We start from the raw sequence: 144,179 nt of genomic DNA, 5'->3' as shown, positions 1-144,179 counted from the left end.
GTGACATTTGAAGAAAACTTATCATCATTAGTCCAATCTCCCTGGCTATAGCACGCTTGACGTTGACTGTAATCTCTGCGCTCTGGTCCTTTGCCTGATATGACATATAAACAGGAAATAAAAAGGAAGTCAGATCATACAAACAGGCCACTGTTTTTATTATGCCAGCCTGTGCCTTACTGAAATCTGCTAGGCAGGATTGGCAAACACCAAATGTTTCTTGAGGAATGTAAGGAAAGAGGACCCTGCCCCTCGTATCTCCCCACCCGATAAGATGTCTTGGTCTGAAATTGGGAGTGCTTAAAAGCAGAGCTTTGAGGGAATTCCCTGGCAGTCCAGTGGTTAGGACTCAGAGCTTTCACTGCCCGGGGCCCAGGTTCAATCCCTGGCCGCACAGCACATGGCACGGCCAAACTGAAAAAAAATGGAAAAGCAGAGATTTGACAACAGACCTTGGTCTGCTCCCTTTCTTCCCTACTTAGAGCACTGGGACTTGGGCAACTTAGTCGCAGGCTTTCTCATCTCTCCTTGGGGAGCTGGGGTGCACACCCAAAGCCATGATGTCACCCAGCACACGCCCAGGAACCACCGGGAGGGCTTCCTCACTTCTTATGGGCTCTGATCCAATGGCAACTTATTGAAAGGCTTTCCCTGATCAGCCCGTGTAAACAGGGGCTCTGGTCCATCTCCGACACGGACACACACTGGCTCTCCACAGCCCACAACTCTGCTTCACTTTCTCCAGTCTTCTTATCCCCAACTGACATCTCACAAGTATTCTTCTGTCTGTCTCCTCTCAGAATTCAGGTGCCATGAGGACAGGGTGGTTGCATGTTTTGTTCACTGCTTTACAAGTACCTGGCATGTAGTAGGCACTCCATAGTATTTGTTAAATGAGTATCAATGAGGAAGTTCGTAGGTGACTGGATTAATTAACTTAAGGACAGCAAAGTCCTTGGGAAAGAAGAACACATGAACACCTCAGCTTGATGTGGGAAGAAGTCCTAAGATGGGTCTCAGTCAACTACTTATTTGCTGAAGTGACCCTGGGCCTGTCAATTTCTCCCTGAGCCTCAGTTTCCCCATCTCTAAAATGGAGACAATACCTTACTTACTTCAAACAGCTAGTGGGAGGATAAATCTCAACCATGGATATAAATCTGCTTTGAACACTGTCAATCACCTTATCAAAATGTGATGTTAGTATCATTTTTTTAAGTAGCGCAGCAGTTTATTTCCAGGGTGACACCCCAAAAGAAAAACAGTTCCAGTCAGAATGGGATAAAGTCAAGGCTTCATTTGGGACCCATGTCTGACTTTAAGCCTTGGTGCCCCTACTTGACTCCCTGCACGCCCTCAGTGCCATGGCCCAAGGTCCCAGCTCCACGGGCACCGCAGAGGGTACGGCTGGAACTGTCCAGGCTGCCCTCCCAGGCAACACGCCTTTGGCATGTCCACAGCCCTGGAGCCAGCCCAGGCTTAGTAACGGGATACAGAGTTTGTCGCCGGTCAGAGGAGGGCTTGCGTCAGGAGCTGTCGCTTTCTGGTGGTTGCCTGGTGACCTTAATGGAAAATGAGCTGTGGGGACCTAACCCCAGGAGCCACTCCCGGAGCTGGCGGGCCCATCGGAAAGCCAGAGTGCTACAGCAGGGGGAGGGGCCGCCTCCAGAGGAGCTGTCCCCGGCGCCTGTGTGTAGGTGGTGGCGGGGATGGGCAGAGGAGTGGGAACCGAAGGAGGGCTTGGACCAGGGCCTGGATCTCCTTGCAGCCTGAGTTGCTGTTGCTCATAAAGCACAGTCATTAGTGCTGGCCCCAGGCCTGATTTTAGGTAAAAAGCACAGCAGAAAATTCCCGTCTGTGCTCCACACCCCGCAGCTCCCCAAACACATGAGGATGGGTTCTGAGTTTCTATGAGGTGCTCACTCAGACCCATTGCATTGCTGATTCCAGGAACCATAGAGGGGAGGCTGGGGACACTCGGGGGTGGTAACCCACCCAGGAGAAGCATCACACACAGGACAAGAGAGGCTTCCTGGCCCTGGGTCTATAAGAAAGAACACCGAGAGGAGAGTGGACCCTGGCTGGTTGGAAGATATACACTGAGCTCCATTGGTAGGAAAACAAATTGTCTCGTACATTTAAAAAAGATGGAGGCACAGATTCAGCCAAGCGCACTAAAATGCCAGCTTGTAAAGTGTGTGCAGAGACCCTGGGCTGGACACCATTAGGCTCTCTCCCAGCCCTGCTTCATTTCATCCCAAAGTTACTATCATCATATTTGTAGGTACTAAACATCTTGTTATAGAGATGAAATTGAGGCCCAGAGAGACTGAACAATTTGTCTGAGGTCACACAGCTACCGAGTGACAGAGTCAGGATTGAATCCTTGCTCTTCTGATTTTATTTTTATTTTATTATTTTTATTTTTATTTTTTTATTAGTTTCTGCTTTATAACAAAGTGAATCAGTCATACATATACATCTGTTCCCACATCCCTTTCCTCATGCATCTCCCTCCCTCCCACCCTCCCCATCCCACCCCTCCAGGCGGTCACAAAGCACCGAGCTGATCTCCCTGTGCTCTGCGGCTGCTTCCCACTATCTATCTACCTTACGTTTGGTAGTGTACGTTGCCTCTGCTAACATCCTGCCAGCGCCCCGGAGGGGAGAGCTCTTCTCCACCGGCACACCGACTCTCTTTCCCGATTCTATTCCCCTTCACCCAATCTCTGGTTTAGTATGACCTCAATGAATCAAGAACTAATGTCACTGATTTGGTCATTCATGTATTCACCAACAACTATGCACTGAGTAGTTACTGAATTTTAGGCCTCAAGCTAGGTGCTGGGGATGCCACAGAGAACTTAAAGATGTGCTCTTAATCCTCAAGGAGCAGAGGTATCGACTTATCCCTTGAAAAGAGAGTTTACAGAGTTATAAAGCAGCTTAGCAAATAAGACACAGCAAATAGCCTTCTCTACCCGGTGTTCCCCATTCCTACTGCTGTATTTAGAAGTAAACAATCTCCATTTCGTTTCATCCTTCTCTATTCAAAGAATGGCCTCAGTCAGCAGTCTTCCCAGTCATGCTAGTGATGAAGGTCTATCCAATGAAGACGTTATGAGGTTAAGAAAAATAACACATAACGTCTCTCTTTTTTTTTTTTTAACAAATCTACCTAAGGTAGCTCAAATATCTTACTGAAAATCAGAATAATTAAGAGTAGTTACCACAAAGGCAATTTCCCAGTTCTTGGTGCCTTAACTCAGAAGTTTACCTTTTTTACTTATGTGATGGTGTGCTTTGGGTGGCCTCTGTTTTACTTTTGTTTTCATAGCTTTGGAACAGACTTATTTTTAAAAATTTTTTATTGAAGTATAGTTGATTCACAATGTCATGTTAGTTTCAGGTATACAACACAGTCATTCAGTTATACATATGTATAAATATATATATATGTATATATATACATGTATATATATTCTTTTTCAGATGTTTTTCCCTCATAGGTTATTACAACATATCAAGTATAGTTCCCTGTGCTATACAGTAGGTCCTTGTTGGTTATCTATTTTACATACAGCAGTGTGTATATGTTACTCCCAAACTCCTAATTTGTGCCCCCCCTTTCCCCTTTAGTAACCGTAAATTTGTTTTCCATGTCTGTGCGTCTCTTTCTGTTTTGTAAATAAGTTCATTTGTATCTTTTTTTTTAGATTCTACATATAAGTGATACCCTATGATATTTGTCTTTCTCTGTCTGGCTTACTTAGTGTGATAATCTCTGGGTCCATCCGATATTGTCTTTATTCACGCATTTCTTTCTAGGAGTGAAAAAGATTTTGCTAAAACTATTTCAATGAATGTGTTCCCAGCACTTATGGATAGAATGGGCTGAGTGCAAGGAAGAGTGGCTGAGACAGCTGAGATCCACCCCATTCATGAGAGAACGAGGCAGAGACCCAGCCAGGAGTTCAACCCTCCCTGTCTACCTCCAAGCCCCTGTGTTTGGAGCAATCCTCAGGTTTCTGGGTGTTTCAGCTCATCTGTACTTGGCAGAGGACGGTTTCCTGTTTCTAAGAAAGGACTGCTCGGATATCTTACCAGGTCCCTTGGACAGTGAGTCCTCCTGTTCCAGGCATGACTGGGGGTAGAACCAGAGGGCAGGGATAGTCCCCGGGTGGGAGGTTGGTCCTCATTAACGCCCTCCAGCCCTAAGGTGTCCTGAGACTCACAGAATGAGGCTCTTACAAATATTTGTCAGATTGGCTGAAAAATGAAGAGAAGTTTACAACAGGGCTGAATATGCCCGAGCTCTCCGAAGAACATCTGGATTTGCTAAAGCCTGAACCAGGAGACAGGACATGACAGGGACGATGGGGAGGGTCGTGTGTGTAACATCTTTGAGCCCTGGCGTGGACGCTACCCTCTCCGCCTCCTGCTTCAGCTCCCACCCCGTCTCTCTCCTTCCAGCTCGGTAGTCCTGCAAATCACTTTTCCAGTGATATCACAGGCGGTTACCATGGAGGCAGCTGTTATGGCAAAACAGAAGTGGCTGATCTTCACCCCCCAGCTCGAATCCTGAGGCAGAGTGAGGAGGGCAGCCATCCTGCGACCACAGGCCTCAGTGGAGCGCTGGGTACAAACACAAACAGAAGCCCGGGACCCGCCGTGGTGGGGAAAGAAGACCTGTGACGAGACGGGAAGCTCCCCCGGGAGGGTGGAGGGAGCCTCCTGCTGCGGCCTGGCCAGCCATCCAGACTGAGATGCAAGGAACAGCTGCCTTCCCCACCACCAGCCCAGCCCCGCCCCAGCTGGACCGTTCTCCCATCTCCGCTGCTCCCTGCATCCGCTGGTCAGCCACAATGAACAGCATCACTTGCAGCGGCTCTCAAAGCCCTTTGTGGGGAGGAGGAGCAGTCTACAGAAAGTTGATGAAGCTGCCTGGGCTCCGTTCCTGGTCCCACACTCTCCAGCGTACGACCCGGCAAAAGCCACTCAAGGTCCCAAAAACTTCAGTTTCCCAATTAAGATGATATGGCATCATCCCTCACCCAGTTGTTATGATAATCAGTTGAGATATTGTAGGTAGTTTCCTCCTAACAGATCTCCCGATTTCCCCTCTTGCCTCTTTTAATGCTTATCGACCAGCAGCCAGCACTCTTTCGAAAAGATGCCTCAGACTGCAAAACTTCCCTTCTGAAGCCTTCTAATGGTTTCCATAGGGAGTGGGATTCTCACCGTGGCCCAGAAGGCCACGCCTGCTGGAGGCCCCCATGAAGCTCCTCTCCTGCCCCAGCCCCAGGCCCAGGCCACCTCCAAATGCCAGGCCCTCTTTCTGGTCCTCAGGTTTGCTTCTGCCTCAGGACCTTTACACATGTTCTTCTCTCCCAGGAACACACCCCACCCCCAACAAGAACCCCCCTGCCATGGGTGGCTTCATCCAAGTCCAGCACATCCATCACCTCTTCAGAAGGCAACCATCTATATAAAACTGTTGTATCTACCCTCAGAGACTCTCTTTCCCATTTTCTATATTATTCACTTCACAGTACTCATCAGTGTCTGAAATTACCTTCATTAGCTTTGTATAATTGTTTACCATCTGTCTCTCCCAGGAGAAAGTAAGGCCCAGGAGAGCAAGGATCTTGTTTTCAACTGAATCGCCAGTTCCTAGGACAGTGCCTGGCACCTAGTAGGCCCCAAATCCATATTTATTTTATTAAAATAAATAAAAATATTTAAGGCAGTGTCTGTTAAATAAATACTAACTGCTTATATTATGAACTGATAACAAAATGAATACATATTAACAGCATACTACCTTGTTTGGGTAATAATAACAGTCACCTCTCACTCGGGAAGAGTCCATTACGGATTGACTGGACATGTTGGTACTCTCACCGCACCTGAGTCTCAGCTAGCCTACAAAACAGCCAGCACTGCTCTTGCTTGTATTGGGATGGCCAAAAAGTCCATTCAGATTTTTCCGTAAGATGTTACAGAAAAACCCGAACAAACTTTTTGGCCAATCTGATAGATGGGGCTTGAGGAGATTTGGCCGCTTGCTAGCCTCAAAACCTAGGCCTCCAAACTCCAAGACAGAGGTTCTTTCAACCACTGAATGACCAGCCTTCAGATAACATCGCGTCTCAAACCAGGAAAATGTACGCCATCCTCTCAGGAGGCCTGGAGGGTGAGGGGAGGAGGGATTCCAGGCCCTAGGGCAGGCAGCGGGCGGACCCTCAGGCCACCTTCAAGGCTCAGGGTCCCTGAGAAGGGCCAATTCTAGCTGCTGTCATCTTGGTTGACCCACCTCCCTGTGTCCATTGTCTGAGATACGGACTCCCTCCAGGCCACAGCTCCTGCTTCCCCACCCTGTTCTGGTTCAGGCAGTTAGAAGATAGGAAAACCACAGACCAACAGAGCCTATTGTGGGCTCCAGGCCCCAAGAGTGCAGAGCTCGTGTAAAGGGCACAGCAGCAGGAAGAGGGTTTGGAACCCACCCACCTAATCAATTCTTTCTCTTCCCCCAAAATGTCAACAGGGTTTTCCCCATCCAAGTATGGGGCGTTGAGGCCAAAGGAAAAGGGGAGGACCTGGGACTACAGCTTCTGGGCAGACTAAGGAATTGGGGTATTTCCTTCTCCAAAGTATGGGATTTGGTCGTAAGAATCGTCAAAATAAGAATAATAGCTAAGTCTGCACAGGGTGGCCACCAGAGAGGTGCCCCACTGGGCTCTAAGAACTGTGGGAGAATCCTGGTCCTTCTGGATTAGCTGGTTGATCCCAGCAAGTTCTCCTCATTCGGCCCAGACCTGGCACGTCCATCACTGTTCTGCGTCATGCGCAGCCTTCTCCTTCTCTCCATCACTTCCAAGTGGGAGGGGAAAGTTGGAGGAATGGAATCACCTGTCCTCTTCTCACCTTTCCTTTGGATTTGCTCAAAGAACGTCATATCCTGACATTTCCCGTAATTTGGACACTGCTTCACACATTTTCAGTGGGTACCAGTAATCATGTGCACCCTTTCCCATTCCCACCTACCTCCTTACATGGAAATGGAATTAACATGAGTACCAAGACCACAAACATTGCCAGGAGTGATTCCCGGGAAGATGGAAGAAGAAAGGTACTAAGCATCCAAGTCCTGCTCCAAGTATCAATTGTGTGTACTAGTTAGGTCATCAAGGGTATGATAAGTGATGTCCTCGGAGGTGCTGGGCTAGATGCTGACTTACATCTCAGGCTCCACTGGCTCCACTGCTTCAGAGAAGCAGCAAACATGGTAGGGGCACGTATAGACTCTGCAGTCAATCAACCGGGTAAAAAATACCTCAGCAAGTATTAGTTGCATGAATCTGGGCAGGTTATTTAACCTCTTTCCCCAAGCCTCTGTTTTCTCACATGCACAATGGCGGAAATAAGAGTAATTTCCTCTTAGCACTGTTGTGACTTAGGCCAAGTGATTGGTACAGTGCCGGGCACACAGTAAGAACTCAACAAATGTTAAATGTTGTTGTTTTCACTATTATTATTCAGTCTAGGCTGCATGCACGGCTGAATTCAAACATGTTTGTGCATTTCTGTCAAATTCATAACTGAGGCCATCTGAAAAATTTTAGTTTTACTAGCCCTGTGGGGTCTCTAGGAGAGAAGTCATTCCAAAAAAAAGCTGGAGCTGGGTACAAGTATGGTGAATTATCCCAGGAGCAGAGCTTTAGCCAAACACACTGTGGGGAAAGTCCCAGGTGTTCCTATAAATAGAATCAGGTAGGTCCCTCTTATGGGACTTTGCACTTTTGTTTGTAGTAGGGGGTGGGGTTTTCTGTTCAGTTCAGTTCAGACACTCAAACTCTCTCTCCATTGCCCTCAGGCTCTGATGTTAGTCATGTACCTCTTAGCATGAATCCCACCAGACTATCGCCTCTCCCTCACAGTAGAAGCATTGAAAAAATTATTCTGAGGGTTAAATGGAAGTCTGTAGCAAACATTGTAGAAAGCCGGAGGTTCTTTCTTGGAATCCTAAAAAATAAATTGGAAAGGCACTTGTGCAATGGGAACTTTTAGACCTAGGTTGTCAGGAATGGTCTCAATTTTAAATCATCTTATCTGTTATTCTCATAAAGCATCCACATTTTTCTGGAAACTACATTTCCCAGGCTTTTTCTCACACTTGGATATGGGGCAGAAATCCTTTTTTATGCTTGTGAGGCTCAAATTTAGTCTGTTAAAGTGGGCCGAGTCATTCATGGGAAGAACCCTAGACAGAGAATCAGTTCTGTTGTCACTCTAGGAATCTGATGGGCTGGCAAGTGGAGGAGACCACAGATAATACCAAGCAAAGCACTGTACCACAAAGGCCCATTCCGGGTCGTTTCAAGGTCTTCAGAAGGCTTGAAGTTCCAGTAAAAACCTCCCCCCATGAATGATGACATTCATAATAGAGAACTATTATTAACACCATCCCTTGAGAATCTCAAAGCAAAATCTACTTATTCCTAATACAGCATCACCTGATTTCTCCATGCTGATGAAACAAAGACCTGGAGGCTAAATGATCTATACAAAGTTTCCGTGTCTATGGGAGAGCTCAGACCGGAACCTGAGAGTCCTATCAGGTTCATCTGATTTTCTTAGCCTGTGGAACCTTGTGCCCTAACCTGGCTCTCACCAAACGTGGATGTGAAACAGCTTAATTGTAGAAAGCAGCTTACATGTCAAAGGCAACACTGTGATAGAGAAACTAAGTTTTACCACCAGCCCTAAAGAGATTCCAGAAGAGGGCATTTCCTACTACTTATTTTGTACGGGCTCACAGTCTCCCCTGCCTCAGTCTGTTCCCATTTCGCTACTATTCCCTCGTCATCTGGGTGTGGTCTCCCTGCCCCCGTTTACTTTCCTGTGAAGTCTGTGGGCGGCAAGTGAAGAGCAGGAGCTTTGGCTCAGACCCAGGCTCTGCAGAGACTTTCTCATGGAAGGATACCCTTGTCCTTATGTGGATGGGGCCGGGATGTGTAGACACGGCTGCCAAGGTTCAACCACCTAGACGCTTTGCCTACCGAGAACGGCAAGGAAGGGTCTGAACCATCCATGGACCAGCACACGGTGCGTGCGCACGCGCGCGCACACACACACACACACACACACACACACACCACAGTCTGCCCACTCACTCCCTACTCCCTACTTGTGCAGAGAAGCAACAGGACCTGGAGATATCCCAGCCACCTTTCTTTACCAGCCTTTGCCACCTTCCCCTGGATTTGGCTTTTTCTAGTGAAAAATGAGCCCCAAAGCCCTGGAGGCTTCTCGGTGATTTACCGAGAACTTTACCTCCACAAGGGCTTTCCGGCTGCAGCCAACTCCAAGAGCCAGAGGGAGGAAGAGGGAGAAAATCATAAATGGATAGTAAGATGAGAAACAGATGTTCGGAGCCTTCACTGGCCGGGAATTCCCCACCTCGACCCCCTCTCTTCATGGGATTAGAGGGGCTTAGTCCCTGAGAACAGACTCTTACTCTTACCTGCATTTCACCTCCCACCCTCTGCCCCCCAGCAACTCCTACTCCAGCTCTCAAGGTTCATCCTGACGCCCGGCCACATGGATACCGACCTTGTTGGATCATTTCTTCCTGATTTTACCCAAAATAAACGAATGCTAGGTGATCAGACCACAGACAGGTATAAACATAATCCTTTGCCATCAAGGAGCTCAAAAGGTAGAAAAGGAAACAGAGAAATGAATAGGCAGTGCCAAGTGGGTAGGGTCTGTCCTGGGAGAGAGGTCAGCGCTGGACACTGTGGAAGCAAACAGGAGGTGATCTGAGCCCAACCTTGGGCTCAGGTGAGTGGAGGAATGTCAGAGGATATGTGCGCTGAGTTTGGAAGATATTATTCCATTAAAGGTGGATGGAAGTTGCTTTGGAGGTATTAACTGACCCTATGTCAATAGTATTTGTTCAGTGTAATGCAGTGGTGAAGAACAGCATCTCTGAAGCCTGAGCTTGAAACCCAGATGGGCAATTTATTATCCCATTGGGCAAGTTAGTAAATCTCTCTGTGCCTCAGTTTCTTAATTTGTACAGTAAGGATAATAATACTTAGCCTGGAGGGATTGTTACAAGGAGTATGTGAAATAATATTTGTAAAGCATTTAGAGTAGTACCTGGCACATAGGAAGCACTATATTTTTTTAAATGAAAAATTCAGAAGTATTTTGAGCCTACTATAGAGCAGGCAATGTGCAAGGCTTTCTGGATACTTAAATAAAAGTCGTAGTCCCTCTTTTTCAGGAGATCACAAACTAGTGTGGCTGAATTATCAATGAATTATGAGGCAGTATTTTAGGTGGTCAGATAGAGGTATTGATCGGAGGCATCTCATACGATCAAACCTGAAATCTAGGAGCCAGCATAGACCCTTATCTGTCACGTTCAACCACCATGTCCTACAGAGTCCACTTCTTTATGATCTGTTGAATCCCTCATCTTTGCTCCTTTCCCACTGTCATTGCTTACTCTGGTCCCTCATCACCTGTCACATGGACTCGTGCAAAACCAGTGTCCATACCTCCAACCATCTTCTTACATCCACCAAGTCAGCTTCTTTTTTGTTTATTACGGGTGTATTGAAGTATGACTGATACACAAAAAACTGCACAGATTTAAGGCATACAATCTGATGAATGTGGAGACATGCATACACTCGTTACACCATCACCACAATCAAGGTCATAAGCATATGCATCACCTCCAAAAGTTGGTCTTTTTGCTTTTTTTTTTCTTTTTGTAGTAAGGATGCAACACGAGATCTTCCCTGAGCTCACAACAGCACATCGTTAACTACGGCACTGTGTTGTGAGCAGATCTCTGGAGCTTATCCCTCTTGTATAAATATAACCTCATACTCACCAACCATAACGTCCCACTTCCCCCTCCCCCACCCCCTGGCAACCACCATTCTATTTGTGCCTTCTGTAAGTTCAGCTATTTCAGATGCATCATATAAGTGGAAGCATGCAGTATGTGTTCTCCTGGAACTGACTTCTTTTACCTAGTATAATGTCTTCCAGATCCATCCACGTTGCCACACATGGTAGGATTTCCTTATTTCTTAAGACTAACATTCCATCATACGTATATACCATATTTTTTTAAATCTATTTGCCCGTCAAGGGACATTTGGGTTGTTTTCACATCTTGGTTGTTGTAAACAATGCTACAATGAACATGAAACTGCAGATATCTCTTGGAGATACTGATTTCAATTCTTTTTTTTTTTTTTTTCCCAGTACGCGGGCCTCTCACTGCTGTGGTCTCTCCCGTTGCGGAGCACAGGCTCCGGACGCGCAGGCTCAGCGGCCATGGCTCACGGGCCCAGCCGCTCCGCGGCACGTGGGATCTTCCCGGACCGGGGCACGAACCCGTGTCCCCTGCCTCGGCAGGCGGACTCTCAACCACGGCGCCACCAGGGAAGCCCCTGATTTCAATCCTTTTGAATACATACCTAGGAGTGGGATTGCTGGATCATATGATAGTTCTATTTTTAAGTTCTGAGGAACTTCCATACTGTTTTGCATAGTGCTTGCACCATTATAGAGTCCCACCAACAGTGCAGCAGGGTTCCAACTTCTTCACATCCTCACCAACACTTGTTATCTTTTGGTTTATGGATAACAGCCATACGAACAGGCATGACGTGATATGTCATTGTGGTTTTGATTTGCATTTCCCTGATGATTAGTGATACTGAGTACCTTTCCAAATTCCTGTTGGTCATTTGTATATCTTCTTTGGAGAAATGTCTATCCAAGTCCTTTGCCCATTTTTTAAATCATGTTATTTGGATTATTTGCTATGGAGTTTTGGGAGTTCTGTCCATGTTTTGGAAATTAACCCCTGATCAGATATATGGTTTGCAAATATATCTCCCATTATGTGGGCTGAATTTTCACTCTGTTGTTTGCCTTGCTATGCAGAAGCTTTGTAGTTTGATGTTGTCCCCCTTGTCTGTTTTTGCTTTTGTTACCTCTGCTCTTGTTGTCATATCCATGAAATCGTTGCCAAATCCAATGTCATGATGCTTTTCCCCTGTGTTTTCTTCTAGGGGTTTTACAGTTTCAGGTCTTGCTTTAAAATCTTTGATCCATTTTCCATTCATTTTTGTCCATGGGGTGAGATAGGGGGCCACTTTCATCCTTTTGCATGTGGATATCCCATTTTCCCAATGCTATTTTTGAAGAGACTATCTTTTTCCCATTGCACATTCTTGGCACTGTAGTTGAAGATCCATTGACCGTAAATGCATGCGTTAATTTCTGGGCTCTCTATTTCATTCAACTGGTCTACATTGTCTGTCTTAAGCCAATACCATACTGGTTTAATAACCAACCCTGTTTCTTACCGCAGCTATAGTCATATTTTTGGCACCCAAATTCTCTCATACCATTCCTCAATTCAAAAGTTCTTAATGGATCCTTCACTGTTATAGGAAAATAACCAAATTTCTTAACGTAACAGAGCCCTTTGTGATATGATTCTTATTTTCCTATCGAGTCACATCTCTAGAAACTCTCAGCCCTTCAACTCAGATGACACATTCTTCTATGAAATCACTGTGCTAATTTTGTGGACATGTTGCCCTCCATATTAGGAATAGTTTCTCTGTCCTGTCCATCCAGCACACTCCTACTACTTTACTAGAGAGTTCAAGCATCACCTGCTCCGTAACAACTTGTCTGATTCCTCTTTGAGGGATCAGAGCATAGCACCCCTTTTTCCTATCTGAGCTCTGAAATAAATTTTTTAAAAGATCAAAAAAAAAAAAAGAAAGCAGATGGAACAGGATACCAGATTATTACCTTTATTACTGATAAAGCTGACTTAATAGTGTGGAACTTATACCTATGGGCAAGTGGACAAAGGAGCTTCCTAAAGACCCAGAATTTAGCTAACTTACCCTCTGAGGCACAGGCTCAGATGGACGGAGTCAGAATTCCCCACTGGAAGATTTATGGGATGGTCTAACAGAAGAGAATATGAATCCACTCTGAGCAGGACTAATCTCTTCTTTCAAAATTCACCAATCAAACACATCACTCCTTGGAACAGAGCAAGTAAGGGTCAGAGAAAGGCTCAGAGCGTTAGGCTAATGGACCTCCTTCCTCATTTAAGGCAGCACCAAGTGCAGCACTAGGAGCAGAGAAGATGATTGTCTATCCCTTCCCCTATACACACATCATAACTCTCAATCATGTTATATGGTGTTTTTCTTTTTTGTCTCTCCATGAGATTAAATGATACTTGTAGTCAAGAAACATGCCTTTTCATCCTATCTTTTCAGTCTACACAAGTCAAAGACTCATACTTAGCACCAAATAGGTGTTCAACCTATTTGTTAAATGTTGCTGAAGAGAGAGGAGCCAATGTATAGCAGGTTCACTTAAGAAGGAACAGCTGGGACTTCCCTGGTTAAGAATCCGCCTGCCAATGCAGGGGACACGGGTTCGAGCCCTGGTCCAGGAAGATCCCACATGCCGCGGAGCAACTAAGCCCGTGAGCCACAGCTACTGAGCTGGTGCTCTGGAGCCCGTGAGCCACAACTACTGAAGCCCGTGTGCCTAAAGCCCGTGCTCCGCAACAAGAGAAGCCCCCGCAGTGAGAAGTCCGCGCACCGCAAAGAAGAGTAGCCCCCACTCGCCGCAACTAGAGAAAGCCTGCACACAGCAACGAAGACCCAACGCAGCCAAAAATAACTAAATGAATAAATAAATTAAAGAGAGAGAGAAAAAAAAAGAAGGAACAGCTGTATCAGCAGAAGTGGAGGAGAAGGAAAAATGGGGGGGCGGGGGAAGATTTCAAAGAACAGGAGATAATTGAGCTGGACTTTGGCAAACAAGTAAACTTTACCCACACAGAAAAGCCAAAGGTGACCGTTGCATAAACCCAGAGGCCTGAGATGTTAGCAAATCCCTGGATGAAAAAAAAAAAAAAAATCGTTCATGAATGTAGTACAGAACGTGGGAGGTGAGGCCGTTCTCCACCCGGGAATACTTAATAGATATGCCTAAATACTGAACAGCCAAAAGGGTGACTCTCTCCTTGAGTTTATTCTTTTTTTCTTTGAGTTGAACGTTGGTCATTAGGGCAGTAGGGACAATATTATAAGCTATAGGGAAGTCTCCTCTTCCTGTCTGCTTACACTTTCTTATCTGAAAACAAGACGTATTGAGGGTACTAAGAGTCTCTGGGCTCACATCTGGGAAAACCCAGAATGCTGATGTCACCCCTGTGGCGTGGAGCAGCAGGGATTTGGAAGCCACAAACCTTGACATCAGGGGAATTACATACTGCATGTCTAGATGATGAAAAATGAGGGTCTGAAAAGGCTGCTGATGGCTGGTGCTGTGATTTTTCTACTTAAATGAAAGCCAGGAAGATGCCTTTCTTTGCACTTTTCAGGATTCTTTTTTTCATGAAATAGTTATATGAAAAGTTCCAGCCTAATATTAAGCTTTATTTACTTAGGGAACCCATATTTGAACCTGAAATTCATCAACAGTATGTAGAATATACCCCAAATTCTGACTTCAGACGATGCTTAAAGTCCTTCCCATGATGTTTCAATGATTCGTGTAAAGGCCAACTATAGAGTTTTCCTCCCAGACCCTCTTTTTTGGGAACAACACTCCCCATCCATAGGGCTGATAACCTCTCACATTTCTGCTTCATGACCCTGACCCCCAGCTGTATGTAATTTGTTCAGAAATAGGAACATGACCCACTCAGAGACTTTGGAATTGGGACTGAAAGATATAGTCTGTCTTCGTATGCGCCTTAAATCGTAAAATCTAAACTTGGGGGCTGAGGACCTGCCATTCATTGCCTTCATGTGGATTGAATAACAGAGATAGATGGTGGACAGATCGGAAAAAAAGATGCTTATGCGTAGGGCCAAAACCTTGGCAAAAGATTGGATACAGCAAAGGAGGGAAATGCAGAAGTCCAGGTTGATGTCTCAGTTTCTGGCCATAAATATTATAAGACTTCTGGTTCTAAGGATAGAATAGAAGAGCAGTTAGGATGGGACTGTAGATATTGAAGATCATTATTACAGAAGTACTAAATGACATCATGAAATTTGGTGAGCTCCCTGAGAGGAGGCACGCCCTGAACGCTGAGCCCAGATCCTTGAGACCCCCCAAAATCAGGGGCAGAAGAAAAGGAGGCTCCAGTAAAGTAGTGTAGAAATGAGTTGAAGACACAGGAGACACGCTCCACGGTAGGTAAAAAGCATAACATGAGATTCTGTCTCTCCAATATTTCATTTACCTAAGCTGAACAGTACATTTGCAAAGCTTGGATGTAGTAGAACAGACAAGAGAGTTGTTCATTTATTTATTAACTTATTTTTATGGCCCACATTTAAAAATTTTATTTCATCGGAGTAGAGTTGTTTTACAATGTTGTGTTAGTTTCGGGCATACAGCAAAGTGATTCAGTTATACGTATGCGTACATCCATTCTTCTTCAGACTCTTCACCCACACAGGTTATTACAGGATATCGAGTAGAGTTCCCTGTGCTATACACTAGGTCCTTGTTGGTTATCTATCTTATATATAATAGTGTGTGTATGTTCATCCCTAAGCTACTAATGTATCCCTCCCCCACCCCATGTTTCCCCTTTGGTAACCATAAGTTTGTTTTTGAAATTTGTGAGTCTGTTTCTGTTTTATAAATAAGCTCATTTGTATCATTTTTTAAATTAGATTCCACATATGAGTGATATCATGTGATATTTGTCTTTCTCTGACTGACTTACTTCACTTAGCATGACAATCTCCAGGTCCATCCATGTTGCTGCAAATGGCATTATTTCGTTCTGTTAATTTGATTTAGAAAGTGTTGCGCTTATATACCATTTGTGGAAATGTAGGCCCTTTGAAGGAGTTAAAATTGTCACGTACATAAACTTTGACCCAGGAGAGTGGAAACACTGAGTTGCCTGCCCAGACACTGCTCTCTGGACCCCTGCTCGCCCTACCACTAGTGGAGCTCCCAGCAAGAGGGTGTCTTTCCCCACAGCCTGAGCTAATGGTCAGGGGTAAGCACGTGACCCATGAATCAGAGCCCTTTTCCTGGGATTTTTAAATTGTGACAGAGGAAAAGAGATTTGGTCTCTTGTTGTGTGGCAGGGTCTATGCCATCTAAGCTCTGGAACTTTCCCAAAGTCGTGTTTCCTGTCAAGAGGAGAGAGAATGTTACAGAAGAAATACAGAGGGGAAAAGAAGAGATGGATAGGAGGTCCTGATGACTTTTCAGTCCCTGGTTCTGGAAACTTCACAGTTCCAGCTGCCTTCCTGATGGTCACAGAGGCCCATCACTGAGTCCATGAAATAGGTGTTTTCCTTCAGAGAGCTCAAGATGCCTCCTGTTACTTGCAAATTAAATGAGTCTCAAAAGTAGTTCCACTTCCAAGAGTTTGGCCTTAAGGAATTAGGAAATAGTTGCAAAGTTATATATGTAAAGATAAATATCAGTGTTGCATGTAACTGTGATAAAATGGTCAATAGTTCCAATAACTATCAAGTGGATCGGGTAAAATAACACCTAGGAGTAGCAGTAGTAGATCAATATTGTTAATTAATACTTAGTCACTTACTTAACATTCATTTTGTACCAGGAGTTGAATTTTGTTATTTATGTGTTCATTTGTTTGTTTTTTAAAGAACTGGTCACAGCGTTTTTTGTTTTGTTTTGTTTTGTTGGCCTCGCCGCGTGGCTTGTGGGATCATAGTTCCCGGACCAGGGGAACAGTGAAAGCGCCGAGTCCTAACCACTGGACCTTCAGGGAATTCCCTGTTTTTTACATATAGCATCTATTTTAATCTTCATAGCAGCCCTAGAAGATGGGTACTATTATTTTAAAATAAGCATGCAAAGTATTTAGCACATTGCTTTGCCTACAGCCAGAGTTTCTTCAAAATACTAACTACGACTATTCTGATTTTATGGGGAAATAAGAGCTAAGTTTTATGACCCAAAATTCCAAAGATGTTATTCAAATTAATGTAGTGTGGAAAATGGTATAATGGTTGGGAATGTGAGAAGGGTGGAACACTCAACAGGTACGGCTCCCTAACTATTGATCTTGACAGTGAGCATCCGATAGGACCAACTTTGTACTTTTTTTTTTTTTTTTTTTTTTTGCGGTACTCGGGCCTCTCACTGTTGTGGCCTCTCCCATTGAGGAGCACAGGCTCCGGACGCGCAGGCTCAGCGGCCATGGCTCACGGGCCCAGCCGCTCCGTGGCATATGGGATCCTCCCGGACCGGGGCACGAACCCGTGTCCCCTGCATCAGCAGGTGGACTCTCAACCACTGCACCACCAGGGAAGCCCAAGAGCTAGTGCTTTTGTTCGTGATGTGTAAAAGCTAACAAAAAGAAATAGTTACCAAAAAAGTTACACTCAAATTATGGAATTAACTACACAGAGACACACAAACACCTTTCCAAATGACAACAGAGCCACAGATTGTTTTGGCAATTGTTACCCAACTTTGCTTCCTGGCAAAGGGAAACCTCAGTTCCCTAACTCTGTTTCCCTTTTTTTACTGCCGCCGAGCTGCTTCTGTGTCCCATGATAATCATTACTAGTGAATGTCAGGATGGTCATTTCTTTGAATAAGTCCTTACTAACTGCAAAAGGTCTTTGGTAAGTGTCCCAAGGTACGGTTGACTATTTCTATATTTACAAGGTACATCACAAATATGAGAAAACGCTGGAAATGTAACTCTTCTCTAGTAACTACAAGTATGCCTGCTGTGACTGCTTGTTTATGATATTTGCACTGCAACTCAGAGCTGGAAGTTTACAGTTTTGGGTGAATTTTCCAGACTGAGTTGGATCTTAACATCTTCCTCATTACACAAGATATTATCACTCAGTGGTTATTTCCCATTGCATGTTATAGAAACCTACACTGCCATCAGAAGCTGGATTTTTAAAACACCAAACTTGTGACTTCCCTGGGATTTTTTTGTTTACTGTGTTTTGTTCACTTATGTGTAAGATACAAAAGTACATTCAAATTCATAAAATAGCATGGAAATTATATCACATACTATACACTCCATTACTATATTCTTAGCATACAGATGATATTTGTCCATCATGACATTAAATCTATTTCTAGGTATGAGAGCTTAATTTTTATCACTGGTTTGACTTATTTGATGGTATATTGAACAAAAGTCAGGGGATGAAGGGATTTCAAAATGTTAGTGAGAGCCCATCTCGCTCTTGGTTATGCAAACTACATCCCAGAATCATCAGTGAGCCTAAATATTGCAATAAGGCAAAAAAAAAAAAAAAGGAAATAAAAGACATACTCATTGGAAAAGAAGTAAAACTGTCCCTGTTTGCAAATGATATGATTTTTTTAATGAAAATAAAATCTGAGGGGATCTACAGAACAACTATTAGAACTAATAAATGGATTTAGCATGGTTATAAGATACAAAATTAACATAAAAATTAATGTTATTCTTACACACTAGCAACATAAAATGGAAAATAAAAATGTATAAGTTCCGTTTGTAGTTTTGCCTCCAAATATAAAATACTTAATACTAAATCTAATAAAAGAGGCCCAGGACTTTACACTGAAAGAATAAAATATTCCTGAGAGAGATTAAAGAAGACCAAATAAATGGTAAGGTATACCATGCGTACAAGTAGGAAGACTAAATATTGTAAAGATAGTAGTTCTTCCCAAATTGATCTATATATTCAATGCAATATCAACCAAAATTCTATCAGGCTCTGTTGTAGAAATTGACAAGGGGATTCTAAGGTTAATATGGAAATACAAAGGATCAAAGTAACTTTTATTTAAAAAAATAAACCCAAAAGTTGGAGGTCTTAGCTGTTTATTGACACTTTCAAAGTTTATGATAAAACTACAAAAATCAAGATAGTTTGGTTTTGGTAGATAAAACAGACATATAGATCAATGGAATAGAATGGAGGGTGCAGAAATAGGCTCATATGTATTTATTCAATTCATTTTTGACAAATATACTGGAATTGTTTGGATAAATCTTTTCAACAAATGTTAGTGGTAGTACAACAATTGCTTATGTGCCTGCTTGTTTGAACCATGTACGACCACACACAGAAATTAACCCAGAGGCATCATAGACCTGAACAGAAAAGCTAACATAATAAATTTTGTAACAGCCAAAACTTGTAAACAACCTAATTATACATCAACAAATGAGTGGATAAGTAAGTTGTGGTACATCTATACAATTGAATACCACTCAGCAATGGAAAGGAATGAATTGCAACAGTGTAAGTGAATCTCAAAATTATTATACTGCTAGAAAGGAGCCAGACTCCCCCCCCTCCCCAAATTACATAGTATATGATTCCATCTATACAAAATTCTAGAAAATGTAATCTACAGTGATGGAAGACAGATCAGTGGTTGCCTGAGGACAGGAGATGGGGTGAAGGATTGTGTAGGAGGAAGGTATTACATAGGACTTGAGGAAACTTTGTGGTGATGGACATATTCATTAGCTTTAATGTGGTGATGGTTTCACAAATTGTCAAACCCTGTAAAATTGTACATTTTAATTTGTACAGTTTATTACATGCCAATTATACCTCCATGAGTCTACTTACATTTTATTTTAAAAAAAAAGAAAGAGGAGAACAGATATTTAGACGCAAAGAAATGACATGAAAATATAAGTTTAAACGTGTAAGTGACAACTATTTAGATCTTTAGTCATAATGTTTAGATCTAGTGTTAAGGGATAAAGTAAAATTCAGAACTAAGTAGGATTAGTTAGAAATCATTTTTAGGAAAAAGAAAATGTAGTGCTCTTCGTTATAAACCCAAAGGTTTGCTAAGATCCATTGCCTATATGTAAACAATTTACTTGGATAAATTATTTTTTCCCTTGTAGTGGTTGTGGGTTTCCCTGAGCCATCCACACTCAGATTCAGTGACCTTAAAATTTAGGAAGAAGAGGTACATTTTGCTGCTATCGGAAATAGAAGCTAACTGACCTACGACTGGACTCAAGCTTATATGGTCTTGGCCTCATTGACACTGAACATCAACCAAATGAACTAACCAGCCTCTGACAGCATTACAAAGAAACTCTATTGAGGTAAAATTACAGTGCACTAAACTGCACACATATAAAGTGTACAATTTGAAATATATATATATACACACACATGAAACCATCACTAAAATCAAATCAAAATAACAAATATTTAATCAACCCCAAAATTTCCCTTGTGGCCCCTTTGTAATCCATTCCTCCCTCCACCCTCATCCCAAGTAACTACTGAGCTGCTTTCTTTCGGTACTGAATAATTTTCCTTTTTCTGTAGTTTCATATAAATGGAATCATACCATGTGTACTATTTCATCCCTTATTATATTTAATATCTTTAGAAACTAGTTATGCCACCTCTCTCATTCCCGATATTAGTAAATTGTGTCATCCCTCTTTATTTTTTTCTCATCGGTCTAGCTAGAGAGTTATTGATTTTAATGATCCCCTTTTGAGTTCACTGATTTTCTCTATTGCTTTTCTGTTTTCTAATACATTGGTTGTGGTTCTGTTCTTTCTGTGTCTTTTACTTTCTTTAGTTTTTATTTGCTTTTCTTTTTCTAGTTTATTAAGTGGGAAATTGAATTCATTGATTTAGACCTTTTTTCTTTTCTAATATAAGGCATTTGGAGCTATAGATGTCCCCCTAAGTATTACTTGAATACACTTATTTCAGTGTTGTGCTTCCATTTTCTTTCAGTTTAACATACTTTACAATTTCTCTCTAGATTTATGTATGACCCATGAGTTATTTATGAAGATTAGCTTGAACTACTTAGAGGCTTTCCAGCTATCTTCCTGATACTAATTTATAATTTAATTCCATGTGGTTATAGAACTGATTTTCTATAACTTGACTCCTTTTAAATTTATTAGGATTTGTTTTATTATAACACATGGTCTCTCTTGGTAAATGTTTCATTGATTCTTGAGAATGTATTCTGCTGTTGTTGGGTGTAGTGTTCTAAAACTGTCAATTAAGTCAATTTGATTAACAGTGTTGTTCAAATCTTCTAGATACTTACCTTGCGTCTACTTTTTCTATCAATTATTAACATCTCCGACTTTAAGTGTGGATTTGTTTGCTTCTGCTCTCAGCTCCTCACTTTTTGTCTCATGTATAATGAAACTCAGTTATTTGTTACATAAACACTTAGGATTGTTATATCTTCTTGGTGAATTGACCACTATATCATTATTAAATGACCCTCGTTATCCCTGGTAGTATTTTTTGTTCTAAAATCTACTTTTTCTGATATTAATATAGCCATCTGACTTAATTTTGACTAGTATTAACATTGTATATCACGTTTCATTTTAATTTTAACCTATTTGTACCTTTATGTCTGATGTATATTCCTATAGGGAACATACAGATGGGGCTTTCTCTTTATCAGTCTGATGGCTCTGCCTTTTATCAGGGGTAATTAAACTATTTCTACTTAGTGTGATTATATATTTGGTGAATATGGTGATTTAAAATTTACCAGCTGGCTTTTTTTTTATTATTATTCGTTCTGTTTTTTTTTCCCTTTCCCCTCTCTTTATGCTCTCTTTTGGATTAATTGCATATTTTTTATTATTCCATTTTATCTCTTTTTTTATATTATTTTAATGGTTGATTTAGGGTTCATAAACTATGATTTAACTTATTGCAATCAGCCTTCAGGTAATATTATACCACTTTACATATATTAAAAGAATTTTACAACAATGTACTTCCATTCTCTGACTCCTGAATTTTGACTACTGTTGTCACACATTTTATTTCTACACATGTAATAAGCCCCACATTACACTGCTCTTATGCTGCTTCAAACGATCAATTTTCTTAAGTAAATAAATCAAAGAGATTTAAATAATAAGAAAAAAAAGTATTTTCCATTTCTCCACATAATTATCATTTCTAGGCTCTTAATTCCATTGTGTAGACCCAGATTTCCACTTAGTATTATTTTCCTTCGGCTTGAAGAATATTCTTTATGATTTCTTATAGTGCAGTTCTGCTGGTGATTAAAAATCCTTCAATATTTTATTTCTGAAAAAGTCATTGTTTTGCTTTTGTTTTCAAAAGATATTTTCACTAAGTATAGAGTTCTAGGTTGACTGACTTTTTCCTTTCAGTACATTAAAGATGTTGTACACTGTGTTTTTGCTTACAGTGCTTTTGATGAGAAATCTGCTGCTATTCTTGCTTTTTGTCTTCTGTATACAGTGTGTCTTTCTTCACTAGTTACTTTTAAGGTTTCTTTTGTTTCTGGTTTTAAACAATTTGATTCTGATGTTTTGCTGTATTTTTTTTTTCAATTTTCATGTGGACTTCTGTGTCTTACATCTGTGTGTTGATAGTTTTAATCAAATTTGGAACAACTTCAGCCATTAATCCTTCTTCATGTATTTTTTTTCTATCACACTTCCTGCCCCTCTGGGGACTCTGATTACATGTTTATTCAGGCATTTAAATTTGTCCCACAGCTCACTGACATTCTGCTCATTTTCTTTTCGGTCTTTCTTTTCTATGTACTTAATTTCACATATTTTTTATTGCTATGACTTCAAGTTCACTATTTTTTTCTTCTGCATTGTTAAACCTGTCATCAGTCCCATGCAGATCTTTCATCTCATACATTATAGCCTTCATCTCTATAAGCTTGACTTGGGTCATTTTTTAATATGTTCCATATCTCTATGTATCATGTTCTCATAACTCTTTGAACATGTGAAATTGTTACTCTCTTTTGATATCTTTGTGTACTAATTCTAATACCTGTGTCATTTCTGGGAAATATTCAACCATCTGATTTTTTTCCCTCATTTTGGGTCATATTTTCTTGTGCCTTTGTATGCCTGGTAATTTTTATTGAATGCCAGACATTGTGGATTTGCTGGATATTTTTGTATTCCTAAAAATATTCTTGAGCTAAGTTACTTGGAAATAGTTTGACCCTTTTGAGTCGTGCTTTTCAGCTTTATTAGGCAGGAGAACAACAGTATTTAGTCTAGGGCTAAATTTGTTCCAGGACTGATGCAAAACCTCTCTCAGTACTCCATCCAATGCCCCATGAATTATGAAGTTCAAAAACTGGCAAAACTAACTTATGGTAAGAGAAATTAGAATAGCAAATGCCTACAGGGTGGGAGCTTTCTGGATATGCTGCTTACACAGATTTGTCAAATGGAACAATTAAGATCTGTGCACGTCGCTGTATGTAAATTTTACCTGAGTAAAAAAGCATAGTTAGTATCAAATATACATGCATATCTATAAATTCTGAGAGAATTTACACCAAAATTTCCATAGGGAAGACTAAAGGTGTTTTTTTAAATTACCTCCTGAATATTTTTCAGTGTTATCTAAATTTTCAATAAATATACAACCTTTTAGAAAATATGTAAAATTAATATTTAAAAAGAATGAAAGTATTTTCAGGGGATTCTCTACCTTATAGAATGATGACTGAGAGGAAACTAACACTTATTGGGCATTTGCTATATATCAGGTCCTTTAAAAGCCACTTTATTACATTATTCCATTTGATCATATTAACCTATTTGCAAAAGAAGAAATGGTGCTTCACACAGGTTGTTATGTGTCAAAGGTCCCCCAAGCTGATCTTAGGGCTGCATACTTCTGAAGTCCATGTTTTGATTTTAAGAGAATTAAGCCCCTAGGTGGATTTTTGAAATTCAGAAAGTAAAGAGTACTGGGCAGGATGGAAAAGTCCCAGAAATTTATCACTGTCTACAGGCTTAGGAATTGCCACACTGGACTCTGGGAGTTCACTCTTAAAAAGGCAAAGCAAGTTATTTGTGAAGGCAGAGTCACAAATCAAGCATAGTTCATCTGAAACTCAAGGAAGTCTGGCCTGATAAAAAAAAAAGGAGAAGTGGGTGGCTCGGAGAATATCCATGAGCTCTACACCCTACGTGGCAGGTGGAAGGAGAGGGAAGGAAGCTCTGTTCCCTCCTTACAACCTGTGGGCACCTTACAAGGACAAAGGCTGCTTTGTCCCCAGAGGGAGTAACCCCTCAGAGGCCAAGGGGTCAAGGCTGTCAGGTTACAGGAATAGGTGTATCCTCTGTACCAGCTGCCTCCTGCCCAGGCAAGCCTGACTCACAGGTTGGTCACCTGTCTGGAATGGACTGCAGGAGAGCTCACCGGTGAGGTCACCCAGAGAGCAACGGGCCAGAGCAGTTTCCGTGTCAACCCCTCAGGTCACACCAGCTCCCTCCACTTTTTGCTGGAGTCTGTTTCTTTGCGAAGTGAATCTCTTCCAATATCTATTGATACAGCATACTCTGAATGCTAGGCTTTAACAACCTCATTTGCTTTTTCTTGCATCTCCCAGCTTAGAATTGTGAACGAAACATTCACGGATCGTTTTGGTAGACTCCTCACAAAGCTTTGCCAGGTCCAATTACAACAGGGTGGAGGACCTGAGATTCAGACTTGAGCCTGAAGCTCTGTTTAGAATGGGGGTCTGAGGGGTAAAGGGTGTCCACGTGTATGTGATGGTCAATGTTCTCTCCAAGCTGGCACGTGGTTTTTACGAGATCATTCAAATCCTAGTTTGAGCAACAGTCATGGGTGACAGTTGGTAGAGAGGAAGATTATGGCTCTCACACTTTGATGGCTTCACCAATCCTTTATCTTGAATCCTCATGTGCAAAATGGGAGCTGGGGAGACGGACCAGAAGGACCGAGCCCCACTGCCCATCACAGCCCCTCACCCTGCTTCTTCCATAACACAGCTGGGCGGTGCCAGACCCTCTGCCAAAGGCCGGGCCCCAGGCTCGGTGTGGGCTTCCTCGTTTCCCCCCATGAATGAGTGAAGGCTCATTCACGTCTGAGATCTTCGGCTGATCTGCATCATGGTGGGGCTAATCACTGCCAATTGTAGCACTGCTGGGTTCTACCTTCTGACGTGGAAAAATGGTCTGCTGGGAAGCCAAGTAAAACCAACACAGGGCCATTTATTGTACACTTGTTAGAAAGCCACCAGGAAGACCTACCAGGCTGGTTTTTAAACACATACACACTCAAACCTTCTTTCGTCTTACAGCCAAGAACAGCCAGCCATGTGTTGAAAAGCACAGGCTCACCTTCTCTGTCATGAGGGAATGCTCCCTGAGGGTCAGAGTGGGATTTTGGAGAGAGTGAGCTCCATTCCATTTTGAACTGTCTGACCTTCCCCGGTCCCAGCAGAAGCAAGAAGAGAATGAGAAAGGGGAAAGGAGCGCTTCCTGTATGTTAAGTACTGTTCTATGCACTTAACGTGAATTATTATATTGATCCTCAAAATGGACCCATGAGGTAACTGTTATTATTGTGATTTTGTGGAAACTGAGATGCAAAGATATTGAGTAGTTTATTGAGTGATGGAGTCAGGATTTAAACTCTGATTTTAACTGATTGCAAATGAGGTTTTTTCATCATAAGCAGAAAAATTGCTGGCTCACAGCAAATATTCTTTTAGGGCAGTCATCTCAAAATGTTTCTGGCCCTATACCCCCATCAGTAGACACCTTCCAGCACCACCTCCGATAGATGCATATTTATTTGTAGATTAGATGCACTAGCTAATATCTATTAGCATCGATTGATAATAATATTAGTGCCCGGGGCACTGATGCTTCTTGACGACAATGAATGTAAGTCTATATTTAATATAGTGTTGGTAATTTGGAAACTTTTTTGGGCCAAATGTAATTAAATCATTGGTGTCTTAACCTCCCTATATGGATGACAAGTAATTTGTTCCACGGGTTGAAGAAGTAATCCGGCTTTTTTTTTTCTTGTCTTCGTGTGCCTGAATCGTTCCTATTGTCTACAATCCAGTTTCATTGCAGGAAACATTTTAAGCCCCTTGTCCATTTTGTGAAGATCGTTTGGTTAAAATTAGATATTCTGGGTTGTAAATCTACTCGTTGCGTACATGTAAGCCTTAAAACACCATAATTTGCTGAAACAGGGGCAGCAGTGTATACCGCCTTCTATGTTGCATGATCCCACCTTGGCCTGCAGAGCTTTGAGTGCATGCAGAGAAGCCAGAGAAGGCTGACCAAAGGCACCGAGGTGGATAAGCATATTCCTTAGTAGTAAGTAAAAGTGTGTCTCCTATTTTCAGAGTGAAAAGAAATAGGAATCAAAGTCCTCCCACAGTCCATGTCTTATTCTGTGCGATCCCTGGAGTGTGCACTCCCCCACGAGACCCCCTGCTCCAGAAGAAGTGGACACAGTAGTCCTGAGTTGCCCCTCACTGAAGCCTGAGGGCCTGGGTGAGAGAAGCAGCCTGTGAAGAGCTGGGCGGGTCGGTGGGGTGCGGGCACAAGAAGAAGCAACGTCAGTGCTCAGGCATCGGCAGGAGCAAAGCTCGAGGGCTTGGAGGCCACACCAGCCACAGGTTTTGGGCCAAGCCCAGCAGACCCCCATCCTGGGAGGGTCACGTGGGCCCCGACGGCCTGGTGTTCTCGACTTCATCCTTTCTGAGCCCCGCTCTTTCAAAAGCCTCCCTGGCAAATGCTTGAATCCCAGGGCAAATGGAGATGCTCTCTGCAGCCCAGTGATCCCTTAAGGTTTGTTTTCCAAGATGGGAAATAAAGGCATTTCAGCCCTTCCGTGGATAAAAATAACTTGCCGTTGATTTTGAAATTTCAAAATCATTTGTCTCCCGCAGACCAACCCGTACAATGGCACTTTGTGAGCGAGAGAGCCCTGTGCAGGGGCCACCAGGCCCGGGGTCCTCCGCCTGCCGACAGGAGGAGACGGGGAGGCCTTGGAGCCGGCCCAGCGTTGCTGTTGGACGTCATTCAGAAGCCCCCGCTGGGCGGGGGGAGCCCAAAAAGGAACACAAACAGAGAGAAGAGGAGTGGAAAACGCTGAGTCCTGGAGCTGGCCAGAGCAGCATCCGCCTTTCCAAGCCTGGAGCCACTGCTCTGCCCACCTGCAGCTGCGACAGCAAGCTGGCCGTGCCAGGCAAGGGAGCCTTGGCACTAGAACCTTCCATCCTGAGGCCTGGGAGGGCAGAGCAGACACACCTGACTCTGCAGACAGCCCCTTCAGAGCCCTTACCCTAAACGCCGAAGTCTTCTCCTTGTCCCAGGAATCCAGGGGAGAAAAGCGTTCTCCCAAAAGGGAGAAAAAGACTTTCTCAAGCTGTAGTTTCTCATTTACTACTGGGTCCCCTTACATAACACTTACTATGTGTCAAGCGTCAGCATATATTAAATGGCAATCACCGTACCAATCCTGTGCCATTGGTACCATCATCCTTATTTCATGGATGAAGAAATCGAGACACAGAGAGGTTCATTAACTTGCCCAAAGTCACACAGCCCCAAAGCAGCAGGGCTAGGACTTAAAGCCATGCAGTTTAGCATCAGAGTCCCTACTCCTAAAAGTCACTGCCTTTTCTCTCCAGCCTATGACATTTCCTCTCTAGATATATAAGATAAGAGAGACAAAGAGAGGAAACTCAGGTGGAGAATAAAGGGAACGGGTGAGAAAGAGGAGGAGTCACCAAGAACTGGCATAATAGAGAGATTTAAATTAAAAAAAAAAAAAAAAAAAAAAAAAAGCAGGAGCCTGTCAGTCTCAGAGAAGCGGTGTGAGACCAAGATATAGAGATGGTAAGATGGCCTGATAGTGAAAGCAAGCTATCCCAGAGCTGGTCAGACCCCTGGTCTTTCTCCCGCGCCAAATGGGATTCTGGGAATAATGCTCAGCGATTGCGAAGCAAGGGGGGCTGAGGCAGCTCCCAGCGGGCGGAGGAGTGACCACTGGAGCAGAGAAACCAACACCTCCTCTTTCTCTTCAATTTCAGCCTGGGGTGGAGGCGGGTGCCCAGGGCTCCATGGAGATCAGCAAACTGATGAGAGGAGACAGCCTATGTCATCACATGGGGAGGCCCGTCGCACCCATTTGTAAGCTAAATAGCTCTTATTCTCAGAAGGGAGGGAGGGAGGGAGGAAAGGAAGAGGTGGACTCTTTCTTGCCTGTGTTGGAGAGGCAAGCCCTCAACCTTCACTGGATACATAGGATTGGCCTTGGAGTCAGCAGAGCTAAGACCTAATTGTGCCTCTGTCACCAGTCAGCTATGGGACCTCAGACAAGTAACCTAAACCCCCTTCATCTACACGATGAGGGGACTGGGTTTATCTCTAAAGTTCTTTCCAGATCTAACATCCGTCCACTGGGGATATGGTGACCGAGCACAGGGACTGGAATAGTCATCTCTGGGTACCACCCAAATCCCCGTGCTCGCACAGCAGCCCACCACCCACCCAGTCCCAGGGATTCCATCACCTGAGCACCTTGCTCGTCCGCTCACGGCTGACACTCTGGCAGGCTTCAAGTGAAATCGTTCTCCAGCTGGTCTCTCTCCCTCCATCCTTGTCCCCTCTGATCTGTTCTTGCTCTACAGGCAGAATAGTCCTTCTAAGCACAGATCGGGTCACGTGACTTAGCCTGTGGGAAGATCCTCAGGGTCCCACCTTACTCTCACCTGGCTCACAAGGCCTTGAATGATCTCCTCTCCCCATTCTCCCCTCCTCACCTGTCACCACGACTCCGTGGCACCCTGTGCTGTTTCCACAGAACCACATCCAGACTGAGAAATGGAATATTTCCTGCCAGGTCAGTAAACAAAGGATGTTGCAGTCATCAGCAATGGCGGCCACAGCCTAGGTGAGCTGGTGAGCCCTGAGGGAACTCAGGAAGGAACGAATACCTGCCATCTAGCAGCCGTCAGGCTGCAGCCACTCCCCACGGTGCGCCCTGAGGAGACTCAGGATGAGAAAGCACAGGACGCTGGCCCCAGAGAGCTGAGGTGCACATCACAGGACTGATGTCAGTGATATAAGCCTTTCACCACCCCAGGGTCCAACCTGAACACTGGCATTTAGCAGACTGTTGGAATCCATCCGAACTAATAGAAATGATTGTCATGATCAATGCTGAATCCATCAATTTTATGCCAGGATGTTGTTTTGCCTGGAAAGTGGATGAGATTTAATGAGTAGAGGAAGCAGTTTGGGGCTGGGAGGAAAGGGCATTAGGAGTCAAGACGGAAATTTCAGGATTTGCCTGTACAAAGGTTAAAACTAGCCTGTTCCTGCCCAGGGCCGGTGTCTTGAGCCGACAGTGTGGAATGGGCAGGGAGAAGGCGGTGGCATTCTCTTGACCCCCGGTAGCTCTCACAAGGGGCTACTGAAAACCTCCTTGCCCTTCCACATGCTGTCATATGGAGAGACCAGAGCCAACCTGACATCAAAGTTCTGAAAGATGCCATGGCCGAGAGCCCACGAGAGCCTGGATGGCAGGATAAGAGATTAGGCACAGGACTAGCAACGCACAAAGGCTTTGGGGATTTGCCCAGCAGGTGGTGAGAGCCGGCCACTGCTGAGTCCCCGGTGCTGATCCGGGCAGATGGCCATCACCGTCATTACCTTGGGCGTCAGCACATTGAGGTACCCCAGGCAAGCGAATGAAACTGGCTTTCCCAGGATAGAAATATTTTCCAGGAAAATGGAAAAAAACGAAAGGGACTGGGACATTCAGTAAAACAGGAAATGGCAATGACCGAGGGGCAGAGAGGCCAGAGCCACCTTTCCCAGCTAATCTGAAGTTCTCAATTCCCAATAAATGGGACTTTTTTCCCCCTCAATTTCAAGCCTTTTAAAATTTTCACTGGTCAATCAACACCTGCTTTTTTAAATCAGACTTTCTTAAATCCCTGCCTCATTGCAAGAGAAGCCAACCAAGAAAGCACTTTTCTCTTCTGATATTTGTGGTTCTTTGGAGAGGATTCCTGTAACTGGGAGAAATCCCAAAGAGCAGTGGACAGCCAGCAGTAGGCTGAGTGGTGAGCCCATCAAAGGGCATAGGCCAGTCCTTGGAGGGTCAAGTAGTCCTACATCTGAGCTAGAGAAAGGTCTCTGTACAACTGAAATTGCACCACAAACCACCACCCAGAGCAGCGCTGGGGAGAAGCAGAGGTTGGAAAGAGCTGTGGGAGTGGAAAAGCTTCCTTACTGAAAGAAGACTGTCCTTGTTCCACACTCGGTGTATGAAGCATCCCTCTTAGTAACCAGGGCTGTGGCTTCCATGGAGGGTGAGCCATCAGCCAGCATCATCAAAGGAGACCTTTCAGAGTTCCTGGGTGGCAACATGGCGTCATGGAGACAACAAGGGTTTAGAAGTCAGATGGCTCTGATGAACCTGATGACCTCTTGTGCTCTCTTCCACTGCTGGTTTCCAGAATAAAATAAGTTTCATGCCAAGTAAACATGGGAGGTGTAGAGATACCTTCACGGGGTTGACAAACTCACATTCTACAGCAATGAGGCAGGGATGTAAATGTGTTGGGCTGAGCCATGGAGACAAAACAGGAGATTCATGTGCATCTCGAAGGGGGCAGCCTCCACTCAGCGTCCATGGGTGTTTGCTTTACAGGAATGACAGGATTCCAAGACCACCCCACGGCCTTTCTGCCGGACACTGTTCACTTGAGTTGCAGAAGCGAGTCCCAACACTGTGAAGGCCACACTGAACATCTCTGTGGCATAGACTCAGTCCTCAGTCAACCTGTGTGTACCCTGTAGTCTCCACTGCCTGGCTTGTTTCACTCAAAGTACAAGTCACAGTCCTCTTCCGTTTTCAGGTGAAAATAGTTATACTTCATTATACAGGTAAGCTCTTTTTGGTCGATTTTTGGTCAGGATTTATTAATTTATTTTTAGCACGGGAGCTATAGGTTGCTCCAAAGCCGTAGCAGTCTGGAGCCAGACTAGGCTTGGGCAATTACTTGATCCTATAACCGCCCAAAAGCCTGTCAAAATCGGTAGATTTTTGACCACCAGCTTCTTTTGAATGATTCCTCTTTTCCCTGCATCTCCTTCTCACCTTACCCCGTTTCCCCAAATCTGGAGGGAGTTTTAGACGATACTGTCTCTCCACCACCCCAACTTCAATACGGTGGTCCCAGCAGTGTCCTTAACAGAGCACCAAAGCCCAGGTGTCTGAGTTCCCCAGCTCAACTCTAGCTCGTAGTTTGAGAAACAGAGACCTAAGCTGTTTTCGTTCCAGTGTACCTTGTATCTTTTATCCTGGTCAGCATGAAATCACATACTTTGGGGGAATAAACAGCAACTTGCCACTGAAGGAAAGTTCTCTGACCAAATCCTAGACTGAGGCAGAAACCTATTCTCTGTGCTCTGTGGATTCAGGGGGAGAAGAGCTTAGATGTGGCCTCGGGTTGGCTCTGGAGTTGTGGCTTTGCCCAGGTTGGCAGCTGAAGACTGAAAAATGTAAGGACCTCCAGCCGTCTCCCCACAGTGCCCCAGTGAGTGGCGGTGGCTTGACTAGGCTGTAGACCGGAGCCCTTCTCGCGGCCAGGCCAGCTCCCTGACCACTGGACCACACAGTCAGTGTTTAACGTGCATTCAGTAAACCTCAAGCTCCAGGCCTGAAGAAACCGATTTTCCAAAAACAGAGCTCTCTTTGTGAACAATTCAGCAAAAATTCTCTTTCCAGCTGTGAGTTGGGATTTGTGTTGCACATGCTGGTGTTAAAGACGTACACCTTCCACAGTTCCAACAACAAGAGAAAAGCACCACGCAGGATGTATTCCTAAACCCTCCTCCCCAAAGCACCTATAACTACGATCGGATTGATGACACTGGCTGCTGGGGGCTCGGACGGATCTTATCATTCCCAGTTTTCAGCCCCGGTGAAAGAGTTGGGGCCGAGGAGACGGATAGGATGGGTCCGCATTGGCACAGGACAAAATGAATGTCAGAAGGAGGGAGAAGAATGCCGCTCTTGAGTATGGACCAAAGGTGTTCAACTTCCTGTGTTCATATCAGAAACTTTACCTAGTTGATATCAAATGTGTATCTGTTGAGTCATCACACATTTTCTTCATGCGCCTCTTAGTCCTCCAGACACAATCAAAATGCGGTATGAGGAGGAGGCCGGGGACATTCCCCCAAGGATGATACCATCTCTTTCTAATTGGGATGTCACATTACACGTCCCCCTATTCCTATTACAGGTCTCACTTTATTAGGACATTTTTATCTGACACGGTGTAGAGCAAGTGAGATCAGCAAGACAGAGGTGCGTTCCTTCCTGTGCTTGTCTCGGGTTGGTTAATCTGTCCTGCTTTCACGCATGAACCGGACGGGAAAGACTGAAGCCAGACCCACATCGTTATGAATGAATTCCTTTGCTTTTAATCTCACACGGTTTAAAATACAATATGAAACCAGGCTACAGTATATAAAAACTTCTCCAGCAAAATGATGTGCCAGCATCAGCTACTACACGAAACAGACAAAAAACTCCCCCGGAAGAAACTGTGTTGCAATTTAAAACAAACACATAGAAACCGACATCGCTACATCTCTGCGCTACCTCGGTTCTGATGTTCAAAAAAGCACCTGCTTTTCCTTTTGTTTCATCTTGCTTTTACATTTGCAGCTTGTAAAAAATATAAATTATATGAAAATACAAGTTGGAAAATAGTCAAACACAATATAACATCTTTTTCACCCCTCTACGTCCGAGCTTAAAAAAAAAAAACGTATTCTACGAAAAGTTCAATAACTGAGGCAGTATTCCTGATAGAGATAATTTCCTTTGAATATATATATATTTTATATATGTATACGTATACATATATTTAGGGTTCCTCGAAACTTCTTTGGAATGTAGATAAGACTTCAACACATTTATATAGACCCCAACAGAGAAAGCAGCATGCACAGCATGACTAGGATAGAGAAGGTGTCCTTTTCACCATGAAGATTAGGCAGGTGAATGCTCTCAAACCCAGAGTGTTCGTCTCCAAAGTGAGGAAAAGCATATCTGATCTTTGAATGCTACCTCCAATCCCCAAAGCCACAAAACCAGGGCTCTCTGTGTAGGGAAGTCCCCCCCCTGAATGCAGAAGGGAACAAAAGTGACCCTGAACCCTACAGCCAAAACCAACACAGGCTAAGGCATCTCCAGGAAAATAAGAGTTTCACCCAGCTCAACCAGATTTGCCCATCCTTCCTCTGAAGTTAACATGTTTTTTGGTTTTTTTTAAAGCAGAACTCCAACAATTCTGCTACATTTCCAGTGTATAAACCACCCACCACTCTTCCTGGGACGGTCTCTGGCCTTTGGACAGAAGGAGAAAAAGCATCTGGCCAGATCGACGAAACTGTCTGAACTCATACACTATCTACAAATACTGAAAACGGTGCACTGAGAGAGAAAGGGCATCTGAGCAGACAAGCAGCTGAAGAGCATGAGGAAGCACTTGCTTACATCTTATCTGCTAGGGAATTATATGACAGGACTCACACAGGGGAGTTCTCAGCATCAATTTACAAGGAAAGGTTGTTGATGAGTTGAGAAAGTGATTTTATGCCTGGTGGCAAACAAGCAGTGACCGATGCCCAGCCTTGGTCCTACTCTCACCCACCACTGAAATGTGGAAAGACTTCACAAGAAAGCCCCGGGATTATCTCAGCTGCAGTTTTGCATGTCTGCAAACACACCCACACCCACACACACGCACACGCACGCACACACACACAGGCGCACACACATCTTTGCCAGTGCCCAACAAAGATCACATAATCTAAGAGAAAACAATGTAGTCCAAACAGTTCTGTCTAACACTCCCTGAGCAGCTCCTAAAATATTTTGAGAGCTTCATTAAGGCACCTGCATCCGGAAGAAGATCAAAATACACAGCTGGGCTAAATTCAGCCTTTGCTTTCCAAGCAGACGCTCCGATTTCTCAGTAGGAGGAAACGCGTGAATCACAGAGCTAAGTTCCTGATAATTCGGGGTCTGCAAGAGGACCTGGGAGAAAACAATCCACTTCCTTGAAGGTACGCTAGAAGGTAGTCAGGACTTCCAGTTTCTCAGCTGGAGCCCGTCCTCACTGAAGCCCGAAAAGCCATCCCTCTGTCACCTTCCTTTGAATCAGGCACCTGTATAGCCGGGGAAGGGGGGAATCCTAGTTGTATGAGGCACTTTTCCTTAGTGGTCAGATGCTGGTCCTCTCTCCCCAAACTCCATTTTCAGATGACCCTTTACAACGCCACAGTTGATTACGTTTGTAGTTCAACGTTGGGAGAACTAAAAATAGATCTGAATCCCATGGACCCCCTTATTCCTACACCCCAGCTCCTTTCCTAATAGTTCCTATCCCTTCAAGTCTTCCTTCCTCTGCAATTACTAACCTTCACTTACCCTGTGCCAGAATAACGGATCCAAAGCACGGGGCCCTCATAGCATCTGCACTATGCACCTTGCTTGCCCACCCAGTCTCACCTGACACCCGACTCAGCTGCCTTAAACTCTTCAAAGGAAAACCTTGCACTTCTCCCAAAGACAGCCAAGCCCCATTTTATTCATAGGCTCCCTTCATTTCCATGGCTCCTAAAACTCAAGACATCTAAATGGCTTTATCAGACGCTCTCCAACTCATGTCATGTCTGTAGTTACCCTTTCACTCACCCATCAGAAAGCTGTACATCTCTCTCTCTACTGAACAACAGAGTGGGGGAAAGCAATAAATGTGGGATGCTGGGAAAATAATACACAAAGGAGAAAGTACAGAGTGTTAGTGGGGAATGACATGCATTCAGGACTTATTTCTTAAGGCCTGAGGGGTAATGCCCATGCATACAGATTTTATTCCAAGTCATGTACGTTACAGGTCTAAAACCAGTAAAGAACCAGGTCAATCTTCCCCCTTCGATCCCCTTTCCATGACGTCTACAGTGCTCCTACATTTCCTGTGGTCCAAAACCAGGGCTGCAAAATACATTCAGTTCGAAGACTTAATGCTTAGCTCAACGTTAAGTCCAAACTCTGAGAATCCACTGATGACAAGTAAGTAGAGGGGTGTCATCACAATTTTAAAAAATTATAGGTGAAATTCACATGCACAGTTCCTTTGTACCCAAATCAGCCTTATTTTTTCCTCCACACATCAGTCACATGAATTTGGGATCCCCGATCTCAGTGACAGCGCTTTGTCTTTCCAGTGGGGTCTATATAAACAGTTTCCTTTCACTGTGACAGAATCCTCAGCCAGCAAATAAAAACAAAATTGCATGGTACAGCAATACTGAGACCACTTTAGAGCTTAAGACGATTTTTAAGAAAAAAAAAAATACTGGCACAAAATTTAATAGAATAAATTTTAGCACAAAAACAGTTTTGGTCCCTCCCCACTGAAGTCCACCTTTGTTTGGAAAGTAGAATAAAAGGTAAATAGTCCTTGGTTTTTAGTGCATCCCCCCAAAAAAGGCTTTACCCCACCTCCCTCTTTTTCACCCTCCCAGACCTAACAACAAAAGGAAATTAATTGCCTTTCATTAGTTTCATGACTCCTGATGCATCAATTTCTTTTGCTAATAGGTCCGTACTCAAGACACATTTTTTTTTTATGGATGATTGTTTTTTAAATGATTGGACACGTTAGTCTCTTCCTCCCTTAAGCCAGATCCTTCAAGCTTCTAAGAAGGCCCTTGTCTCTCTCCTGAAAATCCGCTCAAGAATTTCCTGTCCCACCCACCCCACAAGTCCTGGTTCTCCTCCTCCAAAGGCGCACAATTGACTATAGCTGCAGCTTACTTAGCTCCCACCCCTGAATGTAAAAAAATGAGTTCTGGAAAATTAAAAATAGAATAACAATTAAAAATTAAGAGTCCGACCAACGTGGTTGTTCTTTGAAATGTCTCAGCAGAGTTTCTCCGGCCCCTTGTTGTCCATCACTCATCAGCGTCGGGCTTGACGTCCAGCATGGCGTGCAGCTCCTCGGGCGTGTACCCCAGGAGGCTCTGCAGGTCACACACAAAACGGTACACATAGCGTTTCCCCGCCGTCTTGTGGATGATGTTTTTGTCATAATAGTAGCGAAGGCCACGGCTCAGTTTCTCATAATTCATCTTAGGTTTGTTTTTCCTTTTTCCCCATCTCCTGGCCACCTGAAATTTAATTTTAAAAAAGGAAGAGGGGTAAACATCTACAAGATAATCCAAATATACACGTTTATTTGCCTGCACCCGTCCATGGTGACCCATGATGTTCAAGAGAGGGTTAGAGATTCATGTACACACAAGTTACTTTTCTGACCAATCTTTTCTGAATTCCAAATTTCAAGGGTTAGGCAACGATGACAGTGAAGTTGATTCTTTGAGTTGATGAAAATACAGTGACCCTGAACTTCTAGGGAATGGAGTTAAAGCATCTGATATTAAAAAAGAAAAAAAGAAAAGCAACACTATAGTGTCTCCTCTTACCCTGTATTATTAATAGAATGTCCTTGCTTTGAAGGCATGAACTCTAATGCAAGGGATGGACGGCTGAGCTGCAATCACACCTGCCTTTCATCAACAGGAAGCATTTTTTTGGAACCGGGCACAGGGCTCCTCATGTCTGCCGGAACAGAGAGGTTGTCTCTCTTGTTCATTGTTCTTTATCCTCAGAATTGGGCGTGGCACAGAGCAACCACTCGCCAAGCATTTTTTGTTTTGTTTTGTTTTTGTTCTTGTATTGAAGTATAATTGAGTACAATGTTGTGATAGTTTCAGGTGTACAGCAAAATTATTCACTTTTATATATATATCTGTCTTCTTTTTCAGATTCTTTTCCCTTAAAGGTTATTACAAAATATTGAGTAGAGTTGCCTGTAGTATACAATAGGACTTTGCTGGTTACCTATTTTATAAATAGTAGCATGTATATGCTAATCCCAAACTCAATTTATTCCTCCTCCCCTCACTAAAGCATTTGTTAATGAAGACACAAGTTAATGTGAAAATTGTACCCATCTTCCAAGGCCTCTCAAATTGTCAGACCCTTTCCATATTCACAGAGCCACAAGGCCAGGGAGGGTGCAAAGTCAGAGAAAGCAACTCGTGTCTACAAAGGGCCTACTAGGTGCCAGGCACTTTACGGGCATCATATCAATGAATCCTGGAAAACAAATGGCCAATGTAGATATTTTCACTATTTTCCAAATGATGAAACTAAGGCTCAGACGAGGTCACCCAAGTAGCAGGTGGCAGAGCTGGGATTTGAACCCTAGAAAACGTCATCAACCCCACAGAACCCATCTCCAGAGCTCTCTCTCATCCTCCCTCAACAGGAGACTCTGAAGTCACTCCCTTCTTACCTCATCTGGGTCAGAAAGCTTGAATTCCCAGCCATCTCCTGTCCAGCTGATAAAAGACTGACAGGATTTATCGGTGAGTAATTCCAGAAGGAACTGCCACAGCTGGATTGGTCCACTGCCTGGAGACACAAGCCATCGTGAATCATTATACCAGACGCTCCACACTCTCAGCAACTAATCCCATCACAGGGCACTCCCGACCCCTCCTCTCTCAGCCTATCGGCCAGGGGAAAATGAAGGCAACACAGAGCACAAGCAATACAGGAGGCGCTAGGAGCTTGAACAGACTGAACAGGTGAAGAATTCCTACCAAAACAGCCTTTAAGACAGAATAGCAATTGCCTTATTTGGATCGACTTAAGGGTCAGTCCATTGTTATTGCTAAGCAAACTCCAGAAAGAAAACACTGTATCGCTCCTCTGAGATATTCTAAGGCAGCATAATCTTTTTTGCCTTCAAAAACGAAGTCATTATTTTTGCCTTACAAAGTACTCAAGGTATGAACCAAGCAAGGAATGCCTTTGCCAGTTCCAATGAGAAGTCAAAGCCCATTAGCACCCTCTAGATTAGGGAACCTTTGGCCCCTGATTTTCGAGAGAGAAGGATCACTACCCTAGGGTGATCTAACAAGGAAACAGAAGTTAGATGTTCTTTTGGTCGTAATATTCCTCTCTACCAACGTCCCGTCCCCCAGGCCACCTACCGGCAAGCACCCAAACCAAGAAAGGGAAGATAAGCACTTTGGAAGGAACTAACTTGAAATCTTCAGAGGTCAGGTGAGGACTGTCTCAGAAATTCTCCATGGGTTCGGTATACTCTAATTTGTACACACACACACACACACACACACACACACACACACGTCTCTTGTCTCAGTCATCAACACTGCCAAGATCTTAGCTCTAGAAGGCCTGACATACTCTGATTATCAATTTATCTTATGCTCAAAGCTTTATGCTACATAGATTTCCTTCTAGGATAGCTTTCTACTCAGAAATGACAATGCTGCCAGTGATTCCTACCTAGTTTATGTGTGTAGCTACAGAGACAGATATGGGTTCAATAGTCCATGACGCTTGTTACAAGTCTACACTGTGCTTTATAACACCATCTCAGAAGCAATCTGGACACGGTGTGGCTAGGAAAGACCCAGTCCATGTAGATGAAGAAAGCCTGGCACGCTCTAACCCATACAGGAAAACTTGACTGTTTTTAGACTCTGATCCTCAACCTGAGTTTCAAATTTGTCTGATCCAAAGTAAATTGAGATTCAATAGGAAACAAGCTTTACGTTGCCTCTCAGTCTAAAAAACAAATGTCCTTTATGACCTCTAAGGGCAAACTTTTGTTATGTCTTACACGTCTATAAGGCATGTTCACATGCACCATTTTGCTTGCTCCTAAAAGCCACTCTCTACCCTCCTTATAGGCAAGGCACACTGGGCTGTTTCCATTCTACTGGTGCAGAAAAAGGTGCTCAGAAAAGTGATGTGACATTGCTTCAGGCACAGTTAGAAAATGGTGGGCCTACTGCCCGGGCCTTGACTCCCAGGCACCAGGGTAACCTTGATGGACGCCTATGAGCAAACAGCAGCTGGTTTGGAAGCTTCCTTTGAGCTCTGGGACAGCCAAAGGAAGCAACTGCTATAGCAACAGCTTCCTAGGGGTCCCTCGTCAGCACAGCCCAAGCTCAACAGGGAAAATGAAATATCTCTACCTCATCCTCAGTCTGAGTACTTTAAACCCATCTGGCAAGAAATAGCTCACACAAATTCTAGAATTAAATGATTCAGCAAATGCCTACAAAATATATTAATGTTCGAGGAAACAGTCCCAGGAACTACACTGGTAAAGCCTTACCCTTCTCTGTTTCTACCCCTCGCTGAAAAACAATTTCATGGACAGCTCGGACACATTTGAAGGTTTCTTAGCAGTTGGATAGTCACCAGCTACCACCCTCTGCCTGGGGTAATGTCCTAAAGTGACTTCCTATGGGCAATCACTAAGAAGTCATCCGGATGGACAGGAGTAAGAAAAGAGATTTCTATTAAGAAATGCTGTGGATTTTTTGGTGGCAAAATAATAAGAAAAAAGCAGTTATAATAGCCCTTGTGACATAATAGGTTCCCTGAAGAAGTGGAGAATGAGTATAGATACCCTGAGGATCCATGAAAGGAGACATGTAAGGAAAAATCAACTACTACAGTCCAAAACTATATAAATAAGCCAGGGAGTTCACGGTCCTCTCCTGGGTCAATACCACACACCACAGACATGAGAGAGAGCGGGGGTGCTGCTTTCAGACACCTGGCAAAGGAAAATATGAACAGCAGCTATGATTTACCATGTACCTACTATGTACCGTAGTAACATGTGATGCTTTATAGCATCTTATTTATCCCTCACAATAAGTCCATGGGTGGAGGCTGTTGTTATCATATTCATTTCTCCCACTTTACAGCAGAGAAAACTGACCCACTGTGAGGCTAGATAACCTGCCCAAGGCCATGCAGGTCAGAAGTGGTGTGGCTGGAACCCAGGCAGCCTGACCCCCAAATTCTTCATCTCGACACTCCATTTCCCCTAAGCAAGACCAACCCAGAAGCTGGCATCTAAACTTCCCGCTGGCTGCAGTGGTCCCAGGGATCAAAGGACCCGGCTTTATAAACACATCTTCTCTTGCCCGCCTCTCACAGCAAGCAGTCCAGGACACTGGGTGGCCAGTGGCCCTCCAGACAGCCGTCACTAGTGACCTTGGTGTCCACCGCCACAGGTGGCACTTCCAGCCCAGTCAGGTCCCCTCGTGGTCGCCGTTAGTCTATGTAACTTCATTATTTCTCCCCCCACTAGTTACCTTAAAACGTCTCCAGCACTACTTGTCTTAAAATCCCTTTGGGGAGACAAGGGGGTGCTAATTATACCAAGCTGAGGAAAGGGAAAGAAATAAGGGGATTTTTGTCTCCAGGCAAGTCCTGGCCATTGGCTGGGAACAGCAAGCACATCCCGAGTCCAGGGAGGGAGGTCCAAGGGCCACCTCCGTCCTCCACCCTCGAGACGTGCGGCCATCAAGCGGGGAAGGGGCTGTGATTAGCGTCGCTGGGACCAGCGCGTGAGGAAAGGACGTCAGACACAACTATTACCGCTGCCACTTCCCGAACTGCGATGTCCGAGCCGCAGGCCCTGCAGCTCCAGACCGTTCTCTGTGTGCATCGGACCCCTGGTGTCTATGGATGTGGCCGAGGGCGGGGTGGGCCCTTGCATGTGGGTGTTTTCGCTTTTCCCTCATTGTGAGTCTTCCTTTGCTCATAAGGAACATAAAGCTGAAATCTGGGAACTGGGAGCCCAGGTCCTAGGTGTGGTGTCCTCTAACTCTTTTTTTTTTTTTTTTTTCCTATTTACAGAAGGGAAGAGGGAGGATAAATACGAAAACCAGATGCCTAAAGAAAGCACAGGGCCTGGGATGGGGAGTCTCTGCTGGGCTGCACAATAGCAAAGTCAAAACAGCAGTGATGTCAGCTCAAGGCTCCTTCCTCAGTTCTTGAGGAAAAATCCAGCCAGCCCACTCAGGCCACCCGTGCACACAGGGCTCCCACCCAGGGCTTTCTGGAAGTTGCTGCTAACCCTTCAGAAAGCCCTCACGGTGACCCCGATGAAAGGGATCTGTGATGCCTCCCAGAGATTCCTCTCTTGTACACTTCTGCTGACACCCCGACCCTCCTTTTGGCTGTGGAGGCAACAGAAATGGGAAGAACATGGGGTTCTTTTGCCAGCCAGAAATGCTGGGTCAGGGCAGGAACGCGGGCGTCAGGACGGCTCGTCCGCTGGCTGGACCAGTGGACAGTCCAACGCGGGAGACTGTTTCCACAACAACGGGGTTGTGGGAGGGCCCGGGAGGGGAAATCAGGGCCACCTGAGAGGCCAGCACTTGGAGGTGGCTCTGGGGTCCCTGGTGACACTGGCCTCCTGGCCAGCACCCGAGTCCAGGCCCAAGGCAAGTTCTCAAGCTCCAGACTTGTGCAAACAATGGCTGAGGCTGGCCCTCCCGGTCTGAGCTCTCCCAGGGGCTGTTTCTGCAACGCTTGGAGTTGGTCTGCTCAAATCCTCCAGGCCGGGCTCCATCCCGTGCCCTCCCTCCGACACGCCCTCACGTGGTAAAGCCTTTTCCTCTGTTTTCCTGGCACCTCCTCTCTGCTCTGGGCCCAGGCCCACACACCCACCCAACTGGACTGTGGTCCCAGTGACCTTTGTCCCAGGGAGCAGAGAATGGTACTAAGAATAGTGCCAGTCATGGGAAGGGGGAGCTCATACACCAAATGTGACTCACAATGGTGTCCCTGTCCAGGGGCCCCGAGGCAGTCAACGGCGGCCTTCACCAGGCTGCCCTGGGGTGTCACACTTCAGGAATCCAGTGGCATCACTGGGAAACTATGCTTCAGAGCTCTGAACCGCAACAACAGAGGGGTCCCTGTTAGAAGGAAGTCTCTCCCCCAGGCGGTGCGGGAGGGAGGGCCCCTGCCCCACTCACACCCCCCCCCACCCCACCGTCGGGCCCCCTCCCTGGCCGCAGTGGGGAATTTCCTCTGACTGCTTTGTTCTTCTCGGCTTCTGGGGGGAAGAGGAAAATTCTTAGTGCAACACTGACAGTCCTGATCTGAAGACTATGACACAATCTCAGAAGAGATAACATCAGGTGCGTACCTGGAGGGACCCCAGGTCAGCAGAGCAAGTCACACGAGGATGCTTCCCTCCAGAGGGGACCCTCAAAGCACTTCAAATCCAAGGCTACAATCTCTTTTTTTGTTAGGGCAAAGCTTCAAGTAAAGTCTTACTCATTTGGTTGTGTAGGTCCCTTCTCTTTGTCTAGGGACTGGGAGATCCCCATCGATCTCAATGACACAGGGATGGTTATTTAAAAAGCCCCTGCTTTTTTACTCCCTTGCTCCGAGGCTAAGAAGTGAGCAACTTCGGTAAAAGGAAAGCAACAGGCTAGAATGGGATGTTAGAAAGGTGCTCCAGATGCTCAGGATCATAATTCTTTCCATGTGGCCATGTATAGGTATCTTCTCAGTGTCTAGGCTTGGGGGTTGCCTGCCATGGCAATGAGCTCACTGCTCATGAACCGGGGTCAGGGTGGGACTTCAGTTTTTCCTTTGCAGTTCAGCTGCAAGTTCTCACTCTGTCACCTGTGCCCAGCGCGAGGTTAACACACAAGAGTGGAGCCCGGGGCAGCGGCTCTCTCGGGCAGCCTCCCATCATGCTCTGCTTGCACCAAGACCAGCTCTGGCAGCTTTGTTCTCCCTGCATCTCTCTCACCACTAAAACACATGCTCCAAGGGCGGGGACTGTGTGTTTTCACTGCTGTAACCCAAAGCCCGGGATGGTGCCTCACCAACAAACACCAGCTATCAAAAAGCTATTTGTTGTTAAGTGACTCCAGCTGTTGGCTCCCTGCAAGCCTGGGCTGCGTCTGATTGACCCCTCTGTGTTCAATGCCAGGCCTGGGACCTCGTCTCGGACAGGTGCTCGGTAAACATTTACTGAACGGCATGATTCAAAACAACCCTCCTCTCCAGAAAGGTGTTGGGGTTTAAAAAAGCGACCCAAACTGCTTCTCTCTATTAAACTATATTTGGGGGCAAACAATATGGGTGACTCCCAGGCTATGTTTCATCAACATGGGCCCCAAAATAAAAACCACCACACCTCCTGTCCTTTGGGGAATTCATTTGCTACTTTGAGAATCTAATCTCTGTAGCTCGACTCTCAAAGTCAAATACCTCAGTGTGGGCAGGACACCACATTTATTTTAACCTATGAAACTCTCATGGTTGGTCACCCTTGCAACAGGGTTCACTCTGCCCCAATAGCACACATCTGACAGGTGGTTCTAAAACAGAGGAACGGGACCGACTGGCCCCTCCCTTTCACCCAGGTGTCTCTACCCACAGCCAAACGATGATGGCAAAAACAGAACACTCAAATCCAGAAATGACCCATCTGTTCACAAGTGTATCTGTCTCTCAGACTACTGCAGGAGTGCCCACCTCTGGAGGGGGTGGGTCACCCCGGAGTCTGAGCATCACCCCCTCTTGTCAACCCCCTTCTAAATTATCATTCACAGAAGATCTCCAAGTCCCTCTGTTTCCATTCAGTCCTTATGAAACGACGCTTAATGACAAGTTGAACAGAAAGCATCCTGTCAGTCTCTTGCCCTCTGGGCCAAACTCACCATGAAGCTGCACTGTCTCCTGCCTGAGGATGAATGAGCCAAGAGATGTACTGCTGGATGGTCTGGCATCCAGAGCACTGGGATTTTCAAAAGAAGGAAGAGTAGAGACTGCTTCATACTTTGGCTTGGCCTTATGCCTGCAGGTGCCTTTTCCCACTTCTTCTGAGTTATGTCCCTCCTTTGCCCTCAACTCAACCCAATTTCACCTCATCCCCAACACAATCTGTATATGTACGATACATTCTGTAACTGGCCAAGGTGCCTTGGTTCAGTGAATCACTGTAGATCAATATGTTCTATACACATGTTCCTCTATCAATGGCTAGTAACACAAGGGTAGCAATCAGGGATACGAGTTCCAATAATTCAACTCATAACCACAAACAACATTCTAACAGGCACTTGAAAAACACACCTCATGGACGTCATGAGGGACAACACGTTCATGCCCTTGTGTTTATGTATTGCTGGTATAGCCGGGAGTTAACAATGGAAACAAGTTAGAGAACAATTAAAACCAGCTTTTAATGTCAAGTCCATGTCTCTGACACATTAGACCAAAAGAAAGGAGGAAGCATTTCAAACAATTTAAACAAACAAACAAAAGATGTCAGGCATTGGACATACTGACGGAGAGATAACAACAGATAGTATCCTATAAAATGAAAATGTATACAGGATGGTGGGAAATGCCCAAAACAGGGAGTCGAGTGTCTAGAGCTTTGATCCCAATTTCTTCCCTGATTCACTGAGCGATCTCATGCAGCTGGTTAACCTCTCTGGGCTTTAGTTTATCTATCCCTAAAATGAAACTAGTTATCCCTGCTCCTCTCTACTTTATAGAGATGTAGATTAAGTCCCTATTATTAAAAATAAACATAAATATAAATATATGCATATATATAAAGAGCTGACCACAGCGCAGAGCAGTTTGCGAACAATATAAAACACGACAACGGAGGGAATCCCCTGGCGGTCCAGTGGGTAAGAATCTGCGCTTCCACTGCAGGGGGCACGGGTTCAATCCCTGGTTAGGGAACCAGGATCCCACATGCTGTGCGGCGCAGCCAAAAAAATAAAATAAAATAATAAAACACAACAATGGAAGAATTAAACAACAGAAAAAAAATATTTTTAAAAGCAGACTTTTCCAAAAGGAAAGCAAGAGGAAAAAAAGATGGGGCTGAAAAAAAATAGCAAAAGCACTAGATCAAATTCAATTATTCTTCCAAGAATTCAACGGGCCTTTTACATGGCAACTTTGAAAAAGGAGAAAGTTAGAAGCTAAGACAAAATGGTTCAAGTATGTACGTGTAAAATGTTTTAAACACTGTAGACGAGAATAACCAGTTAAGGTTTTTTAAAGTGAGGGATAACTCTGAAGTTCTTGCTCTAATTCAAAGTAGGCAGGCACAAAAAGAGCAGATGCAAACTGCTTTGCAAGTGAAAGTATCACCGACATTTTATGGTTTGGGGAAATCTTGGCCACAGACAGACTTAGATCCTCTTTTCCCCAGTGCACGTTTTTCCCCTCCTAATCGTTTATACTCATCACCAAAGCACACCCCACCTAGTAATTATGTAGGGCTGAGCTAGAATGAGTCCAGCATTCCCCACAAATGTCTGTAGTTTGGCCCTAGAGACAGATCCCATCGGTATTAACTGAAGGAAGAGCAGAAAGTCTTGCCCAGCTATCAATGTCCAGGACAGTCTGGGCAGCCAGTCTGGTTGGCTGGCAATGGGTCAGCTGGGCTGCCCCACCTGGGAAAGACGAAAGTGAGGCTCACTTGAGTCTGCCTGGGGCCTGAGAACAAGACAGTTACACACTTAAGTGTCTGGAGGAAAGGCCCTTGTTTTTGCTTGGGCTCCTTACACCTGCGTGTGTTCAAGTACACATGTGTGGGAGTGGCCGCAGGGAAAGGAGACCCTTCCTCTCTTAAAGGGGAAGCCTGTACTCGAATGCAGGCACCTTTCCTCCAAACCCAAGAACTCTGCCTAACCATGTTCAATCTGCCACTCAGACACACACTTGGACAGTGAGCCAGCAAAGCTCAAGCCAGGAAGTGGGTTTCTTTACAGCTTTTCCTCCTGATGTCTTCGAGGTAACTGATTGTTTTAAGAAGTCACCAGAAATGGGTAAGGTTTGGATTTGACGGTACGGAGTGAAATTTTTGTTTAGAAACCAAAAAAGAAAAAAAAAAAAAAAAAAAAGCTTTATGTCACTAATGTAAATGTCAAAAGAAAATGCCTTCCTAAGTATGTAGGTGACAAGAAGAAAGAAGGATGTCTTCACTGATTAGAACTAGAAAATAGGACTTGAGAGTTCTGAAGCCTGGACCTTTTCTAGTAGGTTCTCAAATGCAATCTGAGCTTTATTTTATCCTGGGGGTAACGTTTCCCCCTCATACCAAGTTTCCCCCTCGAGAAATGACTAGTTAACGTATTCAAATTCTTGGGGAGGTGACTAGATCCTAAGCCATCATTTGAGCATATAACTTTTCAAGCCTTTATCTAGCAAGTAATTTCTGAACAGCCCTCAAACGCAAAGCATGGTAGCCAGATTGGGTGGAATAACAGAAGAGGGTATTAAAAGCAGCATAGAGGCAGCAGAAGAAACACTTCTGTTCCACCATAATGGGATGAGCTGAAAAGGCGCTACCCACGCCTTTAAAGAACAAAGGAGCGAGAACCCAGCCTTGAGGGGCCTTCACGAGAAACTGCACCCATCTCAGCTCTGAAGGTCAAACACCTCCACGGAGCCCAGCCCTAAGAGCACCTCTCCCGCCAAGCAAGTCCCAGCCTCCTCACCGAGTTCAGACTTTCACATTCACCCACCTTAGGACAACTTTCACTCTCATTATCTCTCAGGGAGAGGTGAGTCACACAGCAAACAATGCAGTTCTGTAAGCTAAAGTCAACAATAGGCACTGAATCCAGAAGCTTGTCATGGGCCACCAAGAGCGTCGGGACCATGGTCTGGAGTCCTGCCCTATGACCAGCCAGACACCACGCTGATCAGTCAGGGATGATGGGGCCATGACCACATGCTGCTGGGCCCTCTGGCCACAGGCAGCATATGTGATCCCATCCACCCTGTCCCCACCAAGGTCAGGCTTCCTGGGGCTGCTCCAGCCAGGGATGGCACAGAGGGCACATGAGGCCATTCCTGCAAGGCAGAGAGCTCCCCGACCAGGCAACTTTGACCGAGGATTCCCATCAGCCTGGCCACACCTCTCCTGGAATTGAGCTGCAGTTGGAGGCTCTTCCTACAACTCTCCTTCCTACCTGCGGCACAGCTTGAAGGCTCCCCTGCCCTCTCTTCCTCTTCCCACTGTGTCCCTCAGATGTTCTCCCCCGAGTCTAATCATGCCTTGACATCTGCAGACCCAAACTAACATGCTACTAATGTTGGATATTTTCCTACAAATTGTCTGATGTTGTGAAAACCTGTGAAAGGCCTCTCCTTTGTTGTTTGCTGTGTGACTTTGGGCTAGACTTCTTTCCCCTCTGAACCTCAATTCCCTCCTTTGTACAATGAGGATAACAGATTTTTCCTCATGTGGTCATTGGAGACAGTTAAAAAAAAAGAATGCGTATGAAAGAGTCTAGCACATAGTAGGAGCTCAACACACATGTGGGTTGAGCTGAATAGCTGAAGTGACCTAATCTGATATGAAATATTGGCTGTTCCCCCAAGACACTGCCCGGAATTACTGGAATTCTGTAAGTCAAATCCATCAGCCCCTGACCTCGAAGAATGTAGAACTGTATTGAAGGACAGAAGGTCTGGAGAATAATACGAAACAGTGGTAACAACTAGCATCTAGAGGGTGCTTCCTGTGGACCTAGCACTGTGCTGGGTGCTTTCCATAAGCTATTCATGTAATTCCCACAATAATCCTAGGAGATAGGAACTCCTATTATGACCATTTTGCAGATGAGAAAACTGAGGCACAGAGATGTCAGCTTGCCCACAGTCACGTAGCTGATCAGTAGCAAAGCCAAGACACGCTCAGGCTGCCTGGCTCCAGAGTCCATACTCTTAACCCCACCACGATGAAGCCTCTGCAACACACCCAGTGGTCAAACAGCCTGGATGGTCTCCTCTCATGTGCTTAACCTGGATTTAAGTCTGAAGGCATAAAAGTGACAGACGGGGTGCTGATAATCATCCTATCTGTAAGCATCACATGAAAGTCACTTTAGGGAGAACAGGGAGGGATATACAGAGGCCCTAGAACAGCAGGGGTTTGAACTTCATGGGTCCATTTATACATGGATTTTTTTCTTTATAAATACATTGGAAAATTTTTTTGTAGATTTGCAACAATTTGAGAAAAACTCAGACAAACCGCATAGCCTAGAAATATGGAAAAACTAAGAAAAAAGTTAGGTATGCCATGAATGCATAAAATATACGTAGATGTACATAGAACAGACAAAGTATGCGTAAATCGACTGTTTATGTTAGCAGGTCAACAGTAGTTAAGTTTGGGGATTATACTCGGATTTCTGACTGTGTGGGAGTCAGCGCCCCTCACCCCCGTGGTGTTCAAGGGTCAATTGGAGCACCTCTTGAATGGAGTCTCCACGCCGAGGAACCACTGGTCAATCAGTGTCCGGAGCAGCAAAGGCATCCAGGGAACCAGGAGATGCCAAGGGGCGAAATCGGGGCCACCTGACAGAGCCCTTCCCCAGCAGAGGCTGCGGGAGTTTCCAGGCCAGCTGTTCAAGGTCGGCAGGACCTGTGTGGATGCCTCGGCAACACACTGGCTGAATTTTGTTCAGTGGAAACATCTGACTTCAAAGACAAAAAGGTGGAGCTTCAAAGTGGAGACAGAGTGGAATTCCAGAACTGTCACCACCCAGCTCCACCACTTGGAGTTAGATTTTGTTAAAGAAACAGTGACCCAAAAAATGGGAGACTCAGAGACTCCTTTAAAGCTGAGGGACTGGGTCCCCAGAAGAGATGGGTCATCGTGTAAGTTTCCTGCCTCCTAATCCAGGCACCCACAGGCCTCAGGGAGTTGGAACACCAGGGTCTGAGATCTGTTTTGTAAAGTATGAAGGGGCCTCTCTGCCTCAAAGGCAGCTCGCCGGAGCTACCGTAGCTGCGTCCAGACCCCAGGGTGGCTCAGCCAGCTGCGGTCTTCAAGGGCAACTGACGGAAACAGGGAACCTCCCTGTCCATATTTTCGAAGCCAGTTAGAAGAAAAAAATGAATAGTGAGGCCAAATCCTCCCATCGTGTGGTCTTTTCCACGGGTGGCAGATGATTAAGAAAAACGGTCCCAAAGCCAACCAGTCAGGAGGCGGAAGCAGTGGAACGTCCATGCAGGCAACACCAAGGGGTTTCTGCCCGCCCCCCCTCCAGCCCAGAGCTGCCAGGGAGTTCTCCTTCCCCGGGCTCCAAAGTATTTCCCCAGCAGCCTCATAACTGAGCAGCATGTTAACCCGTTACTCCAGTGAGATCCCAAATGCACTCCACACACCCCCTTAGGACCCAGCGCCAAACACAACACAGAGAATCAGAGTCCCCCCGGCTTCCGGCAGCAAGCCTCCATTTAGGCTCAGGGGGTCTGTCTGGCTTCCTACAGCCTGCTACTCACAGGGTCCTGTGAGGAGGAAAGGGAAGAGGCTCTGTCTCTGCCTTTCTCACTGCCAAGCTCTTTTCTTCCCAGCCACCCAGGTGCTGCCCAAGGATGGTCTACACCAAGACTGTGATGCTTCCTGTAAGCCTGAGGCCAGGCCCAGCCTTGCCTGGGCCGAGAACCTCAGGGCCCCTGTGATAGGCAGTACTGCACAAAACAGGCACCAGAGTTCTACACTCATGTCAGCAAGCTGGTTCTTCTTGACTTTAGTCAATTCACACCCTCATCGCAACAGCAGGGACATGGAAAGACTATATTCCAGAGCTTGGCTCAGGGAATAACCACCCTCCCCCAATTATAACACTCCGAGCTGTTCCTAATAACATACCCACCTGTAGATTAGAATTAGAATCTTCTGCACAAATTCACACCGCACCACTCCTCTGCTCTGGTGATGCACCGCCCCCCTTCCTCATCAGTGACTTAGGCTCACACCAGAAGCTTCCTTGGTGGTTGTTTGTACCTGAGGACGCTGGGATGATTTTGCACTCCAGCTTTCCGTCAGAAAACTGAGATTTCAGGAAATGCCATCCAATCTCACGTTTCACTCTGAACTGAAGGGCTTTGAAGCACTTCTTTTTGCAGGAAAGTTGTTTATTTTCAAATACATGTTTTAGCAGTAGCTTTAGGTTCCTGAACCCTAAAACTCAGTGACCAGTCAGATCCCCCAGGTTCCGGGCATGGCCCAGGGACTCTGTTATTGTGTGACGGTGGACGGACTCTAATTTATCTACAAAATAGCAAGAAGAAGGTTTATCTCAGGCCAAAAGCAACAGGGGAACACCTAGGGCTTCTATTTCTACAAGGCTGGTATGGCTTCGTGTGATACCTCACGCAAAAACATCTGCAAGTTGAATTCCTGATAGTCCCATATCGAGCCTTTAGGAGACTGAGAGATCAACTATTCACAAATCTGCCCAGCATGGTAAAACATACTTTCGTTATAGTTACTGACTAGCTTTGGGCTTAGCTTTTCTCAGGCTCCAGGATAAAGAAGAGACCCTCACCACTTCATCAACAATTACAACACAAAGCTGGGGCTTCTCCTAGACAACGACAACATGACAGTTAGCAGCAGGCCTGCTCCATACCAACTGCAGAAGTGATAGGAAAGGATTCCTTATTTGTAGCAACAAAAGTCTGGCAATCTGGAGTGAAGTTCTATAAAGCTGATTTACAGACCAATAGCTCCACTCCCTCCTGCCCCCAAGACCCCTCTCCCCCCACAACACACAGTGTGAATTAGTGACAAGCAAGAGACAAGACTCTTTATCTACTCTATGGGAGCAACTGAGATAACCAATGAGTGTTCTCATTCTTTAAGGGGGAGAAAGATTTCGTACTCAGGTGAGACATCTGGCACTTAAGGTTCAATTCAAGAGCTACCTTCCTGCAGAAGGCCTGGAATAAGTCCTTTCTGGTGCCTCAGTTTCATCATTGATAAAAGGGGCCTGGAGGGACAGAGAGGAAGGGAAGATACTCTTTAACAATCCAGCATATTATTCTACACCTCCTGAAATGGAAAAAAAAAAATCAGAGATGCCCATGTTTGTCAAGGATCTAGAAAGCTTTTTGTTTAGGTCCATCAAATACATAGAAAACAGCAGGCCACTTCTCTCGGTTTGTTTTGTAATCAGATGGGGCTCGTAATGTATCTTCGAACAAAAGAAAATGGAGCTCTCTGATCGAATCAGTTTGATAACCATAAGCGGTCCCAGTAAGGTAAGAAGGTGCATGCTTGGCGGAAGCCAGCACTGCATTTGATGTATTCTTAACTCAGCTAACAGCCAGGCGTTCAGGCCATGTTATCTGCCCACACATCTTGACCTAATTTAACAAGTTGCCATGGGAGCCCAGTGAAGGTTGATGCAATTTTCTTATCTTGGGAGGAAGAATGCAACTGTGCAAGAGAATGTGAAAATTCAGTTTCTAACTGACTGCCACACTTACAGTGCTGTAACTAAGACAGCATTGGAAGAAGTAAAATGTATTCCTTTGAGAGTGAGATGAACAGAGACCTAGGCTCCTAGGGCACTGGCAGGAAGATGGATTCACACCCCAGCACAGGGAATCTATACATACATCCTTTAGTTCAAGCCAAGTAAGAGTGATGTAAAAGGTACACGTGCTCTTACTGTGTGGCCACACATACTCTAGAGTTAGTCGAATTTTAAGGAAACAGATTAAAAAAAAAAAAGAGCTCAGAACTTGAGATAGAAAATAGGTGTGACATTTATGAGCAATGAAAAGTTTTGCCAACACCTCTACAATGATTTCCACTTTTCAAAGTACTTTTCCAAACTTCAGCTCATCTTAGCATGTCTGCATAGACTCAGAGATCCATTTATAAAAACTCCAGGCACTACACGCTCCCCGCGTGGTGGAGGGGGCTGAGTAAGCATGTTCCATCCCCCTTCCCCGTTCCCTAGGATGTATGTGAAACGGTAAGGGGTCACAAGGAGGGGCAAGGTAGAGTTTGCACTGCGGACAGGAGAAGTCCACCAGGCACTGAACACAGGAAGAAAAGCCACCCAAATGTGGACCACTGCCAACATGCCTAACAAATTCCTGACCTTCATCAAACCACAGCAGTAAGAAAATCCAGTTCAAGTCTAAGGACAATGACAGTGTCTTGAATTCGTCAAGTTAGTGAACCTTCCAAGGCTATGAGGAACACTTGTCTGCACTCAACATGTGCTCAGATTTGCTGAAATAATTGATTTGTTACAAGCGAGCTCTCTCCCCTGCGTCTAGCACCACGTCTAGCCCTCATTTGTCTCGTTAATTGAGTTAATTCAATTACATTTTCACAGATCTCCTACCACCAAGAGAGGGAGGGACACTTCCATTTCACTAAAAGTAGAAGAGGGTACAAGGTAAATTTGCCTGAAATCACACAGTGTGTTAGCGCTGGGAGGAGCACAGAGGACTTCTGTTTTCTGGGCTATTGTTTGCACCTCCATTTGAGATGGTTTGAGAAGTTAAATCCCCAGTTATAAAGAAGAAACAACTGAATGGTAAGATACTTAAAAAATGTTTTTAGTTCAAATGACTACTTGAATTTTTGAATTCTTTAACTGATAATCATCCTCTCTTTTCTTGCATTCACTGAATGTTTTATTCCCCTAGAAAGAAAGAGATAGAGATAGTGACAGAGACAGAGATAGAGAGACAGAGGAAGAGAGAGGAAAAAGAGAGAGAGGGAGGGAGGGAGGGAGGGAGGAGAAGGAAGGAAGGGAGGGAGGGAGGGAGGGGAGGGCCACCCATTAAAAATGATCTATCCAAATAAGGGATGACATCAAACATAACTCAGAGCTCCAGGACATTCCTGTATTTGTCCTGAAAAGAGCTTTTGATGTTCTCATCTGTTTGGCTCTGGGTTAGGATTGGCCAGAGAAGACTCACAGGTGGCATTTTGGTGTTGGCCCTCTTGATGGCAGTTCATGTCCCTAATTTGTACTTCACACTCATTCCTAGTTCTTAAAGTTTCCAATTCATCCTCTTCCTTCTCTTCTTGAAACTGGGACACGTGGAGAGATTCCCAACTCTCAGATAATCCTTGCCAAGGTACTGAGATCATCTTAGTCAAAACCCTTGAAATCACTCTTGTAGACTATTAGCTCTGCAAGCTTCTCCCATCTAGGAAATCCAATAACTAATATATATACCCCTTTCAGAAGAGTTTCTATTTGAGGTGGAGATGAGGCTTTCACCATTTCTAGAAACTTCTAGACTTTCTGTAGTGTAGCCGTGAATCCTTAACAGAATCTTTTCCCATGAAGGCTGACCTAAATCATAAGACTCTCTCTGGCCATAACCCAAACTTTAGAACTTAAAGTCAGTTTATTTAATATCATTATCCACAAAACCGCCTTAACTAGTTAGCAAAATTTTCAGAATTGTACACCAAGCTAAGAGAGAATGATGAAAATTGTCATGGGAGAAGAATTATAACCGTGCCTGGTAATGGTGGTTATGATGGAGATTATGCCAGAGGGAATAAGGCAGGACCTTTAATAAGGAGAAACTAAGTTGAGGATTTGGTCCTGGAAGCTAGGGCAGAAGGAGAAGAAGAGGTGGCCTTTACACTTGGGCAAACGACAGAGCCGAGTGTAACCTGCGCCATAAAAACAGAAGCAAACACAGCCACTTAGAGATGTCTGCCACCTCCACAGCCCAGAGTCATTTCAGAGCTACCCCGGCCTCTCCTCCTCCTAATTAAGCAGCACTTCTCTCCTCCTTCTTCAGTGTATCCAACTGGAGTCCAGTTTTTACAATACCTAAGGGTTATTACAGGAGCCAGCACTCCTGTGCATATTGAAAGTGACTTAATATACTTTCCTTATTCCAGATGTCATTAATGGAAAAGGGCAAACTTTCACTGTCTGCTGCCCAAGATGGGAAGGAACTCCCTGGCAAAGCAGCAAGTTCCCACCTACTTGTGATGTTCCAGCAAGGACTTGGGGAATACTGCAGAAAGAAAAAAGTAGGGAACCTTTAAGCTCCTTTCTGGCCCATGACTCTACATACAGACCTTGTCGCTACCTCAAAATCCAGACCTAACTCCTGAGCACCTATCCATGCACTGAACTGCATGGGGAGCTGGAAGAATGCAATGTAGAAGACACACACACAACCCTGATCCTTGAAGGAGAAGGAACTTTTCTAAGCATGTGAGCTGTTCTCAAAGGTCAGCTGGCTTTCCTAGTAAAGACCTGAGATTTCCCTCACACAAGAACAGGGATCCAGCACACGCTTCAGATCAGACAGACACGTCACTAGAAACGCAGATTTTGCTGTCTGTCTTCATCCATACAAAGGGTCCCCACCAGTGACCTGTCCAGGGTGGATAAACTGTAAGAGAAGAGAGGGCAAGATCACAGCTGTGTCATCCAAGCTTAAAATAAGCTCTGCTCGTGACACAATTTCTAATGTTCACAAAACACGACCATCTTACAGAAAGGGTCTGATCATTCACATGTGCCTGCTCCTTGGATAGTTCTCAGATATACTCTTCAAACCCTTCCAAAGTTAGACAGCCTATGGGCCACACCTTGCTTGGACAATGAATCTTTTTGCTCTATTTCCAGATTCTCAATCAGAGCCCAGACTCTCAACATACATCTTCCTTTCTCTATGATCTTTCTTCGTTCACCACTACTACAACTTTCACTCCTGGAAAAAAAATCAACAATAAAGCTAAGTGACAAGAAAGGTTTCCTGTATAGGGCAGGATCCGGCCAGAGTGTCGGGTGACTGAGGGCACTTTTCCCATTGGAGAGACCAGCCTAGTAATGAGGATTCTACTGCAGATGAGTCCAGGGTGTAGGCCATTCAATGACGGCTCTGAGAGATGCCACTGCTGGTTTTGGGTTTACAGAGACCTCCCAAGAGCAGGCGAGAAGTCCTTTGATGCTAGACCACAAGGCAGAGGTTCCAGAAACACCAAATCAACAGAGTTCCCTTCTCCCAGTTAGGGGTAAATATCCAAAATATCAGTTTTCCCTACCAATCTTGGAAAGGATCCCTTGGGATAGAATGACACTGCCTGCTTCCAAAACCCAATGGCTATTCACAGAGTGGCCTGAGAGGCTAACCCAACCTCTCAGAGTCTACTTCTCCCCACCCCCCAGAAAGAAAGAGGCTGACTTCAGGGGCTGGGAATGGGCGCAGAAGCTTCCAGGGCACCCCCGCCCCTCAGCGAGCAGCAGGCAGGGCAGGGGCCTACCTGTGTAGCCAGCCAGGGCCGCAGCAGGGATGACAGGCTTGTCCTTGTTGAGGTCAGCACGGTCACGCACATAGTCCTTGAAGGTGCCCTTGGGCTTGTGGTTGGGCAGGGCGGCTGGGTAGTCCTCTGAGTCGAAGCTGTCGTAGGACGGGACGCGCTGCAGGCTGTTGAAGGATGACTGGCTGCTCCAGGACTGCGTGAGGCGGTCACAGCTATCGTAGCTCTCTATGCTCTCAAAGGAGTCCTGGCCCCCGAGCTTGCCTGGAGGAGGAGGAGGTGGGAGGAGGGCAGGGAGGAGGGATGGGAAGAGACACTGTGAAACCCTCTCGGTGAGGATGCGCAGGAGGGATGGAGGGAGTGGCCGGTGGGGATGGAGGCGTGTGGGTTTGCTCTGGGGAGGAGGGGCTGCCTGGGCCCTGTCTCCGAGCCCCCTGCATGGTCTCGTCTTGCTCCAGAGCCCCTAGGACAGAGATACAGAGTCGGGCGCAACTTACATCTGCCAGAGGGAGACAACAGTGTTTGGGACGGCAAGAACTCCAGAGCCAGAAATCTACAGGCTGAGAATCATGTCTGCTGTGATGGGATTTCTGGCGGATGAATTAGACCCAATGAGTAGATGAAGAAATCTGAGCAGTGTCAGGCTCAATTCATTCCCTATCCTAACTCAAGCCAGGGAGACGATTTCAAAAGGCCCCATTTGGCAAAATATTCTGGTCGTAAGAAAAAAAAAAATTCCATTAGACTAAGAGCAGATTGACCTTCCTTGACCTTGGAACTAAAATCTTATTTTTTAGCCTTTTTTCCAAACACTCTTTTAAAATGAAATAAATGCAGTACTGCCTCTATGCCTTCTCAAACAGAGAAAGAAGTTATGAGATGCTTTTTCCAGGAGGTTAAAAAAACGAAAACACTATCACTCTTCTAAATAGAAATCCATATTCTTTATCCTCTCCAAGTGCAGCTTTGTACTTGAAATTTGTACTTTATTAGGGAAATACAGGCAATAAAAAACAAAGAAGTTGATTAAAGAGTTAAGGTCCATAGCAATGTCAGAAATCCTTTACTCTATGAGTTGCTTAAGGCATTCTTAACTGACCACAAGATCATGCAAGTTCATTAATTTCCCAAACCAGGTTATAAACAGCTGCTATGATTGCATAATAGCTGCTAGAGAAATTTCCACTGGCAAAAATGCCATTAAAAAGGAGTCTAACAAAATGGGGGGGGGGACAAAAATAAATGCATCTAACTACTGCAAAGGCTCACAGGAATATTTTTTTATGTTTTATTTCCAGATACTTTCCAGGCAACCTAAATTAAATCATGGGAGATTAAATGGCCACTTCAGCAAATTCAAGAAGCCAAAGTATGTGACAAATGTGTATGCAGAAATACCTGTGAGTCAGGGCTGGCTGGTCTACCATGAAATTTCAATCCCAGAATAAGGCTGGCATACACAACGTAATACTAATATGTTTCTGGTGTATTCTCCCCTTCATAACAGAGGGAATTCGTTAAACCAGTGAAATTCAAATATTTAATCTTGGTGTCCAAACCAAAATTAAATATACAGTAATTAAGAAAGAAGATACATTGCTTCCAAAAAAAAATTTTTTTAACCCCAGATAAAAGATACTCATTTAAATATGTAATTTTTGCATAATCTCCCCTTGTAGATTTCCTGAACCTCTTAACCCCTCCAACACTGCTTGGAACAGAAACATAGTTATTTATCTGCTTCATCTCATTCCTTCTTCCAATCACTCATTCAAAGAAAGGTAATCCCCAGAAGGTAAATGGAAGAGCCCCAGAAGGTAAATGGAAGAGCTTCATGGAATTATCGGCCCCGCCTAACCAGTCCACTGTCATATTTGCAACTTTTCATTATTATTATCTCCTCAGTACTCTGTAATGACCTTCATGGGAAAAGAATCTGAAAAAGAGTGTATATAGGTATAGGTATAACTGATTCACTTTGCTGTACACCTGAAGCTAACACAACATTGTAAATCAACTCTACTCTAAATACAAATATTTTAAAAATAAAAAAAGAAGGGATTGTCCCTTCCAGAAATTCACATTAAAAGACTCAAGAAAACAGCCCCCAACCAAGAATGCAACGGCTTCTTTTCAACAGAACAGGAAATTTTGTGGTCTCTCATAAAAAGGTATTTGCTCATACCAGCTATCCATCTTACACATCTTACACAAAAACCTAAGAAAGAAAGTTTATATTTTCATGAAGAACACTCCCACGAAGTCACCGACGTTGAGGCTGTATTTATACTCAAATGTCCCTGAGATGATCCTCTCAGTCATTTTTATATTTGGAGGGCACAGAGACTGGAATTTTCACATGCAAGACAGCTGAGCTTCCAAGGAGACCCAATAAGCAAGGGCACTAAACGAGGCCAGAACCACTCTCTGGCAGCCTCTCAAACGTGAGCCAAACGCAAGTCTGTTGAGAGTCGCAGTTTATAGCAGGAGGCTGCTTTCATTTTAGCTCTCTTTCACAATCCTGGAGCTGGGAACCATCATTTACGGGTATTTTCTCCCAAAATGGGTTGACTCCAACTGGATTAGACACTCGGTTAGGCTACTGTGCTCACGCAGGGAAGCTCGTGTCCTCCAGGCCATCCATCAGCTGGCTTTCCTGAGAAATGTCTCAGCGAGGTCCTTCTAAGGCTATTCCACCACTCAGACCTCGGAGCACTCAGAACAGTAGGTTGGGGAGGACAACGGTAGCCCACTGAACAGACCAGCACAAAAGAAGAAGAAGCTCTCCGAGTCCAAAGAAGTGGAACATAGAAGCACTCTGTATACCCTAATGCAGTACACAAACACTACGATGATTGTTGATAATAAGCAGCTCACAGTGATGCTTTCAGTCTAGACCGACCAATCCTACCATGTCAGAGCCAATCAGCCCCTGGAATACATCCTGTGTGCAGCACTTCTAACTCGCCAGAAGCAACCGTGAACAGACCGGTCTCCCCTTCAAGTCCGTGTGGTGTGAAGCTTGGTGCGAGGGAGGGAGAAGGAGGCCAGAGAGAAAGCCCTCCTGTCCCTTTGTACAGGTCACCGTCTGGTCCATCGGGATTCATTTGGGGTCGCGGGGCAGTTGGGGACCAAAACCAAAAACCAAGAGGAGGAGAGGGAGAAGGGGGAATTACACAAATGCAAAGCCAGACGCAACTGGAAAACGACCTGGCAGCAGATCTGCCCAAAGTGACACCACGGCTGAGTCCCCACGCACACTCAGCCTCATGACACACGCACAGGAAGCCCCGTGAGAAAGAAAGGCGTTCTGTTGCTGTGACCCGCCTGAGAAAAAAGGTACACATATGTGTAAGCATTTAAATAGACCTGCATCCAAAAATAAAGAAGAAAGGGGAAGGCAAAGCTGGTCCCACCCATCCCCTTCTGTCTGAAACACAAACACCCCAGGGCTGCAAGAAGGCAGATTACAGGTTCCGATTTTGCTGGGGACTTTCCCTCTGCAGGCCTGCTGGTCATCTCGAGGCCTGCTGGGAGGAAGTAGGAGCCTGAACACTTGAAGGAGATGACAATGCGTACGGCCCACGAGGCCTTTGGGGTCTTAGGATAGGGAGCTGGGTCATCACTGAGCAGAAATCACCACAAGGCGGCCAGGCCCGACTTCTGTGACCAAAGGCCTCACAAGCACCGCTTGGGAGGGCTTTCTCCTGTCCTCTTCCTATCTGTAATTCTCTCCCATTTATCCATCAGAAGAGTCATCATTTTCAACTTGTTAGAAATCAGCTAGCTCTTCCTGGATGAACAAGTCCCTCTTTACGACGGACTGCACTTTTGTCAGAAACAAAACAATCTGGACACTTCACTAGGTGAGCCGTGCCTCTGAATGTTTATGTCCTGATCTTAAAAATTGGGCGTATTTAACCTTTTTTGCTTTATAACATCAGCCAGCTCTATTTTGAACCATTTATTTCACCGTCAGTGAATATTTTATCATTGTCCTAACGGTCATGGCAACAAGGGTACCTTCTTCTGCAAGCCTCTGGCCGCCTCTTTCCCTGGTCCTCTAGCTAAATACACACTTTCTCCACACTGCTGAAGACTGGTTCCAAACAAGCTGTGGGTTAACCATCTTCTATCTTCCCAAACCAAAGAAGTCACAGGAGGCTAGGAAGCCCAGGCTGAGAAGCAGGGGTCATTCAGATACCAAGCCAGGATGTGCAGTCTGACTGGGAATATTTGGAACACCAGGATGATGCAGAGACAAGGGCTCTCCAGGAGGGTCTCTGAATCATTTTTATGTGATTGTGTCCTCCCCTTAAGCAAAATCCTCTCCAAGAAAATAACACATACCTTAAAAAACAGCCACAAGAACCTCAAGTTATCACGTGGGGAAATGTTTTACCCAAATAAGAAAGGTGATTGTTCTTCCTGCGAGATTTCAGTTCCACCATGGACCCAGAGCCTCTGTCATCATGAAGGACTTGGCTAACATTCCATGATACAAAGTTCTTAATATCTAGACATTCTAAGACGGAAAGGCTAAAACTCAGGAATGCCCGGGGCTAAGAGCAAGGGGGGAAAAGTGGGACCTGGAGAGCTCACCAACGCAGGTAATTCTTAGCATTTTCTAGAGCAGAAATCCGACCTACCACGACTGGTCCTCCCCATGCACATGTTGTCTGGGGTCACCACTTCTTGTTTGATGGCAAAGTAGTCAGTCTGCAAGGTGTCCGTCTGCAGAGGGTCCCGGAGGATGACCGAGGGGTAGTCGTTCTCATACTTGAGGGAGAGAAGCTCCTCCGAGCTGATGGGATGGAGGGTCTGGTAGGACTCTGTAATGAAGCTGGGCTCGGAGAACTCCGACGGAGGGACACACTGGGCATGCTCGATACCGTAGCCTGGAAACACAGAGCATGTGCAATTGGAGAGAGGAGAGATGAGTACCGGAAACAGGTCATTCCTCCCCATTTACAAGGGCCCCGCAATGTCAAACAAGCTGACTACCTTTGGGAATGCAAGAAAAATATTTGAAGTGAAAAGGGCCTGGGTTTTCAACCTTGCTCCACTACTCAAGAGCCGTGGCCCTTGACGACACACTTCCCTTTTCTGACTTGATTTTCTCATCTCGAAAATAGGAATGGTGGCAACCTTCCTCAGGGTGTTGTGATGAAGATCCAATGACAGCATACATGGAAAAATTTTACCAACATTTCTAGCACACAATAAGCTCGTTGTTGTTGTTAGAATAAAAATCATAATAGTAAAAAGATAAAGTGAAAATAAACCTGTTAAGATGCCCTTTGAAAGCAAAGCCATCAGATAAGCACAGCCCTAGGCTAATTCTCTCCCTCCAGCCACCACCCCCCCGACCCTGATGGCCACCACGGGGCACATAAGAGTTTGGAGGCAAGTCATTGTCTCTCTGTGTGACCTTCATGCTGAAGACATGGGAAAGACCCCAGTGTAGGAACGTGCAGGTGAATAAAACATGCAGGTAGGTTGAAGCCTTGTGCTTTGTGGGAAGAGCAAAACAACCAAGAGTCTACATTTAAGAAAATACTATTTTCTGTAGAATTACCAGGCAGGGGCCTAAGATGGTCTAGGACAGGGATCCTTTCCTAAGTTCCCGTGACAGGAAGAGCGGAGAAGAGCAGGAGGCGAACTTACTAATGAAGTAATCCGAGGTATAGCGCGACTCTGGGTAGGGAGGGTTGACTCCATTAACCTGGTACGGCTTCACATCCTCTGCAACAGACAGGGGAGGAATGAAACAAAGAGGTCAGCATGCAAGCAACGCTCAGCCCAAGAGGACCCTGGACAAAAGGACCATAGTCATCTCAGCCCCTCTTCGCAGAAATCTGCATGTCCACTAACTGAGCTGGTGTCGGAGTCTCCCCTGACTGGGGCCTTGTCTAGAGACGAGCTCGCTGAAGTATGGCTAAGTTTATGATTCCAGTAGCTGCAGAATGGGCTTTAGTATCTTAGAAAGTGCATTCTGTGAGTAACCTCTAAGGGGTGGGAAGGCACTCACCCTCTTTCTGATGTATGCGTGTGCCGCCAGCAGCCAAGGCTTGAAGGCATCTTGAGAGGTTACCAAAATCAGTCGCCAACACTCAAACTGATCAGGTCCAAAGCTTTTCAGAAATAGAGGACAATCTCTAGGCAGGTAGATTTTAGAGCCTCCATTTCTTCCAACAGATGTCTGGGTTTTGTTTTGTGTTTTTTCTGTTGCCCTCAAATGTCAAGTTCAGGCCCACATAAGATGCTAGTGAGGTGACTCTACTTAGTGAAATATGACAGGGCTCATACAAAGAGAGAGAAGAGCCACATACAAACTCCTGTCCAGGTGCCAACCTCCGTAGGAATGAGAATGGAACATAGATGAAGGTAACCAAGCAGAGGAAGGCTCTCTCCATGGAACTAAGGTGAGCTTGTGGATCGTCTAATGGCCCTGGAATCTGGTGGTGGCCCCTGACCATTGTATGGAACAGTCTGATTACGTTTCACTGTAAGAATCAGACATAAAGACAGAGGGTTGGTTTGGGTTTCTCCTCAGGTATTTGATAGCTTGTTGGCAGCAGAGACTGCTGGGAAAACAAGTTTATGCCTGCACAGAAAAACAGTTCCCAGCTGAGATAAAATGATTAAACTCTGCTTTAGCAGCTTATCAGATTAAAACATCCCCTGTACCTTTGGCCTGCCACCCCACCCAGAAAAGCTATGCTTTTTCGGCACTGGGTTGCCTAAGTTTAATCACAGAACAAAAGCTGTAGCCTCAATACAAACGTCACGTTCAGCTGTTCAAGGACCTGAAGAAGGACGATTCTCCTGCCTCTCTCCCTTGAAAATGTTGTGAGATGTCCTCAAACCCACTACATTATTTCCTAATTCTCCTAAATTTGCTTCTATTATTCCTTTGCAGGAAGGTAGGCCAGAAGCGACCCCACGAGTCCGCATCATTACACAAAGAACACAGGACAGGAAGCTCGACTGAAAAGACCTAGGTTTAAGGAAACAAATGATGTTGAGGAAACCACCAAACCTGTCCTCATTTTACAGACAAGGACACCAAGAGAACATGCCCTTCCCACGTCCCAGGGTTGCTTTGAGAATCCAATGGGAAAAACGTAGTTTCAAGCACTTCGGAAACAAGGAGGTGCTGTACAGATGAGTTATAACTGATCAGAGGCAGGTTTAGACACTCCAGGACAGCTGGCTGCCCCAGGGTGAAGGCTGGAGGGAAACGGTGAATTAGCAGCATATATTGGGGCGACACGGTCTGGTATGCGCCCCCACTGCTGTGTTTATAAGCCAATGCTTGCATCAGATCTGTTCTGAGCCTGCTGTATCTTTTCCCTCTATACACAGGTGCTCACGTCAACACGTGCAGGTGGTGTGTGTGCAGTTACACCAAGATCACGGCGTTGCTTCGGGGAAGGCCAGATTCACCTAGTTCTCGACTCTGCTTATTTATTTCTTTTTCAGCAGAAGCTGAAGGGAAGGGGAAAAAAGAAAAAGATAACACTTCTGTGCCCAGAGGAGTCTAATTTGGGTCTCTCCTGGGCATTGCAGAGTGGAAAATATCCTTAAACAAGGAAGGTATTATATGGAATAAAAGTGCTAAGCCTGAGTTCTGCTCCCTGCCCCCTTCCCCCCGTCACCGCGTCTGCGCCAGGGCTTGGAGCTGGTGACCACAGGGAAAGGGTGGGCCTGGGTCAGAGAGGGCAACAGGCTTCTAGGCTTACAGTCAGCTGGAGGGCACTGCTGACTGCTGGTAACTGAAATTTATTTTAAGAAGAAATTCAGAAAAATAAGCGCAAAAACACCCAAGTTTGCCGCCTGCTGCTGTTTCTATACTCAGCCAGGACTGTGGTACATGAGTCACTTGGTCCAAAAAGGTTGGAAGAGGCTGGTAGGAGAGGCCATGTCATTACAAGGTTGCAACACGGCGTCCTGACATAACCCCGGTTTCTGCTCCGGATGGAAAAGGTGTACCTCGCGACTGCAATTCCAATCCAGTTAGTGGGCAGAGAAGCCTGCTTATTAAGAAGCTCTGAGAAACGAAGCTTGGATGTGGCCATGGATCAAGAGAGTGTGTCTTAAGATTATCAAAAAAAAAAAAAGAGAGAGAGAGAGAGAGAAAGAAAGAAAAACTCTTGTTGCTGGCTGTGGGCACTGCTTGTTCAAACAGTACATGAGTCTAAGATAAAGATTGGGATCAGAACTTTGCATACCAATAAGCTTCAGGAGTACAGTCTAGCTAAAGATTAAAATTGGAACCTCCAGTACATAGAAGAAAAAGAAACTAACATTTATGGAACACTTGCTATTTACCAGGCACTGTCTACGCCGTAGACCACACGTGCTGTGACTGGATGCCCAGGTGATGGCATCGATGTTGCACCACTGGGCATGCTCCCAGACCTACTCTCGAAGCCACGCCCCACGGCTCCCACCTCACCCTGCCCCCAGGCATTTACCTTTCTGCAGGATCTCCAGATGCTCCCACAAGATGTCCCCAACGAAGTCTGGGGCCAGCTCGAGAAAGCAGTCTTTCCCCAGTGCGCAGAGGGCTGCCCCGTTCATACAGAACTTCTGGAAGTCCACACCCTTTAGGCTGAACTCATTGACAGCCCACATCACCCAGTCCCGAACATGGGTCTCTGTCCACTGCCGGGGGTCTGCGGGGAGAGATCAAATGACGTTCCAGCAGATCAGGCTCTTAACTCTTCCCCGAGCCTCAGAGACAACACAGAAGCATCTGACCTTCACTGAGGATGTTCTCGGATTCATAGAATTAGGAATGCCTGATGGGGGCATCTTCCATAACCCTCCCCCCACCCCCACCCCCGCATCCAACAGCCCCATCTTCTCTATCTTGCCAGCTAGAAGATCACTGTCATCAGCTAAAAAGTAGCAGAGTATTCTCTACCCTTAGAATCTTCCAGGAATCTCCTCTTTCACTGCCTTATTTCCATCAGACTTTTTTAAAGCCTGGGGGACAAGGGGACAAATGTCTTCTTTAACAGCAATAATAACAAAGTCAAGTGTGCTCTGGACGTTGCACTCACCTCTCCCTGCTCTTAACTCTTATAATTTACTTGAGACCATTATGCTTAATTATTTTTATCTTAGTTAATCATGGTTAGCCGAGTTGTCCCTGGGTATCCAAGGAGGATTGGTTCCAGAACCCCCTCGGATACCAAAATCTGTGGATGCTCATCTCCCTTATATAAAAGGGCGGGGTACAGTCAGCCCCCTGTATCTGCAGATTCAGCCAAGCGAATCCGACCTGTGGTTGGTTGAATCTGCCAATGAGGAACCCTCGGAGGTCTGACTGTAATAATCACAGCAATCGGTAACAGTAAGCCATTCAAATGATACTAAGTAATAACGACATTATTAGATACCTGTATTATACCAGATACCCTTCAAAATATATACACATCACAGGCTCTGCGTTGAGCAGAAGTGTAGGACAGACGACATATAATCTTCACGCATGACCCCTGGTTTAACATGACTACACCAGCTAATGACACTTAAAGAGCTCGGATGATGGCAGGCTGTGATGCCTACAGCATGCCTGCTCTCAGAGTTACCCCCTTCAATCTAGACGATGACTTTATGAGATGTTGGAAAACCCAGTGGTCGGAATTCACTGTATTCTGCCTTGTGATTGGGCATTGCTGTCAGCTGAGGTTTGTGGGAAAGGAGAATACATGGAAAGGTAGACAGATACACTCACAGAATCTACCAAAGGCTTGCGTCTGGCAGGGTGGAAGCCTCTCATGCAGCAGTAGCACTGGCCTGGTCTAAAGACAGCTTTTGTTTCTCTTATTCAATAGCAAAGTGTTCTTTCTGCTCTCAACTGTTCAGGAAATGCTGCTTGGTCAAGGCTTAAGTCTTCCCCCATCATTTTTCCTTTCTGACAACGCAGGTCACTTCCCCTTACATTCCCGAATAAACCCTTTTGGATGAGAACACCCAAAGGTAAACACATTTCACCAAAGGACATGAAAAAGAAAAGAGTAAATTCCCAGAAATGCAGCTCATCGAGTTCATCCAATGGTGGCCCAGAATGACTCCAAGACCATGCCTTCCAAACTTGTCTGTACTATGGAGTCTCTTGAGAAGCTTCAGAATTACTGATGCAACCAGCAGTTGTGACTTAATTGGTCTGGGACCTGACCTGGACTGTGGAATTTTTTGACGATCCCCTGTCTAATGTACAAACAAGTTTGGGCACCACTGCCCTAAAACCAAGATGGCAGGGGCAAGCCTGGGAGATGAAGGAGCATCAGCATGCGTCTATGCTTGTTCCAACAGATGTCTGCAACGATCTGTGGCTGCTGACCGAAGTGTGGTGAGTAATAATGTCTATCTCACCCAACAGGTGAGAAAACTAACCATACCTCAAAGTCTGATCCCATCCTCTCTCCTTCCAGCTACAAAACCTACCTTTTGGAATTCCCAGGCGTTGCTGCTCTTTAGAGAAACCACTGAAAGTAGCTTTCAAGGCTTGAGACATCATTTCTTTGCTGCTTGGAGTTAAGAGTGGAACATCTGCACATTCCATATCTGTAAGGAAAAAATATCACATGAATACTAACAAAAACGAAATAGGTGATGCATGTTAGCTAGACTGATGGTGGTGCTCGCTGTGCAACAGACACAAATATCAAATCATTATGTTGTATACCTGAAACTAACATAAGGTTACATGTCAGTTATACCTCAATTTTAAAGATAAAACTAAATAGGTAATTAACCACCCATAAAATATCATAGAGCATGAATGGTCTGAAGAAGACAAGCTGAGAAATAACTGTAGTAGCATCCTCACCAGGGCAGGTAAAATTTGGGGGGCTTTCCACAATGTGGTAGGGCCCATAAAAAAAAAAACCAAAAAACTAAAAACCTGACTCTTGCCTCGTACGCCCTGCCTCTCTGACAAAGTACGTGTATTCTTTCTGTATAGCTCTACTAACTCCCCCACAGCCCCTACCCATCCTTCATGCTCCCTGAGAACACTAATGTTTCTACGCACTTGCTGTTACCTATGAAAAGGAAGTAACAACATTCGTTCAATAAATAATTATCTAGCATTTGTTACACGCAAGGAATTAGAGAAAGAACAGTGAACAAGGCAGTAATGATCCCTACCCTGATGGAGCTGGATATCAGATTCTGGCAGGGAAATCAGTCATTAGAAAAACTATTTACACAATTCAAATACAATGTCCGTAAGGGCTTCATAGGAAGAGTAGAAGATGCAGTGTTAACACGTAACAGGGAGTCCCGCAGGTCTGGAGGAATCAGAGAAGGCCTCCCTTAGAAGTGAGATGTTCGACCTGAGACCTGAAGGATACACAGGAGTTTTTAAAAAACGACTCCAGACCAGTGGTTCTCAAAGTGTGGTCCCCAGACCAGCCATATCAGCATCACCTGGGAGAACGCAGCCCCACCCAGGCCTCCTGAATCAGAACCTCTGAGGGGGCGGAGCCCGGAAATCCGTCTGTAACACAGAATCCAGGTAATCCTGATGAGCACTGAAATGAGAGGGCTGTGATCCGAGATAAGAGAATAGCACAAATCAAGGTCCTGAGATGGGGGAAGAGGGGAACCTTGGCCTGTTTTAGGATCAGAAAGATCCATGCAACTGGAGCAGAGTGATCAAGGGGACAACAGCTTGAGAGGAGGCTGAAAACGTAAGTAAGGAGTGTGTTAAGGAATTTATAATTGTATCCTGAGCAAAACAGGCATTGAGAGTTTTATGCAGAGGAATGACATGACTACATTTTGCCTGAAGAATATCATCTTACGGTAAGTCTATTTTTATTTTATTTATTTATTTATATTTGGCTGCATTGGGTCTTCGTTGCTGCGCGCGGCCTTTCTCTAGTTGCGGCGAGCAGGGGCTCCTCTTCCTTGCGGTGCGCGGGCTTCTCATTGTGGTGGCTTCCCTTGTTGCGGAGCACGGGCTCTAGGCACATGGGCTCAGTAGTTGTGGCTCACGGGCTGTGGAGCGCAGGCTCAGTAGTTGTGGCGCATGGGCTTAGTTGCTCCGCGGCATGTGGGATCTTCTCGGACCAGGGATCGAACCCGTGTCCCCTGCATCGGCAGGCGGATTCTTAACCACTGCACCACCAGGGAAGCCCCCGGTAATCCCATTTTTAAATTTTCAAGGAACTGCCATCCTGTTTTCTCACAGTGGCTGCATGATTTTACAGCCCCACCACAGTGCACAAGGGTTCCACCTCCTTGCCAACACTTATCTTCTGCATTTTTTATAGTAGCCATGCTAATAGATGTGAAGTGGTATCACACTGTAGTTTTGATCTGCATTTCCCTAATTATTAGTGACGTTGAGCATGTTTCCATGGGCTTATTGGTCATTCGTGTATCTTCTTTGGAGAAATGTCTATTCAAGCATTTTGACCATTTCTAATACAGTGGTTTGTCTTTTTGTGCTGAGTTTTAGGAGTTCTCTATATACCCAGAAGAGCTGACGGCAAGGTCTTGAAGAGATATTTGTACACTCATGGTAATAGCAGCATTATTCACAGTAGCTAAAATGTGGAGGCAACCAAGTGTCCATCAACAGAGGAGTGGATAAGCAAAAGGTAGTATATACGCACACAGTACAATATCATTCAGCCTTACAAAGGAAGGGAATTCTGACATAGACTGCAACATGGATGAGCCTTCACATTATGGTAAATGAAATAAGCCAGTCATGAAAAGACAAACCATATAAGGGACTTAGAATTGTCAAATTCATAGAGACAGCAAGTAGAATGGTAGCTTCCAGGGCCTGGAGGGAGGAGGGAATGGGGGGTTGTGTCCTGGGGACAGAGTTTCAGTTTTACAGGATGAAAAGAGTTCTGGAGGTGGATGGTGGCAAAGGTTGTGCAACATTATGAGTGTATTTAATCCCACTAAACTGTAACTTAAAAATAGTTAAGTTGGTAAATTTTAGGTTATGTTCACTTTACCACAATTTTTAAAAATGGGTTAAAAAAAAAAAAAGATTGCCTTAGCTGCCAGTAAAGAATGGTTTAGGAGGTAACTCCAAATGGATGCAAGAAGACTTATTAAAAAGCTCTTGCATCAGTTGTGGTGAGGGATGATGGTGGCTTTAGCTAGGAAGATGGCTCTGCAGAAAATGTAAGTGGTCAGATGTGACATGCATATAGGAGGTAACACCTATAAAACTTGATTTATGTAGGTGGTGAAGAAGAATGAGGAATCAAGATCTGCAGATTCACAAATGTGTCCTCCTTTGCTATTGCCACGTGCATCTTTATCTCTGCTGTGTCCCTCTTGTACTTGCAGACCATGTTCAAAGCCAAGATACATAGATATGGTTCAAGTTAAAAATCCTCCAAATTCACCTCAGGCACAATTTCCAACAAAAAGCAAACAAGCAAAGAAATGACTTGAGAATTCCTACTAGCTGTCCTGTGACCTTTAGACAGCAATGCACTTTACTGCAGTAATTTCCAGAAGCCCTCTTGCTCACCCTGACTCTTCAGTGTATCATATGGACCTGACAGAAAATGGCGGGGCCACTGGAGAAGTTCCTCTACCAGCCATCTCTAAACCCTGGCTAGTTAAACAGTTCCCTGGATGTAAGTAATGTGTTATTGGCTGGATAAAATGGAAACATAGGAGGGAAAAAAATGATAATTTGGTGACCTCTGAAAAAAGAGACAAATATATTGCCTCTGAACATCAAAATGAATGGAAATTACGTGGCAAGAAAGAAGGGTAGGCAGCTCTTTCCCTCAGTTTGCTTTGAGCGGTGCTATCAGGAAACGGCCCAGAGTCTGCCCTGTGCCCTAGAAGAACAGAAGGGTTCACGGCTGTGGCTCTCCCAGGCCCTGCACTGAGGGGGATCTGAAGTTATAGGGACTGGAGAGTTTGGGTTGCCCTGGGACATGCCCAAAAAAGCCTAGTGGAAAAATCAACACACTTCCAGGAAGGTTGACAAAATGCTGGAAAATCCCAGATTGTTAGGGGGGAAAAGTAGGGGGATGGGATAAAATGTTGATTACATAACATCCAGCCCTTTGAACAATGGAATAATCGTCACATGAGTCACTAAGAAAGACATCAGTGCTCCCCCTTCGTCCCCACTCTCCTCGCCCAAGAACAGCTAAGGGACAGGTCCAGGAGATCTTCCCTTACAGTGGAAGTCAGTTGGACTTTAGAGAAAAGGGCTCCCTATTTAACCAAGAGTATCGCTTCTGAAAGAAGGAACAAATGCAGCAACCCCAGCTCCCAGCACAGGAGCCAATCAACAAACGCCGGATGAATTCAATGTCTTCCAAATGTGAATCAACTTTCCTTCCCTTCGCTCCCATCCAACACCAAATCATGAACTTGCACTGTGTGGGTTTTGTTGTGTGTGTTTGTTCTCTCCATTGGAGTTATGACTCGATGAAAAGGACTCTACTGATGGCCGAAGTGGGCCAGGAAAATGCACGTGGAAAATGTGGGCCAGGCCAAATGGACCAGCAGTGGTTCTGCTGCAAACTGGAACTGAAGGATGAGGCTAGGAGGCCCCAGACATCTTCTGAACAGGAAAGCCTGGGCAGTTGGATGCTAGGGTGATGTGAAGGCTGAGGATGACAGCGGAGAGCCCGGAGTCTGCTTCCTATCACAGCAGTGCCCCAGCAGTCCGGCCAGGACAGGGCCTCTGGGCTGACAACTCCCCGCGCAGGTTTCCACTTCCTGTCAGGGAGCCGGCACTTCCAGGTTCTGGCTTGTTCTCTCCAAGGGAAGCATCTGGAATTAACTTGTGCCTGTCCACCTCAATGCCATTCTCAAAAGCCTGGTCCACATGCCAGGCTTTAGGTGCTGCATGGCACCGAAAGGCTGTGCCCCTGACTGGGGACTCAGAGCACTGGGTCTCTGGAAAAGGTGCTCCCAGCCCAGCTGGGGAAAGCCAACACCACACACTTGGGACACCTGGACTTGATGAGCTCAGGAGAAGGCGTATCAGTGCCTTTGGACCCAAAGGATTCAGAAAGGAAAGTCAGAGCTTTATCTATTTTCATGAAGTGTGGAATGGAAGGTTTAAAAAAAAAAATCAAAACTCCTCTATAAGTGAATGAACAATCAGCCAGGATTGTCTTTTTTAGTAGCACAGGCACTGCATGTAAATGATGATGAATAACCACTTTCAAAAGTGGTATTAACATAAAACATTAAACTCTCATCATGAAGAATACGAATGCAAAAATGCCCTCTGTGTTGCTCGTTCATGTCTGTGGCAGTTCTGTCAATTACACTGACCAATAAAAATAATGAAATCATTACACAGGTGGAGAAGCTGACATGACATGGTTTGGCCCAAGCAGGCATCTCTGTTATTCTGACCACACCTTATCTCATTACCTATTAAAATACTTTTCTATTAGGTACCAAAAATATTTCTAATTTTAGCAACAGCATCTATAAATTAATCAATGCTCCACAGAAGTTAACTAATTGTATTTTATGGACAAGAACTAAAATTGCCTTTGTGCTAATAATTGTACTTGCAATATCTTGAATTGCAGTAACACATTTGTTTCAAAATGCTGAGCACCTGACCTGGAAATATACTACGCTGATACGGTGGAGGCTCCAAGTATATTTATGAAACATAAACATATTACAAGTATATTTGATTTCTGACCCAGGGATTATTCCTCAGGACCCTAAATCTGAGTTAATATTTATAGGAATCACCCAGATTTCTGAGAGGAGAGTTGTACAGAAGCTAGTGAGCAAATAACGGTCCCAAACTCTGTCCAATCAAGACTGCACAGTATCAGAGCAGAAATTAGCAGATAGTTTTTCTTGCATCAGTAGGAACACAATGAATTGTGGCCTTTTCAATGCAGGGAAACATCTGCTTCTTTTTCACTGTGACCTAATCCTGAACAAAAGCTTATACAGCCCAAGGATGTTTTAAGTCAAATGTGGAACAAGGGTTTCAATTCACTCATAATGGAACTCAAAGTTAAGGACTGCTCAGTGTCCAAGAACCCATCAAGAACATGTCACGTGACTTTTCATACCATTCTAGTAAGTCGTTTGAAACCGAACGGCTCATATCAGCAATGTTACCTAGAATCTAAGCCTGAAGTGGTGTTGGTTCCAGGAGAAGTTCAAGACCTATGGCCTTGCTGAACTGAGATGTTCCTCCTCTCACCATCCTCAAATAAGTGGCAGGAAGACTGGAGCATCTGGGACCCAAGGGTTAGGCAATGGACTAGAAATCCAAGGTGCACATTCCAGTCTTGTGCAGCCATTGGATTGGCCAAAGCCTGGTGGGTTACCATGACGACACCAGCCACGGGTGGTGGGTATTGCCCCAATCAACAGCAGCAGGGAAGAAACACCAGGAATGAATGATACGCCTTACATCTGAAAACCACTACGGTCCACCGAGACCCTTCCCGTATACTGTTCCCCAATATCCTCACAACATAAAGCTTCCGGGGGGCCTGGGAAAGTATTACAGGACCCCCACTTCACAGGTCAGAAACCCAAGACTGCAAGAGATCAAGAGCCTGCCTTAAACTCCATCTTTCAACTCTCACGTCCAAGGTCTTTCCATTCAATTCCACGGCTGCTGCAAATAGGAATGGATCAGAAATCCAAGAACACTAAAATTTCTACAGCTGAGACACAGAAAACGGGACTTTTATTTCTCAGTTTGAAAATGAGATATACTTGAGTCAGTAAATTAAAAACTTAAACAAAACCATTTCTGGATCGAAGAAATCCAGGATTTCATATAGCTCACCCCATGAAGACGTAATTAAAAGCCATTTACAGAACCGACTGTAATCTTTTCCTTTCTTGGAACTAAGGGTCTTGAGGCTTCCTTCCTTCCATACAAAGTAACACACGGTAAATGACAACCTGGCCTCCTTCCCTGTCTGTGTTCACCCCTGAGTCACCCTGATGGGCAATTGTGCACATAATATAAGGTTAATTAGTTACATAAAGTCTGGCTGAAATAGGTTCCTTAAAGTGAAAGGACCAAGAAGAAACCTTCTCATTCATACAGAGAAGAAAAAAAGGACACTTGTCCCAAATGGAAAGAGAGGATTCTGAAGACAGGGGGAAAAGACACAGTGGGACAATGCACTGGGCTTGCTGCCTTAACTTGTTGGTCAAAACCCACGGGTTCTCAGTTTTGCCACTTACGTAATCACGCTGGGTAAGTCACTCCATCAGTGCGTTGTTAAAAAGAGGTCTGTTGATAGGTAGTGTCTATATCCCTCATAGGGTTTTAAATGTTTCATTACGCCAATTTTTAAACACACACCAAGGTAAAGAGACTAGTATAATAAATCCCTATTCAAAATCCATCAACACTACCAGTTTTTATTTCATTTCCCCCCCCCCCACCAACACAGAAGAACTGTAAGGCTAATCCCAGGCACCATGCCATTTCACCCACAAATATTTTATTGTCACGAGGATATTTTTGAGATAGAGGAGGATCATACTATGAAAGCTTACAAGAAACAGATAAGCTCATGGAAAAAGAAAATAAGGCTTCAGATTACTTTCCACTGTGCTTAAATCTAGGTCTACATTTCATTCATTGGTCCACTCGAACCACGGAACTTCTTTTAAAGCAACGTTATCATGACCTGGAGAGTGATGAAGTTGGATCAGAGAGGGATGATTTCAAATCAGGGCAGCCAGCCATTCCTTTGGCCACCACGCCCTACAAGCAAAAGACTGCAGAGGTAAGTCCTCCTGACTGCTAAGGTCCTCAGGAACTTACAACTGTAACTACGAGTGGGCAGAAAGAGCTGAGGATTTTGGCCAGCACCCAAAGGGCAGATGTCAAACTGCCTGGAGTAAGAGAGGAGGCACCTTTACCCCTTCAGATCAATAGAAATAGCAAAATGGCTGTGGTCAGGGACTGATTCTGAATGACCAACATTGTCCTTAGAAAGCTGTTACTGGTCCCTAAGAGAAGTTACCCAGTGAAGACACTAATATCTCAGAAGGCTGTGAAAAGGAATCTCATTCAACCTTTCTCTCATTCATGCAAGGATGGACTGGAACTAGGAAGGAAGGGTTCTCTTTGTCCTACACTCCTGATTCCAAACCCCGTTACAGGCGCTAGAAACTTGGCAAGGCAGGGCTTCCTGTTGAGGAAGTCAGTATAATCCACAAAGCCTCTGGCCGAGGCTAATGCAAAGAAGGGAAATGTGTCCCTCTTCAGCCCCTCGACCCCATTTTCGCAAACCTAATGAAGTGACAAAGCGATGAGAGACAAGCAGGATCCTTGGCTCCAGCAAGAGCTCAGCAAGAATAGCTCAGCGCCGTGGTTGGACCACCCATCCCAACCAAGCAGTCCATCACTGCCCCAAATGATGGGACACCCGGACCCCAAAACAGAGTTTTCTTATCAGTTAGGGAAACACAACTGGGCTTCGGTTCTTCTCTTGATACCAATGCCCTTGAAGTCACCAGCGAATTAAAAAAAAAAAAAAAAAAAAAAACAACTCTGAGGGAGAGAGAAAAGAAGCTGCACAGAAAATCCCCAATTCACCCTCCAATGATCTGATTGACCAAAAATTCGAGCCAGTCTCCCAATTACTGCCTCGGGGAAATAAAGCACGCTGCTGGGGTACAGCGCACCAAACTCAAAGGTAGATGCCTCTTCTCAGAGGGAACTTGTCCCAGGACAAAAGAGATGGTCCTCTGAGAGGCAAAGCAGGCTGCAAACTGCCCAGGGAAGCCTGCCTTGGGCCCAGCAGCTGGGCCTGGGAACCAAGGCTGCAGAGACAGCCGAGGACCCTGAACATCTGTAGGAAGTGACGGCAGCCCTCTCCCTTCTCCCCTCACCCACCCCCGTCCCATCCCCCAAAAGGGGTCTTAACACATTAGTGCCACCGAAGTCCCGAGGATTTGGTGACTCACCAGGCTCACACATGGTTCCAATGAGCCCTTGACCATTACATGGTAGGGGAGCAGGAAAAACAAATGAAAGCGGTTGTAATTCGGCAGCCAGGAGCTTAGACCTGCCAGACAAAAGGGACTGTGGGCGTGTTCCCCAATTCGTTCAGGCACCTGACATGCACAAGCTATTTTTAATCACTGGATTTATTTCTTTCCTCCCCAACCCCTCCTCCAACCTCCACCTCAGCAAATGTTTCCAAGTCAGAGCAAAACCCAAATCAATCCCAGGTGCTCAGGGAAACCCAGAGAGGCTCTTCCGTTCCAGGAGCTGCGCCAGAAAGCAGAACTGCCCCCTGGGTCCCGCAGCTACGTTTTCTTGCTCTTTCCTTACTTAGAACAGTTCAGATCTCCCACCCCAAACATTGGGCACATGGCCTGAAAGAGGAAATATCTGAATGAATGGGCCCTGCTGGAATGGCTCCTAATTCTGTGTTTTCTCCAGCAGCTCTGGCAAGTGAGGGTGTGTGGGAACGTCCTTGGGGACCACTGCGAGCTCAGGAGCATCCTTCACTCGCTAGGATTCTCTGCCTACCTGGCAGTGAGGATTCAATTAAATATGTGTGAAAATACCAAAGCCTAGTAGGTGTTCAATGAATTATTGGTGACTTGAACTGAACTGAAAAGTATCTTGTAAAATAGAAAGACTAAAAAAAAAATACGTTTTTATTTCCCAAAACTTAGAGAGACAGCAAGGAGAAGGAACCTGGCGATTTCCCCAGGTACGTACGACCAAGCAACTGAGAAAATGAGAAAATGAATGTAAAGATCAGATTCTGAGATATAAATGGACATTGACATCCCCTGAATCTGGCTGTTTGTTTTAGCAGACAGACTGACTCCTTACCTATTCTGTACCCTCCAATCCGCTATGGGGGAAATCTTTTTTGTAGCAGTAATCATCTAGAATATGTGTTTTGCCACGACAACACCTCACAGCTCCAGGATCCAAGGGACCTAAGATGCCTTTTGGTTTTAAAAACTTCCTAAGAGTGCCAGCTTAGAGTCTATATGGCACAAAACAAAACTGTAATTTTGTGCTCAAAACTCTTTTCTTCATGTTTGGTATTTGCCAGAACCCAAGCTGCATTTTACCCAAGCCATACATATACCCTTAAATGAATGACATGCTCACAGTTTGAAAGAATGTTTTAGCTATTAAGATTAGGATTCCTGCATAGAAGGCCCGCCTCAATAGGGTACTTTAAAGAATAAAGTTCTTTAATGGTCATTCAAAGCCATTTACAGAACATATCACATGTTTCAAATCATTTCCTACATAGACAGTTACACTTGACACCACGCCAGGCATTTTACAAGTCCTGGATGTCCCAGAACAGTGTCACTTCTTCTGTCACGGAAAACACAGAGGCAAGGTCTCTATATTACTCTGGAAGAAAGCATACATTGGGCCCTTTCAGCTCCAAGGTTCGCAGAGAGCCATGGTGCATCTCACTGGTTCCTCCCCAACCTTCGACTTCTGAGCCATGTCAAACTCCTGTCCTGTCCTGCCTTCAATTAAAATACTCATGACAGGGCTTCCCTGGTGGTGCAGTGGTTGAGAGTCCGCCTGCCAATGCAGGGGACACGGGTTCGTGCCCCGGGCCGGGAAGATCCCACATGCCGCGGAGCGGCTGGGCCCGTGAGCCACGGCCGCTGGGCCTGCGCGTCCGGAGCCTGTGCTCCGCAACGGGAGAAGCCACAACGGTGAGAGGCCCGCGTACCGCAACAAAAAAAAAAAAAAAAAAAAAATACTCATGATAGGGTCAGAAGGCTTTTGGCAACAACATGGCAAAGGACAACCCCACTCAAGAAGACTCTGGAAAATATCTGACATCCTACATCTTGCTATTATCCCGGCTTCTGCGATTTCAGTTTACATATTACTCTTAGATGCTTCACTCTCTGAGGCCCCGGAGATGCTGCCTAATCAGGCTGACCAATTCATTTCCATGTCACGTGATTCCCACCTATGATGTTCAGTGCTGCTTTCTGAGTAGAAGTTTACATTTTAGAAAATGTTTTCTCCCCTATTCTACTATGAGCCTGAGAACAACCAAGGGTTTAGTATTCTCTGTGTCACATAGGTGAGGGTATGGAGGCTCACAAAGGGTACTTCAGTGACTGAACCAAGATAATCAGGCCAGTTGAGTGATCTTACCAGCACTCAAACCCAGAGCACTGGGCACGAAAGCCAGGTATTTTCCACCCGTACCTGTTAACAGAGTTAAAAGCAGGGGAGGCAGAAATGGACACAGAAACATTTCCTTTCATTTTTCTCCATTATTTTCATTACAGAGAAAGTAATGACAAAGGAAGCGCCTCCATCCCTGGGACTCTCTTCGCAGACAGCAGCTGCAACACCAGAGCTTGTGGCTCCCACCCAGAAGCCTGAGTCAGAGGCTCCCCCCGCAGGGCCCCCTCCGCACTTGGCCTGGGGGCAAGATGGGCATGGAGGGGGCGTCTGAGCACAACTAGGAAGACCGGGCTGGTCCAGGTGAAGGATGAAGAGTTTTCTCGGTGGGCAAAGGAACAATCTGGGCAAACAGATGGAGTGGAGCCCGTTTATTTAGGCTGGAAGAGGTGGAGTTTTTCTGCACTTTTGAACTGTTTTCTCAAGGCCTGCCTCTCCCTCCCACGCAGGAAACAAACACAGAGACAGGCCTCTTCCAGTGAGGGCTCTAGCTGCTGAGGGCTGCCGGGGAAAGCAGAAGAAGAGGGGCTTAGGAGCAACGCAGGAGGAGTGGGGGCGAGCAGACAGGGAGCAGCTGGGAGAGGAGATGAGAAGCAGAGCGGGCAGTGAAGATGGGGGAGGGTGGATGGACGGCAGAGAAGGGACCAGAGGGAAGGAAAGGGAAAAGCAGAGGAAGCCAATGTTGGAAAAATTTAAACCCGAATAAAGGGACACATGGCAGAGTGGAAGTGGGCTGGGAAGGGCCAGCAACGAACTACCAATTAATGATGTTCAGAAAGCAGCATTTTTCCATAAATTTTGAAAGGAAATTCTCTCTCGTCTTTCTTATTTATTTATACATTATATAAATATATTTTCAAACCAAAAAAATGGGCTGTTTTTTCCAATGGGAAAAAGCCTTGTTTGAGATGAAAGCCAGTCTTCAAAAACCCCTTGGAGGAAGCTGAAACCCCACATGTCTCGGTGCTACAGAAAGAAAAACAAAGTGGACATTCTTCCTGTGTTCTAAGGCTTTTTTATGCAGATGTGTTTTTCTTTTAATAAATAAATCTGGACAGAGAGGGCAAAAGCATACTCATAGACATTCACACAGTGCAACTGTCTGTTTTCAACCCAGGGAAACCACAGTGAAAAATAAGAATATCTATGTCCATTTTCCCAGTACAGAGACAAATGATCTCAAAATGCCAACCGTTTTCCAAATGCCAACCGCAGGCACTGAAGCAATACACTCTATGTGCATGACCCCCCCGCCAAGCTTCCCAGACCCACAAAGGTTTATCTGCAAAAGTAATGACAATCAGAGGCAGGGCAGGATCTGGGACGGGATGGCTACACGCCCCAGAAAGGCCTGGAGGGGTGCTTTAGTATAACTTCTCACTTAAGACCTTCAGTCACTCTCCACTTTTTGAGCCACTCAGTTTCACTTAAGGACTGCAATAATTATTTTAAAACAACTGTACACACTGAGTTAATGTCTGCCTTCTTACGCGTTCCAACCATTGGCTCCAGTGCTGTTGGCTGAAATCACACAGTACAATTTTAATCTTTCTTCATCAGCTTTTCAATATTTTTACTCATCCCTTTATCATCACTTCCGTCCAGGTATTAAAATTCCTTGGTTCCTGCAACCATTCACAATGGCCTGGCTTTGGCCATGCCTCCACCCAGGGTCACCCCTGTATGTCCGTGTCCCTAAAAAGCATCATGAACATTCACAGCTGAACCAGACTTCTCAGGAGACAAATGAGAACACGGACATGACCAGCCTACTCCCGCATTTCTATTGGTGCAGACCAACCCCGATCTTTCTAACAGCCATACTGCGAAAGCCACTCACTCGAAGTGCTCCGCCAGACCTTCTCCATAGGCGCCGCGATTGAGCCAGCTCTGCACTTATTGACTGAGGCTCATTAACCTCATGCAGAGGCTGCATCTATCCATACTAAACTTCACCTTGTTTGGATCCATGTTTCCATGCGTAGAGACCTTTTCTGTATCATGAATCTGTCCTCACCCTACTAGCTTTGCACCGTTTGAAATTTACTAAGTATACTTTCTGCACCCTTCTCTAACCTGAGCCCCTGATAAAAATGTTGAAACGTCAACAACCAAGTACTGGGATCCATCACATAACACCAGAGACGAGGCATCATTCCGATACTGACACATTCATCAAGACCCTTTGGGTTTAGCTGCTCAACCAGTTACAGATCCTCCTGCCTTTACTGTCATTGGATCCACAGGTCCACATCTTGGCCACAAATCATGGAAACACTTGGACAAAGTCTTCAGTGGAGTCTGTTGATCTACCCGTTGGGGAGCTCCAGACAAGTGCAAAGGCGGCTGAGGGAAATGGGGGAGCCGGGACTCAGATCCCTGCACAATGAAAGAGGGAAAGGGGGGGGGGAAGGGGGAGGGGAAGGGGGAGGGGAGGGAGGGGGAGGAGGGGAGGCGGGGGAGGGAGAGGGAGAGAGAGAGAGAGCACAGAGCTTAAAGCTCTAGAGCCACAGCCACTTTGCTTCCAGAAACAATGGGCACTTAGAGAACAATGGCTGCAGACAAAGTCTTGGTCTATTTTTATCTGCCACTGTGAGTCCCAGACAGGAGGAACTGGATTTCTGCCCTGTACGCACAGCTCCAACTGGATCTGGGCTGGGAGGAAGATGAGGTCACCCAGAACACCGCCTGCTTAGAAATAGGCTCCTTTTTCACTCACAGAGTAGTTTCTTCTTAGCCTAAAGGATCATCTTCAGCCAAGTGAAGAAGTGTGCGTGCCTACTTTGCTAAAATACAGCCACCATGGAGAACGGGTGGGTCCAGACTGCAACTGCTGCTCAGCCCAGGCCAGAGCCATGCAGGCAGGGGTGCACGGAAAGCCTGACCACTAGACGGAGGTCAACTCTCTTGTTCCTGAGACAACGGTCCCGTCGGTCCCGTCGGGTCTGTTAATGACACATGGTTGGAGTCCCTCTCAGAGTGTTTCTTCTTGGGAACGTTCCCTCCTCATTTCTGTGGCGCATAAAGAGGCTGAGGGCTGATCTTCACATGTACGTGTACCTCATGTCTCAATAAAGGCCTCTGACTCCCCTTTAGATCATCCTCTTTGGACAGTTTCTCTATTTTCTGGAAATGCCATCTTCTGCTCTGACATAACTTTGGAGTGACAATTTTAATCCTTCCCAGCTGTGTTACTTACAGTCTTAATCCTCCTGGAGGCTTACTAACAAGGACCAGCAATGGTTGCATAAGCCTGTGATAGACACCAAACCAAAAATGAGCAGAGCCTGGGCCTGGGCTGGGGAAGGAGGCACAGGGACCCTGGAGCAGGCCCTGCGAGCAGCCCTCCTGCAGCAGGGCTTCACTGTGAGTTTCCACCCACAGCCCGGCACTGACCAGCAACTAACAGAGTCAGTAACTGCACCCCCTGGATCCAGTCCAAGCTTACAGACTTCAGAATCCTAACTGCAAAGCTGGAATCTCCCAAAGGCAAGACATCCAGGGATTCGTACAGACGGGGCGCCCCGCTAAGGAAAACCTGAAGCTCCCCGCTCATGCCTACGAGTTCCTGCCATCAACCTCCTTGCTCCTGGAAAACCAACACTAAGTAGGTAGAAAGGAACCTGAAAAAGATCGTTTTCGTCCCTTCCATTGAAATAGCTTAGGGTGTTTCACCGAGAACATCCCAGGTAATGTCACCACAGCGGGAGGGAGCACTTAAATGTCGTATAATTTAAAAGCTTAAGCACAGAGCAGGCAAGTGCTGCACACAGCTGGGACCAATGTAACCAACGAGTGATTAAAAGTGACGCACTGTGTTCCTTCCCCATCCCCACACTCTCTTTGCTGACTTCAGAAGTGCAGGGATCCAGATGTTCAGGGGTCAGACCATCTGTAGAGTGGCCTGCTGAACCTGAAACACGAGGATATCTGAGATGCCACCTACAAGGCCACGACAAGCAAACACCCCTATACACTGCTGTCCTAAGCAGATGGTGGAGACTGAAACCCAAGTGAAACATACGACCACCTAAAAGGCACCAAACTGTTTAAGATCTAAGTGGGTACTTGGGCCATCCAACCTGGTCCAGGACCTCATTCAAACACTGCTTCCTTGACTTCTCCCCCACGCCCTGCTCCCAACAGGCTAAGAAAGCATCCCCTTCTTCTCCAAGGGCCTTGCTGACTCATCCCAGTGTCATTCAAGAGAACCACGTGGGAGCCACATGGCAGGAATATGGGGAGAAGGCAGAGGAACACACGTTCCCGCCCCGAAGAGACTGACATCAGAGAAGATGCAAGACTTCCCACCCATAGTATATTTGGCAAGCGCATGAGACAGCGCTTCTCTGGACCGATCACAGTCTTCAAAGACGCCTGCTAAATGCACCAAAATGCACACCAGCTACATGCACCAAAAACCGATGCCACTGCCCTAATGTGGAGCATCTGGAATTTACAGCATCAGGCTTTACATGTTCAACAACTCGTGAAATAAAGGCCCCACTCAGCTCAGTAAATCCAAACGTACGTCCCTAACGAGGAGTCAGAAATCCTGTTGCCTTAAGGGTTTTAGGGAATAATCTGAGTCCCAGCTCAAGTTTCCTGAGCTGCTAGGGAGGTACTTAGAACCCTGAGAGACAGCTTCAAGGGATTATGGGTCCTCTCCCTAAACCATTAGGTTCCCTGCTAAGCCTAGCATCTGAGGCTGCTTCCAGGTATTCCTGATCTAGAATTTTGGCGCCTCTATCTTTTCAGCTTTGGCCTTCTCCATGGCCTTGGGCAGGAGCTAGCAACCCACGCGCACCCTACTTGCGTGTTCACACTTTTCCCTGCCTCGGCTCCGCTGTGTTGCCCTGCCCTCGCTGTGGTTATCTGATGCACACAGCTTATCCTCGGCCAAAAAGGGAAAAGAGGAATTCACAGAATTTGCTATAAAGCTTTAACAAGTCCTTGGAGGGATGTTCCCCTTCCTGGCAACTCGACGTAAGTACAAGATGAATGACAGGAAGCTGCCATAGAGATGAGGGTGGGTGAGCGCCCGCCCTGGTCAGGTGGCCCACAGGACTCCCGATCCCGGAACACACAGGATTAGAAGGGACTTGAGACATCACCTAGTTCAACCCCTTTCTCTTACGGATGGGGAAAACGAAGCTCAGGGAAGTGACATCACATGGTTACTAATCTGATACCTCTTGGCTCCATGCCCGTACTTTTTGTCCTCTGAACCACTGCTGTTTCCTTATCGTGGTGGCTTGGGAGGGAGACATCTCCCTCCTGTCTTTGCTGCTATCAAGCCCCGGTCATCACTCGGGACAAACTCTACTGCTCCCCAGGTTCGTAAGAACAACAGAGGAAGGAGCCATCCAAAGATCTAAAAAGCACGGGGTATAACGGGCCCAGGATGGGATCTGCTCCTGCTCTAGGTTATAAATGTTCAATCACGATGGCCAGGCTCTACGGTAGAGGAGCTTCCTGCCAGCAGGGATCCCAGTTGAATGCCAGGGATCATAAAGCAAGAATCTCCAACACCCAACTTCAACTGCACGAAACCAGTCTGCGTAAGAGGTCTAAAAGTTGAGGGTGCTATTCCTATCGATCCAGAAGGAGTGAAGGCGGCAGTTAATTTCAGTGATCTAGTGACCTTCACCTAAAAAGCACTGAAAGGAGAGGACCGCACCATCGTGTCATCCACCAGGCCTGTGACGCAACCATTCCAGTCCTGCTGGAAGGGTAAAGAAGACATGGTGATAGCAATGAGGGGATACAACCAACCCCACTGACAGAGGCAGAACATAAGATCGGGGCGCTGGCCTGTAAGTTGAACCTGATGCATCTTAACAAGGCCATAAGTCTAACTCAAAAAGGCCAGGTCCTGGAGCAACACAAGCAGCTCCTGTTCTAACTGCAAATGCATTCAGAGTGCAGACAGCTAAGGGTTGTGCTGTGGTCTCTTGTAGCCTCCACAGGTGGTTTTTTTTTTTTTTCTCTCCTTTCAGAATGGGGCCCCAAACACCCAGCCTGGGGCATTCTGGCAGCCCTAAGGCGACCCCAGAGTCTCGCCCACACTGGCCCAGAGCAGACAGCATCGGAGGCCTCTCCCAGGGGCAAACCCAAGGGGCTGAGAAGTCCCCAGGCAGACCCCATCTCCAGGTCCATGGGCCTGATAGGCCAACGGGTGGAGATCAGAGAAGAAATGATCAGTGCAAAAGCGGAGGGAGCAGAAGCCACCCTCCATCCGCAGCCTCAGGTGGGAGAGGGAAGGACCCGGGTGCGGATACCCTCATCCTCATCCGCTGCTGGTAAGTGGTTCTGCCTCATCAGGAAGCCATTAGGAAACTGCAGCCACCACAGCCCCAAGCTCCGGGACTGAACAGCCCTGCAGCTAGTGAAAGGGCTCATTATCTATGCCCAGACAGACACTAGCTTCCTACACAGCAGAGCCAAAACAAGCGAGCCCAGAGCTTCCCGGGTCTGTGGGTCCGTGCTTGGAGCATCAGGGGAGAGCGGCGGGGACTCTCACCAGGAGACACAGCTCCACGTCCCCCTGTGCCCTGCTGGACAGCCTGACCAGCATGCCTTCACGCAAAAAGAGCTACTGGCTGCGATGGGCGGGGGGGCTTCTTTCAGGGGTGACAGAAAGGTACCCAAGTCAGTTATTGGTGATGGCTGCACAACTCTGTGAATGTACGAAAACCCACTGAACTGTACTCTTTCACATGGTGAATTTTATATTATGTGCATTATATCTCAGTTGAAAAAGCAATACTTTTTTTTAAAGAGCTAATGAGCCACCTGCTATGAGCCAAGCAATGGGAACACCTCCCGGTGACTGGGAGACATGGACCCTTCACGGAAGCACACAGACCACCTCTCTACACTCACAACTCCTGCTGATGACTGAGACTGAGTGACGGGCTGGCTTCCAGAAGCACTGGGGCAAGGGTGCTGACGTCTGGCATGTAGGGGGGTGAGGAAGAAGAGGGGCCAAGGTGTCAAGGACAACTCCAGTGGCAGGTGGGTGGCATTAGCGAGAGGGAAGAGACATCGTTGTGACCTCAGCCACAGGGAAGCCTCATGAGAGGCAGACAGGCCCACTCACTGGGAGGCCACAGAAACGCTGGGAGAGGTCGTTTCCAGAGGCGGATGCCTGGAGTCTACAACTTCTGGGACCACTTACAGGAGGACTGAGAGGGAGGCCACAGACTCCAAGAGACAGGAAGAGAGCATCAAGGTCACCTCACCCCAAGCTGTCCCCAGAAGAGGCTGCCCCAGGGCCCACGGAGACTGACATTAGCATTTGTATATTTCCATGTTGAAGGCTTTCAGGAGAAGGAGATCTCCATCAGACCTGGCTCTTTCTGAAGGTTTCTCTCCCAACCCTGGGGGGGGAAAAAGGAAAGGCAGACAAAAGGGCTTCAGGCAAACAAACACGGGACCAGGCTCCCTGGCCAGGAACCGAGAAAAGGTGCAGTCACAACACTGTGAGCAAATGGGGCCTTTTGGAAAATTCTCTTCCAAGAGGGATCATGAGTTTGGGCCCCTGGAATGCCCCAGAGCAGCTCTGATTGGTTCCCCAGCCCTGACTCAGATGGAGCACTGGCTCTACCCTCGGATGAGTAAATAAACTGACCCAAGGTCTGGAGGGAGGGAGCAGGCGAGAGCAGGATGGGAATCCGGAGAACGCAAGTGCTGATTCTGGTGCAGGGAACAGACAGATGAGATGTCCAGTCCATTCCAGAGATGGGTGGTGTGGCAGAATTCAAGAAATAATTCCCTGAGCCTTAACACACCACTCCAGTTGGGATCCAGCCCTGCCCTGGCAGCCTGCTCATTGCTGCTTTATAATATACTGAATTAGTCACTGGATTAGCAAGCACATTTACACACACTGGAGCACAGCTGTTTAAAGACACAGGATCCCCTTTTCCAGGTGCCAGATTCTGGCTGTAAATCAACCACTGCAATTGGCCACAGGCAGATTCCAGAGAAGGCATCTTCAGTTGCGAAGCGCTTTAGCGGAAGTCTGCTAGTACTGCGAGGGTCTACTGGGCATCTGCTGGGGGACAGAAGGGACGCGGGGTGTGGAGAAGGAAGCAAGGCCAGTGGGCTTCCTCCGACCCGAGGCTCATTATCTTTAGGAGGGCGCCGAGTGGACGCACTGACCTGGCCCTTCCCAGCAGCAAGCTAACGTGGAGGGCAGCCTGAAGGAGGCAGCTCCACTCCAGGCCAGCTGCAGTGACAGGTCGTAGAGGTTTCCTCCTAAACCTCACATGCTTAGGTCACTCCCAGAAGAGAAGAAGAGGACAATTAAAATAATTCTATATCCTGATAACGACAATTCCAAGAACCTGCCCTGGTGACCTGGCCAGGGCCTGAACATGATGCTTTTAAAGTCGGACCCATGACCTGAGGCCAAGCTCAAGTTTGGTAAGTGTGCGTGAGAGGAAGAAAACACTATCACTGGCCACAGGGACCGCTCCAGCCCACTTGGTTATAGGGGTGTCGAGTGGAAAATTTTCTGTAACCAGGTTCACAGTAACCACAGTCCTAACAACCACTGAAGTAGCAACAGCAACAGTAGCAACAGTCAGCAAAGAGCATCTGTACAGAAATGGCGGCCTACGAAACAGAAGGATAACACACCACTTATGAGACCCTGCGTCAGTGGAAAAGTATCTTACGGGAATTATCTCAAACCCTTGCAAGAGCCCTGAAAGCTCTTTATGATTACCTCCATTGTAAGGATTATACAAGGAAGGCTTGGGGAAGTCAAACACGTTGCCGAAGGGCAAATTAGCGAGCAGAAAATTCAAACGCGGGGCTGTCTCACCTCCAAACCCCGCTCTTGCCAGGACAGGGCGGTGGCTGCAGGGAGAGACATCATCACAACCAATGTCATGAATGAGAGGCTGTGGGATTCACGGAAAAAGAAGATCTTCTATGGAGCCACCCAAAAATGGATCCCTCCCCTGTGACTATGAGGTCTCATCTACCGAATGGGAGGAGAATGCATCTGTATCTTAAGATGATGCTAAGAAACCTTTGGCATAAACAGACCATCTGATGAATATAAGAACCAAACTCCAATGACTAAAAAAGTGGACCGCATTGAGGCTCCATTAGAACAGGAATTTGAAGAAGAGTCTCAGATTCCTGGCGAGTTTGTGTGGGAGGAGCCTCCTGCGTATCTTGCACCAGCTTTTGGAAATTCAAATACTAAGTCCTTGGAACTGGTTTGCCCGTAAAAACACTGTGAGTGTTTTCTTACAAAGCAAGGCAGTTGGGGCCCCTGGAGACTGGACTCATCCTCTCCGGTCACCGCTCATTGTCTGTAGCCGATGCCTGTGAGTAGCTCACGCTAACCCGACCCTGTGAATCCAGCAGCAAGTTGCCGGGGCCCGATCTCATCTAAAACATGAAGTTGCTGTTTTGCTCATCCAGCACCCAAAACCCTTTGGAGACACTGCAGCCAGCCTGGACTTTCAAATTTCTCCCATCAGGCCATCCATCACAGGTGAGGGCATAGAAAAGCCACAAGGCTCCCCTAAGAGAGGCCTTCAGAAATCCAGAAATAAAGAGATTTTTCTTTTTTTCTTTTTAAATCTCCAACTGAATCAGAGGCTAACTCCAGGTCCATCATGCAGACATTGATTCATTCCATGTGTGTGTTTATTTTTCTACAAACATTCCTGTTGTATCAAGTGGCCTCAAGGCCTAGACGTGTGCCTCTGAATATCCACTCCCTGGAGGATTCTCAAGAATGAGTGGAGCCCTTACTTCATTCCTCGATTTCCCAATCTGGAAAATGGAGCCAAAAGCACCAACTCTCTCTATGCATTAGTAAATTTAGGTACCTACGTTTCATTTGTCCACTTTGAACTTGAAAATGCACATGGAAATGATGGGAACTATGTTTTTGGCTTCCGCTCTATTACACATCCCAGTGGTATATATTTATAGATATACTGGATGTTTTTCTTTCTTAGCCTGAGAATAATGAGGAACCCAAAAGAGCACACTGCGCAGAAGGACGCACCAAGAATCAAAGCCTCTGATGAGAATGTTAGCAAATTTTCTCTCCAAACAGATTCTAAGTTGGTAGGACTTTGTAATTAGAAGGATCTAAGTTTAAATTTGTGACTTGAGAGTTCTATGGGTTTGGGAAAATTATTGGAGCCTTTCTGAGACTCAATTTCTTATCTTCATAATGGGGGTTAAGACACCAACCTTGGTACAAAGTCTTATGTACGAAAAAAGCTACAAGGAGATATAATACAACACAGGGCATACAGCCAATATTTTATAATAACTATAAATGGACCATGACCTTGAAAAATTGTGAATCACTATGTTGCACACCTATAACTTATACAGTATTGTACATCAACTATACTTCAATAAAAACAATTTTTTAAATAAAATTTAAAAACGTTAAAAAAATAAAACACCAACTTCAGAGGGTTGTTTAAAGAATGTGATTATTTGTGTGAAGCACTCTGCAAAGTGCCTGGCACACAGTAGGTACTCTAGAACTATTAGTTTCACTTCTCTCATGCCTCCAAACTGAAGCACAGATATGTACAGAGACCAAAAACAAGCACCCAGCAGCTCTGGAGAATGTTTGATTTCCATTAGGAGGTAAGGAAGGTGTAAGATTGAACTCTTGATCTGATGTGAAATCAAGGATGCATTTCCTGTACACACACACGATTCACCCTTAGAGAGTTCCTAGGTATTCAGCATCGCCACTCTGTATCATATCTCCCAGTAATTATATCACGGATGCCTCCAGAGTTTTCTGTAAATGTGAGCTCATTAACAGTCCCACTCTCTCCAAGCAAAGGCAGCTCACTCACCAGGAACGCCCTTCTTCCAGAAGAATGCGGAGCTGACAGGTGACGCAGAGATGTGGCCAGAATCTGGCAGCTCAAAGTGAATCATGCATCCTGATTCTCATGCCAGGCAGCAAAAGGTAAAGGATGGGCACCTATCTGGGTGGACCTGTCTGGCTACCAACACAGAAAATGCTCAAACCAGGAAAAGGGAAGACCAAGGACACTGCAGGCCTGAGCAAAACGACTCAGAAGTTGAGGCCTGAACCCCATTTTGAAGAGGTGACACTTGGCAGCCACACTAAGATTTGCTTTACAAGACTAATGTTCCGACAAGACTAAAGTTAGTGCCCACATCCGAAAATGCCAAACTTAAACCTATTCTCCATTCTGGCTGCAATCAAGTGTACCAAGCTCTACACCCATCCCCACCTCCTCTTCCCCAATAATCCAGAAGCCCCCGAGGGCACTGCTGGCCATTTAGAGTTAAATTCACTCCCAAGGAAACAGCCACATGCCAAGGGGCCACTTCTCCGTGTAACAACCTGTCATCTGGCTTTGGAATGCTCTTGCTTCCAGAATGACCAAAACAGGGGGAAGAAGGCTTATTTTTATTGCTAAGGAACAACACATTGTATTAGGGGGATAATCTAATATAACTTAACTAAACTCCAAGGGTATACACCTGGTGCCATAGCAAGTGCCCCTGCCCCACATGGAAACTAACAGGGGAAAAACATCACTCACCGAAAATGTAATTCTTGTACACCTCTCTGGCACAGTTCTTTCCCATAGCATGCAGTATGAGATGCAAAGTTTCTGGGGTTTTGTTTTACTTTTTATCCTGAAGTGCTCCTCTGCCTACCTGAAGTTCGTGCTTGTCATTAAAGTGGACCTCATTTGCTAAAAAGGGTAAACCGAGGCTCCGAAGACCAAAGCAATATTTCAGTATAAGGAAACGGGGGTTGGACAGGAATTCTTTTCAAAACTCTTTAGATTAAAAAAAAAAAAAAATGCATTTCTCAAAGTCCAAAGTCAGCCTACCCCAGAGGAAAACTGCATCTTTGTCTAGAAGCCTGTGGGGTAACTCACCTTTTTCTACTTCTTGAGAAAGAACTAACCTACCATCCTACTTAAAGTTTGGCCAGTGGTTTGGCATCATGGAAAGCTGTGCAAATTTTCCAGACCCCATATGATAGTGATTTGTGCAACCCACCCGAAGCTGAATAATCAGCCAACTGTCTACAGGGGACCGACTAACGATACATAGAAAATATGCAGGGAACTCAGTCTCCAGCAAAAGAGCAGAGGATGCCTTGTTAAGACTTCTACCTCAAGCTAATGTTTAGTAGCCATAGTAGTAATGTGAATGCACTATGTATTCATCCAATCAAGGAAATATTTAAAATGTGTGTGGCCGAATGGACACGTCAAGGGGTTAGGAGAATTCCAGCTTCCTGTTCTAACTCTGCCACTTACTTACCAAGTTACCTTGGGAAAGGATCTTGGCATCACAAATGGGCATCCACTTCCCGACCTGTAACATACTTGTAACTCAAGGGACTGTGAAGCTCAAAGGGGGAGTAAGTCACATGGCAAACTGCGAAACGCTACCAGATCACAACCAAGTAATAAGTGAAGTGGTAAACAATAGGCACAAACAGACCTTAGTATTTCCCCAAAGTCAACAAATATCCAAATATTTCTGAGAAGAGTGAGCTTTGGAGTGACCTACAGCTGGGCTTGAATCTAAACTCCGCTCACCCGCTGTGTGGCCCTGGGCACATTGTTTAACCTCATGGTTTCTTCATCTGAGAGATGAGAATAATACTTAGCTATCAGGGATAGGGGTAAAAGAATGAGGTTCTTGGCACGTTCATAAGCTGGCATCCAATAACTAATAGAAAAGAAAAAAACAAGAAAAAGGTAAAGAGGAGATGAGAGATGCCTACACAATGACGGATAGATCAACTCTGCCCTCTTATCAGTGGCAGTTTTTCTTGTTTTTCCCCCAAATTGGCACGCTGATCTTAGGTCCCTGCTCCTGAAAGAAAAGGGCAACCGTGTCAGATCTTTCTCAAAATGTAGCAATAACATCAAGAACCTGATTTTCAAATAACAACTGTGTGCAGGCGCCGTGCCTCCACTGCTGTAAAGGCAGCCTTTGAAAGCCCGGCAGCCCGTGCTCACCACACCCCAGCACACACTCGCAGCTTCCTGGACCCGGGTAAACCAGAGCAGGTGGGATCTCCTGGCAGCCAGCACCTCCGGGAGGTCCAGACCCCATTCCCGAGCGCCCAGCAGCCAGGGCCCGGCCCCTGCCTTGGTACACACAAGAGGCACGGGCCTCACCAGGGTGGCTTTGAGCAGAATGCGTTCCTGCTGCAGGAGGGGCCTTTTCTGCCCAGAGCAGCGCCCTGAGAAGGAGCAGCCGAGATGAAACAGCTCTGGCTCAGACCACACGCTCAGCTCCGAGGATGCAGCTGGGGCTGCTGGCTGCTTCACCTACCGGACCCCCAGCCTACATCTCCTTCCTCCAGAGCAGACCCCCCGCACTGGAGCTGCTTTCCGCTGCAACCGTAGCAAAGGCTGATGGAAAAAGGAAGCTGTTTCATGGAGAGGGACCAAGAGGAAGGTATGACGCCTGGTCCAGCGTCACCCCAGGGACAATGTGTTTCTCCAAACGTAGGCAAGGCCTGTGACAATTCCTAACGCCTCTCCCCATGAAAGGTAGTCTTCACAAATGTGTTCAAAATCCTCCCAGTGATGGAACTGTGATGAACAGAATATGGGACCAGGAGAAAAATATCCCCATTTTGCCTACCTCTTGAATGACATTCCATCCTCTCTCTAAGCCTTAATTATTTTAAATGCTATCTAGATTCATACACTATCAGCGTTAAGAGAAACCTTACAGGTCATCTTCTCCAGTGAGTTTATTTAACGATGAAGACCTGAAGGTTCAGAAAAAAGAAATGACTTGCCCAAGGTCACACAGACAAAGGGTTGCAAAGCCATGGCTAGAATCCAGGCCTCCTGGGTCTCCAGGCAATGATGGGTTCCCCAGAGTGGACACTCAGCTAGGCTTATACACAAAATGTACTCCTACTAGGTTGATAGATCTCCCCTTATTAGTCCTGAATCCTCACTGCATTCCACACATTAATTAGTATTTCAATGATATAAGATAACCAATGCATAATGTATAGAGTTAAAAAAAAAAACCTAGGCAGGGAATCTCAAATAGATAGGAAAAAGAAAAATAAATACTAGAAGTATAGAAGTCAATACATGGAAACTCTTCCACTGAAATGCCCTGTAGTGGATTTTCTGAAGGGTATTTGAAAATCAGACTCAACCACACACTCTCATGAATGATAAGTAATGACAGTGATTATCCCAGCACAAAAGTCTAACTGCACAAAAATATCATTAATTGAGAGTAGGTATAGTACCCAGCACATAGTAGGGGTTTCTAAATACATACTTCAAAAAAACATGTATCTACAAACACTCACCAGATTAGGAACCCCCTGGCCTAACCTAGATTCTTATTTTCCATTTGTACCTTGAAAATATGTACCTGACTGATTTTTTCATCTTCTCTGAGGTTTAACGCTTATTCTGATAAACTGATACAGAGGTTTTAACAACTAACAGTATGACTGGGAGGTAAAGTAATGCTACCAAAAGAAAAAAAAAATCACTTCTCTCATAAGCCTTTTCAATGACACTGCTCTGTCCTTAAAATCTCCCTACTTTCAAAGGCAAAATTCATCCTGAGATGCAAAACGCTCTCACATAGGTCCTGGTCTCACACTTGCAACTCTCTTCCCTTTCTACAATCAAGGTGTTTTTCTTCATAGTTATGTAAGCCTTTCTTTCACTCCAAACTTTCAGCATTCTCCCCATGCTGTTCTCTCTATCTAAAATATTCCTCTCCCTGTTTTTAACCACATCTTCCAAATTTTTCTGAAATACCCATGGTCTCCCTGAAGCTGACCCAGGAAATTATTCTAACCTAGAACTGTTGGAAGAAAGCGCCCAACAGACACAGAAAATAGAATCATTGATCCCCATGTACTTCCACAAGTTCAAATGATGCTCCTCCTGCACTTTTACCCATGAAAGCACGTAGAGCACAACGATTATTCCATCTGGGTTGCCCTGACCTGCCATACAGCCGTGCAGGATGTAAAGTATTCAGAAATGATTACAGAGACAACGAGTGGAAACAGATTACCCACCTGGCCACTTGGACTAGAATTCTTACCCAAGTGCAATGTTTGGTCCATATGGGGGTTTTTCCAAAAGTCTATGAAATATCACTTAAATTCTTTGATCGTTTTTTTCACTATCTCCTTTCATTCTTTAATTAGTCCTTTCATACTTTCTAACTCTTCTCCTGTCACCTCTCTTCTTTTTTTCTCTTCTTTTTTAGCCAGATGGGATATTGCAGTTGAATCCACTATTCCATTCCCTTCCTCCGTCCTAAAAAATTGAGGGCTGGCTGTTTTACTTTTCTCTTTGTTTTTACCCATTTTAACGGTACAAAGAAAAAAATTTTTTTTGCCCCTTTTGATCCCAACGTAAAACTTCTCATCTTGGATAAACATTAAAACAAAACAAAGGAAAAATGTCATTGTCTTCACGTGTGTAATGATGGCATTTCCCCCTACTCAAAAGTTCATTTTTCACACACACACACCCTACACGCAGAGAGTTTACAGTTCCTCTGCAGAACTTTGCAAAGCAAAAACTGACAGCTTAGCATAGCTCCTCAAAGCTACCAAGAGGTTTCAAATGCTTAAAGTGAACTCGTTTGAGGTTGATTTTTAGTTGTTTCCCAGGTGCTGAGAAACATTATATTATGTGTCAAAAAACACATTTACAAATATAACTCATGCTTGGGGGAAACCACACTGAACTTGAATTTCTTCAAACTCTTAATTTGGTTATTTTAGCTTACTCTGGATGGCCTAAGTAGATATCATAAAGAATATTATTGTCCAAAATCAGTGTCTAAGGAGTGTGCACCCCATTTCCAGGGACTAGTCTATCTCTCATTGTGGTGTAATTATTAACAGCACCCATTACACTCTCAAAAGTGTCCCAGTTTGGATGGTAAATTACAAGCAGACACCATCAAGATCTGAAATCCAATACCCTAAAACTTTCCAATGCTACATTGGGCCTTAAAGCACCATCTGGGTCAATCTCTTACAATTCTGAGACCGAGCAAAATGCTACAGAAAAAGGACAATGGGGAAAAGGTGATGGGGAAGTAAGAAGCTACCTTTCCAGTGCCCAGCGACAGGCCTGCCCCCAAGCAGCAGAAACTGGAAAGCACCTGAGAAATCTGAAGAAGTCGGCCAAATAATCAATAAATATTTATGGCTCAAACAGCAATATTTTGAGTGTTTCTGTAAGCATGGCTCCCCGCCAGTGATATTGGATCTGCTGTAACCTACACTACAGACCAATTTCCTTCTGGATCTGCATAGAGACTATAAACTACCCAAGTGAAAGAAAAAGCTAACAAAGATAGGCACAGAGCTTCAAGAAAAGTAGCCAAACAGCCTGTTTCTGCAATGTGAAAAACATCTACTGAAGTTCTGGAGAAAGAGCTCTTCAACCCAACTGAAAAAAAAAAAAAGCAAACTGGAGCTGTAGATACCTGCCAAGGAAAAATGATAGATTTGGGGATTGTCTTCACATTCCTAACTCAGAGTTAAGAAGAGCTTAACAGCTGTAAGCAAAGGGTGGACCTAGAATAGCGTGAACAGGGAGGCAAATCCCATCTGAGACTCTGTCTGAGCAGGGGGATGGGGCCCCCACTTCATTCGGGAGCAGCCAGATGAAAACACGAGGACTGAGTTGTGAATATACAGATTCCTCTCTGTGATGACCGTGGGACCCAGGGGTATTAACTGTTTGGAAAAAATGCTCCCCATAAGGCAGTGACAGAGGAACCAGGGCCTCACCCATGGATGAGTCGCCAGGGAGCCTGTTGGTTTCCCTCTGAGCTGTGGGCCAGCGGGGTGGGGGTGGGGGGTGGGCTGGAGTGGGCAGGTCTGCAGGTAGCACCCTGGGGCTCAACTTCCCTCCTTGTGCCAGAACAGCTACACACAATGTGCCCTGACCCATGACACGGGCTTGAAAACCCTACATTTTAGGCAGGGAAAAAGATAAAACGTATTTGCTGTGCAGACAATCAAGGCAGGTACCTCTGGCCTCCTTGCAGGAAGGAAAATTAAATTACATCTGTACTAAGAAAATAAACTGCTGCTGATGTGTGTCTCTCGTCGCCCAGACTGTGAGTGAGATACATGCAGAGCTGTGTCCGTGACGAAAAGAGGTAAATCAGGCCGAATGGGGAGGCTCTGGGAAGGATGTGACCTTGGAAGTGAACACAATCACGTCCTCACCTGTGAGAGAACGAACTACATCTGGAAGACATTGGAAAAGCAAGAAGCCTGGTTCTCTGCTTGGTGATCTCAGGCAAGCGTCGCTGGAACCCTCAAGCATCTTCTTAAAGCAACACACCTCGACTGCCAGTCCTGGAGGAAGCTCATGGGACAGACAGGCCCTAACCCCAAGCTCAGAGGAGTCGTGCAGGGCGGCAGGGGTCCCCTGCACCCCTCAACCCCCAAAGCACCAACCACCAGTGCCTCCTCGTTTCCCCTCTTAATTCCCTGAGTTTCTGTGAATAAGACGGTGCTTTACATTAGGTATAAAATGCTCGCAACGCTCATCAGTTTATAAGTTTCTATCAGTGCGGCCTAGAGCAAATTATGCATCTCTCAGAATATCCTCTTCCTCATCTAACAATGGATATAATAATATGTGCCCGTACCCCAGAGTTAGTGGTGTGAAGTGGGAAAGAACCTGGCACGTAATGCAAGTTCAATACGTGTTTCAGAAATATCCCTACAACTTGGGAATGGCAGGAATCTACCTTCACTGCAAGCTCAGGGAATGCCACCGCAGCCATGGGTGATTCATTCCGCAAACCAGGGATGGCTGAAATTATACTCTCGCTGTCGCCATTGTAGGGTTATCTGTGCTCTTTGCAATACGGAGCCTCGCTTTCCTGAAAAAATCCTGACCTACACTAACCAGCTCTCGGTTTTGCAGAGATTTTGATGGAGCCCAGAGCAAGCTGGGCTCTGGGAGGTTGACCGCGGGCTGGTTTGTCTCCTAGGGGGAGGTGATCCCCCTACAGGGTGGTCTGGTCTCTTTAAGAAAGAAAAAAAGTTACACAGACCAAAAAAACAGCAATACAAACTAACCAAAAATGCCAGGAATGCAAGCTCTGCCAAACAAATAAATAAATAAGAAGATGTGAGATACTTTATAATAACTGGATGTGATGCATTTCCCAACCCTGCATAACTGAAGAACTCTACATTTCCATCAACCCTGCAAATGTTCCCCGGCCCCTAGTCTTGGTGGCCTTCTGGCCCTGAGGCAGCGCTGACAACCTCCATCACCCACAGTGACTGATCCCTGAGCCTGTAACTGACAGCCGGGCCCCGGAGATGCCCTGACACTCTGAGAGTTACCTGGCTCGCTGTTTGCTGCTGGGGCACAGCATGGAGTGTGAGATCTCAGTGAGGCAGGTGAAAAGGTTCTCTTTAACTTTACTCTTCTTTCCCTCTCAAATAAGCGATTAGGGGAGGGGCATAGGCAGCTGTAGCCCCTATAAAACACTTCAAGGGCCCCTAAAAATTCTACATCCGTCGTCATTTTGTGTTGTTATTGTGGATCAGCACTGTTTTAAGATTTGCACACAGTAATAGATTTAATTCTCACATCAACCCTATGACGTAGAAGGATTATGGCACTCATTTTACAGATGCAGGAGCTAGAGCACAGAGAGAGATGAAGTAATTCGTCCAAAGTCACACAGCTAGTAAGTGGCAGAACTGAGATTCAAACCCAGACAGGCTGGCTACAGAGTCCCTGCTGGGAAATGCTGGCCTCATAGTCACTAATGGCGCGTGGTCCGTGGGGGTCTGGAAGCACAGTGAACAGGCGATCCTAAGAGCCCGGCAGCTTGCCCTTCTTTCTCGTCTGTACAGATGAAGATACAAAGACTGACCAAAGGCACTGGGAGAGGGACGGAGCTTCTTCCTATCTCTAAGGGCAATACAGGTCCCTGAGGGATGGACATCCTTTCCTAGGGTAGGAGGGGGGCTGATCCTTCTTCATTCTTGTAAAAGCGCAAACAAGCAGAATTAGAATTCCTGATCTTCCCTGAGCATTATGCTCACCTCACCAAGAAAGTGGAGTGGGAAAGGAGAGGAAAAATTAAGCGTCTGGGGAATGTATTTGCTTTGGCACCCAGCCTCCACCCCTTCTCAGCAAACTCCACACCAGGAGGGAACTCCATGGACACTCTATGGCTTTGCCTGTTTTAACCTATTTAAGCTCTGAGAACCTGGCAATCATGTATTACAATCAAAATGATATATCCAACTTTACACCTACAAGGAAAATTCAATGCCAATGTTATTTCCAAGTATATGGTAATTTGGCACTTAAAGCTGTCAAAACTCCTGTGAGGTCTCAACCCAGAATCAAAGTGAATAAAGGTTCTTGATAAGGTCCTAGCCACTGAGACTGGCAAATGACCCAGGCTCCTGCTGGGACACCCACCTCCCTCTTGCCTCTCTCCAGCCCTCATATATGGGGGGAGAGGGGGAGAAAGAAATCCTGGTTTAATTATTTAAACCAGGTAAGTTCCCCAAATAGTTGTCTCCACACATAAGAAACTAAACAACCCAAAGAATCATTCTGACAAATACTTGTCACAGCTCTAGACACAAAGCCACGCTATGAGAAGTTAAACTTTAAAAATGTCCTGTATGGTCTGATGGGCAAAGCAAATCCCCACTTTGCCAGTCAGTGTCTTTTCCCACCAACAAAAGCAAGCAGCCCATGCCAATGCTTCCTGCATCCTTGCACCTGCAAGTTTAAGTCTCAACTGAAGTTTCTCTGCTAAGCTTTACAGAGGTAACTTGCAGTATTACTCAAGGCAACTGTACACTTAGATGATAGAAACCGGGGTGCGTTTTACTTGAGCTGCAGGCTCACTAGACATTCTTAGGTAAGTAACTTACCTTCTCTGTGCCTCAATTTCCCTTTCTGGGGTATGGGCATAATAGTCACGTATATGCTACTAAACCTCCAGAAAAAGATGAGCTCAAACTTAGTTGATAGCACCAGAAATCAAATCTCGTTACAATGAATGGCAGAAGACTGCCCAATTTCTTTGATCAGTTGAAATTTTCTTGTATTGAAGGTTGCTGACAAAATATTTTTGCAAAAGAAGGGCACTGTAAATTTGCTTATTATAATGGGTATGACTGCAGCATTAGGCCTCACTGTCCCCATTTTACAGATGGGAAAGCTAAGAATAGTTACTTGCTCAGGATTTATTTTTATCAATAATCAACAGAACAGCACCATATACTTAAAACCTCTAATATTTACTAAATTACTCCCCCAAAATGCTTCCGCTGTTTACTGTGATCTAAAACATGTGTTGCTAGGGGCTCTTTTTCCTTCCCAGCATGCCAAATCCATTGTAGGTTCATGGACTGACATATCGACACCATTTCCCAGATGACCAAATCTGTCTCTTCCCCACAAACACACATATAAACAAGCCATACTTAAGGAAAGGACCTACTGGTTGAGATCTATCTTTGCTGGGAACTATCCTTTCACTTCCTCTATAAATGGTCTGAATCAATTGTGACTAACAGAATTTATTCTGGCTGCCTGGAACTCCCCAAAACCACCATCACAGCAGCATCATTTCTGAACTGTAGCTCTATGTAGCCGAAATGTCTCCGAGGTGCCAGTTCATCTCAGCATCCTTGTGACAACAAACAGCCTTAGTCTTCCTGCACCTCCCAGGGATCAACCCTGGGCTTGAGTGTTAGGGGGTCTAAGAGGAGAAGACACCAGCCACTACCATGTCTTTATTAAGATTTCTGCAGGATCTCCAAATGACAAAACGTCAGCTTGGCTTGTGTTGAAAGTTTAAGCAGATTAAGAAAGGGTTAAAATAAGCAACTAATTATGGCGGAGGCAAGGAAGTGGTAAACATGGGGAGCCGCTGAACTTACTGATAATCCAATACAACAGAGCAGCACGTTACTGCGATTAATTTTTTTCCAAAAAGCACCACCTTCTCCCTACATCTTTCTATATAGCTTTACCTCCAAAATAACGAATCTCTTAAGGATAGCTGGATAGTTGGCAGTTCCCTATCCTACAAGAAAGCGTCTTTTCTTCTCAAATTGCATTTATTCCAGAAATTCTGGAGCTCCAGCGTCCATTAAAGTGCTTAGCACCAAAAACTGTGTCTAAGACAAAATGAAATTTCTGTCCTACCCCTTTCCTTTTCAAATCCTACAAATCCAAGAGTTGGATAACACACCAACCAAAGACCCAAAGTCACGTCTGGTGTTGGGAGGTTTTCCCTCTTCTAACAGATCTTTGGTACCAAGGGACAATTTTCGGCAGATTAGAAAGATGGATAAAGTGAGTAACCTGAATGAACAGAATCGGGATGTGTCCTGCGGTTAAGATGACCATTTCAGCTCCGCTCCCACCTCCCTATCCTCAACCCAGAAAAGAGAAGCTAGGTAGCAAAGGGACATGTGACAGGGGAGCTCAGGAAGGCAAGACATTTGAAAATGTGCATGAAGGCCAGCCAGTTAGACACCGCTTGGGCTCTTACTACCCAAGGCCCTCCATCCGGCTCCAGTTCTGGGGCATGACTGCAGGGTCAGGGGATGATGCCCTCGGCGGCAGTGTCCACCCCCCTAACGTTAAGGAATAAGGCCAGAGGGTTCCCGCTCATTTGGAAAAATAAAAAAGCAGAATGGGAGTGCTGGCCATTCTAAAAGCTTTTTCCCATTACTCACAAAAACACAGCTGTGAAAATAAATACCACCCCCCAAACAAGGGTCTCGGGCCACCAACAGTCCTCTTCTTCCTCTCTACCTCTCTCCAGCTGCCACCAGCATCGCCTGCTCAGGCAGAAGCTCCGGCAGAAACGCACCACTGCCTGGAAGGGAAGAGCGAAGGGGATAGAAGCGGAGGGGACCCCGGCCTCTGGCCGAGAGCTGGAGTGGGGGCTTCGGCAGTCACCACTCACCCGGGGATGGGAAAAGCTCCAGATCCACTTTTTCCGTCTTGATGATTGTGAGAGTCGGTTTGAGATCGACGGCCGCCTTCATGGTGCCAGGAGTGGGGGGACAGACGGGACTAGAGCAAGTTTGCTGTTATTCTTGTTGTTTCTCTTTTTAATGGGGATAAGTAACAAGGGACAGGGGACGGGGGGATCGGACCTTCTCCCCTAAAATCTCGAATTCCCGCTGACTTTCCCTGGCGCCCAGAAGGTGAGCGGCCGGAACTCTCTCCCGGGTAGTTGGCACTTTGCGGGAAAGTGCGCGCGCCGGGTCCCCGCCTCGCCTGCGCCCCGCCGGCTACCTCCTAGTCCTGGCCCGGCTCCCTCCTCTCCACAGGCAGCCGCCTGCGCTCGCCCTCGCCCTCGCTCTCCGGAGCCGACTCCCTCCCTCGCCCGCGCGCTCTCCCCTCCTCTTTGGGGCGTTACTCAAGGCTCCGAGCCCTGGCCGTGGGTCTGCGCGCCCGGCCCCCTCCCCCAGGGTCTCCGCGGGGGGGGCGGGAGGGACGAGGGGCGGGGCGGCGAGGGCGGGCACGGCCGGAGGCGGGGCCCTGGACCCGCGGCCAATCGCCGGCGGCGGTCCAAACCGAAAGGAAGGCTGGGCGGAGCTCGGCGCCCGCCGCGCCCTCTGCCCCCCGGGCACTGCAGCCGGGCCGCAGAGGAGCCGCACGCGGAGCCAGCGGGCGCCGAGGCCGCTCCGGCCCTTCGGGAAAGTCCGTCAGATTCTCCACGCATTCTTGAGGACTTGGTCACCCGCTCCCGCCCCGTCCCGGGAGCGGCATAGTTCTCCAAGTGCGTGTCTATCATTCATTCACAAAGACTGACACACAGGACGTGAGGCAGCGACTGGAGGGGCATGCGTGCGAGCAAGCGCAGGGGGCTCCGAGCCAGTGTCCTCAAAGGGCTCTGGGAATATTGGACTCCAGCCGATTATGAGTCAGGGATCGGGACTGGATTGCTGGAGGAGCCTTCGATTTTTCAAGGGCCAACAAGTGTCCTCGTTAAGAAATTAGTTGAAAATGACCTGCCCTTGATAAGGATCGAGCCCAAGGCAGCCTTCTGGAGACCCAAAACAAAGGCCCAACGTCGTCTTTATTACTGGGAGAGTCAGGAACAGGGCCCCCAAACTAGCATCCACTCCTGGGCTTCCTTAAGCTTCCAGTTTCCCTACAGCAGTGGTTGGGTGGCAGGGAGAACTATTATTCTGTTCCTCTAATTATGTCACCACTGGCCAAAAGTTTTGTCTTTCCTTTCACAGATTCTCCTCCACTAGATAAAACTGACAACCCTCCGATCACCACCATCAAAAATGTGATGCACAGGCTCTGTGGTTTCGAATTTCTGGAGTACGTCATTCGCAGCCATGACAGAATCCCAGTACACAGACCCCTTTTCCATTTGGGAAGCCCAGACACTTCAGACACCATAACATGATCCTGCATAATTAATGGTTTGCCACTGGCACACTGGTTATCATAAATGGAGAGAGTTGGTCTGAATTAACAAATCAAGCAGTAGACATAGAGGTGCAACCCTAGACACATATGTATAGCTGGAGCCAGGCACTGATAGCTATCTCTGATGAACTAAAAGATTAAACATAAATCTTTCTGGGGCTTCCCTGGTGGCGCAGTGGTTAAGAATCGCCTGCCAATGCAGGGGACACGGATTCGAGCCCTGGTCCGGGAAGATCCCACATGCTGCTGAGCAACTAAGCCCGTGCGGCACAACTACTGAGCCTGCGCTCTAGAGCCCGCGAGCCACGACTACTGAGCCCGCGTGCCACAACTACTGAAGCCCACACGCCTAGAGTCCGTGCTCCGCAACAAGAGAAGCCATCGCAATGAGAAGCCCATGCACCGCGATGAAGAGTAGCCCCTGCTCGCCACAACCAGAGAAAAGCCCGCGCGCAGCAACGAAGACCCAATGCAGCCAAAAATAAAATAAATAAAAATTTTTTAAAAACATAAATCTTTCCGAACAACCTCAGAGAAAGCTATTTTTAATACTGTTTCCTGATTTCTAAGCATATGTTCAGCTCCCACCACTTGGCTGTAACTGTAACCTCAAGCTCTGATAAGCTTTAACACACCTGCTTACCTTCATCTAATTCCAGTTCTGTCCCCTTGAAGTATTAGTAACTTACACGTTTCCCACAGCCAAGGAGGGAAGGAGCCAAGAATAGGAGATAAATCTCATATCTCAGGCTCCTGGTTCAAACTGCAGATTATGCTAGTCTTCCAGTGACCAGAGGGAAGTATTTGTATGTGATAATCCTAATTGTCGAAGGAATGTTGTCATCCAGCTGTGTTTCCAAAAGGTATCAGAAAACAATGCTGGCCCCCAGATGACAAGAACAGACCTGTCTGATCCTGGAAAAAGCTAAGGGAAACAACGCATGAATGAATTGTGCATTTACACATCCAAATGAGCAGCAAAGAAAAGGATCTTGAACCAATCCTACCTTACCCGCTGTGAATACATCAGCAAAAGAACTGTGCAAATCAGGAGTTGCTTTGCGGAGTTTTGTTTTATGGATGTTATGTTAAGGAAATGCTGGTATTTTTTTTTTAATCCAGGTGTAAGTGCTCTATTTCAAACGCAGCTTCCTCAGAGCAAGTCCTGTCTCTCTCCCTCAGTGGGTTTCTCAGCTTTCTTTCCCAGGCTAGCCTAAACACGGCTGCTACCTCCCTCACCCCCAAACTAGACACTAGAAGAGCCCGCCATGATGAATCCGAAAACAGTGTCCACTTCAGCAATGGGAGAATTTATTCCTTCAGTTCTTTCAATGATGACAGCTCAACTTGTCAATCATCCTTTCTAACCCTGTCCTGAAGCACAGAAGTTTGAAAGGTTTGACTGTGCAAATCAGGGAGTGGGGTTTGGAAGATAGCCAGAGGCCACCACAGACTTCCAGGAAAGTTACTCCTGCAGGAGGCCAAGTGTGAGTATTGATGTTATCAGAAGTTATGCATCTAACCTCGGATCTGGTGGAAACAAGGAGCACTTAATATGGACAAGTTAAAGTATTTTTACATATTTGGGATATTAATATTAATATCCCAATATTAATAATTAGTTAATATCCCAATATTAATTGGGATATTAATGATCTAATCAGGCCTGCAAAGATCCCACTTGATTAATCTGATCAATTTTGATCAACGAATTTTTTATTCTCTCTAGGACACAAGTAGCTTTTTCTAAATGTTCCTATGAACTTTAGATGTTATTTCTATCTTACCGTATCCTAAAAAACAGTGCCTTGCCCGGTGCCTGACACATTGCAGATGCTCAATCAATATGTGTTGAATAGTGAGCTATCACCCTCCTGGTCACTAGGGGCTTTTACTTTGCCACCATGGCTTTCCAATTCAAAGGTTAAGTGAGTTTGCTATGCTGGCGCTTGTGAAAATGAGCTAAACAATGTCAGCCACTCTGCCTCTAGGTCTGGCCTTGGCAGACCAGAAGCTCTGTCCCCCAGCACTCCTGTCCACTGGGTTTCATTTGCGCCTCAGTTTCTCCACTAACAAGACAAGATCAGAGGAGCTTTGCCTTCCATCCCCTTGGGCAAGTTGTTTCAAGACTATATCTAATTTTTAAGGCACTCAAGAAAAATCAACCAAGGGACAACTTTTTCTTTTTGCTGGTAATGCAGCAGTCTGCTCCTCCGGTACTTGGGAGAAACCAGAATTGTATTTTCAAATATTCCCAAAACTTGGGAATCACACCCAGCAAGGGCTGAAATTCCTTAAACTAGAAGCCTCATGTCAAAGGGGCTAAAAAAAGACAGCAGGAGTTGAGGGACAGGGGTGTGAAGTTAGACGTTAGTGACATCAAGAAAACAGTCACATTTTTTATAAGAATTCCCTCAAAAACATAAAGTATGTAAAAAACATAAACTTTCTCTTTTATGCTCCTCCCTCAACTCCCGCTCCAACCTCAATAAAAAAGAAATATAAAAATACACCTAATTATAAACAATCCTGAAAGACAGACTCTCCTCCCGCAGAAGCGTGCTAGAATAAGTTACTTTTCTATTTCCCACATCTTGACCGTCAACAAACCGAAGAATCTCTGAGTTTTGAGCTAAAAGATGCTTTATTAGAGGTAGGTGCAAAAACATTCAGACCACTAACGGCTGATCCAGAGCAAGTTTATGACTCACAGATGTTCATTTACTGGCTTAAATGTAAGATCGAAAAGAAAAGAAAAAAAAAGTCCTTGATTAACAACCTGCCCGCTTTGCATTTGTGGTTGTTTTTCCCTGAGAAAAGAAGCAGCAGTCCCCCATCACACACAGAAACAGGCTTCTAAAGCTTAACTCTAAAGCAAGTGGCTTCTGTGTGATAAGTTGAGTCACTGAAAAGCACCCTGGGGGGAGAAAGATGCCTGGGGCTTAGGTATCTACCTAAGTTATGGAGCTGCCATAAAATGGAAAATTGGAGAAAATGAAAAGAACTCCCTTAATTAAATTCTGATGCCAAAAGGCCTTAGGGTCAGTTCAGGAACCCAAGTGGGGGATCGGAGCCGCTGTCGCCGACTGCGGGCTGGCTCTGTGACCTCACCAAAGCCACTTAACCTTTTTGTGTCACAACCTCATCTCTGTTTCAGGGAATAAAATCACCCCTGGCTCTCCAACCGTGTAATACAGACTCATTAACTATTGTTTAGAAGGTACAATAAACAATGAGCGATAAGTAAGGAGGGAAGCCAGGGAGGAGAGGGTGGGCAGGGAGAGGGGAGGACCGGGGGTGGGGTGGGGTGGGGGGGCCCCCCGTTTGCCCTGGGAAAGTTCTCCAGGATAAAACCAAGATGAGCGTGAGTAGCGCAGTGTCTGGAATAAGGCTCAGATTCAAATTCCAGCTCTACCCACTAGGCAGCTGAATGACTACGCAGAAGTCATTTAAACAATCCTAAACCTCAGTCCCTCCCTGCTTAAAGTAGGGTCCTTTGGAGGATTAAATGAGATAGTGCATGGAAAGCATTTAACGCAGTGTCTAGGTCAGAAGAGGAGCTCAAAGTTAAATCACTGTTACTGATATTAACAGCCAGTAGACCATAGGCTATAGGAGGAACCGCATAAAAATCTTCTGCATGGTCATCCCCTTTACAGAGTAACATGGACCCCCTATTCACCTGAACTGTCTTATGGAGAGATAAGGAGAACGGTCATACCTAATTGAAAAAAATCTCTCCAAGCCCCTCCTCTCAGTTCCTGATTTGGGAACCTGCCCAGCTTCGGCCTCAGTTGAGAAATTCCAGCACTACCTGGTTAGGAGAGAAAACTGCAGACTTGTATTTAAGAGTCACCGAAAAGTTGTATTTCAAATTCAGAGGGAAGATCACGTTTGTGGTGACAAAACCTTAGGTCCTGGCTTTGTCACATGTTAGAGTGAGATGGAGATTCTTAGAGATAGTCAAGGTCAGCCCTCTTATTTCCAGAGGGGTCATTCTGTCCAAGGCCACACAGCCTGAAAAAGACAGTGTCAGTTCTAGAATGAGATCCCCTGATCCTCTCTCCGGGCATCTCCTTGGGTTTACAGATACCACACTGCAGGGGAAGTCACTGCAGTTCAGCTTGGTCTGTTCCCAGACACTCTTGAGAAAGGAAGCAGGATACAGTGCACACAGGAGCAGATAGATGATCAGCCTCAATTTCTAGAAATCTAACAGTCTCCTCTGCACTGGACGTGTTGTCTCTGGGCAAGCACACTGCAGGGTAACCACACTAGCATTCCCTGTGGGTGACAGCTTGGCATGGGCTGTGAGGAGAGAAAGGGTCTGGGCTGGCTCTACTGCTGTCTGCAGTTTCTTTAGACTGTAATTATGAACCATTCAGCTGCATCTGCAGCCCCAGCAATGTGGGATGGATGGGCCTCATCCACAGACCAAGCGACATTTGAAAATCCACCAGTTCGGATAGCACGTACTCCTCTTGAAGCAGCTCAGGCTCTGCCCACACAGAAGGAGGTGAGGGGCCGCCGATCAAGGCTGCGGGGTCCAGAGGCTCCCTCCACACCACGGTCAGCTGGCTTCCTTGAAGCGAACGGAGCACATTTCCCAGCATTTTTTGCTCCCTCCTGGGCCTGGGTCATGCAGAAGGCAGGCTACCCTGGAGCCTCTGGGATCATGTAGTATGAATTCCAATGTAAGTTGTCCTAAATTGGCCTCTGGAGGAGGTAGAGTGGCGATGACATTAGCACAAATGGCAGGAGACCCAATATTCTTTAATAACAGGGTGGAAGCAGGGAGCTCCGAGCCCCAGGAGGACAGGATCCCGGCTCCTTCCCCACACGACAGGTGGTTTCTTCTGGTGGAAGGCTAAGGCCTTCCTCTGATCTTACCCTGCTTTTCTCTTGGGTTACAAAGACAACACCAGATTTCAAAACAGATGTTCTTTGCAGTTGTGGTCTAAATCTTAAGATAATTTTATTGTGGAATCTTCCCCTTTCTTTTCCCCCTTTCATTTTGAAATGCCAAGTCCATTGCCCCAAAGGAGGAGCATTTACCACCCTAGAGATGAAGGAGCGGGGATGGGGTGGAGAGTTTCTCCATCCAGTTCTAGATGCTGGAAGTTAGGCAGAGGAAGCAGATTGTACTAGAAGAAGAAACAGCTCTAAGAGAAAAAGGAAAGATAGTACAGGAGGAAGCAGTAGAGGGGAACTTTGCTGAGAAGAGCGGAAGGATGGGCGGTGAGGGGGGACATGAGAAGGTAGAGTCACCAGGGATTCTATGTCCTTGTCATTCTGGGACTTAAATCTCCAAGATTCCAAAATGAAACTGAGGCCTGGGCATGGATCCAGTACCTTCACAGAGTCGATTTCATTGACTTGCGTGACCAACAGTCAAGGGATGACAGTCAAACAAATCAGTAGGAGGTCCTCAAGCTGGAAGAGTTGTAAAGGATTCAGAGCAGAATGGAGGTGAAAGGAGGTGACCACAGAAGATGCAAGGGAAGGTCAAGCTGAAAATCTACACCAAACACAGAGGGTATTTCTCAGTATTTCCCCAACATGGACATGTTCTGTATGCAAAGAATTTCCCTCCCCACACCCACAAGGTGCCCCTTTCTGCCCAACAGCCCAAGCACACCCCAAGGGAATATTTGAATACGCACATCGCCTCCTACAGTCCCTCAAGGCAGTGATTAGTTTCTGTCATCACCTCCAGTGCTCAGCTCAAAACAGTATGAGCTCAATACATTATGCTGATTATTTACTTAATGAACAGATAACTTCCTAAAATTGCAAATACAGATCTTGAACTCAAATATCAGTCTTTTTTTTTTTTTGGTGTAATGTAAGACTCAAAGTTGCCCAAAGTTGAAGACTAAAGAGATAACCAGGTGACTCTTTTCCAACTGAAAAGGTCTTTATAAAGTTTTACTCTGCTGTTCTCATCACCTGCCTCTCATGCCCTTAAAGGAAAATGCTGTTAAGGTCACCATATTCATTTTATTTTTCGTCTGAGTGTATACAGGTATAGCTGTTTGTGAAAAATGGCATTTGGCTTACCACAAAGCAAACCAGTCATTTTGTCATCGGTCTGAACTCTTACACAGCATATCGTTCATATTGTCAGAAGCAGGCTTCAGGAATTTCTGAACTTTAACTTGAATCTTTTATTTCACTGATTATCATGAAGGTAAGATGTAGAATCGCTATATCCATTGTTCGTAAGATAAGAGAATACATGAAATGAACCCAATTTTCTCCATCTTTGTGAGGAAGAATAGTTAGACACTTTATAGGGAGTCCAGTGCCTGTTACAAATCCCCTCCACCTTCTCAAATTTACTATAACTTGTCAGGTCCCCAGAAGCAATGCATTTTTTTTAATTGTTTGGCCATGCTGTAGGCACCCTCTCCAGTGAGAAAGGGGATACGTTGAGAGATGATGGGAAAGGGGAGGGGAGGGAAAGTCAAACGAGCTGCTACCACCTAGCAGGTGGCACAAAGACACTCAAAGAAGGCCTAACCTCTCTGGCTGGCTGGACCATAGCAGATGACACCGCCCTGCACTTAATTTGTTATATCTGCTGATGCATCATGGAAATGTTGCAAGGGAAACGCAGGCTGATTTTAAACCATGGAAACCAAGGAAGCAATGGGTTTGGTTAGGGTCCACCATTGCCACTAAGCTGTGAAGAGAATTAGAGACACACATCATTTTACGTCACTTTCTCTGAGCTAGTTACACATAATCGACCCAAGAAAAAATGAAATGTATCACACTGAGAATGTCTTACTAGCCAAGAAAGCTAACATACTTTGAAGCTGTCATCTACAAATATCTCACTCAGACATCTACCCCTCCCTGGCCTTCAGCATCCTCCGGTGCGCGGCATCCCTGCCTCATAATGAATTTATACGAATTCTCCGTTTGTTGAGGCTAAATCTAGTAACAGAGGAAGTGGGATGCAGAGCAGTTTTTAAAGTCCCTTGCTGTTTCAAACCTCTTTTTGTATGCGTCCTGTCCCGAAAAAAAATGCGCACAGAATCTAAGTTTCATAAATACGCAGGAACATAAATCCATAAAAACAACTCTAGGGTGTCCTGAGTAATTATTCATATTTAGAATGTACTGAGCCCCAAATATGTCACTGATAGAACGACAGTTGAAAAACAATCTCCAGAAGGGATATGTCAACTTCTCTGGGATTACAGCTCACATTTAATTCTGTTCTCCAGGGCCAAAGAGATGAAGCCGTCTTTAATTTACAAGAAGACAGCTGGGCTCACTAGGCACATTGCATCACCCCTTATGAAGGTGTCGGAATGTAGCGGATGGTGGAAGCGACCCCAGCTCACATCTCATCTATCTGGATTGGCTCCTGTACAACGAAAACCTTTCTCCCTTCACATTGGTGAAGAGGAGAGAAGCAAATCCAGCATATGGGACGTGCAAGAAGGCGCCATGTAATCAGTCGGGGCCGGGGAAGTCCTTTCAAGCCTTGAGGGCTCGAGATGATGGGTAATGATAGGTAAGGTGGAGAAGGAAGAAAGTAGAAAACAGAGAAGTTATTTCTTAATGGAAATGTATTTCATCAGATTGATCAGAAACATGTGTTTTCCCCAGACAGGGAGACCATCTTGAAAGACTTCATCACACAAGGCCTTGGGTGGAAGCAAGCACCACCAGGGACCCGCTGGGGAGGGGACGGGAGGGGAGGGGAGGAGGGAGGAGGGAGGTCCAGCTGGTTGGGGAACTGGCAGCAAGAGTGTGGGAGGGCAAACGGCAAGGGGCCTTCTTGTGGAAGGCCCCCAGGAGATGTCCCTTTCCAGGAATTAAAAATTTTAAATAATGTTCAGAATTCTGAAAAATCAAAAAGATCATGGACTTTTCTTTCAGGGAACTCCACAACCTTGAAAGAGACCAGATGGCTGGCAACCACCATTCCAGATCCAGGAAAGGCCCAGCATCCACGTTTACTCCCCATCTTTATTGCGCTAACATTTTCTCTCCCAGAGAGTATTTTTTTAATTGAATGGAATGGAACTGAGGTGTGGAGATAAGGAGACAATTCCAAATAAATGTCCCTGCTTCCAAGGAGCCCATTTTTTTGCCAGATCAACTGTCAGGCTTTGGTTTCCTAACTACAAGGAATGCCCTTAAACTCTAAAAGAACTGAGGAGGCAGTGGGGTAGAGTGGTTAAGAGCACAAGCTTTGGCCACAGGTGGACAAGAGTTTGAGTCAGCTTGGCCCCTCTCCAGCTGTTGGTCCCTTGGCCTCAGAAAGCCTCAGTTTCTTCATCTGTAAAATGGAGCTGATCATAGTGCCCAGCTCACAGAGCTGATCTGAGGATGGAATGAATTTGTGCCTCGCCATTTGCACTATCTCTAATGCAGAATGAGCACTCGACACCGCTTCGCCGCTATTAATAATTTAAAAAATCGGAATCGTGACTTTAGATTTGGTGGCCATAAAGTTCTCATGGAAGTTAATCCAAGCTGTGGTAGATAGTGTTCTCACCAAGAGATGAGGACATGGTGGTCCCATGAAAGTCATGACATAATAATAAAGATAGTTTTAAGTCTGAGTATGTAAATTAGACAGATCCGGACACCAGACCCCTTGGATGAAAGGGAGTTGATTCCCATTCTGTAGACATGAAATATGGTTATGGAAGTTCTAAACATATGCACATCACATACATCACACATTAGCAGGGCAGAGACGAAGATACACCCTCTAGGACTCCTTCCAATACTGGGTTCTCCCCACTCTGGGTTGTATGTTTGATACCCATTCAATGATTTCATACAAACTGAGCAAAATAAGATCCCAAGCAAACGGCCTCACTATTTGGCTTCCAAGCTGATCACTAACTTAGCAGAATCTTACACACACTGTCCAGTACTTACCTTGTATCTTGCTGCTTGAAACGTTCCCCAAACTAGCACCCCACCGCCCCCCATGCACCCACCATTGCAGTCAGTTCACAGAAGTCTTTTCTTACGTTATCCCCTCTGTTTCTGACAGCTAGAAGTTTCCTAACAACTTAACTTGTGCTGTAAACCTGAACCTCTAGACATCTCTAATTGTGCCGTACCCATGCATTTTTAGCTACAGAATTCTGGGCCCATGTAGCAGCCCCCCTCTGAGCTTGGACTTGCCTCCTGGCATTCAGATGAAGTGTTTTACTTGCTGTGTCACTACCTGTGCCGACCAGTTGAACCCTAACGGAAGACAGCCCACCCTGACCCTCGTGCTGCCAGTCAGCAACACAGATTTTGCTATTTAGGGGCATCCGCTACATAATTCGTACTCTGGCATCGCCAATGCCTGGCATCTGGCCATGAAGACTGGCAGCATGGAACACATAGACTCTCCTTGCGAGTTGCCTGCTCCATTTGGCAAGATTAATGCCATATCACTGGGAAAGTGGACTTAATTGGATTTCTGAAAGTGTTTAGTTGTCACCCCACCTCAGCTCCAAGTTGATTAAAGGATGGCTTTGCCCTTTCCAACAAACATAGCAAATAAGTGATGGGGAAATACTCTAAAATGCACATGGCTGGGTCCTCTTTCTCTCTCTCTCTCTCTCTCTCTCTCTCCCTCTCTCTCTCTTTTTTTTTTTTTTCCTAGTGACTTTGGGGAGGTTTGGGCACAGATCCTGTATACACAATACTGTTCTTGTTCTTCTTTTCTCTACAGGGCAGCCTTGAATAGCTCTGTCTAAAATTATAAGCAGGGGCAGCCCTGGGCTCCAAGAGATCAGAGCCCTCATGCTGGGCCGGAACAAAGACCCTGCTTTTTCCCAACAATTAGCCCTGCAAAAAAGGACATCTATCTGCCTCTATTAAAACCACCACGTGCCTTCAAGTCAGCCCATTGTAAAGCTAATTAAATAACACGCCTCTCTCCCCATGCAGGTCTCCTGATTAGCTTTCCTCCATCCAGAACCTCTGCAAAGCGCCTAGAGATAGACAAGCTAATGTTCCACTTCTCCTACTGTTCCCCCATCGCAGATTGCTGGCCTTTGAAAAGCCACCGCATCAGTTCTGCCGGGCTTGTTCAGGCTCCACATTCATCCAGAGCTCAGGCTTGAATTATACTCAGCTTAAAGAAAGAGACAAATTTTATATTATTTTGAAAATAAGGGACTTCCCCCGCAGTCCAGTGGTTAAGACTCCGCACTTCCACTTCCACTTCAGGGGGCTCAGGTTCAATCCCTGGGTCGGGGAACTAAGATCCCACATGCCCTGTGGCACAGCCAAAAATAAATAAAAATAAATGATTTGGGGAGACAACACTTCTGTCACAATGTAAAACCTTTGGTGGGAATCCACCCACATCGCCATCTGGAAGTGTTACCCCAGCAGCGGAGCGTTTCCGAAGCACTTGCCATGGAAGTCGAGGAGCCTCGGGAGGATGCAGCCAAGACATCCGCCCAGACCTGCGTGAAGCAGAAGCACAAGCTTCTCAGAAGGACACTATATAGGAAAGCAGAGATACGAGAGAACATCTCAACCCATTTTCTTTTAACGCGATGTAGAAATTCAAATTCCTTCAAAGACTCTGGAGTGCTAACCAGATGAAATCCAAGCATGGGCCGAATGGCCCAAATTGGCCCCCGCCCAGCTCTCAGACCGGTTTCACCTTCTTCCCCTGCTCTCCAACAGTCCTGGACTTGTTGGAATCCCTTGAACATGCCCTAGTGTTTCACTGTTTTGTGTACTTTTACAGGCCTTTCCCTTTCTGGAAAGCCCTGGTCCACCCGTCCCACTCATCCATCAGGAAACAGCAGCAAACATCACACCTACCCTGCCCACCCTACCCCCACCCCCCTGCGGGTCTCCTGGGTCTTTGGGATAAAATCAGGCACTTCCTCCTTTGCACTCTCACAACAAACTGACTTCAAGTCAGTGCCCAGGGGCTTCTGACTGAGCACTTACTACTTGGCTTAAAATAATCTCAGCCCTTCAAGGTCAGGAGTCATATTCTACTCAAATTTTAATTTCCAGCTTAAAACACAGTGACTTGGACCTGGTGACATAGTAAATGCTTAATAAATGTTGAAAGAATAGATAACTGAATAAATGAATAAATGAATGAAATCATGAAGAAATGGAGGAGTGACTAAAACAACCATTTGATATTAAAAGTGATCTGAGGGACTTTCCTGGTAGCACAGTGGTTAAGACTCATGCGCCCAATGCAAGGGGCCCGGGTTCGATCCCTGGTCAGGGGACTAGATCCCACATGCATGCCGCAACCAAGAGGTCACATGCAGCAACTAAGGAGTCTGCGAGCCACAACTAAGGAGCACACCTGCCGCAACTAAGAACCAGCACAACCAAATAAATAAATAAAGTATTTTTTAAGTGATCTGAGATGGTAAAATCAGGCCCACTTCCAGCTTCACTATAGATAGATGGTCCTGCATGTTTAGAAAAGGGCAGTATTACCTTATGACATGGTTCTCCCCATTTGAAATTGTCCAATCTCATACACACACATACACACTTTTCAGACACAAATTTTTTTTAAATAATAAAATGAAAGGAGACCAGCCCTTTTCTAAATCTGTTTAATAGTTCTAGAGCTTAACTTTTCAAATCAACTCCAGTCTTTGCGGTTTGTAGCTCATTTAATCATCAGACATACCAACCTTTCCTTCTAAGTGTTTTTAAGAAGAGTCACCAATCTTCTCAAATGTCCTATACAGATGAATGGATGGCTAAATTATAAAGTAATCCCATATACAATTTAAGTTTCCCATGTAATACTCATGGACCTCAAAATTAGCAGAAAAAAAATTAAAGCACTTGGCAAAACAGATTTTGAACTCTGCCAAATCCACAAACATTTAAAAACAGCCAAAGTCACTGAATGATTCCCATCCTTAAAACATAAAGCCTTATAGTCACTCCCTGATGGTTCTTGTATAAATTCACTTCCATGCACAATGCCATATGGGGTCAGTTTTTCCTTTGTTATTTTACCATCACAATCTCAACATTTAGAAAGATGCGTTTTTCTAATATTTGAGGGTACCTTCTATATATAGAGAGAAAGCAAGGGGATAAACACACAGAGAACGATTCCATGATCTTAACAGCAATGAGTAATCATATCAGTGAGTACAGAACCTCCAACCTAAGACCAAGGGAGAAAACACTGCCATTCCTTTGGCAGCCACTTTGTTCTGGCAAGCCTCCTACTTGCTAAAGTGGAATGCCCACTTTATAATGAGCATAATGGATTGGAAGCTGTAAAATTAGATTCTGGCTGGCAATAAGCTCTTTATTACTTGCCTTTACCACAGTGAGCCTCCATCCTCAGGTCTTGCCTTAAGGAAGACTCATCCAAGACCTCTAAGATTTGTATAAAGTAGGATAATAGATGAAGGCAAATCGATCTGCATTTTTATAGCGATTTTTTCCTCAACGTACCACTTAGTATGACTACAAAGCAGCCACTGAGCGTCGAGAGTATAAAAATCCCACTTGTTAATTTATCAAGGACAGATCAAATAAACTACATGGAAGAAATAAATGGCTAACAACAAAGATAAATAGAAAACATAGTAGAAAGAGAAGAATGATTGGAAATGAACGTAGGTGTGAATGCCATAGCATTAATCAAGTAGAACTATCAGATGTATATAATCAATGCACTTTAATCAAAGAATAGGAACATAAGGAAAGAAATATGTATTGTAAATATGACTACTATCATGAAGCTATTGGGTACAAGAATTAAGTACAATGGGTAAACACAATATTATTAAGGTCTTAGAAAATAGCATACATTATGTGTGATAGCAATAGCTGCTTTCTAAATCCAGTTGTGGTTTGGAGCAATATTAAAACGCACAATATAGACAAATCAAAACACACAAGGAACCTCTTATTTGGAGCAGGAAGAGATTGGAATTGACCGTTGGGAGAAGCTGTGTTGATAGTTCATGTCAATACATTCCAGTTAGCAGGTTGTTTAAGCAATGACTTCAGGGTAAGCTGGCCATGTAATTCTGCAAATGGGGTCCCTTAGAAGAGCAATTAGGAGTTATCCCTTTCACACTATCTTCATAGAGTTTGGGTCATTTTAAGTCCTTTATGTGCCAAACCTCAGAATTAAATGTGAGTAAGCAAGGTTCCTTTCCTCTGATTGAAATAACAGCAACATTTCACCTTATAGCCTGGAAGGTCACTTCCATCAACATCTCACAGCACCTCTGAGAAATGTCCAAGAGGAAGGCAAGCCTCCTGGCCCTCAGCATACAGCATCTGTCCAAGGTATAGAGGCTTTCCTAGTCTGCATGATTCTGATCCAAGTCAGCTGTGCAAAATACTGAAGGCACACATTCATGCAACTCTTTCAGATTATTCCTATGTCCCGAATTACTCTCCTCTATCACTCGGGGACTTTCAAATGTGGTCTTCTCCTGCCAAGTCTTTTGTCATCATTTGTTGGATTTCTTATTAGACCTTTTATCACTTACATATCACAAACCGAGTCATCATTTTTCCACCAAGAAAGTGTGTGTAGGGGGAGAAGGAGGGAAGGCATGGTGCAGCGGAGAGAAGACGATTCATGCATTAATTCCTACCCATCTCCACTCAAAATAGAATTAAGCGAAGCTGTCATTGGGAGGAGGATACAGTAGGACTCCCAGTGATGCATCTGCCTGAACTCAAGGATGAACCAGAGGAGGAATGAGATCAGGATTGGGGATTAAGAGGAAGTGGAGGATGGTGCCAGCTCCCTTCCCTCGGGAACTATGGGGCAAGGGAAACTGACAAGAGGATTCCTGCACCCAGAACATTCCAGTCGACCTCCCATCTCCTTGCAGCTACAGCAGGAAAAAGTGGGGACGTATTAGCAATAAGAGCAGCTGGTCACAAAACACATATTTCTAATAGTTCTTTTCCCACTTATATATGTTCATTGGGACTTTATAATAACACGTTCCAGTAGAGACTTCATGACAAGTAGGACGAGGCATCACAAACACACAAACAATACATCCTGGGAGACATTCCACTGTTGTAAAGTCACAGACCCCAAATTCTTCACCAAAGGGAAGTGAGCACTGGAAAGAAGGGAGAAAGAGAAAAGAGATGGGGGAGAGGATGTGGGGGTGATTTCAAGTCTTCTGTGTATTGACACCTCCAATATTACAGGTGTAATACAGTAGAAATACAGGTTTCTACTTCCCTGGGCTTCACAGTGGTTATTCCTTCAAGATGCCCAAATTGAACATATTAATTTGGTTAAAAGTCTTTTGTATGGTCAACTCTGTAAGTTCAGGGTGTTCTCCAGACAGCAGTTAGTAACTTTGTTAGAAACTTATCAAACATAAGACCAAAAGGATGAAACAGAAATATCGATGTCTTGGCAAACGCACTTGCATTAAGTTGAGATTTGTACGATTAATTCATAAAACCATGGTGACTTTTTCCTTAAAAAGTCTGCTGATTTTTTTTTTCTTCTTGGAGTTAAAATACACTAAGTAACTTCAAAATTAAATACCGTTTGTCTTCATTTAACTGTAACACAGGAGGTCAGGGGAAGGTGTTATGTTCCTATTTAGAGATGTGGAAATTGATAATTATTTAGCATAACTAGATTTTCAGATTTTGCATTCTTCACAAATTGCACACATAGTGGCTGCTTTCTGTTTCTTATTCCTGGTTACTATTACTTCACATAACTTGCTCAAGTCCCAGCACGGTGTTTAATACTAGGCTACAGAGTCAGGCTGACCTGAGCTCAAATTCGGGGTCTATAACTTACTAACAGTGTAATTTTTGGCAAGTTACTTCAACTATGTAAAGCTCAGCTTCCTCATCTATGAAATGGAGCTAATAATAACTCACAGGATGTTTTGGTAAGATTTAAATAAGATAATATATGTAAAATGTTTGACAGTATCTGGCTCAAAATAAACAATAAATGGCAATTTGGGGTATTTTTCAGGTTCAAAAAAAATCACATTTCAAACCAGACTTAGAACCCTGGTATCCTAACCCACCAAGTTCACTATAAACCAAAAAAATACTGATTTATCATAGTGAACAATGTTGAAAAAACCACTTAATACAAAATTTTATTTAGTTATTATTTATTTATTTGTTTGTTTGTTTGTTTGTTTTTGGCTGTGTTGGGTCTTTGTTTCCACACGCGGGCTTTCTCTGGTTGTGGTGAGCGGGGGCTACTCTCCCTTGCAGTGCACGGGCCTCTCACTGTGATGGCTTCTCTTGTCGTGGAGCACAGGCTCTAGCTGTGTGGGCTTCAGTAGTTGTGGCTCGCGGGCTCAGTAGTTGTGGCACACGGGCTTAATTGCTCCGCAGCATGTGGGATCTTCCCGGACCACAGATTGAACCCGCGTCCCCTGCATTGGCAGGTGGACTCTTAATCACTGCACCACCAGGGAAGCCCTACAAATTATTATTTATGCCATATATTAAGAAGACAGTTCATAAACATAGGTGGCCTATGTATTTTAAATTTATAAGAGGGCCAAGACATTGAGGAAAGAAAAATCTTTTAACAAATAGTGCTGGAACAATAAGATATATATATGCAAAAGAAAAAAATCGGATCCCTTATTCACACTATGCACAAAAATGAACTTAAAGTGATCCTAGATCTAAACCTAAGAGCTAAAGCTATAAAACTCTTACAAGAAAACATAAATCTTCATAACCTTGCGTTAGGCAATGATTTCTTAGATATGACACCAAAAGCACAAACAACAACAAAATGAAACAAACAAACAAAATAGATAAATTGGGCTAATCATAACTAAAAACTTTCATGCTGCAAATTATCACATCAAGAAAGTAAAAAGACAACTCATACTAGTGGAGAAAATATTTGCAAATCATATACATATATATATATATATACCTGATAAGGAACTTATGTCCAAACTACACGAAGAACTCAATAGTAAAAAGACAATTCAATTAAAAAACGGGCAAAGATTTGGATAGACATTTCTCCAGAGAAGATAAACAAATGGCCAATAAGCATATGAACAAGTGCTCCAGATCATCAATCATTAGGGAAACGCAAATCAAAACCACAATGAGATACTACTTCATACCCGCTATGAAATCTAACCAGAAAACAGAAAATAACAAGTCCAGGTGAAGATATGTCATTACTGGAACACTTGTATATTGCTGGTGGGAATGTAAAATGGTGCAGCCAGTTTGGAAAATGGTTTGTCAGTTCCACAAATAGTTAAACATAGAGTTACCATACAACCCAGCAATTCCACTTCTAGGCATAAATCCAAGAGAAATGAAAACATGTTCACACAAAAACTTACACATGAATGCTCATAGCAGGATTATTTCTAACAGATACAAAGTGCTAACAAATGTCCATCAAATGATGGACGTGTAAGTTGTGACATATCCATATAACAGAAGAGTATTCAGTGATTAAAAAAGAATGAAGTACTGGGCTTCCCTGGTGGCACAGTGGTTGAGAGTCCGCCTGCCGATGCAGGGGACACGGGTTCGTGCCCCGGTCCGGGAAGATCCCACATGCCGCGGAGCGGCTGGGCCCGTGAGCCATGGCCGCTGAGCCTGCACATCCAGAGCCTGTGCTCCGCAACGGGAGAGGCCCCAACAGTGAGAGGCCCGCGTACCGCAAAAAAAAAAAGAATGAAGTACTGATATATGCTGCAACATGGAGGAACCTTGAAAATAGTGAAAGAATCAGTCACTAAAGCTCCCATATGGTATGATTCCATTTACAAGAGAAGTCCAGAAAGGGCAAATTTTAAAAGACAGACTCAGACCAGTAGTTACTAGGGCATGGGGTGGGGGGTGGGGGGTGGGGGGTGGGGGGGTGGAGGGGAGGGAGGAGGGAGAATAGGACTTACTGCTAATGAGTATGAGGTTTCTTTTAGGAGGGACAGAAATATTTTAGAATTAAATTATGGTGATAATTGCACAGTACTGTGAATATATTAAAAACCCTTAAATTTTACACTTTAAATGGGTGAATCGTATTGTGTAATGAATTATATCTCAATGAAGCTTATTTCAATAAAGTTGTTTAAAAAGAATAAAAAAACCTGTGCTTTTCCAGAGGTGAAGCAAGACAAATAAAAGAAAGAGAAAGAAGTTCCAATCATCCAGTAAGTCTGCCCAGTGGAGTCTGTGAACATCATCCCAAGACCATTTGCTTAACCAAAGTTCAGTGGAAAAACATCTAACATTTCTGTGACCTTCTTTTCTAAACTTCCTAAGTGGCTTAAAGAGAGGCTGCCCGGGAAACTCCAAATGGAACCTAAAAATATTATCTCCTGGCTTTATAAACATCGGCAACGCTAACGAAGTGAGAAGCAGCAGACCCAGGGAATGGAACGTTGCACTCAGGTTGGGAAGCCCGAGGAGAGGATAAACTCATCTCTGGAGGCAGGCAGATTAGGGCCAGGGAGGTGAAAATCAACAGAGGGGAACGCAGGAAAGACTAACAAGGAACCAGGATACATAAAGCAGAACAAGAGTGGCCACTATTCTAAACATCAGTAAAACAACCCCTTTTCAAATTGAACTCTGTCCTGTTCCCCTGACCAAGTTTGGACAAATGAATGAACCTCAAGATGAATTCCCCCCACACCACCTTCCCTTTCACTCAATTTGGAAAGAGGCCCTGGGGGAGCCCGGCTGTGCTGGTCTCTCCTTACCTGGAGTCTGCAGCAAAAATACCGTCCTTATCATCCCCATTCCTCCCAGGCTCACCTGACTGCCCGGCGTAGCTGTATCTGCCTTAGCGCCCCACCAAGGCTGTGCTGATGCTCCTTGAAGACAAGTGTGCCACCCTACTTTGTGGCCCAATATCCCATGCAGAACAAGAGCTCAATATGTATGTGCTGATTGATGAAGGACAGAATAAAAGGGCTCTAACCAAGGTAAACTTGGACCCTAACCCAGTGCAAAACTTTGAATCATTTCTGATCCAGTTGACTACCAAGCCACCAACCACCCACCACAAGCCGTGGTGAGTTTGGACAAGCAGGATACAGATATTGATCAACCCTCTGCTCCATGGCAAGTATTAGGCTCAGTATTGGGGACACAGGAATAAATGGTAAAGTCCCTCGACCTTAGAAGGAGAAGAGCCGGAACACAAAGGGCCTTCTGGGACAATATTGGAATTTTCTTTTGAAGGGTTTGGGGGGGGGGTTCATTGTTTTTTAATTTAGCGACTTAATTGATTTTAAAATCCTGGGTAGTCTTCACAATCATCCTGACAGATGAATTTAATAACCCGGGTCTCTTTACCCAACAGACCTGAATTGAGTGCCTATGACAGTTCAGGCCCTCTGCCACGTCCTATGAACATGACAAGGACAAAGTCCTACCCTCAAGGTGCATGTAGACTAACAGGGAAAACAAAAACCAGTGACTGTAACACAGTGTGATGATCTCAACAATAAAGGGTTAGCTCACCGATACTGGGACCTGAACCAAGGTTTTGACAATAATAAGAGAGAAGATGGGGTAAATTCAGGAGATATTTAGAAGATAAAGTTGACAGACTTGGTCATCTACTGTTTTTCTCTCTCGAGAGTTTCCCCCTCTTCTTAGAGCACGGGACCCCTCTCAGCTCCCCTCTACTAAAGCAAAGACATGAGCTAAAGAAAGAGGAGAAGGAGGAAGGGAAGGAGGAGGAAGGGGGGGAGAGGGGGAGGAGGAGGGGGAAGTGGGGGAGGGAGAGGAGAAAAGGGGAATTGACAAGATTATTTGATTGTCTAGAGTTCCCCAGGCTGGCTCTTCTACTGGATCTCTCAGTTCTATAACTCAATAAATCCCTTTCTGAAATTGGATAGTTAGGGAGTTTGGGACTGACATGCACACACTGCTATATTTAAAATGGATAACCAACAGGGACCTACTGCATTACACAGGGAACTCTGCTCAATATTATGTAACGACCTAAATGGAAAAAGAATTTGAAAAAGACTAGCTACATGTATATGTAGAACTGAATCACTTTGCTGTACACCTGAAACTAACACAGCATTGTTCATCAACTCTAATATAAAATAAAAAGTTAAACAATAAAATAAAATAAAGCCAGTTAAGCCAGGTTTCTGCCACTTGCAAACAAAAAGAGCCTTGACCAACACAAGGCTTGAGGCACGAAGCAGGGAGTGGATAATAAGTCCCCATTTTCCAGCCTGGTGATTGGTACAGGACGTGACACTGGGGTAGAGGGTAAAGACAGGCTTCCTACAGAGGCAAAGAGTAAGAGATAAGCCCAGTGGTAACTGAGATACCTGTGTGATATCCAGGTGAACTGGTCACAGAGAAAATATCCACGGAAGAGACTTCAGTGTGTTAACCATTAGTGATGGAACTGAGCTGCCTCCCCCTCCCCTCCCGACTAGTCTTTAATTTACACATTTTGTTTAAAGAGATGTATGATTTTTATAGAGATTATTACAACAAAATAAACAAAGCCTGCTATATACGCACATGGCACAGGTACAGAGCCAGGAAGAGGGAAAAGATTAGGTGTTTTAAAGCAACGGAAACAGCATAGATTTGCTCTTGCCTTTCCAGCAGATCCTTCACATCCATTAGAGCGGGGAAAGAATGATTCATTCCCACCTGCCCACCCTGCCACAGACTTTGGGAAAGTTGGGAAGCGGAGGGAGTAAGGGATCAAAATGGGAGAAATTCAGAATTACATTTCAGGCGCTCTGCCCTCTTCTTTTCCTACCGGGCCTACTCTTACCCATTTGATAGCATCCTGAAACATTCCCTTGAACCTCTCTCAAAAGGTTCAAAATTTTTGTCTTATGTGATAGAAGCAGAAGGATAATAAAAAATTACTTAAACTACTTCTGAAATATCCTGAAGGATATTTGAAGGGAGAGGCAATTTGCAAAGTCCTTTAATAATAGATTTCAGAGTTAAATTTCACCGTGGCTAATCTAAATCCCTCTTCTTCCCATTTTTTTCCCGTCTTTTTCTTGGATTTCAATGGATCTAAAGAATAGCTGGTAACTCCCCGATGATACTTTAAGAAGAGTTAAGAATACGCTAGTATTTAATATTAATCAATTTTATACTTAGTTCCAATTCACTGATTACCTGAAGCTCAATGTCTACGGAAGGCAATGAAAAATTTGAAGAGGAAAAGTAATTCAAGCAAGGGAAGATGAGTGGATACTCCGTGACGCACTTAATGTTCTAGCAACAGTAAGGTCAAATATGTCCTAATTGTGGAAACCGCCCTCAATGTTACAAGAAAGCAGTTTTCTTTGTGTCTTTTACACTTTAAAGTTTTTAAATGCTCCTTGATATAAAAATAGGTAGGGAGCAAAACAAGGGTTCCTTCAATGCCATTAAAAACTTGTGAGATCAGGAAGGAATTTTGAAAGGGCAGATGGAAAAGTGATTAATTGTTACTAAAAAAATATATGGAATTTCCCGGCTCCATAGCCCAGCGAGTAGGTCTGGGAGATGCAGGCGGCCCTGGGGAAATGTGGATGGATGTACAGAGGCTGGCGGTCTGGTCCCTGAGCACCTCACCCCTGCCTTTCCCAGCTCTGCTCAGACATTTCCATCGCACTCTTCTCCGAGGCTCTCCCTGCCATCTCCTGAGCAGCAGCCCTGCATCACATTGAGTTTAAAATAAAGAAATGCTTTTCCTAAAGAACTCGCACACAAATAATCTCATTACCCCAGTGCTTAGGTTTATACAGCAGACGTCTTCTGCCAGGAAAAAAAAAAAAAGCACTCTGCTCACACACATGGAACAGCTGTGAGGAGAGAAATGGTATTTAATTCATTGTGAAATATTCAACAATGGCTCCACTACACTTTTGAAAGCCTTTTGATAGTAAAACCCACAGAGAACAGCCCATCCTGTGCGCTGAAAGGCAGCTTCCCCACAATTAGTCTCTCTATTCAGAGGTCCGAGGAGTCTGTGTAAACTTCAGCACGTGCTGCCTGCACTGTGGAGAGCTTCAAGGGTATAACCTTTCAGAAACTTCTCAGGGTTGAGCTGGGCTCAGCGACTCTGTCTGCTCACAGAGCTGGCTGATGGAGGGAGGGGGCAAGGGGCAAAGGGAGTGCCATGCTTCCGTGACAGACCCGAAGTGAATGCCAGCAAAGGAAACCGTTCTCCATGGCAGCTCTGCAGATGACCTTGCTCCTTCATGCCCTTAAGGAACCAATGTGGAACCAAAAGAAACCAGAGAGAAGGTCCAAAAAGTAGACCACAGAGGCTCATTTCCTCTATTTCACCTCTGCAAGGTTTTTAAGGGTCTCTAGTTTGTGGGGAAATTAGGAAAGCATATATTATCCTATAGGGTGGACATCAGCCACTAGGCAACGATGCAGTTTAAAAAAAAATGTTTGGGCAGCAAAGTTTGTACAATGCTTAAGAGCATGGGCTTTGAAGGAAGATCCCAGTTTGACTGACCCTCTCCCCACCTCCCAGAATTATAGTTAGACTTGTGGGGGAAGTAACTCTCTGAACCTCATTCATCTCATCTGTAAAATGGGAATAATATCGCCCTCTTAGGAATAGTGTAAGAGTCAAAGAGACCACACGTATGTGATCCTTAGCCTAGAGAAAGTATTTCATGAACGGCAATTATTCTACCTCTCAAGTTGTTCTAGAAAAAGGCAGACCTTCTCCTGGATGTCCTACAATAGGATTATTTAAAATTGAAGAAGAATGGGATAGGAACTATTTTTACTCTACATTTTTATTTTTTTAATTGATTGGTAGATAAGCAACAAGGAAGAGAGATAAGCACAGATATCTAACTGAAAATTCTGAGGGATCTGAACCATGCTGAAAACAAAACAAAACAAAACTACCACTAAACATCAACCAAACTTTGCACCATGGTAGGCTGGTTTTGTTGTTTAGGAACTTTAAACTCAAATTTCTCAAAGCACAAAGTACTGATGAAATGCCTGAATACTTTGGATCTGGTTGAAGGCAACACGACAACTTTTCTGTAATTTCCAATCTTTACTCAACAGACCAGGAACAGGCTACAGACATTTCAGCCACTTTCATTGTAAAACCCAATATTCAGCCTATCAACGGGATGCAGGCCATAGGCCTGCTCGGTTAAGAATGTCCATCTTTACTGACCAAAGGAGGAAACGCTGAGCCATCACTGGGCAGCTCCAAATAGCTGACCAGTGCAGGGTAATGCCTCGTGCTCGATTTGAGACTCTGAAAATGGTCTCCACTTGTCTAAGTTAGTTTGTGGAAGCGGATATAACAGCCAATGGTTCTAAGAGAAGGTAAAGAACGGAAATTAGAGCTAAGACTCCAAAGGACGGCCAGCATAAGAGGCAGTGGCTGGGGGAGTGAAGGATCTCTACGTGCCGTGGTGGCTTCTGCCCCGACTGCGGGAGGGGTGTTGGCTCTGGATTTCCATCCCCCTTCAGAGGCACCGTCCCTACTGCTCATTTTTCCCCACTGCATGAGACAGCGATGCTGGGGAAATCTCTCATTCACTGGCTAGTCCGTGAGAAGCAGGTCACAGTGTGATGCTCCTGTGCTGCTCTGAAGTGCCCCAAGGGCTCTGCCCCAACCCGCCTCCACCTCCCAGTAGAGACCACAGGTCCCTACCCTTCACGGGCGTATGGAGAGATCATTCTGAGGAGTGTGAGATAAAGGGAGATGTTGAAAAGGAAACAGGAGAGAAGTGGCTGGACTTCAGACAAGGCGTCCGTGCCCAATGCCTCCGAGACAATGGGATGGAAACAGTTTCCAGATTTAAAGACAATCTCTTGGGACTGACCAGAGTGGTGAGAAGGGATTGAGAGGAAGGAAGCTTTACAAGTGAATTCAACCCAGTTCAACAAAATATGCTTGGCATACTCGCTAAGTACAACATGCTAAGTGCTGCCAGGGGGTACAAAGGTACCTTAACCTCCTGGGGATCTCAGACCACTTGAGAACCAGAGGAAAGCTACAGACCCTTAGAAACATCCTTGCACACAGTTTCAGAGGGAATCCCACATTTCTGAAACTCATCTGCATCAAGCACCCCTGCTCTCTATGAGAATCTGCAGGCCTGAGACTCAGCAGAAAGTTGTCAGGGTTGATAAAAAACATGTATGAAGCAGGTAAGAAATCAAGTGACAACTGCAAAGGCAACTAGAACCCTGGTTCTGTGGATATTGAAATCACTGGGGTCTGTTTCTTAAGGTCCACTTCAGCAAGTCTGAGGAGGTATAGAAAAGACTGGTAAAAACAACTTCAGGAATTGGTAGCTTTGTTTTTTGCTTTTTTTAAAGATTTTTTTGATGTGGACCATTTTTAAAGTTTTTATTGAATTTGTTACAATACTGCTTCTGTTTAATGTTTTTGGTTTTTTGGCCTGGAGGCATGTGGGATCTAAGCTCCCCGACCAGGAATCAAACCTGCACCCCCTGCATTGGAAGGCAAAGTCTTAACCACTGGGCCACCAGGGAAGCCCTTTTGTTTGTTTGTTTGTTTTTAATGCCCCCTGCAAGGATGAACAGAGGTTCCGAAGGTCTGTTTTCTTAAATAGCAAGAAAGTCCAAAAGAGTCAAACGTTTCTGTGGAGGTGCTGAGTGAATCTAACTGGGCTGTGCAGGAACCCAGTAGAGGAAGGGTCCTCATTCCTCATCCTCACAGTGAAGGGGGGGTGGGGGGCGGGGGAACGGTCAGCTGACTATACCATGGTATGGTGGCAGGCTCAGAACCGAGGCTGACGGGCCTCTCACACTGGCAGCCTCAGAGAGAGCCAAAGGTTGCCCTATACATCAGTGGGAAGGTAATTTCTCTCAGAGTGCAATTAGGTCCCATGTTTGACTTATGACCTCTGGCCCATGCGATATTTACGACCTCCAGACAGGCAGCAAGGAGGCGAGTGAGTGAAGATGGAAGCTGAAGGCACTGACTAGGGGACGGAAGGAAGGCAGGAAGAAGGAAGGAAAGGGGGGCGGGCGGAGGGAGGAACCTGATCAGCTGAAAGTAATCTATGAAGTCAGGAATTGACAGCCATGCTTTGGTGCTTGCCCTTTCCACGTTCAGTACGGTTTCCTGTCCCTCACCGTAATTCTGTGAGGCAGGCACTATTGTATCACACATGAGGACGCTGAGTCCCAGAAGGGGTCAGTGATGTGGCCAGGCTCGCTGAGCTGGGAGGTGGCCGGGCGAAAACCTCGGTCCAGACGAGTCTCAGCAACGCCCGTGCTCGTTTCCCAGCAGGATCCGTGCGCACGTGCGCGCCGGGCAGAGCGTTGTCTCCCTGAGCCACCTCATCGATCTCCCCAACCCATCTGGAGCTCCCTCCAGCCTCTTGCAAAACTGAATCTACGCCCAGAATCTCTTCTGTTCCAACCGTCTCTTTCTCAAGCTCTGCTCGGGGCAGATGCGCTACCCGCGACGGAATGGAAAGGCCGTGCGCTCCTTCGCGGCTCTCCTCCCCGCCCGGACCGGGATCTTGCAGCCCGTCCTCCCGGACGCCCTGCCTCCCTCCGGGCGGGCCCTGCCTGCGCCCGCCTCGCTGGCAGCGCCGGGGTTAAACCGCCGGCCTGCGGAGCAATGATTTCTGTTTTATTTCAGCAGGGGAAGTGTGTGCCGGCCTGATTAGCCCGATGGTTTCCTCTTTTCCCATAACCTCCAGACCCCCACGGCCCAAGTGTTTACTCTCTGAAATAAAAAATCTGCTGGTGTTTTTCTTTTTGTGTGCTCGTGTATTTTGGGAGGATTGCAGAGGAGGAAGGCGGGGAGGGGGTGAGGCGCGCGGAGGCGGTGGGTGGGGGAGGGGCGCCTCCCCTCGTCCCTCCTCCACCGCGCCTCTCCCAGCTGCAGGCTGGGGCTGAGACCCCTGGCCGCAGCGCAGGAAAGAAACTTATTAATGAGGGAGCTGGGTCTCCTGCTTCAGCAGCTATAAACACAGCGAACATCTGGAGAGAGGAAGAGTCGGCGGCCAGACGCTGAGAACAACAGGCTGCCTCTGCGCATCCCTCCCCCCGCTAGACTGCAGCCCCCGCTCCCTCACCCACCCAGCGCTTCATTCACCGAGGGCGGCAGAGGGAGGACTGACGCCAGGCGGCTTCCACCAGGGTCCCCAGCCCCCGCTACCCCCGCCGAGTTCCTAAGAGGGGTCAGACCGCTTGAATCAAATAAGAACTCCGTGCCCCGGGGACCTTTTCCCAACTCGGACCAAATATTTGTGGTTTGAAAAAGTTAAGAGAACTTTTTTTCTCCCCAGCCCCCTGGGACTTCCAGTGCAATGCTGTTACTTCCTAGGATTTTTGAGAAGCGGCACTGGAGGACTGCCAACTGAGAGCTCGCATCCTCTTTGTAACTCACTAACCTCGGCCCCGGTTTCTCCCACTAGGTTACCTTCCCTCCCGCGGAGCTACAGAGGTGATTTACATTTGTGAAGGTCTTTACAACCCTTCCTACTCTGTGCTGCTGGAATCACTCCAGAGAGACACAGGTCTCTAACCCTCAGCTTCTCTTTCTGGTCCTCACCCGGCTCCCTTCTCCTTTCACTGGTAAAATGGGACACAAGGGAAGGTAAAATTGGCAGGTGTCAGAAAATTAGTCTGGGGCAGGGTGAGCGTGGGCAAGACTCCTGAGATAAGGGTGGGACACCAGGTTTCCTGGGTCACTTAAATTCACAGATCATGGTGAAAGGAAAAGGAAGCATCTACTGATCACCTGTTATAAGGCCCTTTGAAGTATAGCACCCCATTTAATAGCGCAGGAACTTCTTGAAATAAGTGTAAGGATCCCACCTGTTAAAGGCGAGGGGACAAGATCCCAGGTGAGTTCTTGCTCTTTCTACCACGCCCCCTAACGCTTTGCTAGGACCCAGTACCTTTCAGGTTATACTCAAAAACTTATACTGGGGCTTCCCTGGTGGCACAGTGGTTGAGAGTCCGCCTGCCAATGCAGGGGACACGGGTTCGATCCCTGGACGGGGAAGATCCCACATGCCGCGGAGCGACTAAGCCTGTGCGCCACAACTACCGTGCCTGTGTTCTAGAGCCCGAGAGCCACAACTGCTGAGCTCACGTGCTGCAACTACTGAAGCCCGCTTGCCTAGAGCCCGTACTCTGCAACAAGAGTAGGCCCCACTCATCGCAACTAGAGAGAGCCCGCATGCAGCAATGAAGACGCAATGCAGCCAAAAATAAATAAATAAAATTTTTTAAAAAACTTATACTGAAAGTGATTGTAATCTGAATATGAAATAGTGTAGGCTGGAAAGCTACCGAGGTGGTGGTGGAGGGGTGGAATAGGATGGATGCAACAGTGTAACGTTGGCAAATAGGAGCAAATTCAATCCATAGCCAGAGAAACATCCTTCAGTTATGGAGAAGAGGTTCAGGCATTTGTAGAAATCTCATGATCAGAAGAACAAAATGATAGAGCAAGGGCGTAGGCTAGTTTTTGTACACGGATGCTCTTCGTAATGCACTACTAGGGCGAGGTAGATCCGCGGCTCTTCCCCCAGCCTCTCTTCCTTGCAGTCTTTGGTCCTCTCGGAGGTGGGATGTGGGTCAGGAGAGGGTTTCCTGCATTAAGCTTCCATCAGCGCTGTCCCCTGGAGGCTGCTTGTCAGGGCAGCTCGGGGCCAACGGGAGCCTCCCATGAAAGGCTGAAACCTAAGACAGGGCTACAGTTTCCCCCTTCTAAACACAACTACCAAGTCCGACTCTGAGAAGGTCGAAATTTTCTCCGAGAGGAACGGTCCCCATTACGACATCCCAGACAAAGGCACATGCACACACACACACACACACAGGATCAGAACTGTTTTGAAGAACAGAGAACCTGGAACAGGTCCTTTAAAAAAGGAAAACATACCCAGAATGAGGAAAGAACAGATATGTGCAGCAGACAGAGTTTAAAAAACCATTTTTTTTTAAACCACAGGGCCGTCTAAGATGGTCAGCTGAAAGAACAAGGCTGCTAGGAGAATAAACATTTCAGAGCAAGGTGAATCTCCATTTAACAAGCCTCTCTGGCATTCCCTCAATGTTCTCAACACTTAAAAGCCAAATTAGAGGCATCTATTTTTCCTGCTGAAACTTCCCACCTGGTTGTCGATAGCCCTTTCCAAACATTGGCCCAGGTTTGATCTCTCCCAGCCGCCTGGCCGTCTGGCCTGGGAGAGACCATGAACTCGGACTCTCAATACATCTCCCACATGAACTTCCAAAGTTTACTTGGGAAAGACACTCTTCTGTTCTACAACTTTGCTAGTAAATTTCTTTTAGAAATTTTAAATACTGTAGTGAGATCCAAAGTCACCCCAAACTTTATTTCATAAATAAGTGTGATATTTCATCTAGGAACCATTTCTCCTCATCACGTAAATGTAGCCTCACATACACATCTGAATAAAAGTTGCTGAGAGACAAGGCATGAATCTTCCCCTTTCTCTCTCTATCTTCTCAGTTTCCAGTGCCTGGCACTGGCCACCCAAAGTGTTCATCCCATCAAGGGGTCACTTTCTGATTCAATGATACCCAGACATTTTTTGGACTCTCAGGCACTTTGGGACAATGAGTTACAGTGGCAAACGTTCATATCGTGCTTGCTTAGTGACGGCACTGCTTTACACTTGACATACCTTAACTTAGTGGTTCTCAACGTGTGGTCTTCAGACCAGCAGCAGCCATAGCACCATCTGAGAACTTTGTGAGAAATGCAAATTTTGAGCCTTACCCTAGACTCAGTGAATCAGAAACCGCGGGGACAGAACCCCACAACCTGCATTTTAACAAGCCCTCCGGTGACTCTGACACACTTGGAAACACTGGTTTAGAGGAGGAGACTGAAGTACAGGGATAAAGTAAGTTAGTTGTCTAAGGTAACAGTTAGGAAGGGCTGATGGGCAAGCCCCATCGATCTGGTTCCAGAGGCTGGAGTCTTCACCTTAGGCTGTGTATACTTCCTCTCTCATGAAGAATGAGAAGTATGAATGTGGGTAGATGAGATTTTTACTGTGACCCATGACAAAAACATTCCAAACTGCATGATACAAGAAGAAAAAAAGTATTGTCTTGCTTCTCAAATCAAGGACCACGGTAACGAGACCATAGGTTCAGTCCCACAGGGTAAGTTGGGTTTACTGCAGTGTTCTGAAGTGTCAGACTGTTTTTTAAGCAACTATTTTGCAAAAGTGAACTTTGGTCAAAGAGCACCTCTGTACGTTTAGCTGTTTCAAGACAGATCCATCCCTGAAATGAAAACTACTTTGATAGTCTATCACTCTGAAAGTGTGTCATAGTTTCTGATACACACTATTGTCATTCACGGTCATCCTAGCTATGAGGTTAAAGTCAAATATGGACAGCTATCAGTGGATGGGATGGACGGTGGTCGTGTGGCCAGGTGTTCAGTTGGGTCTCTGATGTCACTCTTCTGGTTCCCTGTGGAAAGCAGGCTTTGCATGACTCCAGCTGGGTCTGGGCACCACTCTGAGCTCACTGCCTCTGTCTGAAAATAGTTTGCCATCTACTCCATCCCTTCCGTGGGGCCGTGGATAAGAACTAGTCATGACAGTTAATGGTAGTGAAATTCTGGTGACCTCCTGGAGATGAGGAACAAGAGACTGACATTTTAATACAATGCTTCTTGCTATGATGATTGAGAGAAAAGGGCTGAGGCTGGGGGACAAAACAGAGGAAGGGAACAGAGGGGAGGCAGGGCCAGTGGACTCCACTCTAGTCAGACTATACACAGCAACAGACATTGCAGCCGTGTCTCGTGTAAGGGGCTCCATTGATTCACGAGTCTCCCCGACAGAGGGATGAGGAGAGGCTTAGAACAAACAGAAAGAGCCCATTCATTCATGCAGAACCCCACTCTCCGTCCCCATTGGCTCTCGCTAATGGCTCCAGGCTGATCCGGAGGAGGGGGAAGAGGCGAGCCGGAGGAGGTAGAAATGAAAGAAAATGATGACTACAAGATTGTCATGAAGAAATGTACAGCTGCACAGGCAATTGCATGCAAATGTGGCTTCCTTTTTTAGCTGTAGAGTTAATGTCCTCAGATTCATCTCTTTTTCTCTTTCATGTTATCCTCCCCTCCCCTTCTTTCTCCTTCCCATTCATCTTTCAGTCTATCTTCCTTGCATCCTCCATCTCTCTACTAATGCCCACTTTTTCTTTTCTGTCCATTTCCACACACCGTTTCTTGCTTCCTCAGAACCAGCTATGCTGGCCAACCGATTATCGACTAGTCTTGATTACTGAGTATTCTGTCCCACTCGCCTAGTAACCTCTCCCCCACTCACGTTCTCTCTCAGCTTGATTCTCTCTCCCCCGCTCCCTCCCTCCACTCCTCTCCTCCCTCTCAGCCTCAGTCCCTTCAGGAACAGGAACGACATTCAGAGAAAGGACCCTAATCCTCGACAGCCCCTCCTGCCGGGCATTCCAGGCACTGACAGATGTGTAGTCCTTACAAAAGAAGTGCCTTCATCCCTTCTGAGAGCACAAACGTGAGATGGAAGCAGGGCTGGGGGTGGCCAGGAGGACAGGAAGGAAACTGAAGTTATAAATAGGATAAAAGAAGATGACAAAACTGGAGAGTATTTTTTTCTCTCTTTTCTTCTTACTCAACCCATCTCCAAGGAAATGCGCTGCAGCTGGAGAAATCATCGATTGGTCTATGTCTTCATCTTCCTTCTCTGCAACCCCAAGATCTCCTTCCAAAGGACACCCATCACTGAGGAGGGCTGGACCACAGCCCAGAAATAATCATTGCAACCCCTTTGTCTGGACAGCTCAAAAGGCAAAGGAGGGGCTGGGAAAGCTAAAGGTTCTTGCGAGATATTTCCATCAGAAGAAGCCTAGGACAGAGAGAACTACAGACATCACGTTTACCACCAAAGCACCACTCCCACACGGAAACTTGCTAGCATTTCTAAGCTGCAGTTGGTGACAACCCAGGTCATTTTAGGACTGGTTATTATGTGCCCTCGTCTTCCCATCCTACCCAAGAACCATCAGTCTGGGTGACCCTGGCTTTCTCCTTCTTGAACAAGTAAACTGTGGAAAGTAGACTCTATCACACGACTATCAGTCCTTGCATTTTAAAGCAGCTTCCTCCTGAGGTTCTTAAAATTCTTTACATACACTGTGTCTCATTGGGCCTGAAATAAAAACTCTTTTACCTTTGAGGACCTTGACAAGGAGGAGAATGAAAAATCATCTTCACTTCGGAATTTATGTATCAATACTTCTTAGCTAAAAAAGAGATGAGTCAAGACTTTTTGCTATGAAAATGAGACATTCTGATCCTGAGGCTATGGGTGAGTGTGGAGATGACCTCAGCTACTAATAACATGTATTAATAAGATGTAGTAAGCTGTAAATTGGTAGCTACAGAAGCACCATCCAGAGCTGAAAGCGTTAAGGCAAGGGAGCTTTAATCTCTGTTGCACTGGGAGATATAAGACTTCAAAGCCTAGTGGCATGAGCTCAATATCAAAAAAACAAACAACCCAATCCAAAAATGGGCAGAAGACCTAAATAGACACTTCTCCAAAGAAGATATACAGATTGTCAACAAACACATGAAAGGATACTCAACATCACTAATCATTAGAGAAATGCAAACCAAAACTACAATGAGGTATCACCTCACACAGGTCAAAATGGCCATCATCAAAAAATCTACAAACAATAAATGCTGGATAGGGTGTGGAGAAAAGGGAAGCCTCTTGCACTGTTGGTGGGAATGTAAATTGATACAGCCACTATGGAGAACAGTATGGAGGTTCCTTAAAAAACTAAAAATAGAACTGCCATATGACACAGCAATCCCACTACTGGGCATATACCCTGAGAAAACCATAATTCAAAAAGAGTCACGTACCACAATGTTCATTGAAGCTTTATTTACAACAGCCAGGACATGGAAGCAACCTAGGTGTCCATCGACAGATGAATGGATAAAGAAGATGTGGCACATATATACAATGGAATATTACTCAGCCATAAAAATAAACGAAATTGAGTTATTTGTAGTGAGGTGGATGGACCTAGAGTCTGCCATACAGAGTGAAGTAAGTCAGAAAGAGAAAGACAAATACCGTATGCTAACACATATATATGGAATCTAAAATAAAATGGCTCTGAAGAACCTAGGGGCAGGACAGGAATAAAGACTCAGATGTAGAGAATGGACTTGAAGACATGGGGAGGGGGAAGGGTAAGCTGGGCTGAAGTGAGAGAGTGGCATGGACATATATACACTACCAAACGTAAAATAGATAGCTAGTGGGAAGCAGCCGCATAGCACAGGGAGATCAGCTCAGTGCTTTGTGACCACCTAGAGGGGTGGGATAGGGAGGGTGGGAGGGAGACGCAAGAGGGAGGAGATATGGGATATATGTATATGTATAGCTGATTCACTTTGTTATAAAGCAGAAACTAACACACCATTGTAAAGCAATTACTCTCCAATAAAGATGTTAAAAAATAAATTAAAAAAAGATAATTATTGATTTTAAAAAAAGCCTAGTGGCATGAATAGGATTCATGCTTATACAAACAAAATCTATATTTTGTTTAGAATTTTAAAGGATCAGCTTTTTCATCTGTTTTAAGTCCTTAAGTCTAACCTGTGAACAGCTACAATATCCTCTCTGCCACCTCATGAAATGGGTAGATAGCTGAGACCTTTGTATTTATGCTTGGGGGAACTGAGATGCCAGGCAGAAAGTGGCAGCATAAATGTTATCCTGTCTGAGATCCAAGATAGTACCAAAGAATACCTCCAAGATCAAGGGCTATTGAGTCAAGACAATATGGAACACAGGAGTCGATTTCATTCTGCCCCGGAGAAGCAGACTCCCATCCTTCTCAACCTCCACCAAGCGCTACAGCATCTCACTCTGTGTCTGTCTATTTTCAGTGAAATATACAGCATGGACAACAAAGCAAACATTTTCTTTATTTCTCCACTATTATAAAAGAAGCTTACCATATAGTTTTATAGGTAAAGAGATACTGAACAAAAAAAAATTGCATTTAAGTTAGTTTCCAGTGGCTTTTCCCCTATGTACTTCATCAGAATTACATGTTTTCAATCTGTAAGAGTTATGAAATTTCTTATGCTAGGAATTCATCCTGGGAGAAAACACTGGCTTTTTGGTACTTGGATATATTATCATACCCTAATCTCATGAAACATTGAACTTAATGTCAGAATCAATCATTTCAGAAGCCCTAAATTTATGATTTTCATTTTGTATTAAAAATAAACCAAAAAAAAAAAGCTGGCAGGTAAGCAAGGGCTAATGGAATTTGTGAGAAACACAGTGACTCTGGCAAAATAGAATGGAGTAAGGACTTTGAACTTCTCCAGTCCTTGGGAGAGTGGCTTCTGTTCACCAGAGGGCAGCACCATGACCAGCAGGTTAGGAGTGAAGGGAATTTCGAGAGGAGCTTCTGTGAGGAAGAGTTGAAGAGAGAGAGAAAGGGGACGGGGGAAAAGAAGACAGATGCAGGCGGGCCTGGGCGGAGCGGGAGAGGATGACGGAAAGAGAAGACGAATGGAAGAAAGTACGTCCTGTAAGAAGGCTGACTAGCTCACACACCCTCTGTCTGTCTGTCATACTTCATGACTGCAAACCTTCTAGGTCCTTTGTCAACAGCCAGGCTGAAGTGGATAAGGCTCGGGACAGGCACAGTGGAGAGAACCATTTACAAAATGAAGACCTAAAGCAACCTCGCGTGGGCCCATTCCTAGAGTTTAGCCTTCCTGTCACTGGAGAATAAAGTCACTCAAGGTGACTGAAAAGTCCTGGGACTTTCCATAGAACAATAGCAACTGGTACCCACGTGAGCCAGGGCAGTTGTGATAGCAGAGGATGCAGGATGCAGCCCTCATCCAATTGCCATTGTCCTTCAACTCCATCCTCAGTCTCGGCCTCCGTTTATGTTCCTACCTGAGCCGCAGTGCTCAAGACCAGTGGGCACTTCCTGAGTGGCCATCTCATCCCAGAAGGGGTAGCAAGCTCTTGGCAGGTGATAAGCGGACTGGAAACCACAGGCCATTCGAGGATCTTCGTAAGAGCTGAGAGGTCCCTGCCTCTGTGACCAGGAAAACAAGGAAATATATTAAGATTCCCTAATGGAACAGCAACGTCATATCATCCATAAGTAGGAATCATCCACAGATGATAACAGAATAGAACCAACTATTGATCACCACCCCCCATCCAAAAAAAAAAAAAAAAGACACAGGGAATAGGAAGGGTTTCTGACTTAGACGATGTATACATTTATTTTCATCCGTTTCCCCAAGCATTTGAAGATTTTTTTAAATTCTCAAATAAGGACCCATGGTTAATAGCAAGGCAGAATCTTGGTCATCTTTACACAATGCTGGCTTTTTTTTTTTTATGTAACCTTACTCTATAAAAACACCATGAAAGGATATTCTTACGAGACATTCCATTATCATAGAACCAGTAAGTGACAAATGCCAAAGGAAAAACAAAAAATGGACCTAAATGATACAAATCACTCTTTTTTGAGTTAATCAATGTGCATAGGTTTTAATGATATTGATTGGTAGACTGGAATTCTCAGTTTTTCGCAACATTTGGGTACTTGTGCAACTCTCTTATCAGTTTTATAGAATCCACAAAATATACTCTCCACCCAGTACTCTCTAAGGAGGACAAATACACTATGTGGGAGACCATGATCTGAAGTGTTTAAGACCCTGTTCTTTGAAGCCACATATACATGGATTCAAATCCTGGCTCCATCACTTACTGATGGCGGCCTGGGCCTGTTCCTTTATCTAAACCTCAGTTTACTCAATTATAAGATGGAAATAATAATACCTACCCCATAAGGTAGGAGGATTGAATGAAATAATATGTGTAAGAAAATAATACACACATAAAGCAAAACAAAATATGAAATGCATGTCATAAAATTATGTATTACTATATGAAATGCATGTAATAAGGAGTGTACATGGAGCCTAATATAAAGTAGGTATTAACATGAGACCCTTAACGTTCCTGGGATTAGGCAAGAAGGTTAACAATTAAGACACAAAAGAAGGAGCAAATTCATGGAAAGAAGATTTCCTAAGAATAGGAGTCTAGTCTACGCTGGCCCACCCTCAACTTTCTTTTCTTCTTTTTTATTCTTTCTCTCTTCTGTTTGGCCCCTCCACCTCCATAAAAACCCCAGGAACTTTGCTAGAATCTGATGTGATTAAAACTATCAACGTTAAGGTGCTAATTAATAAATGTAACCCCTCAGGTGGAATTATCATCCCTGAAGAGTAGCTTGCTCACCCGCAGTCAGAGGCTCTAATTGGAGAACCTCTTACATCCTCTCTCCCTTTGAGCGGCAGCCCTATTACGTTAGATTCAATCATTCACTGCCTACACTCTCTTCCCCATTTTGCAATCATCCATTCGCTTAAGCTCAGTAAAAATAACATAAGAGGGTATATTGGCACAGAGAAAAATAGCAATCAAGACCAAAATGTAAAAGGAGGTTTTGTGCACATTAATTTACATGATATTTTTCATAATATTCATAAAATCATTCAGACTAGGGCTGGATGAAGTTTACTTCGGGGCTGTTCCTCTTCCGGGTGGGTTAAAGGTGTGAGAATGGAATAAACCCTGGGGACTGAACAGAGTCACATTGAGTTGTTGTCTATCAAAGGCTAATGTCCTTGGTTTCCGCTACCAGGAGGCCCTGGTGAGAGCCACAAGAATACAAATAGAGCAATGGCAGTCCTGCTATGTGTGTTTGGGACTGAGATTTAGGGAAATCATCAGAAAGAATGCTCAGCTGAGCTCCGGTCAGAAAATGTTTCCTAAATTCTGGCATAAAACCATATTGCTCACATTGTATTTTAATATTGTAAGCTCCTGAAGCAACTACATTAAGATTTTCTTTTTGGATCCCCAACAATTCTTTGCAACAGAATCAATTTCAAGCACATTTCCTAGATGAGCTCTGTGCTCTCAATGTCTATCCCCATTTTTTCATATAGAGTCTTTCTCAAAATTCAATGTCAAGTATCAGAGTTGTAGGAATAGGGTCTCAAGCGAGGAAATTTTGTATTTAAATGGCATAAAGGAGCACTCTAAGTGACTTGGCCCCGTCTTCTTTGGGAGCAGTGTGTGCATAGTTTGCCTAGACCACAAAGTCCTTGTAAGAAGGCAGTAGCTGGTACCAGTAGGATCCTTGTAGACAGGTGGTGGGTGGTTTGGTGCAGGCCCTGCTAGGATGGTGGGGACAAGAGGAGAACTTGAATTCAGGTGAAAAAGTTGAGGCTTTCTCTGCTAAGGAAAGGCCACTGAAGGTGAGGCATGATTCGCAAAGAGGTGTTGAAGGAAAATGATCTGAGCGTGCTGTAGAGGGGAGATAGAGGGTGGGAGTAGGTGGTGGGTTAGGGACAAAGCAATGAGGTTCCAGACCCAGGTGATGACCACGTGGCTATACAGCGAGTCAGCCCACAGCTTTGACCAACAACCATGTATAGCATCTCCTTGAGTTTTGTGATTGGCATTTTTCGTGGAGTCTCTCCTGCTCCCACAGCAGGCTCTTTGCTGTCAGTGAGGGTTCACTTATTATTTTATACAGGGAAGTCTATTTTTAAGACATATTTCCTCCTTAGCTGTCCTCAGTGGTGTCAGGGGAACCTATTTTTAAGAATGAGAAGGAGATAATGCACCAAGCCTACCATGAACCATGAACATCTTTGCTCACAGATGCTCCTGAGAGCATCATGACCCTTGTCACCTAGACACCTGCCTGTTTATTAGACATTTCACAAACTGACTGAATACCTATTTCACAGAGTATGAAAATGACATTTTTACTCAAGAGAACCACAGAGCCAGTTCCAATTCATTATGAAACCTTCTCAGTTGAGGAGAAAGAAGCTGCTTATTAACAAGTCAGAAATCTGGGAAGCAAAGCGCCCACCTCCATGCTTGACAAGGGCACCACCCAAAACAAGTTCAAGTCAACATCTTCCTTTCCTGGCTGCTGGTGAATGGAGGTGAGTTCAGGAGATGCAAGCAACCCTCCTGGCCCCCATCACAGTTTAGGGAACCTATCTGATGGGTCCTCACTCATTCATCCCACGGGGGATTATTGAAAGGAACTAACGTACGTCACACACCACCCCATGCCCATCAGTGACCTAAGCATGATGGAGAGATGATCACGTTTAATCCTCACCATAGCTGTGCAAGATTGCTATTCTTATCTTCATTTTACAGAAGAACAAATTGAGGCTTTCAGAGGGCAAGTAAATTTCCAAAGACCACACAGCTAGTAAAATAACGGGGATAGAATTCTAGTCGAGGTCTACCTGATTTCAGATTGTCTTTTCCTGTATCTGTGCAATGTGAACCTGGTGCGGCTCGGATTGCTCAAGCAGGGAGGCTGCCATCCCATGATAAGTACTAGATGGATTATTATGATAATGGACACTAGTGAACAAATCTGTATCACACAACTAGTCTGTGCCAACTGTTATGTTAGATGCTAAGAATACAGTATGAGCAAAATATGAACTTTACCCTCAGCAGTGTGCAGACTAGTAAACAGGAAATTACAGCAAGCAGATGTGACAGGGTTAAGTACCGACGTGTAGGGGGAGGAGAGTGACAGCAGGTAAGACTTCCTAGAGGAAGCAGATTAAAGGAATAACCGAAAGGTCAAGTAAGATTTAGCCTAGAACATTCGGTGAAGGTCTAGAGAGCAAAAGAAGATGACACACCTAAAGGTGCCAAGGACCGTAGATGGTGATGTAAGGAAGGACCCGAAAGACTCGGCTTGGCGATATAGAGAGATAAAGACTGCTGTATGGTAGTGACAAGCATGAGGGGAAAGTGTGCTCTTGGCAATGAGAACACTTGCAATGGAGAGCAATTAGCAAGAACGAGAGCTGGAGAGACAGTGTTGAGGGCCAGAAACACCAGACCAGAATTTGGCTGCAGGAGAAAGGCATTAGAGGTTGTAATAAAGCTAGTAAGAGTGACATGGTGCCTCAAGATGTCCTAGAAGGACCCATTTGATTGTGCTAAGTAGGATGGACTGAGCAGGAGCAGGTGAGGAGGATGACAAGGCCGCCGCGGTGCCCTGCAGAGCCATGTCAGAGCCTGAGGCATAAAGGGAAAAATCAGTACTACTGATCCTAACTGTATTTATTTATATTAATTTATTTTTTAATTAATTTATTTTTGGCTGCGTTGGGTCTTTGTTGCTGCGCGCGGGCTTTCTCTAGTTGCGGCGAGCAGGGGCTACTCTTCGTTGCGGTGTGCGGGCTTCTCACTGCGGTGGCTTCTCTTGTTGAGGAGCACGGGCTCTAGGCGCGCGGGCTTCAGTAGTTGTGGCTCGCGGGTTCAGGAGTTGTGGCTCGCAGGCTCTAAAGTGCAGGCTCAGTAGTTGTGGTGCACGGGCTTAGATGCTCCGCGGCATGTGGGATCCTCCCGGACCAGGGATTGAACCCCTGTCCCCTGCGTTGTCAGGCGGATTCTTAACCACTGTGCCACCAGGGAAATCCCCCTCACTGTATTTAAAGTTTTTAGTTCTTTTAATAATGTTTGCATTCATTTTGATTGTCATTTTGATTGCATTAAGATTTACGTAGCTTGAGTACTGCGTTTGGGGGCCACCTTTCGGCTTTGCCCCCATTTGAATGCTTCCCCTCAGTTCTAGTGCTGAGCAGTGGCCAGAGCAGTGGCCAGTTATGAAGAGTCGGATTAAGGTCATGAACGTAGAGGTGAAGAGGAAACAAGAAGTGTAAGATACGTTTCAAAGGAAGAGTTAACATGATTTTATGACTCATAGGAGATGAAGGCAAGGGGGGATCCAAGATCATGCTTAGATTGCTTGCTTTTATAATAGTGAAAATGGTGAGTTTAAGTACGTAAGTAAGGAGGTTGGAAGAATATTTCTCTTTTGGTTGCGTTCAGATGGAGAGATGGCAGAGCAATTTGGTGGAGAGGTCCCTACGGTGGCAGCATGACAGGAGAAGACAGGAAAGGATACAGTTAGATCTAGAAGTGTAAAGGATCTAGTTAAAGTATAGAGTCAGGGAAAATGGCAGTTAAAAGAAAAGAGAAAGGATCAGAAATGGCTCTACCACACCATCCAGCAACTGCATTTCTGGGTATTTATCCAAAGAAAGCAAAAACACTAATTTGAAAAGATATGTGCACCCCAATGTTTACTGCAGCATTATTTACAATTACCAAGATATAGAAGCAACCTAACTGCACACTGATGGATGAATGGATAAAGATATGATACACACACACACACACACACACACACACACACACACAGAGGACTACTACTCAGCCAAGAAAAAGAATAGAATGTTGCCATTTGCAACAACATGAATGGACCTAGAGGGTATTATGCTGAGTGAAATAAGTCACACAGAGAAAGACAAATACTGTATCATTCCACTTACATGTGGAATCCAAAAGACAAAACAAATGAACAATAACAAAACAGAAACAGACTCACAGATGCAGAAAACAAACTGGTGGTGGCCAGAGAGGAGGTGGGGTGGGGGGATGAGTGAAATAAGTGAAGGGGATTCAGAGCAGTTATCAGATAAGTAAGTCATGAGACTACAGTGTGCAGCATAGGGAATATAGTCAGTAATATTGTAAGAAGTTTGTATGGGGACAGTTACTAGATTTATCGTGGTGACCTTTTTGTAATGTATAAAAATATTTAATCACTATGTTCACTTGAAATTAATATAATATTAAGTCAATTATATTTCACTTTTGAAAAAATGGATCTATAAAGTTGCCTGTCGTTGGGAGGAAAAGTAAGGGAGAAACAACAAAGAAGAGCCAGTTAAAGACACAGGAGGAAAAACACAAAAGTGTTCGGTGTGGGAGACACCAAGGGCAGAGCTTCAGAACCGTGTGGGTTAGCAAGCGGCTGCTAAGGAGAGGGTGGTATCCACGCAGCCTTGGAGGGCCTGGGTCCCCTGGGTGTCTCAGGAGAGCACGCGCTCCTGCCCTGCTGTGTCACACGCTGTGATGAGCCTCCCCACCCCATCTCCAGGGAGCAGCACTGCTGTCCTTGTCCTCTGAGAGGCTTCAGAGGACTCGAGCCTGCAGCCTAAATGCTTTGCCTTTCCGATCCTGGAAAGAAATAGCATAAAAGCCCTGAAGTCTGGAAACTACTAGGACGAGGGACACACACTTGTCTCTGCTCCAAGGTGAGCCAGCTGTGACGTCACCACCACAGCCGACCACTGCCCCCCTGCTGCAGTCAGGGCTTCATGTATGGTATTATGTCCCCCTTGTTCCCCTGTCCCGCCGGTTCCCCTCTCCGATGCTTCCACCAGGGACCTCCGTCTCCCCTCCCCACCCACACGGCTCCCTCCCTGTGGCTTCTCTTCACCTACCCCCCAAGCCCTGCCAAACCTCCCAGCATTGCCTCTGCCCAGAGGCTTCCTCCCTCCCGCCCCCTCCAAAGGCCCCCCCACCAATTGGAAAAGAGGGAACAGGGGAGTGGTTCTTCAACACTAAATCGCAAACTGATGGCAGCGGTGTTTCTGTAAGAGTTCATTTCTGTCTTGAGCCAAGCAGCCTTAAATGTCCAGGCATTTGCTCCGCAAACCCTTCCTGACCCTTCTCATGTATGTGTCACTCAGAGCACAAACTCTGTGGGAGTACATCTGTCTTTTCTTTAACCGACTTCAGAATTTTAGGGTTTAGCCTTAGCACCTGGCCATAAACATATAAGACACATAAATATTTCTAGATCCTGCTGCTTAAAAAAATATACATGCCCAGACGTAAAGCTGAGTTAACACTGGATGGATGAGCACAGGGGTTTGCCATCCACGGGGGTAACTCCGTATCATTCTAGGCCTGCCATAGATGTTCATACACTCCAGTAGGAAGGCAGGAGACTGGAAATCAGGGAGCCTGGGTTTGAGTCCTGCTCTGCCCCTAAGGAGCTGTGTAGCCTCCAGCCCGTCTCTTAACCTCCTTAAACCTTTGCTTCCTGAGGACGTTGGCCCCAGTGATCACCAAGTTCCTTTCCAACTGCAAGTCTCCTTTTTGCTGAGCCATCCACATTCTTTCTCCTGACCTTGTAACTGACAACCTTCATTTGATTTAAAAAAAAAAAAAAAAAAAAACACCCCAGGGTGGAAAAAAAAAGCCGAGAGGACCAGAAGTTGTCATCATTTAGCTTCATGACATACAATGTCCCCTTGAAATGTATTAACGCCTTCATGCTGTTTGTCTTCATTCTTCCCTGAAATGTGCTCACATGCCGTTCTGCCACCACCTTTCCCATTTTTCAATAGAGAAAGTGAAGTTAGGAAGTGCCGGCCTAGCTGCTGAACCATCCAGGGGATCTCACATGCTAGGTGCAAGTCTGTGCAATAAATGGGGAACTTCTCATCTTAAAACCCTTCACCTCGTTGCAGGCAGTTGCCCTCCCATGCGGGCCTGACCGACTCCACAGACCTGTCATCGAGTCTGGGCTTCCTCGTCCTCAGAAGATGCTAGACCAGCCAGCACCTCTTTACATTCACAGAGAAGCGCTTTTGGCCTCGCTGGGGAGGAGTCTGGGGGAAACTGTATCTGGGGCACCTCTGCTTCCGGGGGGCACATGCATCCTGCTCCCTCGAGAAAGGAAAGAGGCAACACGGAAACACCCCTCAGCTCTCCCACCAAGGGGGAGGGGGCGAGGGTGCTGCAGCCACAGGAGAGGCAGGAACAGACAGAATAGGAAACCCTCAAAGGGCAATTTAATTTTAGACTCAAGGCCAGGAAATTCTTTTAAAACAATAAGAGTGATGGGCTTGGGCCTTGGTGAAAGGGCAGGCCAGACCACTGTAGGTTTCTGAGACAGAAAAGAATCTGAAGCACAGAGAGAGCAGAGATGGGAACAGCGGATTCTGCTCTCCATGAAAAGCTGTGCTTGGCCTCCACACGGGCCACGTGGACCACAGCTGAGGCCACCCTGAGACGCCCCCAGGCCTGGGGCTGCAGACCAAGGTGGGGGAGGGGGGCAGTGACCGATGCTGCAGCTTCTCACGCCAGCCGGAGACCACAGTCCCCTCCACTCAAGACATTTCTCAGTGGGACCTGCCCCAGTTCTGGGCGCCTGGACTTGACATTCTCTTGCTGAGAGATATGGGGTGAGATGCGTGTCACACATCAGCTTCCACTCGCTTAGCGGGAAGCCTTCAGACTCCCAGTGACTCCATGGGGTGCCAGCCCCAGGCATCCATCCCAAGTGTGGAGACGGAGGGTGAAGCTGACTCAGAGCCTCCTGATAGGACATTGGGAGAACCTCCCATGGTGGAAAGACTGGTCAGGAATTTCGATTTGCTCAGTGCTCTCTACAAAATGGAGTTCTGGGGGTTTTTTGTCCTAAATTCAATTCAGCATGAATAAAGCATATAAATCCATGAATTGTCATAAATTCTTATCCATCTCCACATTTCTTAAGAATGATCAAGATGCGTTTGATGCTAAGGAGTGTCCTAAGCCAGGAGCTGGGAGATCTGGACCATACTCCAGATCATACTTCTAAGCTCAGGCAACTTAATTTAACCTCTCAGGACCTGAATTTCCTGATATTGGGAGATGACCTCTAGGTTATAGTCTGGCTCTAAAATTCTCCAGTTTGTGCTAACTGAACCCAGTATCTTAGAAAATCCCCACTTTCTAAGATGCTGGAAAAATACACAACATCTCTCTTTTTTCCTTCACTTTTTCTGACTACCACTAAGAGTTATGGCTATCGATCATTTCTTAAACATAATGTTCCAGCAACCTCTCCAGAGGTAAAGCCATCACCACCCCAAGCAACAACAAAAAATTTTCTTTTCCAGTTTCCATTTACATTCTAAATTTCTTTTTCTGTATTCTCATTTCTCTAATCTGGAATACCTTAACTGCTCTCCAGGATTCCCAGAGAGAAGGAAAAGGCATGTGTGCTAAGCTTCATAGAAACAAGCACCAGCCCTTCCCAAATTCCGAAGAAGTGCACATCCTAAGGCATGTGGAGTGGAGATGAAGAGTGCGAACAGCACTGGCTAAGAAGGGAATTGCTTCCCAAGGAAGCCCAATTAAACTGCAATTACTCAAGATAAGAGAACCAGGTCTGTTTACACAATGGAGTTGTAAACCACCAGCCCATTACAAGAGAACTTTGATCTGGTGGCAGGGGAGCTATTTCTAGTGCAGGGTACTGATGAAGCAAGGAGGTTTCTCAACAAGAATGTCTCCATCTTGACCCCCATAGCCCCATCTTGTTCTGGAAACACCCTTGTATGGACAATCAGTGGAATCATCTCCACTCTTCCCTCTATGTGTCCATCTCACACGATCAAATAATCCAGAGAAAAATAGAGAAGTGATGGTAAACACAGGGAAAGGGAATTAACTGAGGTCCTATTTGTGGCTGGTATCACAATGACCTGATATGGTAAGTTACACTCTGTGCTTATTTTACAGATGAGGACATTGAGGTCCAGAGGCAGTAATCTGCCCCAGGTCACATGGGTGAGGAGTAACAGACCAGAATTTAACTCAGGTCTTTCTGACTCCAAAGCCTAAGTGCCTTCCATGGTACTTGGCTGGGCTGTGTCCCACAGCTGCCTGGCCCAGGATGGAAGGCTCGGAGCCTTCTGTGTGGTCTGGCCCTCTGGACAGTTACTTGCCCGGCATATCGCTATATTCCCAAAGGCCTGAGCGCTGAGAGCAGGTGAGTGGGCAGTCGTCTATTCCTTTCCTCTGTACAGTTCAAGGTGCTTCCTAAGCTCACATGGCTCAGGGGCCATCGATCCTCAAGGACCTCCTCCGCATCCTCCTTGCTGGGGAGGTAGCCAAGGACAAGGACGTGTTTGGTCAAAATTAGGGGCAGCCCATCCTATGCCTGCCCGCCCCCAGCTCTGTGGACTCAGCAGCATGAAGGGGAGGATGACGCAGGAGAGGACCAGGGCTTCGAGGGACTTCCAGGGCTCACGGCGGGCTCGCTGAGCCAGCATAACAGGAAGGAGCGCTTCCTCCCCTTGGATGAAAGGGTCCCTGACACACAACCCATATAAGTACCTGAAAACGTCACCCCCTCCAACACAATGGCCAGACAACTTCCAGAAGTGTCATTTCCCTACCACCCCAGCTGTGATATCACTTATTTCATGAAGGTCTCCTGAGAGGCTGACCTTACAAGGGAGAGAACTTGTGTCCTGCCTTTGACGAAGGGGTCCCAAGGCAGATAACGTCAGTTCTGTGTACAATGGCCAGTACCCGAAGTATGGGATGAATTTTACAACTGTTGCTGTGATTATTTTAAGGCTTCCCCTGGTACGGCAAATGATCAAATCACACTAATGCTACCTCTAACACACTAATAAGGAATCTGAGATTTAGCAGTCTTCAGAGCCTGGAAAATACTTGTGTCCTAGTTTAGAAGATTGTTTCTTGGACAACTTAAGCAGCCTGCTTAGCAGAACCCCTCATAACATGGATATAGTCACACTTTTTTTTTCTTTTTTAAGATTTCCCTTTCTAACACAATAATTACAAGTAAATACACACAGTACCACCCCACCTTCAAACCTGATCTTGTGTGTATTCTAGGGCAGGGCTTCTCAACCTCGGCACTACTGACATTTGAGGCTGGACAATTCTTTGTCATGGGGAACTGGACTGTGCAGTGCAGGATGCTTAGCTGCATCCCTGGCCTCTACCCTCTGGATGCCAGGAGCACCTGTGCCTGTCAAGTTTTGACAACCAAAAATATCACCAAATATCCCCTGGGGACAAAATCACCCGCAGATTGTAAAGCAATTATACTCCAATAAAGATGTTTAAAAAAAATCACCCCCAGATTAAAAACCCACTGTCCTTATGGTTTTCCTTTCACCCTCAAACTTCCCATGCCTGGGACAGTTTCTCTTCTTGGTGGCCCAGGCTAACTAACACAGAGACCAGGGCGCCAGGCAGGAGGACCTGAATGATCAGATTAAGCACCACTAGTTGAGCTCCAGACAATGAGGCTCCAACAGAACTGAGAAGACTCAGGTGCCTGGGACGTTAAAGTTCTTGTCTGGGAAAGTCAATGACGCTGTACTCACTCCTCCGCGAAATCTTAGATTGGGATTGAGAGTGTGAGGTTTGCTAGTTTCTCTCATATGCCAATGTCCCAAGGTTACATTCTGTAGACAATGTACAAATTCTTTGACTGTTATTACAGCCCAGCCTAAAGTTGGATGGAGGTTGTCTATAGGAGCTGGCTCATTGAACTTGAGCCTGTACTCATCAATTTTATTTACCTTTTTTTTTTAATTAAAAAGGACATCAGTGAGGAAGTTAGAGGACTTTTCTGCATGTTCTATGGTTCTGAAAGTTTGCCTAACCAGTTCCAGTGATGGAGAAACTGAGGCCCAGAGAGAAGTTATGAGCAAAAGTGCTAGAACAATAACATAGCAGTTCTCCCATGTAACATTCTGCTATTACCCAAGCAACTCTGAAATATGGGAGTGAAAAGGATCCCACGTGCTGATGACATTT

The 144,179-nt window shown here is 45.5% G+C and overlaps 1 protein-coding gene across 2 annotated transcripts; it reads right to left on the bottom strand.

Annotated features, from left to right (window-relative positions):
- Positions 1-32,351: 32,351 nt before the first annotated feature.
- ETS1 (ETS proto-oncogene 1, transcription factor) lies at positions 32,352-98,585 on the bottom strand. 2 transcript variants are annotated; one of them, XM_081238880.1, is made up of 8 exons: positions 98,120-98,584; positions 65,392-65,511; positions 63,411-63,611; positions 60,598-60,675; positions 59,580-59,828; positions 54,934-55,194; positions 37,327-37,445; positions 32,352-36,136 (listed from the first exon to the last, which is right to left on the bottom strand). In XM_081238880.1, the coding sequence occupies exons 1-8, from the start codon at positions 98,199-98,201 to the stop codon at positions 35,921-35,923; spliced, it is 1,326 nt and encodes a 441-aa protein (XP_081095006.1). In that variant the 5' UTR covers positions 98,202-98,584; the 3' UTR covers positions 32,352-35,920. The 2 variants fall into 2 exon arrangements, with proteins under 2 accessions (XP_081095006.1, XP_081095007.1); XM_081238881.1 differs by lacking the exon at positions 54,934-55,194 and having other exon boundaries at positions 98,120-98,585.
- Between the last annotated feature and the right edge of the window lie 45,594 nt (positions 98,586-144,179).

This window comes from Mesoplodon bidens (genome assembly GCF_964165515.1).
Source record: "Mesoplodon bidens genome assembly, chromosome: 7".
NCBI lineage: Eukaryota > Metazoa > Chordata > Mammalia > Artiodactyla > Ziphiidae > Mesoplodon > Mesoplodon bidens.
This window is presented reverse-complemented; position numbering and strand designations above follow the sequence as displayed.

Excerpts from the sequence above, each read along its gene's own strand:
- ETS1 (XM_081238880.1), bottom strand. The coding sequence starts at position 98,201 with ATGAAGGCGGCCGTCGATCTCAAACCGACTCTCACAATCATCAAGACG. Across the intron at positions 65,512-98,119 it reads GGAGCTTTTCCCATCCCCGG|ATATGGAATGTGCAGATGTT; the intron begins GTGAGTGGTGAC and ends TTTTCCTTACAG. Across the intron at positions 59,829-60,597 it reads TACCTCGGATTACTTCATTA|GCTACGGTATCGAGCATGCC; the intron begins GTAAGTTCGCCT and ends CTGTGTTTCCAG.